We start from the raw sequence: 115,966 nt of genomic DNA, 5'->3' as shown, positions 1-115,966 counted from the left end.
CCCAACCAATCATGTTAAACGCCTAGCAGCATCGCTTACATGATTCCCTAGGTATCAAATGATAGTGCCTGCAAGAACCAATCTATTATGGTTAGCGTACAGTACGGTCCCTTCATCTCATATATTCCGACCGATTCGACAACTATTGGTATATCGAGAGCTGTCAAAGAATCGATACTATGTGTCATGTCGTAGTTGCATCGATGATGTAATCTATGAAACCCCTTTCATAATTACCACCATACTCTGATCAGAGATTTCATACTACATATACATGTGATCACATAGGATATCCATACCCGAAGGTAAGCGGTGAATCCCCGACTACAATGCATCGACTCCTATATGTTTCGACAAAATACCCAACCTTGCCACCTGATGACCCCATGAGAGTCGGTAAACAAGTCAAAGTGTAATGCTAGCACATAGAGTCTCAATGTTGTCCCGGGTCAAAAGGACTAATGGTGTACAACCATAAACTAGAATGTTTCCACTCGATAAGTGAGAGCCACTTGGAAAGTCTTTTATAGAGGGTTGTTCAGTGCACTCTACAAGGAGCACCTATCTGCATGTTCGGACATCACAATGTACCCTACCAATGAAACATGATACTCACATCGCAGAGACTAGTCTCAAACTCGAGCGGCCAATATCCTTCTTAGCGGCGGCTGAATCGACTAGGAACTGTTTAGAATATACAGTATTGCAAAGATGAGTTTCATGATACTCATCATATGAGCATCTCATATTCTTTCTACTATTTGTATATTCAAAGACTTTATCTATGCAACTAGCATGAGTATACAGATAAAGATGTGCCAAAACAATAATTTCAAATATTATTAATATAAAGATTGTTTATACATAGAGTTTCATTGTGAAAACTCGGCCAATACTTGGCTCGACGGGCACCTACTGTAACATATATTATTAATTGCCCTACAATCCACACACATACGCCATGAGCCATCTTTCTTAGGAACTAGTAAAACAGGTACATCACAAGGAGACATGGACTCACGCACAAAACCCCTATCTAACAACTTACTTACCTGCCGTTGAAGCTCCTTAGTCTCCTCCGGATTGCTCCTATAAGCTGGACGATTTGGCAATGCACTCCCGGGCACAAAATCAATCTGGTGCTCAATCCCCCTCAATGGTGGTAGTCCTTGAGGTAGCTCATCCGGAAATATATCATCGAACTCCTGCAACAGTGAAACAACAATGCTCGGAAGGGACTCGGCTATATCACTTGTGTTAAAGAAGATCTCTTTATAAAAAATTAACACAAGTGGTTAATGTGTGTGCATCAATTGCTTCAACTCACTTTTTTGGGCCATATATGTTTTATTTTTGGCCTCTTTCCTCTCATTTTCTTTTCCCCCATTTTCGTTCCTCTCTTTTTTCTTTTGTATGGCTATCTCACTTTTTTTCACTCTTTTTTTCAGCCATCTCATTCTTTAATTCAAAGGTCATCTTACTTTTTTGTTCACTCCTTTTTTCGGCCTCATCTCTCTTCTTTTTTTTATCAATTGGTCCTCCAACACTTGTTTTGGGGACAAAGGAAGTAATACAATGGATTCCTTCTTCAATACAAATGAATACTTATTCTTGAACCCATCATGTGTCACTCGCCTATCATATTGCCACGGCCTCCCCAACAAGATATGACAAGCATGCATTGGCACTACATCACATAGGACCTCATCAACATACTTCCCAATTGAAAAAGAAACCAATACTTGTTTATTCACCTTCACCTCCGCACAATCATTCAACCATTGAAGCCTATATGGTTGATGATGCTTTAATGTAGGTAAACCCAATTTTTCTACCATCTCACTACTAGCTACATCGGTGGAACTCCCCCCATCTATGATAATATTGCAAACCTTTTGATTTACAAAACACCTAGTATGGAATAAGTTCTCTCTTTGGTTCATCTCCTCTTCCTTGACTTGGGCACTCATGATCCGCCTTGTCACTAGTGCTTCACCTACAACCGCCCCATATCCCTCATCAGGATCCTCTAACGCATGCATCTCATCATCATCACCCTCGTCATCAACCTCACTTTTAGACTCATATTCACCATAGTCATTCAAAATCATCACCCTCTTATTAGGACATTGGCTAGCAATATGACCCAACCCTTGACACCTAAAACATTTAGTATCTCTAGAACGATTAAGAGGAGTTTCAGATTTACCTTGCTCCTTGCTTAGGCGTTTCTTGCTTGGTCTCAATCTTGGGTTTTTTCACCAATTTACTTTCATCACGTTTTGCCCCATTTGTTCGCCAAGAAGATGACGAACCCCCAGTTTGATTGGTGCGGCCAACTCCTCGCCTCTTGAGTTGTTGCTCCACTTTTATGGTCATTTGCACCATCTCGTCTAGATCCAAGTAGTGCCTAAGCTCCACTTGATCTTAAATCTCCCTGTTCAAACCACAAAGAAAACGTGCCATTGTCGCCTCACTATCTTCCTCAATATTTGCCTTAATCATGACTACTTCCATCTCCTTATAGTAGTCCTCAACACTCTTAACTCCTTGTCTCAAAATTTGGAGCCTCTTAAACATCTCCCTATAGTAATGATTGGGAACAAACCTCTTCCTCATGACCCTCTTCATCTCATCACAAGTTTCAATGGTCTCTCATTATACCTCCTCCTAATGGTCACTAATTGATCCCACCAAATGAGAGTATAGTCTAGAAATTCCACCACCGCCAATCTAACCTTCTTTTGTTCCGAGTAGTGGTGACATTCAAACACAAACTCTACCCTCTTTTCCCATTCTAAATATGCTTCCGGGTCAGATTTCCCATGGAACGAAGGAATTTTCATCTTAATACTACCCATGTTACCATCTTCCATATTCCCATCACATCTACCCCGTGCAGCTTCTCTTTTTCCTCTCCAAATCCTCTACATCTTCCATTCCTACCCCAATTATCATTTTGGCTCTCCTCATCTCCTCCCAAATCATACTCTTCCTCTTCTTCTCTTCTACCCAAATCTTTAGGCTTAGACTTATCTCCACTAGTACTAACATCAAGCCTACTCATCCTCTCATTTAATGTCTCCAACTCAACCCTCATCATCCTAGTGAAATGCCCAAACAACGCCTTCATTTGGGTTTTAGACAACCCTTGTTTGAACTATCTCCTACCTCCCTCTCCATTTTACTTTCAGATTTGTACCTGCAAAAAAATGTTAGTAGAAAACAAAAGATGTTCCTCACCCAAATGCTCACGATCACTCCAAAGAAAGTCGCTCGTCACTTCTCTCTATTTTTTTGCTCACAACAAATACTCACCAGTCACTCCAAAGAAATAACGCTCGCACTCAAGTGTTTTCACTCAACTTTGATAGTTTTCTCGAAAGTGTGCTCAATCTTTGTATTTGGGTAAATCAAACAATCAAGTTCAACTTGTGAACAATTGCGATCGACTCACTTAGACTGCGTAGACAAGCAATTTGAAAATATAATATTTTTTTTGATTGTGAGAGGTAATTGAATATGACTCTCCAAAAGAAATAGAACAAAATACCAAAAAGAAATAATGGTGAATTTTCGGAATTTTTGTATTTTTTTTTTTGGCTGAGTACTACTCGAAAATTCTAAAAAAATAAGAATCACAAAATTTCGAGAATCACGGACTCACGAAAAAGACGAAGAACGATAGAACAAAAAGCTGATCTGAAACGAACGAATAAATAACACAGATCTGAAAATTTAAGAACAAGATAAACTTACTTGAATTCAATGAACCTAAGCTCTGATACCAAATGATATGAATATCACGTAATATTTGATTCAAAAGGTCGGGACAACAACAACGATTCCTTATTCGTTATTGAATTGAGGGCGCGATTCTAAATTAATTGTGTTTACTATTCTTACGTACGTGGATTCACATCAGCTTTTCATCCTATGACACCTGATTTAGCCCAAGGGGGTTGTTCAGCACTTGAAGACAGTATCGTTTTGGTCAGGCTTCTAGCCAGTAGCCGCTGCCTTGCGAGGAGAATCGCAAGAAAACTAGCAGAAAAATAATCCAAAAAGGGTTGGAAAATTATGCCAAGGAGAGTAGATGGAGAAGCATTGATCTTGTTTGCTCAGCATACATGTTAGGTTCAATACAGATGAGAGATGGAGTTGTGGTGAGCTTTATCAGATACCGTATATTGGCTAAGGTTTTGGGGGGGTCTTTTCCTTAAGAAAGCTGCTTTTGATTGTGGCAAACTTAATTAGCGGCAGCAACTACAAAGTTTGATAGAAATGGACTTTTCTACTTCATGTGAACAACAAAAATTCTCAAGAAATGATGATTTCTTGTTTTGTGAAAACAGGGAGAGGGGTTATTGTCAAAAACTCGACTGATTATCTACCATCGCAGTATACGAACAATAAACACGCCCAAGAAATCAATCACATGCTTAAAAAATGTTTTATCACCTTGATGAAAGGATTATTCAATACTCCATTTAGAGTAGATTTAGTCAAATATGATATTTTTGATGTCAGCTTAGCTTTCTTTAATAATAATGTGAAGAAATATAACAAAGTTTGATGACTGCTTATCAGTTGTATGTAAGCAGTTGTATGTACAGTACATAATGGTCAAATCAAATAATAAATCGTCGGTACAGTAGATGGTGGTAAAATCAAATCCCCTACTGGTCAAGACCCTTGAAATTCCAATCAAATAATCAATTGTCGGTACAGTACCTAGTGGGAAAGTAAAATCTCCCTACTGGTGGAGTGTTATTCGAGGTCCGTCTGCGGTAGGGCTATCCTATCACTCCCACAAGTTCCAAAATCAAACTCCATTTGAAAAGGAAAGTCTTTTAAACAGTTTCTAATTACAATTATATTTTCTCAATTAATAAATACCATCTAAACTATCACATATCTCTAGCATTATTTAATTTCCTTTAAATTTTGGTCAAGAAAACAATTGACTAATTTAATAAGAGTGTCGGTCAGATTCTAAAACTTAATTTCGTGATTATATCTGTAAGGTATATCAATTCTAAAATATATTTTAAAATTTCATCTAATGTAATGAAACACAACTTTGTTATTGAAATTAAACACTTAATTATATAAATTCATATTTAAATTTTGTGCGAAAAATTTAGATATTTTATATTAAATTTTAAAAGTTGTCTGTATAATTATTTTTTATATTACGGATGATATATGATAATTTTAAATGTATAGATAAATATTAAAAAATGTTTTGTTATGATATCATAGATATGGATAAGATGCACATTTACTTAAATAGGTTTTATGATTTTTTATTAAATAAAATGAATTTTTTTGTAATTTGAGAAAAATATTTTTAATTTATACCAAATATATAATGATATCAAAGTTAATTATTCTAATTTTTTCAATTTTATTTAATAACACGGTATAAATATATTTGTGTACGTGCACACACGGCACACCAAATAAAATAGGCACAACAGGCAATATTCATAAAAAGAAAAACAAAAAACAAAATGTGGCATGCATGATGCATCATGCCAAAAAATAAATCAACATTCATCGTGGATCATCCATCCAACACTACGTGCTAACTCACCAGCCACAAGAAACAAGCATGCAATGTGAGATAACAAGGTATAATTTTTTTTTCAATAAAAAAAATTTGTAATTACAAATTAATTTTATAATACAGATCTCTTATCCGACTCAAATCATAAAAAAATATTAATTTTCGTCTCATAAAATACCTTCTCTAAATTTGATGTGCATCATATATATATATATATATGTATGTATAAAATATCATGCTAGGTGTTGAAGATAATTTTCTTTTCGATGCAAATTAAAAGTTATTGGATAGGAGACAGTAGAACCAAAAAAAAAAAAAAGAAAAAGAAAAAGGCATGCTCTTTGCAATAGATAGTCTTAAGATTATAAAGAACATATATCTATATTCATAATAAAATAATATAATATAATGAATGGAAACATAATATAACGTAGACTCCTTCTCAAGTGTATATATATTCTGGAAGAGTGAGACTCAAACATGATCAAATTTAATTTGTGCACATAAATAATAACGAAGATATGGAAGCTGTGGAGAGTGTAGTGATTGTTGGCGCTGGAATTGCTGGCCTAGCAACAGCCTTGGGCCTTCACAAGTATCTTAATTTTCAGCAAATATAGGCTTCAGAACAATATAAAAAGAATCATGGATAAATCGTAACTTTTTGCAATCTATAACCCCTTTTGTGCATAATATATTTGATTTCACAGGTTGGGAATCCGGAGTTTGGTGTTGGAATCAGCAGACTCGTTGAGAACGACAGGATACTATCTTGGAATATGGCCTAATGCTTGGAAGGCAATAGATGCACTTGGTGGCATTGGACAGATCCTTCGTGCAAAAAACATAAAGCTTACTGGGTACAACCGAGTGTAAATTTTCCACATTGTTTGCCTTGTTGGTTTCTCAAGAGTCGTTTGTTTCTTTTTGTGCAGCATCATGACTTCATCTCTAATTTCTGGTGATATCACTGCAGACATACCTATTAATACAGCGGGCTTGAAGTAAGTATTATGGCTTACTAGTCTTTGCTTGTAGTGATGTATTTCAAATGATTATATTTAAGAAGCCATCAATCAGAGTGTAATCTTGACTGTTACAATGATTTATTCTTTCTATATAAATGATAATATGCAGGGGTGACTCGTACTTGGTAAATAGAAAGACGCTGCTAGAAACACTGGAAAATGAACTTCCTAGGGGAACAATCAAGTATTCCTCCAAAGTGGTTCACATTGAAGATTCAGATTGCCACAAGTCTTTACATCTAGCTGATGGAACCATTCTAAAAGCCAAGGTAGGATCATGTTATTGTGTGTGTTTGGGGGATGACAAAAATTTTGTCACAATCCGAGAATAAAAGGAAACACTAAGCCGCTTTATGTTATTTGTGTATGTAGGTGTTGATTGGGAGTGATGGAGTGAATTCTGTGGTGGCAAAATATCTAGGCCTAAGTAAAGCTTCTTATCCAGGCCGGTCAGCGGTTAGGAGCTTCGTAGAATATAAGAACGGTCATGGATTTGAACCTAAGGTTATGATGTTCTTCGGAAAGGGTGTTAGATTTGGTGTCATACCATGTGATGAGCACAAAGTTTACTGGTTTTACACCTTTCGTCCCCCTCAAGGTGTAATATACATACCACACGTTCTTTCAAATGAAAATTTATGCTTAAAAGTGATTTATTTTGTTTCTTGATTGATGGTTTTCTGAAATTATAGTTTCCAAAAACTATATTGCAGACAAAAAACTAGTTGAAGATCCAATCAATCTGAAACAGTATATCCTCAGCACTCTTGGAAAAGCTCCTGATAAGATCAGAAATGTCTTCGAACAAACCGATGCAACAAATCTGGAACGCTCCCCCATAAGATTTAGGCATCCTTGGAATCTGTTCTGGGGAAACATAAGCAAAGGAAATGTTTGTGTTGCCGGCGATGCACTTCATCCTATGACACCTGATTTAGCCCAAGGGGGTTGTTCGGCACTTGAAGACAGTGTCGTTTTGGCCAGGGTTCTAGCCGCTGCCTTGCGAGAAGAATCACAAGAGAACGAGCAGCGAAAAATCCAAAAAGGTTTGGAAAATTATGCCAAGGAGAGGAGATGGAGAAGCATTGATCTTGTTTGGTCAGCATATATGTCAGGTTCAGTACAGATGTGGGATGGGGTTGTGTTGACTTTTATCAGAGACCATATATTAGCCAAGTTCTTGAGTGGCTTTTTCCTTAAGAAGCCTGCGTTTGATTGTGGCAACTTACTTAGCAGCAGCAGCTACGAAATTTGATAAAAATGGTCTTTGTTACTTTGAAATGTAACCAATAAATTTTGTCGTGTTTGAAAATGGGCTTTGGACCAATTAATATTCAAAAAATAATTGGAGTTTGAATAAAAGTTGAAATTGAATGAAAAATTGTATTATTTATAGGTAGAGTAGTTTTTAAAATATTTATATTATTTATAGAAATTAATAAATTTGCTATTTTTTATAAAAAAAATTTACTTTTGACCAAAAAAATAAATTTTTTTGGTGAAGTGACTCATCTATCATGTAACTTACAACGGGTTGTGAAACTTCTCTTGTCTATTATTTTATATAAATAATACTAGAATTTTTTTCGATATCTTCATAGAGACTGAATTATACCAAAACATCAATCTATATTTAAAAAACGGAATATGCGATAAAAATTCATAAATCGTCAATCATAAAAACATACGTCAGTTATCCGAAATCCAGCGTTTGAACTTTTAGAAACAAAACATAAATCTCTCTTTACAATATTCCCCAAATCTTAATCAAAACTTTAATCATTAAAATATTGTGGAAAACGTAAGGTCTTCGGGAGTATGATGTCATGTCCGATCCACTCAAGCATCCGAAACTCCCTCAACATCATCCTCATCTGCAACCATTCAAGCCTGTGAGTCTAATGACTCAGTATATCTCAACCGTCATAGCAAATAATACATATACAAGCACATGCATTTAAAAGAATATTTTTAGTAAAATAAGTTGGCATAAAAACTCGTAAACATATAAATCTTTTCGTAAATCATTTAAGCACATATTATCATAAAAAAATTTTCCTCATCATAAATAATTTTAGTAAAGTTTGATCCTTGAAAGTGACTATCATTTACCTTTGTTTGATTGATCAATTTATAAACCATGGTACCTGCCGGCGGGGCGTCATCAATTCTTGTCACCGAGTCGTGGCCTAAAATAAAGTAAGTTCACTGCTCTTTCTTAAGACGGATCCCCAACAAATCTCCGAGTCACAGCCAATTCACATCATTCAAAATATTTTTCCTTTTTTTTTATTCATAACATATCATATTCTCCAAAAATCGTAAAATAAGCATTTTCGAGAAAATTGTTCAACTGTAGCATCTATCGTAAAAATATCATAAATTCACCATAATCATTTTAAAAATCATTTAACATGTTTTAAGAATCCGATACTTGTATGATCATCAATGATTCATGGATATAGTTAGATGTGTGAGTTCACATCTCCAGGTGATTCAGAATAACATTTATTCTTATTCGTGTTTATTCTAATTAGCCCTACTCTTTTCATTAATATCTTGATCAAGAATGTCAGAACTCATTCCTGATTGCACCCATCGGATCATGATAAAAACGTTTAGTAGCATCGCCTCATGATCACATATGTATCAGTGGTAGTGTCTGCAAGAACCTTAAGTTATGGTTAGTATACAGTATGGTCAATTCAACTCATATATTTCAATTGAATCTGCAATCATTGATATATCGAGAGTTGCATATAAATTCGATAACGATGTGATGTATCTTTGAGTAATAATAGTGACATGATATGTGCAACTGAGGAAACACTTTTCCAAATGCACATGTCTTACTCTGACTAGAGATTCCTTACACTATTAACTCATCGGACTACATATGATATTTTCACACGTAGGCAAACGGTGAATCCCCGAGTAGAATGAAGTTGCTCATACATATTTTGAAACTACACATAACCTCGTCACCTGATGACCCTTAATGGAGTTAGTAAACGAAGCAAAGTGCATGCTAGTACATAAAGCTTCTACATTGTCACGTGTCAAAGAACTAATGGTGTACAACCATAACCACAAAATATTTCACTTGATAAGTGAGAAACACTTGGACAATCTGAATGAGGGTTATTTAGTGTATCATCATATGATCACTCATCTGTATGAATGGACGTCTTCATGCCCTTACCAATGAAACATGACGTTTTCATCACAGATGCTAATCTCGAGCTCAAGCGACCTTTATCCTTATTTTGGACAGTTGATTCGACTAGGAACATATTTAGAATATATGATACACTTCCTAATGCGTTTTATGATTTTACGCTGAGAGACAGACCTCATGATACCTATTATATATTCAAGAATTTTATCCATACAGTTTACATTTGTATATATATAAAATTAAATGTCATAATTGGATAAACCATAAAATATAGTTAAAATAAATTTCTTTTAAAGTTCAAGTGAGAAATTGACTCGCTGAACACCTACTCTTGCAACCTTCTCTTCTGATCTAGCAAACAATTTAATTGTTCGCCTATGTCACAATGTTATGAGGACTGGTTTACGTAACATTCGCATGTCGTACTCGAAGATCTCACTTGCTGATGTAGCTAAGAAGCTAAGATTGGATTCTCCAAATCCTATCGCTGATGTGGAAAGCATCGCATCTAAAGCAATTCGAGACGGTGCAATTGATGCTACATTAGATCATGGAAATGGATTGATGGTATCAAAGGAGTCCGGGGATATTTACTCTACAAACGAGCCGCAAATTGCATTTTAACTCAAAAATTGCTTTCTGCCTAAATATGCACAGTGAAGCAGTTCGTGCCCTTCAATTTTCACCTAATTCTCACAAGGCAAAGGAAAGCGTGGAGAAGAGGAGAGAGGGGCAAAGAAACACGTAGCTGAGAAAGATGAGGATGAAAGGTTCTCACAATAAAATTGACATGAGAACCAAATATCAACTTTTTGCAAGGATGTTTCGTTTTCTAAGGAGATGGCTTTACATATCTTTCTGTAGCCTTTTCATTCACTATTTATTGCTCTGAGTTCATGTTTAGGCTCAGATTTTTGTTATTTCTTTTACACAGTAGTCCCACTTTTCTTTTATGATCTCAACGGCAAGATTTGTTTTTCCACGTTAAACTTTAGTATTTTCCCCAAAGTTAATACACATGGATGATATACATGCCTCGACTTACTTAAAGAAATATTAATTCAGTACTCGAATAACAAACAACTTTATTCATTTGGCACACACGAGGCATCGAGTATGATACCCATTTTGATAGGATGGCAAGCTCGGTTAAACCAATATAAACTGTATTTATCCTGAAACTCAGATGTGATTCAAATGTAAGTGTACCAAATGGAGCTGAGAGCGGAGGAATTAAAAAAGGCTTCAAGGTAGGAGAAAACGAGCAGTGGCATTTCAACCAGCAGCACTTGTTCCGAATGATTTTACAATTGTGCTCACTCTTTCAGCAAATATTTTGGAAGTTATCTTTTTACCAGGGACGTGAAATGGATTTGAAACTACATCAAAATAAGCTGTATGGAACCTCCTGAAAAACTGCACCAATTTTCATGCCAAACATAAATTTTATGACATATCATGGATTCCGAGCAATTGCGATAAAACAATTCCAATATAAAATTCTCAAATGAGTCAAAAGTTATTAGAACTTCAATACATAAATGAGAACAAAGATGTCCCGGTTCTATATAGTTTCTATAGAGCAACAGAAAGATAGAGTTAATTGTCAAAATTTAAGAGAAAATTTGAGATTTTATTTAAGATGTTTTCTAAGCTATATGCATGCTACCACAATGCGATTAAATGAAGAATATGAATATTGTTTGCAGATAATCTCTGGATTATATATAACACTTACATTTCTCACATCTGCATCACAGACATCAAGATCTGTTGTCACTAGAATAAACTTCACCTTTGTATTGGTCAGGTAGCCATACCTAAGAGCATCAGATCATGAACTACAAAGTACTTGCCAGGCAAGAAGAAATATACCCGCATCATGTTCACTCGCAATCAGAGAAAAGAAGGAACTTCATACTCACACTTTGTAGTTTTCGGTTGGATACAGCAAACCAAGAAATGTCTCATTTAGTGTTGGAGCAGCCTTTTTCGGATTGTTCACTGAGGTACAAAAAAAGTCGAAGTCAACAAAGAGAAGTATTCATTTCAACCATGATAAAAACACGTAAAAGGCCAAATGGAGCGATGGAAAAAGGTTAGGATTTCCTTTAAGCAAACATCCCGACAAATGATAATCTATTCCAAAAATGCATTTTTAACGGAATATTGATTGATGAGGTCTCGTATTATATTTTGGGTTCAGCTGCATTGATCTAAGATGGGTCAAAAATCCATTGCAATAACTACTTAATACCAAGTAGTTTTAGGCAGCATCATCTTCATTTCAGCATTCTCATCTCAATTTGGCCACTGATACAAAATATGTTTCACATTTATTTAAAAAATAAAGTCTGGCACATGAAATTACCATTGCAACTTTTCTCCCAAGAATAATGATAAATCCTAATTGTCTGACGCTAAGACACAAAGCAATTATAGCAACTCAACCTTATTCACTACTTCAATCTTTACTCCACAGATTTGACATCTACTATAACGCCTCCTCGAATTTAATATAAATTACCACGTGCAATACAATTTAGGGTTCGGAATGCAAATGTACTCAGATGTTCCTCTTAGTCAGTCTCCACCGGTACACTGACAAGCAGCCGGAATAGGAAAATTACAGGTTTGACTTATCTCTAAGCAGTAATAACGAGGTTTCACCTGAAAAAAAGAAGAAGCAAGATCTAGCAAAGAAATCCACCTCTTTCATCGACGACGTCAAGAGAACAATGAACAATGTGATGAAGCTTGAGCGCATCATCTGCCTCGGTAAAACTCTGTATATACAACGGATTGTTCTGCCAAAAAAGAAAAGAAATCGACCAACAGTAATGAATTGAATCGATACTCATCACCAGAGCCAAGGTCAAAGATAGATCGAATCAATAGAGAAGCGTAAAAAGAGGTGTGGCGGGGTACCTGGTGGCCGACAACGGCGACGCAGACAATCATTTCTCCGATGAACTAGGTGATCACGCGAGCAGATGCTTCTTTTTTTCTTCCCCCTTACTGAAAAGGGAAATTTAGGGGTTTTTTTTAAAAATAATTTAAATTTAAAATTTTATTTCAAAACTAATTTGAAAAAAAAAATGATTTCAAAACTAATGCAATCCGCGCTTGGTAAGCGCGGACGCTCCTACGTGGTAAGCACGGATGGTGTATTTTGTAAATTTTTTTTTTATATATTTTTTCGATTTTTAATGTCCGTTCATTCAGTCGATGCCTGACAACTTCACGTGAAATGCGTTCATTCAGTCGATGCTTGAGAACTTCACGTGAAAGATGAGATTCTAAAAAATAACGTGAAGACCAAAAATTCAAATAAGAATCGAAGCTATACAGTCTTCACATTTCTTCTCCTATATAATTGATGAAAAATTCGAGGAACGATGTATCAACTTTCTCTTAAATTTTCTCTCAATTTTCATTGACAAAGTGTCTAACATCAACGTACTCTTATATTTTGGTGGTCATGTAATTAGCGATAATGGATCGATTGAATATAGCATTCCATTTGTTAGACCGATACGAGTATTACGATCTATTAATTTGATGGAGTTAGTTGAAGTTGTGCATAAAATGTTAGCAATCGATCCAGCGAATTTTTCTCTGAAGATGTCAACAAAGTATTCATTCATGGAGAGAGCATCTTGGCATGAAATTCAGGTCAATCTCGTTGATGACGATGCTTTACAGTTCATAATGCAATGTGACAATATGCATGTTTTGCATCTGTACGTGGAAGCAAATTCAATTGAGCATAATGTTGGATTTGATGATCCTGAATCTTACGTTCCACATGCATCCGATTCAGGTTTTATAACCAGCCCGGTACGTCTACATATGGTGGTTTCCAGGAGCAAGAATCTTATGTTCCACAGGTTACCGAAGGACTCGGTAATATGAGTTTCGATGATGTAAGTGGGCCTTGGGATCAATATATAAATATCTCGTCGGAACAAAATAATGCTCCATATTGGCCGAATCCAACATTAGATACGAGCGCTCGTTGTCCGGATCATGCCAATAATGATGATATTTGGAGGACTGATTCCGAACCCGATATGTCATACAGCGAGTCTGAAGAAGAAGAAGTGAATGTTGATGATGAAGTGAATACTTTTACAAATCCTGATGAGGGGACATCATCTCGACAACCACCACGTGACACACTACAGACGCAAACCGTACCATTTCTATAAAACACTTCTGAGATGCCATCATTTTTCAATAAATATTTTGGTGAAGATCCTCATGATTCTGTCAATATTCCTTGTGGAGTGCAATTAAGCTATTACAATCCGGATAGAGGTGAATTATGCGTCAATATGTTATTTAAAGATAAGAATGATCTTATTGCATCTATCAAGGATTATTCAGTTAGAGTTGTCAGGTGTGAGTACCGTGTCGTGGTTAGCACACGCAGTTTGTGGAAGTTACGTTGTAAAAATAATTCTTCTATGGTCATTTGTCGATGGGGACTTCGCGCTTCTTTGAAGGCCAAGACTGGTTATTGGAAAATAACAAAATATAGCGGGCCTCACACATGTATATCTACCTCTGTTGGTATCGACCACAAGAATCTGAACAGTGATATGGTGGCACATACGCTATTGGGAGTTGTTCGTTGTGATCCTTCGTACGAGATTAAGTATATCATCGAAAATGTGAAAGATAAATATGGATATCAAATCTCGTACACGAAGGCATGGCGAAGTTTGAAACGTGCTATTGAAATTGCTTATGGTACATGGGAGAGCTCCGTGCAATTACTTCCCAAATATATGTGCGCTTTGTCAAAATATAATCCGGGAACAGTTGTGGAGTGGAAGCATCTGAGAGCCAACAATGAAATGAGTAAGACACCGAACTATGTTTTCTGGGCATTCAGGCCGTGTGTTGATGGGTTTCGGCATTGTCGGAAAATAATTAGTGTTGATGGTACACACTTGTATAGCAAATACAAGTACAAAATGTTGATCGACGTCACTCTGGATGCGAACAATCGGATTCTACCACTAGCATTCGCTATTGTGGATGAAGAAACAACAGATTCTTGGAAATGGTTCTTGGAGAATGTAGGAAGATATGTAGTTTGTGGTGAAAATGGCGTGTGTCTTATTTCTGATAGACATAAGGGAATCGTGCGCGCAACTGCAGAGCTACCATATTTTTAACCTCCATACGGTGTGCATCATTTTTGTTTGAGACACGTGTGTTCAAACTTTAACGCTAAATTTAAAGACGTGCATCTAAAAGATTTATGCTGGGCGGCAGGCACACAAAATCAAATTTGTAAGTTTGAATCAATAATGAAGGCAATCAAGCATAAAAACATTTTGGCGCACCGATATTTGGCTGGAATTGAGAAAGAAAAATGGAGTTTGGCTCATGACAGTGATTGGCGTCGTGGGGTGATGACAACCAATATGTTGGAGTGTTTAAATAGTGTGTTGAAAGGTGCTCGTAGACTTCCCATATCTGTCATAGTACACTTGACACTTATGAGGTGCGTACAATATTTTATTGAACGTGTGAGTAGAGGTGGTCGTATGGTTCAGGAAAATCAGCTGTGGTCAGATTATGCATGTCGGATGTATGACAAGTGGGCGAGAAAATCTAGTGAACATCGTGTTGCCAAATATGATGTACGTGAGCAAACTGCTTCGGTTGCAACTGTAGGAAGACCAAGTCGTGGCCAACATATGCAGGTGGTCAAGTTATCAACGAGTGATTGTTCGTGTGGTAAATGGACGATTTTTGGCATATCATGTTCTCATGCTATTTGTACCGCAAAGTGGCACTCGTTGGATCCCACGACACTTGTGCAGCCATGGTATAATATATCTGAGTACTTAGCGACTTACGAAGGCAGATTTCAACCTCTTGCAGATGAGCGCTACTGGGAACCTCCAACTTTCGAATTGCACCACAACCCTGTTAGACGTGAAAGAAGAAGAGTTGGTAGAGATAGAACAACTCGATTGAGAAATGAGATGGACACAACTGTTTCTAGACAGAGACAACATTGATGTATTATTTTGTGAAATTGTAATAACAGTTGATTTGTTAAATGAGAAATTAATTCTTTACCTCGTGTTTATTTTGTTATTTTTTATTTCATGTGCAAAATAAACAAAATGGTTTAAAATTTTTTAAAAAAATTCGTTTAGTTTTTTTCACCCATTTCGCTAGCGAAATGCTCCCGCTCGGGCGCGAGGGATGCTCAATCAAGTTACCGCTCGAGCGCGAGGTGCTTGGGAAAATTTTCCAGAGCACCTCGCGCTCGAACAGTTTTTTGTTACCGCTCGAGCGCGAGGTGCTCTGGAAATTTTCCAGAGCACCTCGCCCTGGAAAATTTCCAAGCGTACCCCTCGCGCTCGAGCGATAACTTGTTACCGCTCGAGCGCGAGGGGTGCGCAAATTTTTCAGCGCACCGCTCGAGCGCGAGCTCCCCCATATTTTTTTCTTTCCCTCTCCCTTTCCCTTTCCTTTATATTTCCTCTTCTCCACCATTTCCTTATCTCCTTATCTCAAATCTACCATTCTCCAAATCTCTGTCATTTATATTTCCCCTTCCCTTTCTCCTTATCTCATTCTCAAAACAAATTCTCATCTCATTCTCAAACCATCTCATCTCATTCTCAAACCATGGTTCCCAAGAAGGTGAAAGGTTATCCTGGCTCTTCTTCTTCTTCGTTTGATAGAACTAGATTTGTTAGTGATGCGGTGCAGGCGCGGTATGAACATGCCAAAATTAATAGAAACCCGATTACCGAGCGGGGATTTCGTAGACAAAGAGAGGATTGATACGTTGGGCCTCTTCTGGGGTTGGAGAGGCGCAGATGGGAAAAATTTGGAACTCAACCGAGAGCGGCGGTGGTATCGGTGGTGCGAGAGTTTTATGCAAATGCGGGTGAGAGGACGGATGCCAAGGCCTTTGTTCGAGGTAAACTTGTGTCATTTGATTCGGGTATAATCAATGCTTTTTTAGAAACGCCCGAGGTCGATGATTCCGCTTTCCAGGCTTTGGTTGCTAACCCTGATTATACTGTGATAATCAACACCCTGTGTCATCCAGGGGCGATATGGAAACCAGTAGGGGGGTCACCAAGTTGTTTTGATGAAAAATATCTGACGGCCGATAATGCTCTTTGGTATTTGTTTTTGGCGAGGAGAATGATGCCGGTCTCACACAAAAGTGAAGTACAAAAGGATCGGGCCGTGGTGCTATATGCTTTGTCTCATGGTTACCCAATCAATGTGGGAAAACTTATCAATTCTCAAATTTTATGAGCGTTCATAACAGACACATCAGACTTTTCTTTCCCTGTATCATATCAGAGTTGTGTGCGATGGCAGGGGTTGTGTTCCGTGATGATGAAGAGTGCTGCAACCAATGAAGCCCATTTGTGGACAGGACTTGCAGCGGAAATACGCTAAACGACAGTTAGACTTCAGGACGGATGAGGGAGATACAGGTGGATCGAGTACCGCCGCCTCGCGTCGAACACAACCCCACAGACCTAAACGACAAAGTAGATGAGATGCTTGTCTTCATGGCTCATCAGGAACAAGTTAACTTGAACCACAATGAACATCTTGCATATATCGAGTCCATGATGCAGACAACGATGGTCGAGAGGGGTGTTGACCCAGTGACCATCCATCCACCTCCTCCGTTCATTCCTCCGTTCAATTTTCAATATGACTATCAGCCGCAAGGGAATGCAACAGGAGTGCCACCACCAGATAATGACGAGGATGAGTAGTGATCAATGATTCATGATGCTAGCTGAATGAGGTATGTGATATCATGTTCTTCTTTGTTTATTACTATATTTTTTGTTCTTTAATTATAATTTACTTATCGCAGATGAGCAGGATAAAAAGAAGAACAACAAATTTGAGGAGATGGACGTCAATTATGTTGTTTCATATTAACTTTCGATTGTGTATTTTCTTCTGTTGAGATGTGTAAAATTTTAAAAAAAATTGGAACGTTTATGTTTATATTTTTGATTTCATCTTTGTTTATTTGTGTTATTTTTCCTGCATTTTTATTCATCTTATCTTTCGTTTATTAACACTATACTGTAGCGATAATAAAATTTAGACGACGCAACAATGCAAACTGTACAACAATAGAAATGTTATAGTTACAGTTAATTAGCAGAATCATCGTTATAATTAAAATGATACAAATGGCTTCCTGTTCCACAATGAGGTGGATTGCGTCTTCTCGTCCCTCTCCACAATTCTACATTTTCAGGAATTTCCTCATTTGAGTAACCTAGATAAGTGACAGGGGAAATAACATTCCTCTGTGGTCGAGTGTCATGCACAATATGCTGAGGTCCAACGTTAAGCAAATTCGTGAAACTTTGTGTGTTGGACCAATAAGGAGTCTGAAAATCAGTTTGACCAAACGGACGAAAATCACCGAACCTTGGATCACTGAAAAAATCAGGCTGAGTATTAGAGGTTCCTGCAATATTCAATTCAGCTGACGTAATAATCGTAGAGTCTCATGCAAACCCACTTGGTTGCCTAACCATGTCACTTTCTCATCCTAATGATGACTGATGCGAAAACGGAGAAGACGTACTAAAATTTTGTTGAACATTCATTTCTCCAGCAAAAGTATTGTACGGACGTGGTTGAAAACCAACGACATTAACTGCAGGTGATATGGTGCGCACATTTATTCGATTGTACCATTGAAAGTAGTCTTCGTCAGTTTGCATCGATCGCCCGTGTCGCACCCCTTTACAAACATATCAGAGCCGATTATTCCACAACTCAATTGAATTTCTATGATACTCTCTCCAATCGGTGTTTCAATGTCCTATTCTCGTGATATTATGCATATCGTCATTGTCGACGGCAGACCCTGGAATTGATTGACGTCTTCGAAATTATCGCATTACACGATTAGGACGATGCATCTCCACGATGTCAAAGAATATAAGGGGACAAACACATCGCCATATTTTGTTGTCGTATGAATCAATAATCGTCTTCACATCTATGTCATTTTTCTGGTATACGCTCCAATTAAACTGTAACAAAAAAGTAAATTATAATTCAATATTCATTTAATAAATCAAAACAAAATAGTCTTCGTGTCATCAATAATACGTATTAACATTTTATAATACCTCATTATTATTCATACGATCTAGAGAATCCCTTATAATTCTTACAGAATGTGTTGGCGAATGTGTGTAACTAAATCCATATTTCCACCTACAATTATAAAAAAAATAAATTACATATCAACAAAATAGACAAGATATATATGATATTACCACCATAAATTTTAAACATTACAGTGCACTATATGGAGAAACTGGAATGAAAGCATCCGGATCAACGGGAGGTGCAACTAATGTTAACCCATTTCGATCGGGGTTAACACATTTGATAGGATCGATTAACGTATCAAGAGTGTTTAGAAGGGGGGTTGAATAAATACTCACAATTAAAACTGATCTTTTCGAATTTTGAGTTCAGTTTGTTGACAAACTGATTCTCGGAATCTTGTTGGTCAATGACAATCAGTTAAACTAAAGTAGTTGCGGAAAATAACTGACTGAAAGATAGAATACGAAACTGAAATAAAGTAGGCAAGAGTTGTTTCTGGGTGTTCGGAGAATTTAATTACTCCTACGTCACCCCTTCTATCTCACGGATAAGATATCAACTAAAAGACTTTGATCAAATACAAGAATTGTACTGACCCACTTCAGTTTGGACTTAACACTGCCAAAACTGAAACTCTTAGTATTACAGAATGTTCTCAGAGCATAACTGATCTTAGCACTATCGAATTTCAACGATTATTACAACTTGCTAGTGAGCTCAAATTGTAGCCTTAACTGCTACGAATATATCAAATAAGAGTGAGCCAAGATTTTGGCAGAGTAACAGGAGGCTTTTGAATAGAATAATCTCGTTGTCTTTTTAGCTGTTTTTCTGTCATATTTATAAGCTTCCCTTCCAACGGTAACTTGAGATGAATTTGAATCTTTGTATCCGTTGAATTCTTCTTGATTATTCCTTGGGCATCGTTTGCTTCATTTATTGTGATGCGACCTCTTAATTGCTTTCGCCGAAATGCGTTGTTCCAAGTGCGTCGTTCCACATTCAGTTGCAATCTGCTATGTTCTTTCCCGAGACATGTTCAGTTGAAGAGTGCTTAGCATCAGGCTGAATATATCAACTGATCAGTTTCCAACTGATCAGTCAGTTGATTAGTTTCCAACAATCAGTCAGTTGATTTCAATTATTAAGTCCAGTTGCTGAGTTCAGTTTACTCGATCAGTTGATTCGTATTTTCAGTTGATTCATATTTTGTCAAACGCCGGAATTTAGTTTCCAACAATTTCTCCCTTTATGGTGTTTGACAAAACTAAGTAAATAATGACTGAACATCTGAGCTCATTGTAGATAAAATAAGAGATTGAATTTCTTGAACTGAAAGAGATCTTGATTTAATAACAGCTGAATCTAATAATCTGATTAACTGCTTTTGCTGTTTTTGCTGTTTTTCAAGATGCTCTTTGATCTTTGATTTCTTCCCCCTTTTTATCAAACAAATCCATCTTCTCAGATAATTTTCGAACGTCAGTGGAAAGAATTTTGACATCTGCGGAGATACTTGAGACAACAGTTTGTAAACAAGTCTGCAGCAATTCCATTTTATTAGAAACAGAAGTTTCCAATCGCTCAACTCGTTGACTAATTATATCCTGAGTTGTATAGAGACTTTGAGCTAGACCTCTGTTATTTTTCATCTCAAGTACAATTCGGGTAAGAGACTCAATGTTTGCTTGAATGGCTTTCAGTTTTGCGGAGTCATATTTAATTGAAGAATCCAATTTGACAGTATGAGAGAATTGTGTGGATTGAATTTTTCTTGATTTCAGTAATCATCCGCTGAATATTGTGCTGCATATTCTGGATTTCTTCAAGAACAAGATCCATTTCTGTGGATTGAGGAGGAGGTGACTGATGAGAGGATTCCGGTCCTCTTGTGGTTTGATCAAATATAACCAACTCTTGGTTAGTTGCTACTGTTTCAGCAACATTCTGAACTGAAGTGATTGTTGCAGCAATTTCTTGAGACGGAGAAAGTGGATTTTGATCAGCAGATGAGCTGCCTGGAGGAATAATAGAGTCTGATGAAGCCAAAATTGGTGCCTCTAGAGGATGATCTTGGGGATCAATTGGCACAACAGTTGGAATAGTTTGTTCAGCAGATGAATCTGGCTGAACTGGTGCTTCTGAAGAGATAGGAAGCTCTGGATTGATTTGATCAACGTGATGATCAACTTTATCAGAAATAGGTGCACTCAATTGGAATTCTTGCACCACTGTTTGAATAATTTCATCAATGTTTGCGAAAGATAATTCTGCTTCAGTGTACATTTGATGTTCACCAGTAGGTGATTGAGACATATCCTGAACTGGCTCTTCAGTTGGAATACTAGCCTGTTCTGAGGATGACTCTTTCTGCTTAGAGGGAGGTTCTTCAACTATTTCCTTTTCATCATCGTCTGTATCTCTTTTATGAAGGACTAACTCTTGATCCATTTCCCAAAACTTTATCTGAGATAGCAAGCCAATCAGATCGGTGTCTAGCTGAGTAATCACCGCATGATCAGTATAGGCAGTAGGATTTGTTGGAACGTAGTTAGCCTTCAGTTTGTCAATAATTTGTGCTAACTTCTTGACTCTCATCTGATCAAACAAATATGTTTTTCTCTCCATAGCTTGAGCAATGGTGGCAGCTTTGACTATCTTGAGGACAAAAGCTTCCAGTTTGATGAACTTGTTCAGCTGAGATTTCTTTCTCAGTTGCTTGGCAAAAATATGTGTACGATAGGCTGTCCAAGCATCATAGAGTTGAAGTTTTGATGCTGCAAAATTATTAACCTCATCCCAAACAAGGTCAATGTGGGTTTGAATGGGATTGGATGGCCTTGGTTCTTCAATCAATTTGCCCTTGCCTTTATCAGAACTGAGGATGTGTGGAATTTCCAGACCAGTTCGAGTAGTATCCACCAGTTCTATAATCTTTATACCTTTGGTTCTGGTAGGTGCTAGAACGGTAGGACGATTGATGTAGATTAGAGGAGCTTTGATTCTAACTGTTTCCTTTGTTGCACCAGCTGAGATTTCTGGTGGAATAATCTTCAGAGAAACTGCTTTGATAGGCTGTTGGGCATCTGAAGATATCAGTCTTTCAGTAGGAATTGATTCTACTGTGGTTGGTAATTTTGTACTTTGTGTTCTTGGTTTCTTGGCAATTTTTGGAGAGGGCGTCTTCTCAGAATCAGATTCACTAATAATCAGTTTTCTTTTAACTGTCTTCAGTTGAGCCAATGTCTTCTCCTGTTTAACTGATTTGGAAGCAGCCTGTTGTGTCCCAATCTCCTTCTTGATCTTCACGAACTGATCAGGAGAGATATCTAGTTTAGTCTTGGGTGGTAGAATATTCTTCCCATTGAAAATTTTGAATTTAGATAATCGCTCCGAATCATCAGCCACCAACCCTTTGACTTTCATCAAATAGCTTAGCGGCACTGCAAATCCTTTGGATTGCTTGGTGGAGGAAAACATGTTCTTCAAGATACTAAAAATAAGTTGCTTCCAGTTGAATTTTCTTCCAGCCATAATGATCGTAATAGCTTGAAACTTCTCCAAAGTCAGGGCAGCATACGATCCTGCCTTGGCCAATAGCCCTTTGGCTACGATATCAGCCAGCAACTGAACCTCATGCTTCAGTTCCTTCTTAGGATCGGAAACTTTGATTTTACGTCCATCAGCAGAGAGTGCAGTTTGCATTTCTTCAATATCTGATGCTTTAACATCAGCAAGGTGTACTAATCCATCAGAGGGTAATGAAAAGATTTCTCCGAAAGAATCTTCAGAAATGGTCACCGACTGACCATTAATAGTGGCAATGATGTTTCCATCAGAGTTGATATATCCATTTGAGTAGAGGTCTTGGAGTTCTTTTGGGTAAATCTCCTGCGAGTATTGTCCCAAAAACATTCTGAGACCAGCAGATTCAATCTTCAGAAAGACGTTCTTAATTTCAGCTTCGTGAACTGATAAAACTGAGTCAAAATCAATGGCCATAGCGTTCAACATGTGAGCTGGGATTTGGTTCGCCATTGCTGAGAGTAAGGAAACCTGAAATTTTGCGAAATACAAGCTCTGAGTGTATGAGTTTGCTCTGAGAGATGATGTACACGTAAGAAAGAAAGCTGAATTGAAGCGGGAAATTTTTTATATGTATGTGACTGTTTAGATTCTGGACACGTGTCAGTCCATCAAAATTTTGAATAAAAACGTTTGTTCGTGTGCTATAAGCGTGTGTACAATTTAAACGGTTCAAATGCTTCCACGTTTTCAAAATGAGATTCATCATTAGATAATAGACAGTCACGTCACTTGATTTGGAATATAATATGTTTTAATTAGTTAACTTATATGAGAAGATTGGTGAAATACCCAACTGAATGATCAGTTGTAAGACTGTGTCCTTTCAGTTGAGAGTTTACTAACATTTGTCTTCTCAGTTATCCTTTTAAAACCATTATTCACCTTTAATTAGTGCATAAAATAATTAAAGCGAATAAATTTAAAGGTAAAAAAATTTTCGTTTGCTGAAACGTTGACGACCCTTCAGCTTCTTTGATATTCTGCTATAAATAGAAGTAACACGGTTAGTTTCAGTCATATTGGTGAAAATATTCAAGATGAAAGAATGGCAGATGCGAGTAGCTCGAGTTCTTTGCCATTTTCTCTGGAAGCTAGGAAGGCTGTTATAGAAGACGAAGTCTTCTACAAGAGTCTTCCCTACTGGGAAAAGTTACAGGAGCTTGCGTTCCTGTATAATTCTGGAGAGGCTACCACTCCCAAACTGATGGCAGAGTTGAGAGAAGTGCAGGAGCACTTTCACATAGCTGTGTGGGTGGACATCTTTACGGATGGCCGTATCTATCAGCTGATGCTTCGAAAGGAACTAGAGATCCTTAATCGCATAGCTTCTTCTCACAGCTTTCTCAAGACATCTTCCTCATCTCTATCCGTTTGGTTGAGAATGTGGATAGATGAAAAATATGAAAATGTAATCCAAGCAAATATTTATGGTTGAATAAAACATTTATTTTGGTTTAACTTTGTTTTTCTTTTTCCTGCAAGTAATAAGTTTCATTAGTATATGAATTGCGATCATAAACAGATGAACTGATGATTGGTTAAGCGTTAAGTAATAAATGTCAAATTGATATCAGTTGATAATGAACAACTGATAGTTAAGAAGCGTCGGTAAATGAGAAAAACGCTTCAGTTGATTTGAGTCTCTTCAGTTTCCTGAACATTTAAGTTTCATCTGTCTATAAATAAGATGATTAGAATGTGATAATAATAGTTCAATATGTCGGATTCAAGTAACTCTGATGCATGCAGTAGTTCGCATATTCAAGTTAATGAGCAAATAAGTCCTTATTTAGAAGAGTTGAAGAAGACAATAGAAGAATATGTCTTGATGAAAGTGATGTCAACATGGTTCAAGATTCATGATTTGCAGAGGGTAAGTAATAGTGGTGTTGTTCCTACTCGTGCTCAAGCAGCAACAGCAAGAAAATACATTGATCGTTTTAAAGTTAGGCATGTAACAGATCTGATTGATGACAAATGTCTGTTAGAAGCAATGTTATGGAAGGAATGGCATGTGGTTGAGAAGATTTCTTCAACTAGGTCATTTTCTAGAATCCAAATTTATGAGTTGAATAATTGGATTAGAGAATGGCAGGATTCAGTTGGTTCTATGATATCTTCTGTAAACTGGGATCGATGGTATTCTTAATAAAATATTATTTTCAATTTGTTGTGTTCTTATTTTCTGCAGATAATTCTATTAGTAAAGCAACATTAGTAATAATTTTAAGACAGATCAATTAAACCAAGAATATTGCGAAAGTGAGAAAACTTAGTCTCGGGTAATGGTTTGGTGAAAATGTCAGCTGCTTGTTGCTCAGTTGATATATACTCCAGTCTAATGTCCTTCTTCAAAGCATGATCTCTGATGAAGTGATGCCTGACATCTATATGCTTTGTCCTTGAGTGAAGAACTGGATTATAAGTGATGGCAATTGTACTCGTATTGTCACAAAATATGGGCAAATTATTTGTAATTACTCCATAATCTCTTAGTTGTTGCTGGATCCAGATCAGTTGTGCACAGCAACTACCAGCAGCAAGGTATTCTGCTTCAGTTGTTGAGGTAGCTATAGATGTCTGTTTCTTGCTGAACCAAGAGATCAGCTTGTCTCCTAGAAACTGACAAGATCCACTTGTACTTTTACGATCAAGCTTACATCCTGCATAATCTGCATCTGAATATCCAACTAAATTGAAAGTAGAGTCTTTAGAATACCATAACCCAATATTTTGTGTACCCTTAAGATATTTCAAAATTCTTTTAGCAGCTGAGAAATGTGATTGCTTAGGATTTGCTTGAAATCTAGCACACATACACACAGCAAATACAATATCAGGGTGACTGGCAGTTAGGTATAACAATGACCCTATTAAACCTCGATATAATGTCGCCTCAACTGATATTCCCCCTTGATCAGTGTCTAATTTTACTAATGAGCTCATGGGAGTATTTGCAGCTGAACATGATTCCATGCCAAATTTCTTCAGCAGCTCCTTTGTATATTTAGTCTGACTGATGAATATGCCAGTTTCCAGTTGTTTCACTTGTAGTACAAGAAAGAATGTCAGTTCACCCATCATGCTCATTTCAAACTTATCCTGCATTAGCTTAGCAAATTTCTCGCATAATTTGGGGTTAGTTGACCCAAATATGATATCATCAACATAAATTTGAACTAATAAAATGTGATCATTCTTAGTAAATTTGAACAAGGTCTTATCAACTGATCCAACAGAAAAATCATGATCAGTTAGGAATTTTGTAAGAGTTTCGTACCAAGCTCTGGGATCTTGTTTAAGACCATATAAGACTTTGTTCAAATGATATACATGATCAGGAAAGTTGTGATTTACAAAACCTGGGGGTTGTTCAACATATACTTCCTCTTGTAGCTGGCCATTTAGGAATGCACTTTTGACATCCATTTGATAGACTTTGAAGTTCTTGTATGATGCATAAGCAAGAAACATTCTAATTGCTTCCAGTCTTGCAACTGGAGCATATGTCTCATCATAGTCAATTCCTTTCTCTTGCCTATATCCTTTTGCTACTAGTCTCGCTTTATTGCGCACAACTGAACCATCATCGTTCAGTTTATTCCTGTACACCCATTTTGTACTTATAACAGTTTTTGAAACTGGTCTTGGAACTAAGTTCCAGACATTGTTATGAGTGAACTGATTTAGCTCTTCTTGCATTGCATTTACCCAGTTAGGATCAGCAAGAGCTTCATCAGTTTTCTTTGGTTATAGTTGTGATACAAAAGCTGAATAGATAAATAAATTTAGCATTTGATTGCGAGTTCTTACTGGATCAGATGGATTTCCTATTACCAGCTCAAGTGGATGTGATTTTCTCCATCTGTACTCAGTATTTGTTGTATCAGCAATTTCTTCAGTTGGTAACTGAACATAGTTTTCAGTCTCAGTTGGTGCTTCGTCAACTGGTATTTGAATGTTATCATTATGCTCTATCAACTGATCATTAGGAATGGCTTCTGGTTCAGCTGATTGATCTGACACTTCTGGTTCGGGTGTTTGGAGTTTGTTTTGATTAATATGATTGTCTTTTTCATCATCATCCTCCAAACTGATATATGTAAATCGATCAACTAGCTCAACTTGATTAGTTGGCTTATTAGTTGGTTCAGTTTCATCGAAATCAACATGTGCAGATTCTTCAACATTTAGGGTTTTCTTGTTGAAGACTCTATAAGCTATACTAACTGATGAGTATCCAAGAAATATTCCCTCTGCAGATTTAGCATCAAACGTTTTTAAATAATTTTTACCATTATCAAGGATAAAACATCTGCAGCCGAATATTTTGAAATAAGTAATTATACTTTTTCTTCCATGCCAGATCTCATATGGTGTTTTCATATGATTCTTATTAATCATTGATCTGTTCTGAGTATAACACGCAGTGTTTACTGCCTCTGCCCAAAACCTTTGAGAAATACCAGAATCAGCAAGCCTCGTTCTAGCAGCTTCTTTAAGGGTCCGATTTCTTCTCTCAGCTACACCATTTTGCTGAGGAGTTCTGGCTGCTGAGAGCTCATGCTTAATTCTAGCATTCTCTAGAAAATTTGAAAGAGTTTGATTGATGAATTCAGTTCCTCGATCTGATCTGATTCGATCAATTCCAACTGATTTTTCATTTAAAAGTCTTTTGAAGAGCTTTATCAGTTGTGAAGCAGTATGGTCTTTAGATTTGAGAAAAATAACCCAAGTAAATCTTGAAAAATCATCTACGACTACCAAGGTGTATTTCATTCCCCCTAAACTCATGACTGGTATAGGACCAAAGAGATCCATGTGCAACAGTTCTAAGCATCGGGATGAAGATTTACAACCCTTGTTTTTAAAAGAAGATCGTACTTGTTTACCATACTGACATGCTGAGCAAAGTTTTTCTTTTGAAAAGTCTATTTTGGGCAAACCAGTTACAAGTTCATGTTTACTCAGATAGGCAATGGATTTAAAGTTTAGATGACTTAGTCTCTTGTGCCACAACCAGTTTTTAGATGATTTGGAAGCAATAAAAAAAACTGGTGCATAAGTTTGATCATTCCAACTGACTTTATAAGTGTTTCCACAATGTTTTCCAGTTAGTATGATTTCATCAGCTGAAGTTTTGACTGAACATGAGTTTTTGTCAAAATGTACTGAGAATCCACTGTCGCATAACTGACTGATGCTGATCAAGTTATACTTCAGGTTTTCTACTAATAGAACATCTTTAAAAGTAAAGTTACCATGGATAAGCTTACCCTTACCCACAGTTCTACCTTTGGAATTGTCCCCAAAACTGATATTTGGACCACTGTATTTGATCAGTTGAGATAGCACACTTGCATCTCCTGTCATATGTCGCTAACATTCACTGTCCAAATACCATATTGAGTTCTTGTTTGTACCTGTTACCTGCAATCACACACATAATATAATTTGGTACCCATATCTATTTGGGTCCTGAACTGATTAGTCCTTTAGGAACCCATACTTGGATTAGTCTAACAGACTTTCTAGTAGCTGTATTCCAAATGGTTTTTCTCGGCTTTTGTGTGCTTGTGTAGTGTACGGATGATACAATATGTGTTTTAGCTTTATTCAACTGATTGTTCAGTCTATATCTCTTCTGAACTGGCTTGCAGTTATAGTAATTTGAATAGCCATTCGAATAGTTTTTGTAAAATCTCTTCGATGACTGACTTTGTGAATCAGTCGAGAATTTTTGACTATAACCAATCCCATATCTTCTAGCCTTGTTCATATTCTCAGTAGGTTGCTCAATCAGTTTACTGGGCTCAATTTGTTCTTGTACCACTGCTGATTTGACAAAGTGAATGTATTTCCCTTTGTCCATTGTTAGCTTTGGTTGAGTATCATTTGGATACGTTTCTCCTTGAGTGTTGAACCCTAAACCAGTTTTATCAGAAATTGATTTTTGTGAATTCTGCATCTCACTTAGTGCATACTGAATGAGCTCAGTCTATTTTGAGTTTTCAAGCATCAACTTCTGGAATAATGACTGATTTTTATTTCTCTCTGCTTTTAACTCAGCAATCTCCCTTTTTACACTCAACCCATCAACTGATTCATCAGTTTTGGTTTTATTGTCTGTGGGATCAGTTTGCTTTGCTTTGATTTTTTCAAATGATGATGCAAGTTTTTGATACTCATTTACCATGTCATGTAGTGTTAGAATGAGTTCTTCTTGTGTAAAATCAGTTGAACTGAAATCAAATACCTGTTGGCTAGATGACTCTTCTTCTGCATCATTAGCCATCAAACACTTGACTTCCTCATCATCACTGGAGCTGTATAAGCTTTCTGGTTCTGACTCCTCACTGTCAGTTTCTGCCCATTTGGATTTGTTTTCTTCAGCTAAAAGTACTTCATGTTTCTTTCTGAAGGAATTCTTATCTTTCATGGGTCTTCTTTTGTGTTCATATGATTTCTTTCTTCTACCAGTTGAGCCTTGATTGTCCTTCTTGGGTTTAGGACAATCAGCAGTAAAGTGACCTGATTTGCCACAGTTATAGCAGGCATTTGGTTCATCTTTGGAATTGTTCCTTTGGTATGGCTTCTGGAAGTTCCCTTGATTCTTTCTCATGAACCTTCCAAATTTTTTGATGAACAATGACATAGCATCATTACTCAACTGATCAGCAGATTTTTCGACTGAACTGATTGGTTCAGTTCTGACAGCAGCTAGAGCAGTTGTGGCTGCAGGGGTGGATGGTTCTCCTTCTCTGGTCTGCAGCTCGAACTCATAAGCCTTTAAATCAGCAAATAAATCATGAAGTTCAATCTGGTTTAGATCTTTGGACTCCCTCATTGCCATGGTTTTGACATCCCATTCCTTGGGAAGACCTCTCATTATCTTTAGTACAATCTCTTTGTTAGTATACACCTTTCCAAGTGCATTTAACTCATTGATGACACTGCTTACTCTTTCATCATAATCGTACATCGATTCTCCTGCTTTCATTTTGATTTTATCAAACTTTTGCATAGCAACAGAAAGTTTATTTTCCTTGGTTTGATCATTTCCTTCATACAGCTGGATCAGCTTCTCCCAAATTTCTTTGGCTGTTTTACACATCTTTATTTTGCTGAAGGTTACTTTGTCCAGTGTTTTGTACAGAATGTCTTTAGCCACATTATCAAGATTCGCTTTTCTTTTATCTTCAGTTGTCCATTCATCTCTGGGCTTTTCTATTCTTTGTGGTGCCCCTTCTGTAATGGCAACTGCTGTATTTGTCTTTAGAATCTTCATGGGTCCATCAGTTATGACATACCACATGTCGTCATCTTGTGCAGCTAAATGAGCCTGCATTCTGATTTTCCAATCATCAAATTCTTCTCTGGAGAACATAGGAATTTTGTTGAATGAAGTCATGCTGACAAGTTTATAGATCAAAAGTATTCAAGAACAAGATTCAACCGCTCTGATACTACTTGATAGGATAGATTAACGTATCAAGAGTGTTTAGAAGGGGGGGTTGAATAAACACTCACAATTAAAACTGATCTTTTCGAATTTTGAGTTCAGTTTGGTGACAAACTGATTCTCGGAATCTTGTTGGTCAATGACAATCAATTAAACTAAAGTAGTTGCGGAAAATAACTGACTGAAAGATAGAATACGAAACTGAAATAAAGTAGGCAAGAGTTGTTTCTGGATGTTCGGAGAATTTAATTATTCCTACGTCACCCCTTCTATCTCACGGATAGGATATCCATTAAAAGACTTTGATCAAATACAAGAATTGTATTGACCCACTTCAGTTTGGACTCAACACTGCCAAAACTGAAACTCTTAGTATTACAGAATGTTCTCAGTGCGTAACTCATCTTAGCACTATCGAATTTCAACGATTATTACAACTTGCTAGTGAGCTCAAATTGTAGCCTTAACAGCTACGAATATATCAAATAAGAGTGAGCTAAGATTTTGGCAGAGTAACAGCAGGCTTTTGAATAGAATAATCTCGTTGTCTTTTTAGCTGTTCTTCTGTCATATTTATAAGCTTCCCTTCCAACGGTAACTTGAGATGAATTTGAATCTTTGTATCCGTTGAATTCTTCTTGATTATTCCTTGGGCATTGTTTGCTTCATTTATTTTGATGCGGCCTCTTAATTGCTTTCGCCGAAATGCGTTGTTCCAAGTGTGTCGTTCCACATTCAGTTGCAATCTGCTATGTTCTTTCCCGAGACATGTTCAGTTGAAGAGTGCTTAGCATCAGGCTGAATATATCAACTGATCAGTTTCCAACTGATCAGTCAGTTGATTAGTTTCCAACTGATCAGTCAGTTGATTTCAGTTATTAAGTCCACTTGTTGAGTTCAGTTTACTCGATCAGTTGGTTCGTATTTTCAGTTGATTCATATTTTGTCAAACGCCGGAATTTAGTTTTCAACAACATTTAATCTTGCTCCATGCCCATACCTACTTATAATAATAAAAAAATTTAACAAATTTAACCAAAATATTATGTTAATTATTCACATCACATTAATTGAAACGTCTACGTATTTTAAAAGTGCGAAATTATTTTTTTTAAAAGCTAGCATTTATAAATTTACATTTAAAATAATCATATTTATTTGACCACAAAATAGCGCGGTTTAAAATAACCAAACTCGTCCAAAATCATACGTAAACGTAAACTTGTAAAAATCCTAAAATCATCAACGTATGAAAATATTCATCTCATCTCAAATCTCATAAATCAAAATACGGAAAACATGTGGTCCTCGGGTTATGTCACCACACCAGGTCTGCCTACTTAGAGTTCGGCACCTCCAGTCTCCTCATCATGAAGCTCACCTGCATCACACACGCCTAGTGAGTCTAAAGACTCAACACGCCTGTACCAGGAATAACAAGTACATATACATAACACACAGCAGTGAAAAATATCATACTCAACATATCTTTCATGAAGTTAAAAGCATAACGTAAACGTATTGTGTAAAATCATATCGTGTCAAAGCATGTCATCTCATATTATCATATACATAAACATGTCGTGGAAAATCATATCGTATTAAAGCATGTCATCTCATCATATACGTAAATGTGTCTTATAAAATCATAATGCCAACATACTTTTCATGAACTTTAAAACATGAAAATTAACGTGTCGTATAAAATCATGTCGTGTCAAATCATGTCATCATATACGTATACATTTTTCTTTTAATTGAATTCAGTTCATTAGTTGTGACTTTCGTATCAGCTCTATCGTACCAGCTCTATCGATGGATCCATTTACGTATAACCACGGTACCGGGCGACGGGGACACCAGCGACACTCTCACCCGTCAACTGGGCCTTGGCCTATCATATCATCATATCATGCAATTGAAAATACGATCGTCGGGCTCCCTCTGGGGCCTTCTCCCGTAAACGGGCTCCCTCTAGGGCCTTTTCCCTCACGATATCTCCAATCATATCATCGTATACATATACATCGTCAGTCACAACCAACTCCCATCCTTCAAAACATCATCATATTCACCACTTAATAAAAACATACATATACGTAATTTTTTTCTTTAAACCAAGCATACAACGTATATTTTCATAAAATCTTAAAAATCGTGATCATGATGCATAAACCTTTAAAATATCATAAATTTGTGCTCAGGGCGCTGCCATGACCAAAATCTCACCTCGAGTGGAAAATAACCATATTGCCCTTGGAAACCTAAAAATTATCGTTTTACCCCTAGACGTCTAAAATGGACCCGAAGCTTACCAAACTCCTTAAAATATCCCAAAACATATTTATAAGCATTCCTAGACGTAAAATTGAGCTCATTTCATAACTTATTCGATTCGTTTAAAAACTTGGACCGGGTCTCGGTTTTAATCCGAATCGACTCGAAACTGAACCAAATTTTTCCCACATTTGTTATCACTCTTAAAGCACTCATTACAGCCTTTAAATACTTCACATTAAGCTCCTAATTCTCGACCCAACCTATTTCCCTCCATCAATTCTCGGCCACTCCCCCCACTTACCATATCATTTATCCAACACATGGCTCCACCCCTTCATTCATTCGGTCCATTCTCCTACCACCATATGTCAGTCTTTATGACTCATTAAGGACCTTCATTAACCTCCTAAACCAAGCTTAGCCGAAGCATAAAGCTGTCGTGCAAACCAAACGTAGAAATGATCGCTTACACCATGGCAACCAAAGACCCTATTCCCTTGGCTTGCAAGTTTCGATCCTAGCACACGACCAGGAAGACTAGCACCTAACCGGCTAAACTGGCACGCTCCTCGAACCCAAAAGACTCTCCTGGATTGACTAAGACTAGCCCTACTGATCATGGAACCCGCCCACGCAAAGCACTTGATGAACCTCTCCAAAGACAAGTTACCCGAGTCCCCTCACCAAATCTCCTTCGATTTGCTTAATGAACAAGACAAGCCATGCTCAGCCCCTTCCCAGCCCTCCCATTGATCCAAGAGGGTCGGCTTCAAGGCTGGTGTCGAGCCATGCACAGCTACTAACCCACAACTCTCGATCTTGCACACTAACGTCACAACGGCTACAACCCGAGCGATTCCCCTTCGAGCTTGTCAAACCGAGACTCCATTATTTATCCACCCTTACACATGGCATATACAGCCCTTTGAAGCATGAAATTAAATTAGCAGCTCCTCGCACAAACACTAAAAAGAAACGTGAGTTGGATGAAAAAGGTGCAATAACTTTGAACAAAACCGAAGTCTTCCAACGTCATATGCAAGATCGAGAATTCTATGCAAATACACACACATATCAGCAAGTATCTAGCATGTATGATGCATAAATAAAAGTACGCGGCGTGCTTTGGTGATTGAAGAACAAGAACGATGCAATGGAGACCCGGAAGAAGTTTTTCCTTTTTCAAACCAAGAGAGAACCGAATTAAGCCTTCAGCTGTTGTACTCTAAAACCAAGGACAAGGAGTGTTGAATGAGGGTGTCGGCTTGTGGTGATTTAAATGGTGTAGCGTAGTCAATAATATAATATTTAAATGGTTAATAATCAAAATAATGGGTCTTAATTACTAATTAAAAAGTTTAAAAGAGTTTTGAGTCCAATAAAATTAAAAGTAGACCCATTAAATCCAAACATACTCCCGAAAAATAATTCGTATTGGAAAGATTTTAAAAATATTAGCCGAACCCTTAAAAAGCTCCTCGATCTGATAAAATTTGAGCACCGTTAAAATTTAAAATCACGCGAGTAAAATATCCCAAAAATCTCATTTCTTGAAAAATACCTTTAAAACATCTTATATTAATTAATAAAAATGAATCATGTAATTAAAATAATTTTCCTGAAAATTTCTCGGTCTCCGCTCCTCGTTCGTGCGCGAAATGAAACTTAAAAATCATAATGCATGAGCTTTTAAAATTTCATTAATTAAATCCTATCATGCAATAATAATGCATAAAAATAATTAATAAAATAAACATACATTTTATGCTTTAAAAGAATTTAATAAATACCAAAGAAATATAATAATTTGCATACATGTGGTTCACGTTAACTTTTCAATTTTCGGGACGTTACATTAATGATACCTGCAGGACATATACAGGTCTAGCTATTGTAGTCTTCTCTATACGTGACGCGTTACACAACTCACGGAATAGAAATGCTAAAACTTCACTACCCCAACTATAAGACTTCACGTTATCAACATCTCGTAGCAGTTGCAAAAATATAAGTCTAGCTGACCCTCCTTGATAGTCAGGGAACATTATTCCTCCAATAATCATTAACGCAACACAACGAGTAAATTTCACAACATCTACTTCTGAAGTTTCATCATTAACAAGGTTAGATATACAATGATCGTGTAGTGCAGTCATAGACAGATGACCACCTTTCAAATATTTTGATGCTGGCAAAAATCCCAACATATCCAAAAATATGTGTTGTCATTCCTCAACTTTATGTGACACATCTACTCCAGTTACTGCTTCACCATCAATTGTTAGACCCCAAATTATTGAAACATCTTGTAATGTCAATGTTGTTTCACCACATGTAAAATGAAACGTGTGTGTCTCGCGTCGCCAACGTTCAACAAACGCAGTAAACAAATGATTATCAAGAACTTGGGAGCCACATTCTAAAACTCCATAAAAACCCATATGATTTAAATATACGAGTACACGCCTGTGTAAATAATTATCAGTATACAACTTCCAAATCAAATGGTCCGACCTCTTCACTTTGGCAATATCATCAACTGTTAACGAAGACACGCTTGATGACATATGTGTCGCTTGTAAATAAAGGACACTAGGATCTTCTGGATTTCGATTATCTGCCATTCTGAACTATGCTCTAGATCTTCTCAACTTCGTCAAAAAAATTTTCGGTGAGGAATTGAGAAACTGATGAATGCGAGAATGAGAGAGTAAAGATAAGAGGAGGATAAAGAAGAGGAGGGGAAGAACGAACTAGAATCGGGTAAGATAAGGATTAGAGGAATGGAGTAGGGGCGGGTGGCACGTAGAGGACCGCGTGGAGGACCGTCCGCGCTTACCAAGCGCGGATTGCATTAGTTTTGAAACCATTTTTTTTTCAAATTAGTTTCGAAATAAAATTTTAAATTTAAATTATTTTTTAAAAAAACCCGAAATTTAGGGAAAAGACGGTCCTTTGGACTTATTTAAAAAAAAAGAATTCAGAGGTCAATTTACGTAAATGTGCATATATTTTAAGTTTAAAATTGATTAACTATTCTTCACTCCTCTAAACTTCTTCACTTCACTGTAAACCTAAGCAGTTGACTCATTTGCCCTCATTTTCCCGCCGACTAAATCCGCGCAACTGAATCGACGAAACCCTTCTTAAATTTTTATTTTTGTAACGCATCCGAGAAATGGCTGACCAAAATATGGTATGTTCACTTTTATTTTATTATTTTATTCTGCGTGCGTGTGTTGAGGAAGAAAGGGTCGAACCGTCGTGTTGAGGAAGAAAAGTTATTTGATTATCTGCGCGTGTGTTGAGTTGTTGAGGAAGAAAGGTACTCTTGGTCGACCAAGCGTGGGTTCAGTTTGACATCAGTTTGTTATTCTAATATATTTGTATTTGTGACAGGTATAGTTGCCGAGAAAACTAAGAAGAGGTGCAATTTTTCGCTGCAAGTTGACACTCGAATCAAGATATAAAGAGATTGCGGAGAAGATTTTTCACTACATCAACAATGACGAGAGAGCCTTTTTTTTTGGAGCAGTCTTCTTTTGGTAATTTGGTTAGGTATCATAGAGATTTTAATATTTCTAGTCAAATTATATGGTATTTGATGAGTAATCAGATAGTTGACACGGGTAGTGATGAGTTTTGGATGGTGGTGCGCAAGAGGCCAGTTAGATTTTGTTTGTTAGAGTATTATTTAATAACCGGTCTCGATTGCGCCACAGAGCCTGTAGATGTACCAGAGGGAGGTGTCTTTGGCTCCAGACACTTTGCCGGTAAGTTTGAGATTATTTTGAGTGATTTGGAGGCAAAGATGAGTGTTCAAGTGCAGAATGAGACTGGTGTAGACGTGGAGAAGTTAAAGATGGATAGTCTTTACTTCTGTTGTTTTGTTTTCGGTGATGGGACTAGGAAAAAAACGAATAAGATCGACCCTAAATACCTGAGACTTATAGATGATTTGGATAGGTTTAACAGCTATCTATGGGGTAGAGTAGCATTTCGTGATGCGGTCCGATGTTTGAAGAAGGATCTTTTAGGGCGATTGAAACGTCCTGCCCTTTTTATTGCTTTAAAAGTACTAGAATTTTTTTTTTTAACACTCAATTTTCGGCCATGTACCTTTCTCACATGAAAATATTTTTATAAAATATTTTACCCTTTAAAATTAAACATTAACCAACTAGCATTTTAAAAACCAAGTGCAATAGTGATCAAATGAAATCGTCGCATATTTTACCAAACCTAAAAGCAATAATTTGAAAAGAATAGCCCATACTGAACCTCTCAAAAATCTTTCAAATGCATAAATAAATAAACTTAAAAATCTTTAAATAAAATCATAAAGCATGAGTCAAAAGTCATAATACGGAAAAAGTAGAAGCGCTGGTCCTCGGGTTGTGTGCGCCTTCAGTCCAGTCAAATCACCCGTCAAGTCCTCCCTCAAACTCACCTGCATCCATCACACCTAGTGAGTCTAAAGACTCAACACACCATAATCTTTATAACGAGTAATACGTAATACAGTCAACATATAACGGTGAAAAATACTTGTACTTAAAATATCGTTTTCATGAAGATGCATAAACATAAACATTTTCGTAAACATTTTCATGATGCATAAAACTTTAAACATAAACATTTTCATAAAATACTTTTTCATGACATGCAATCATAAACCTTAACTTTTTCCTTTTTCCTCAACATGACATGACATAAAACCTTTAACATGATCATGAACATTTTTCTTTTCTTTTGTTGAATTCAGATCGTTAATTGTGACTTTCCTGATCATGCTCATGAGGGTCGATGGATCCATCTACATAAAACCACAGTACTGGACGGCGGGGGACACCAGCAACACTCTCACCGGTCAACTGGGCCCTGGCCTATCATGATTCGAATAGAAATACGATCGTCGGGGCTCCCTCTGGGGCCTTTTCCCATAAATGGGCTCCCTCTGAGGCCTTTTCCCCTCACGATATTCCCATTCTTCCGTTACCACAAAACCGTTACCACATATCCGTTACCACATATTCGCAATGATGGAAACACGATCGTCGGGCTCCCACTGGGACTATAACCCTCACGACGTCGCCAACATTAACGAATTAGTCACAATTATTTCACATCCTTCAACATTTTTCATTCACATCACTTTAGAAAAATCATGAATATCATTACGTTTTTCATTTTTGAAACCAAGCATGCAACATGTATTTTAAATGTCTTCTTAAATCATAAAAATCCCTTAGACATTTAAAAATCATCATTTAATCATGAACAATTCATAAACATTTAAAAATAATCATATTTTCATAAAAATAGCATTTAGGGCACTGCCATGACCTTTACTAATTTCTAGGTGTAAAAAGACCGTTTTACCCCTGGACTCGACATTTTACGTTTTCGACTTTTTTTTTTGATTTCATGACTTTAACATGTCCCAAATAATTATTAAAGCCTTCATGAATTTTCCCATATTTTTTTTATTTGGCTTAAATCGATAACTTTTAATTTATTCCTTAAATAAGTCGTATTACTACGTTTTAATCCCGAATTAAACCAAAACTTAATATAAAATTCTCAAATTTAAAACTTAGACTTATAATAATTATTTAAGCTTAAACCTAATTTTTCATAATTTTATAAGGCTTAAAACTAGGCTTTTCAATTAACTCGTTAATTAGCGTTTCGTGCGGCGATTAAATCCCGAATAAATCCAAAACTCATTATTTTGATCCCATATTTTTAACATAATATTTTTAAGATTTATTCTACCCTTCCAAGTCATGAGCCACCCCCATGGACCCATGGATTCAATTTTTGTCTTTAAAATCTCGTTTTTGACCCTTCGACGAACACACCGAGCCATCTCCTAATTTACCCGAGCCACGCCCGAGCCACCTTGAACCAAAACCTAGCCAACCCATCTAGGGACCCTATTGTGTAAGCTCAGCCCGAAAAACCAGCCTTGGCCCGCTCAAAAACCTTCCTGAAACTGAACCCAAAATCTGCATGTTTTGTGCGTGACACTTACCACCTTACCAAGACTCCTAGCCAACTAGGACTCCTCTATCCACCTAACCAACGATCACCTAGGACCCTCACCAACCCTAGACCACGCCCAGACTCGACCCAGACCAACCCAGCCCATAGAACCCGAGCTGCGAACCACTGGACTACATGACAGCAACTTACGTGTGTTTATGGTGCTCCCTTGCTTCTCACGTTCCTCTCGAGCCAGCAGCAACCCGAGCCGCCCCAGCCCCTGCCCAGACCCTAGAGCACTCTCGTGGGACCCTAAGGACCCAGCCTAGCCCAGCCCAAACCCCCTGGCCGAGCCATCTCTCCCTGCACCACTTCTGCAACCTGCGCTACTCTCCCTAAAGCTCTCGGGTGGAGTCCTAGCTTGCTAGGGCTCCTCCCAGCCCTCATAACTCGGGTCCTAGCATGGCTAGGACCCTGCCCCCGACCCTTCAAGGACCCTAGCCAAGCCCTGGTCCCAACCAAAGCCAAGCCAAGCATCCAAGTCCATAACCCTCAAACCCCACGCTACCCGATGGCATCCAGCTTGTCCTTATTCACGTTTGCAGCCTATTGGGGTAAATTGGGACTCTCTAAAACATGTAAAACCAACCCTCAACCCTATCCTAATCATGGCAGCCCCTTTATATCATATTAAACATGATTTTGGATGAAAATACAAGCTTTAAAATTGACATATGCTACAAAAACGAAAATTGTTTCATGATGCACTTGTTTTTCATGCAAATTCAATTAAATAAAATACTATGGTGTGATAGATGTTTGAAAGAAAGAATATGGCGTGCTTTTGCGTATTTAACGCACGATTATTCGTTGACGATTGAAGAACGATGACCCGAAGATCCTTGGCTTGAATTTTTCTTTGCAACCTTCGAAAATTCCTTTTCAAAATTGTGTGTGTGCCGTGAAGAATTTTGTAAGGGGAGAGTTTGATTTGTTTGTGGGTGTGTGGACGTGACAATGATGGGTTGGGGTAGGTTTTAGCTTTTAAATAACGCTTAGAATCCTAATTAAATTCTAATTGCTAGTTTAGGCCCATTAACAACTTAATTAAGCCTACTTAGCCCTTTAGTAATTAATTAAAATATTTAAAATAATTTTGCTTAAATAAGTTTGTGAATTTATTAGTCGGGTTGCCAAAACGTTTGCATTTTTGTTGAAAATCTAATACCGATAAAAATTACATCCCGGCGTATAAATTCACCTCAAAACCCCTTATTTTCAAAAATAATAAAAAACATCACCCATATTTTAAATAATTAAAAACAATTATCCAATAAAAACATTTTCTATTTTTCAGCCCTCGGTCTCCGTTCCTCGATCGCAACTCGAATAACCTTTAAAAAATATATTTTAATGCAATAATGTAGAAAAATATATTTTAAACATGCAAATATGCACAACATAATTAATTAATGCAATTAAAACAATTAATTAAAATACAGGAGAATTTAATAATCGCATGCACGTGGTTTGCGTGGACCTTAAAATTTTCGGGGCGTTACAGCGATATAATTACCTCACCGAGGCACATGGTCGGAAAGAAGTTGATGGCAGCTTTCTTGTCAGTGGTTTTGTGTTGCCTCTGCATATATATTATTTTTTGAATGTTAAAATTGGATTTGTTATCTTTATTTCTACTAATAACATTGTTTGAAATTTATGTTACAGATCCTCGCTTATGAATATTATCCGAGTGTGGCATAAAAGTTTGCAAAGAGAAGAAATGTGGACGATTTGATGTTGCCCAGGATGTTTCAGTGGGTGACTAACACGTGGCCGTCAAACCGTGCCCCAACTGCTGTTGATGTCACTGCAGCCTTTGGTGATTGTGTTATAGATGTAAGCAATATTAATTGATTTGATATAATAACTGTGGACTTAATTTTTAATTAATCTGATACGTTATTAATTAAATGTAGGATTGTCTAGGATGTTTGACTCTTACTCCCGAGGAGCTCATTTAAGCGCATTATGCGACCGGGGTTTTTGTTGATTCTGCGCCCGATGCGGTCACCACTCGGGTACTCGAGCTTTGGAGGCAGGGTCAGACAGTCATATGTAGCGAGCACCCTCTGGAGTCTCCCTTAGTCCAGCACATGCCTTCTGTACATTCAACTCCGGATGTCTTCGGCACCGTTTATGGTGATATGAGTAGATTTGTCCAACACACGCCTTCTGCACATGCATCTCCGGACGTTTCCGGCACCCGTTCTGGTGATCTCAATAGATCCAGCTATAGCACCAGTTCTCCTATGCGTACGGGTCTTAGAGTCCACTTTGGACTCAATCCTTCCCGCCGCCCATCACCCTTGGAGCATCGTTTCGAGAGGCGATTGACTGCGTTGGAGGACTCCGTTACGTCTATGCATGTTAAGATGTCAGCAGGATTTATTGAGACCACGGCGTGTATCGGGAATATAAATCAGGCTTTAGATGACTTGAAATCGAGTTTTAATCTTGGTCTCGATGAGTTGAGATTGAGTTTGACTGAACAGATTAGAGCTGATTTTGCTGAGATGAGGTCTAACATGCCAGTGCATTAGGACAAAGATTATAGCATAGCCTATAGCAGAAGACGGAAAAGGAAATCATTTGAGGCAGATTTTGGTGAGTTAATTTTATTAATTATATTTATGTTTATGTAATAGAATGATTTAGTAGAATTCTCATTATTATTTTAATTTGTTTAATGTACGCTGTTAGGTGTGGATGATAATCTGGCTAGAAAAATTGGCAGTAGTAGCCAAACACAACATATATTTGAGCCTAACCTTCCAGTCATTACAGAGGAGTCCTCAGAAGGTGAGTTAATGCACTTTTTTGATTTTATTTTTATGTATAGTATATTAAACAATAAACTTTTTGTATTTAGATATTCAAGTGACTCCGGATGCGCATAAGTCAGGTGGCGAGGCGACCACGTCGAGAGGTTATTACACTACACCTTGTCTATTCATATTTGCATTAAAGTTGTTATTATTTTAATTTGTTTAATGTACGCTGTTAGGTGTGGATGATAATCTGGGTAGGAAAATTTGCAGTAGTAGCCAAACCCAACAGATATTTGAGCCTAACCTTCCAGGCATTACAGAGGAGTCCGCAGAAGTGAGGTAATGCACTTTTTTTATTTATATTTATGTATAGTATATTAAACAATATACTTTATGTTTTTAGATATTGAAGTGACTCCAGATGTGCGTATGTCAGGAGGCGAGGCGACCACGTCGAGAGGTTATTACACTATACCTTTTTATTGTTCATATTTGCATTAAAGTTGTTACAATTGATCAATTTACGCAGCGAACCGTCAGTTTGGGGCAATTATAGATGACAGTGTGAGGCCACTTGCGGAGACCGTGACACTGAAGGTAAACAACTCGCTGGCGCGAGTTAGGGCATCGATGCTCGACCGTTCGCCAAGTAGGATTCGAGGTTTTTATGTCGAATATGAGAAGTCGTTCAACGGGCCCATGGCGATCGCAAATTCGCGTGTCACTATCTCTGTAAGCATTTACAAAGCGTTTAAATTTGTAGAGAACTTATTTTAAAACATTGAAAATCTTTTGTTATGTTGAATTCAGCACATCGGCGAAGCTCTCCGTGGATTGCTTGAAATGCAGATCCGACATCTTGAAGTGATGTCGCCAGATGTGTCGTTGATGGACATATATTTTATACTTTGATCTCAGTATTGGCTGAAGATAAAGATAACATTTTCAACATAAATCTGGTAGGGATGGTGAGCAAAGTGAAAGGTAGTGATCCAGAATGGCCGTGTCTCTCGTGGGAAAAGGCACGAAGAATTCTCATCCATGTCGACAGAGATGGGCGCTGGTTTTTGCTAAAACTCGTTACAGGGGTGAATAAGTGCATTATATGTATCTTGCAGCGAAGGCACGATCCCAAATTCAAATATCTGAATGAGGAAATAGAGCATATACTTATAAACGCTGCTCGTCTGCTATCCATTGTTGGGAACAACCCACACCTCGAGAGGCCATGGAATATAAAACTACATGATGAATTCAGTGCCAAGATTATACAGTACGTTGTTAACTTTCTATTTAAAATATAATAACTTCATTATTCTTTTTTTTAATTGTATAGTAAATAATAACTTCTCATTTTCTTTTCTTTTTTCACAGTGAAGATTCCGGAGCATTTGTGTTAGCTGTTACTAGATACTCTTTGTCTAGGAAGAGTGCGCAATTAATACTAACTTTAGATGATATAATAGTATTTGGTCGACCACTGTGCTTTAGGGTTTAGGGTTTTAAGGGTTTAGGGTTTAGACCCGTTACAATATTATGAATCGTAATTTCACGATTCATCATATAACATAATTTCACGATCTCATAAACATGTTACATTTAAAAAAATATGAATCGTAATTTTACGATTATGTTATATGTTTTAAATTACATATGAATCACAAAATCACGATCTCAATATTTTGTTACATTTGCCTCGACCTCATTTGCGTCATTACATGCTTCATCATATAACTCGTCTGTGTTACTGCGATCAACATGCATGGCATCCATATTATGTGTTTCGTCGAAAAAGTCACTTCTATTATTACGATCCACAGAAACAATATTCAACTGAAAATAATCATCAAAATGTCTCTGTTCGTTTTGTTTTCATCAATACAATATCCGTGCACATTATCAAAAACATCAAAAGAAGCAACACGTTCTATTTCAACTTGAAGCACTGGCTTACTTCTCGGACAACCAAGATACAAATATGCTTTCAAATCATAGTTATTTTTTATATAAATCGGTTGAATGTTGTACGACAAATCTAAAAGATAACTCAACCTCAAGTTGGCAGTATCTTCTACTTTCCCCGCTCTATATAGTTCACCTTTTAAAATTTCAAAATAACAAATATCATCGTCCACTGGAATATCAACAAACTTTGCATTGGGCCCTGGATTCCATTTATATACCAGCTCCTCACTTTCCTATTTTCCATTGAAATGAACAACAATAACTGTTGGCATATCTACAAAATTCACCAAAACATATGATAATTAGATTGGGCAAAATTTATTAAATTAGAAAAAAAGCGTGGCCAAACCAGTTCCACCCAAAAGTTGTCGGTCGACCGAAATTAAGTCGGTCGACCGAGAAGTATTCTTATGGTCGACCAACTTAATTTCGGTCGACCAAGAAATTCTTCTGTCGACCAAAGTTGGTCGACAAAGAAGAATTCCTTCTTGGTCGACCAAGAAGAATTCTTCTCGATAGACAGACTTAATTTTGGGCGAGAAATATTCTTCATCGACGAGTTAATTTTGGTCGATGGCTACATGAAGAAAACAATGAATGAGGTTAAAGGAAAATGGAGAAACTTACTGTGTTTTTTCTTAAAATACAGACGAATTGGTCTTCAAATACAGACGAATCGGTCAAATACAGACGAATTGGTCTTCAAATACAGAAGAATCGGGCAATATGAGTAGATTTAGATCTAGATTTGAGGAATGAGCAACAACTGGTGGTCAACTTCCATTTAATGTAATGCGGAAGCAGTAGATGTGGTAGATGAGGTTTTTACAGCTGGTTACCCACATTTCTCTTTTTTAATTGAAGAATAAGAAGAAGTGCGTCGACGGAGAAGAAAGAGAACATAACAATTAATTTATTAAGTTAACAGTTTAATTAAGGTTTGATATAATAATCAAGAGTCAACTCCTTCTTTTTTTTAAAAAAAAGTCAGAGTCCTTCTTTTTTAATTCTTTTATGTCTTAAAACCATTTTTTTAAATTCATCCTATTGAAAAGGCCAAGGTAATATATTTTCCTCGAAAAGAAAATTAAGAAATTATTGTTTAAATTATCGAAAACTCGACTCCTCGGAAATTTTTTTGGGTCGCTCGTTATTTTATTAAACTACTATTACAGCGACGCACGCAACATATTTTTTATAATTCATTTGATTCATATTTAAATGAGGATCAAAATATAATTATAAAAAATAATGAGGGACTACACTGTAATTTTGATATATAACTTAAAAAATAAATTGAAAAATAAAAGAATAAAAAAATGATCTCAATAAGAATTGAACTTATAATCTAAACCTCAAAAAACAATGACTCTATCTGATGATTTACATATAACTTGTATTAAAATTTTAACATTTTATTAATATATATAATTATTAAAACAGACCATGACACCAAAGTCAGTTACTCCAAGTGTCTCAAACTTAATAAAATAATATAAATATATATATTTAGAAGAATAAAGTCATTGAATTCGCAAAGTTTGAGGTAACAAATATTTTATTTTAGGGGTACTTTGTTTTTTAACTTCGGTCAACTATTTAATTAAGAAAATCACCTCCTCATTTATACATGAGGAGGTCATTTTCTTAAATAAGTAGTTAACCGAAGTTATATTGCAAATTTTCTCTTTATTTTATAGTTATAATTGAAATATGGTTTTTACGTTTTCCGATAATTGTGGCAAATCTATTTTTGTTGCCTTGAGGAGTTGGTGGCTACTATACTCAAATCCAATATTCAAATTTTATCTCAATTGAAAAATACCCCCTTCCATATGATGATTGAATACTCAGCGGAAGAAATTGGTTTAAATTTATTTCACAAAAAAAATTTCTCTCTTTTTTTTTTTTTGGTTTTCATCAGCAATCGAGTATGTGTCCGAGCTCTTCATTATAAGAAAACAAATTGTTTCAAAATCTCAAAAAGAGAAACAGAAAGGTAATCAATCAAACACAGTCTTTATCAAATTGTGCCTGGCCAGAAATCTACCGTCCTATGCCTCATCTTCTCTGAATCAACAGGAGCTTCCTCCACCTTCTTCTCCTTGGAGACTCCAGGCATGCCCACTTTTTCCAGCATTGATTCCACATCAACGTTGTTTCTAATAAAGACGTACAGCCCACTTATTGACGCTGCGGAAACTGAAATTTTAATTTTCCTTGTGCTAGGGTTATTTTGTCTATTATTATACTTCTTTTTCTAGGTGTTTATTGGTTTTCCGGAGTTAGTAAACGATGGCGGAAGAAGGGAGGGTTCATCCAGATTGCAGTAATGCATCAAACCCGTATCATGAATGTAGTGATTTTTGCTTCAAGATTATCGCTGAAGCGAAGAAAAAGATGATTAGCGGAGATGCAGGTATGCTTCTGAATACCTTATTAACTATTTCTTCAGATTATTTTTGCTGAGGTAAAGGGCTGATCAAAGGAATTCTATCAATTTTTTGGGTTTAATTTTGCGAATATTTACATGCAATTTGCTGATGCTTGTTGAACATGTGATGTTGATGTTAATTTGGTATGTTACACTATATGGCTGCCTAGATGTGGTGTATTGCAAGGTTTGTCATTGTTGTTCATGTATCTTCCTAGGGTTACAAGCTGTTGATGACCACATACGGCCTTATGTGGACTCTAACCAGAGTCAGGCAGTACTCTCGGGTGATGAAAGAGATGTAGGTGAGGATCATTCTGATGGGGAGTCTGGTGGTGATGATGAAGATGATGCTGCAAATGGGTTGGCTGCTAATCTTACAGGGAGGCAGAAAAGGTTGTTTGAATTGAGGTTGAAAATGGTGAGGATCAAATGTAAATTGTATACAGTCTATTTTCTTTATATAGACATTTTGGGATTGATGCAGATAAATACTATCCTTTCATCAGGTCCTTGTCCTTTTAGTCTGTACCTTGCTGTATCTAATATATCTTTCATTTTTCTTTATAGAATGAGGCAAGAAAAGCCAATCAGACTGCCATGGTCACAGAGAAGAAAAAATCTGAAGCACCAACGGAGTCTAGAGGGATTTCCAAGCAAAAATGGTTGGACGAGAGGAAGAAGAAAATTGGAAAACTTCTGGACTCCAATGGCTTAGATATGTGTAAAGCATATATACTGGATACACAAGATATGGCAGAGGCAAAGTATAAGAAATGGGAGAAGGACCCTGCTCCGGCTGGTTGGGAAGGTAAGTGGCCAGTCTTTTCTTTCTAAATGTAACCTCTATTTGCTGCACTGCAGCTTTTGACATGATTTTTTCTTACCCAGGCTGTTTCTTTTATATGATTTCGGGCTACGGTTTTGTTTATCAATATGTTCACATAGCCATGCTGTTTGGAGCCTGAATTTATGAGTTCATTTGAATCTTTAGCTAGTTTATGACATGTTTCCAATCATTGAAATGCCTAAAAACTCACCATACCTCCAGTTGAATCAAAAACATCATTTGAGTTTTCAATTAGCAGCAGTAATCGAGCACGACCCACTCTGCTCTCACTTTACACTGAAGAAGTTTTATTCACCAAAACCATGGCATCTATATGTTAGAAAAACTGCACTGTGGCCGCGGAAAAAAATTTTGGTTTCAGCTATGTTTTGGGTTGTTTAATTACAGAAACTTCCAATATAGTGTTTTGATAACATTTGGAAATGATATGAGTTTATCTACAAGTGGCAAGTGCTCAATAAATTCTCTCTTTTTCATTTTTTCAGATACGAGAATCTACAAGCGCGCAATAAACTTTCTGGTTTTCATTTCTTCAGAGCTTTAGCACTTCTCCTCTTGTTTTCTGCGCTGCATCTTTGTGATGGTTTTAACATTTAAACAAAGTATGTCGGAAACATGCTCAGTAGGAGCTCGAAACTGTCATTTTCCATGGAAAACTAGGAAACGATTACCGTGTTACTGAATTTTAGAATAAATGTTGAACAGTGATGCTAGTTTACATCTGCGGTTACTTGATATGTTTTCCCTTTTTCTATTCACGAAATTGTGTTTTGCTGGTGTTTCTTTGGACCGTCAAGTTTATGGCCTTTCCGTTAACGTGTTGTTTCTTGTACAATTGACCTCATGATCATTTACAGTTTTTAATCAAAAAACACTCTACAATGCATACAAGAAAAGGGCTAAGAATATTGACGTAGATCTTGACGAGTACAACAGAATGAAAGAAGCTGATCCAGAGTTCTATCGAGGGGCTTCAAGTCTACAATATGGAAAAGTAATCGTCAACATATGTTTTGAGCTGAGTCATGTTTACTTATGTTACCTATCTGGAGAGATTCTCATTTTATGAGGAAAAGGTTGACAGAATGGTCAAGGAACTCAAGGACAGGGAAGAGAAGTCACGGTCCTTCAGCAGGAGGAGAAAGTTCCGGGAAGAAAAGGATATTGACTCAATTAATGACAGAAATGAGCACTTCAATAAAAAGATTGAACGCGCCTTTGGTAAATACACATTGGAGATCAAGAACAACCTTGAAAGAGGAACAGCTTTGCCAGATTAAGGTACTGCTATATCATTGAAGCATCCTACTCTACTTTGTACCCTGGAAGCCCAAGTATCCTTTGAAAGCTGGATCATGCCCTTTTTTCTGCTCTTCATGTATAAGTACACCTGGATTGAGATGTAAAATGACTTTTGTCGTTTTGATGCATGATCTCATTGTGCTCGATTTTATGGAAGCTCACTGGTTCTTGTGACCACAATATAGCAGAAAAAGATAATAGAAAAATACAGTATGCCGCAAAAACTTAAAATTGAAAGGAATCGTGTATTCCAAATTCAATTAATATTTTATTTTTGCATTTCTAGACTAATTGGTTTATTTGATTCCTTAGCTATAGATAATCCTATTTATGGGATTTATTCAACATAAATTGGGCACTTATCTATAAGATATACTATACCTTTGGGTAGAGTTTGATTCTAATAAAAATACTTGTTACCTTGTTTATAGATATAAGCAATCTATGGAGATCCAGGTCAAGAATATATATATATATATATATATATATATATGGGGATCGAACATTGAGAATGGGGGCGTGAAGACGGAAGAAGAAGTTCTTGCGGCTTCTGGAGCTTTGTCGGACTTAATCAAGTTCAGTATTGAAGATTTACATAAAGTGTTCAAGTTCTCGACTCATCACGTGTTGCTGTTTGATGTCAACAACACTCAAGAATAATACTGACGCAGAATGTTTATTGTTCGAGTGATTTTGATTGGTTTTTGAGCAATTCGTGTTTTGGTTTATGCATCCCTATTTTAGTAGTAATTATTTGGATGCTATTTAAATCCTTGGCGTGTCAAGGAATCGGATTCTGATATTTTTCACTAGTATTTTTTGGTGTAAATAGATTACATATTTTCTAATGAAAGTTTGTTTTGCCACGAGGCATCACACAAGTATTCGTACTTGTGATGATTCAATTCTGGTCGTTGTTTATTTATTGCAATTATACATGTGTGTTAACAATTAATTTTCGCTGCAGTTTTGTGTGTTGGTGTTGACAACACCTTAGCACAACACCAAATTCTGATATATACATTACTGAATATTTCCTGTGAGTTTATGAGACAAAGCACTCTCAAGTGGTATCAGAGCCAACGCTTGATACACTAAGTGATTGATTATGGTCGTGTGCTGTCTTTACAGGAAATACACTAATAGCTTGATGGATCTGTTAGCGTCTAGCACTGCTTTTAAACCACCAGTCTTGGATGGTTCAACTATGCTATCTGGAAAGTCAAGATGAGGATGTACATCAAATATATCGAAGAAAGGGCATGGCAACGAGTCTTAGACGGTCTCCGCCAAGGATAGTTGATGATGATGGAGATAGTAGAAGTAAGCCAGAGAATTTTTGGTCCAATGATGAAGTCCAAACCTCGAACTTTAGCTCAAAGGCGCTCAATGATATATTCACCTCTGTTGATGTCAACATGTTCAGCCTCATCACCAACTGCATCTCTGCCAAAGAAGCATGAGATATTCTTCAAAAGCACTGCGAAGGGTCTGAAACTGTTCGCAGAACCCAACTCAGGATGTTAACCTCCAAATTTGAAAGCTTGAGAACGGAGGAAAATGAGACTATTGTAGAATATGATCGAAGATTACGTGACATTGCAAATGAGGCTTTTAGTCTCGGTGATCCTATGTCAAACGAAAGGCTGGTTAGTAAGGTCCTGAGATCACTTCTTGAATGCTTCAATATCAAAATTTGTGCAATTGATGAGTCCAAGGACACTTCTACACTTAACCTGGAAGACTTGATCAGCTCACTCCGAACATTTGAAATGAATCTGGACCTACAGAAAAGAAATAAAGGGAAGGGCATTGCAAACCACTGATGACTCCATGAACAGACTAATTCAAGAGACAAATGAATCTGATCTTGGTGAGTAGTTAATCTCCTTGATTACTAAGAAGTTTTGTGACTACCTGAAACGAATGAGAGACAAAAAGAAAACTGTGCCAACACCAAAACCTTTTTTTGTTCCTTTTGAAAGGAATAAAATTTCTGCACCTATTCAAGGGAATTTTAGATCAAGGAATGAAGCTTTGGGTCGACCAGAGCTAAAGAAACTTGATTCAGTCCAATGTCGAGAATGCTTCGGATTTTGTTATTATGCAAATGAGTGTGCCAACCGACTTCGCAGAAATAAGAACATGACAGCTTCCTTAAGTGATGACGATACCGATGAAGAACTTGAAGCCAAGGAAGGAGATGATTGCACCTCTCTATCTGTCATCCAGAAAGAGACATACAAATTGCAGGTCAATCCCTTTAGTCTTGCCACTGGTGTTGCAACACCAGGTCGCAACACCGTATCAAAATCACTGTGTCTTAATGCTAAATCTCTGGAAAATTCAGATATTGACAAAATTCAGGGATCTGACCAAGAAGAGCTTACTTTGGAAATTGTCCAAAAGATGTATGAAGAACTTTATGATGACTTGCTCAAAAGAAATAAGACAAACTCATTACTTTCAAAAGAAAACACTGAATTAAAGAGCAACTTGTCTCATCTTGAAATTTTGCTGAGTAGGAAGGATCTTGAACTATGTAAAGTCAAGGATGATCATGAGAAGGCATCAAAGACACTTGCTAAATTCAACTCAAGCTCATCAAAACTTGACTCAATGCTAACTATGGGAAAGGACAGCAGATCTAGTCTTGGTTAGTTGAAAGTATGTATGAACATGGTGAGTCGTCTAACTCCAGTTCAAAGACCACAGTATTTGTGAAGGGTGTCGAAGACTATGCTAAACCCTTAACAGAAAATCCACCCATGAAAACTGTACAAAGCTCAAGGCTGGTCTCTGAACAGACGCTGAAAACATCTCGTTCATCTTCCTTACCGTCAAAAGGACACTCCTCAGCAAAGATGCCGCGAGTCAAGAAGCCTGGATCAATCTCAAATCCCAAGCAAAGAAAGCGTCATTTCATCTGTCACTACTGTTGTAAGTCTGGGCACATCAAACCTTTCTGCTACAAACTCAGAAATGACTACCTCAGGTGGCATTCAAATCGGGTGTTTCATAAGGTGTTGTCCAACACCACGTCCAACACCCCAGTCAAAAGTTCTTCCACTAAGAAAATTTGGGTACCAAAAATTGTTACACGATGCAATGTCATTTATACCTCGTTAAAAACTAACATTGCAGGTGCATGGTACTTTGACAGTGGGTGTTCTCGTCACTTGACTGGTTCTAAAGAACACCTCATTGATTATCTTGAAGTAAAAAGTAGACGTGTAACCTATGGAGGTGGTGCAAAAGGGAGAATTGTAGACAAAAGAACCCTGAATGTTGATGGGCTTCCCATTCTTCACAATGTTCTCCATGTTGAAGGACTTAATTCGAACCTAATAAGCATAAGTCAACTTTGTGATGATGATTTACATGTTAGGTTCAACAAAAATAATTGTGAAGTCTTTAATGATGCAAATGTTTGTGTTATGTCAGGAACTCGGTCTGCTGACAATTGCTATCTTGTGGGAGAAGGTGATGATTGCCGAAGTGCCAAGATAAGCAATTTGGACCTATGGCATCGAAAACTGGGCCATGTAAGCTTCAAGACCCTAAAGAATCTGTGTAAGTTTGTAGCTGTGAGAGGTATGCCTAATTTGTGTTCAGATAATGCATATGTATGTGGTCCGTTTCAGAAAGGAAAACAAACTCGTGTTGCGCACTCGGTGTTGCAACACTTTGGGACAACACGATGTCTTGAACTCTTGCACATGGATCTAATGGGTCCAATGGAAGTTGAGAGCTTGGATGGTAAGAAATACTCATTTGTGTGTGTTGATGATTTTTTGCGTCTCACTTGGGTAAGTTTCCTTAGAGAAAAATCTGATACTTTTGATGTCTTTAACAAGTTGCATGCCAGGATAACTAATTTGTATGATATGAGGGTGGTTAAAATAAGAACTGATCATGATAAGGAGTTTGAGAATTCATATTTCACTGCCTTATGCGAAAAGAAATGAATCACTCATGAATTTTCAGTCCCTAAAACTCCTCAACAAAATGGAATAGCGGAAAGAAAGAATCGAACCCTTCAAGAAATGGCTCGGGTCATGCTAAGTTCTAAGAATGTGTCGAAACGTTTTTGGGCCGAAGCTTTGAATACTGCATGTCACATTTCCAACCGTGTATTTTTAAGAAGTGGATCTACCATGACATCCTATGAAATCTTGATCGGAAGAAAACCAACCTTAAATACTTTCATGTCTTTAGTTGTGTTTGTTATTCCCTAAATGATCGTGATCATCTTGCAAAATTTGACTCCAAAAGTGATAAATGTCTATTTCTCGGATATTCAATGAATATTAGAGCTTACCGTGTTTTTAATTTGAGAACTAGAACAAATATTGAGTCAATTAATGTAGTGTTCGATGATTGTGCTGATCTGACAGGGAAATCTAAAGAGGATGATACTGAAAGACTACTGGATACAAGTGAGTCATTAACCAGTACCGGTGTTGAGATTGGTGTTGAGTCAAGTGAGGCAACACCAGGCACAACACCGCTTCTGAACAGAACAGAAGCCGTGGAAGAGGATGTTGTCGATGATGATAATGTGATAATCAACAACGAGAAAGATATTCCCAGCAAAATTCAGAAGAATCACCCATCATCACAAATTATTGGTGAAGTACATGAATGTAGGGATCGATTAGGGGGGTAATCGTTGAGCTACAATAGCTCGGTTCTTGAAATATTTAACACTGATGAATTAAATCGAGTTTGGTTTAAAAACCAAGCGGAAAATACTCGAAATAATACTTCGTAGAAACCGATTAAATATTTTGTAAAGCATTTAAAATATATGCAAGTTGAATGGGTAAAAATATTTTTGGTTGAAGCATTTTATCAAACACTTGGTATCCAATATTTTGGTATTTGAAGAACACATAGAATGTTTCAACAATGCATCTTTAAAAACAATGAAAATGATAAGTAAATGCAATAAACAAATAGACACGAATTTGTTTATGAATGTTCGGAGACTTCAAATGCTCCTACGTCACTCCTTCTTCTTCTTGGGAAGGATATTCACTAGAAGACTTTGATTTATACAAACATTTGTACAAATCCACTCAGCTAGGACTTACCCACTACCTAAACTGAACTCCTAGCACTCAAGATTGTAGGCATCACCTCACAATCAGCATATTGTTTAATGTCTTATATGCAAAAACTACAAACACATTGTTTTACGTCTTTGTATGAAGACTCACTCAACTAATATTTGAAGTTCAACTCTCTTGTATATGTGTGAGTGATTGTGTGTGAGGAATTTATCCTTTACAGTGTACATCTCAAATGTATTCTCCCACAAGGATTTGTGCTCTCAACTAGCTGATTTCTTCATGCTAACTGCCCATGCTTTTAATCCTCTTCAAAAGCTCTTGTTTGATCTTCAAGATGTTGTATTTATAAGCCCCAACAATGATATATACGTTAGACACAAGAATATGACCGTTTGGAAAGTTTCTGTACTGTTTATGAGATTGCAACGGTCAAATTCTTCTTGCTGGACTTTTTCCCGACTGGTCAAATCTGGTCAACTCAACTGGTCGTTCAGTTCAACTGGTCAGCAGCTGCTTCAGTTCAGTTCAGCTGGTTCGGTTCAGTTCAGCTGGTTCAGTTGGTCTGGCTCAGTTCAACTGGTTCGGTTCAGTTCAGTTGGTCTGGTTCAACTGGTCTTTAGCTGGTCTGGTTCGGTTCAGTTGGTTCATTCAACTGATTCGGTTCGGTTCAATTTCAGCTGGTGTAATGAAATCAGCCTAGCTGATTTCAGTTTCTGCAGAACCAGTAGCTTCATCGTCATTTATCAGCATCTTAATCTTCGATTCAGACTTTGACTTCTGAAGATGATTTGTAGATCATCGTCTTATCTTTCCAACTCATACTGAATCGCTTCATTTCGATAACCGATATGAGAGATATGACCAAAATACCGCAGCTGCTCAAACCCAACTGATTGCTGTTTTCGTACGATCAGTTAGGTAATTGAGCGATCAGTTAGACCTTTATAACATCCGATTTCGCCCGACTGACGTGAATTACGATTTGTTCCAAATTGAGTTTTCTGATTAGTAAAGTTGGCAGATTGTCATTTGATTCATCCAGTTGAGAGATATCATCAAAATACCAAAACTTGCCAGAAATTCACTTTGTGCAAAATTCATTTTCGGCTTGCTTCTTGTTTTAATAACTTCACACTTGAGTAAATATGTTAGAAACACAATAACAAGTTTTTTTAACATCAAAATCAAGATTGCGAACATGAAATGTTCCAACAATCTCCCCCTTTTGTGATGATCACAAAACTTGGATAAATAATCAATTCAACTAACATATTTCTCCCCCTTTTTGTGTGAATCAAAAAGTCATTTTTTTTCAAAATATTTTAAGCACAAAATTTTCTCCCCCTCAATATTTAAAAATAATCTACTCATTAAAATTATAATGAGTTCTCGCCCTATATTTTTGAAATTTTGAAAATTATAAAAGAAAGGGGAAAACTAACCATTTTTCTCCATGGTTCATTTTCTGCTGCCGCACATATGCTATGCCTTCAATGAATAAACTGTATTTTCTCGAGCATAACTAGGCTGCAAATTTTTTACCGTTGTAAAACTCTACGAGTCAAGTTTGCAAAGCAAAAAGTGGTTTGTCATTTGGACACTCGAGCAAGGAGATATGTCATTTTTTCTACGGTCGCTGCAAGCTGTGCGAAAATTCAGTTTTGCATATATATGTTTAAAAATCTGAAATTTTCGAATTTTAAACATCAAAATCAGTTTCAATGTTCTTTCAAGAACAACCAGCTCTGATACCAATTGTAGGGATTGATTAAGGGGGGTAATCGTTGAGCTACAATAGCTCGGTTCTTGAAATATTTAACACCGATTAATTAAATCGAGTTTGGTTTAAAAACCAAGCGTAAAATACTCGAAATAATCCTTCGTTGAAACCGATTAAATATTTTGTAAAGCATTTAAAATATATGCAAGTTGAATGGGTAAAAATATTTTTGGTTGAAGCATTTTATCAAACACTTGGTATCCAATATTTTGGTATTTGAAGAACACATAAAATGCTTCAACAATGCATCTTTAAAAACAATCTAAATGATAAGTAAATGAAATAAACAAATAGACACGAATTTTTTTATGGATGTTCGAAGACTTCAAATGCATCTACGTCACCCCTTCTTCTCCTTGGGAATGATATTCACTAGAAGACTTTGATTTATATAAACAATTGTACAAACCCACTCAACTAGGACTTACCCACTGCCTAAAATGAACTCCTAGCACTCAAGATTGTAGGCAGCACCTCACAATGAACATATTGTTTAATGTCTCATATGCAAAGACTGCAAACACATTGTTTTACGTCTTTGTGTGAAGACTCACTCAACTAATATTTGAAGTTCAACTCTCTTGTATATGTGTGAGTGATTGTGTGTGAGGAATTTATCTTTTATAGTGTACATCTCAAATGTATTCTCACACAAGGGCTTGTGCTCTCAACTAGCTGATTTCTTCATGCTAACTGCCCATACTTTTAATCCTCTTCAAAAGCTCTTGTTTGATCTTCAAGATTTTGTATTTATAAGCCCCAACAATGATATATATGTTAGACACAAGAATATGACCGTTTGGAAAGTTTCTGTACTGTTTCTGAGATTGCAACGGTCAAATTCGTCTTGCTGGACTTTTTCCCGACTGGTCAACTCTGGTCAACTGGTTAACTCAACTTGTCGTTCAGTTCAACTGGTCAGCAGCTGCTTCAGTTCAGTTCGGTTCAGTTCAGCTGGTCTGGTTCAACTGGTTTGGTTCAACTGGTCTTCAGCTGGTCTGGTTCAGTTCAGTTGGTTCAGCTCAACTGATCTGGTTCAACTGGTCTTCAGCAAGTCTGGTTCAGCTCAACTGGTTCGTTCGGTTCAGTTTCAGCTGGTGTGCTGAAATCAGCCTAGCTGATTTCAGTTTGTGCAGAACCAGTAGCTTCATCGTCGTTTATCAGCATCTTAAGCTTCGATTCAGACTTTGACTTCTGAAGATGATTTGTAGATCATCGTCTTATCTTTCCAACTCATATTGAATCGCTTCATTTCGATAGCCGATATGAGAGATATGACCAAAATACCGCAGCTGCTCAAACCCAACTGATTGCTGTTTTCGTACGATCAGTTAGGTAATTGAGCGATCAGTTAGACCTTTATAACATCCGATTTTGCCCAACTGACGTGAATTATGATTTGCTCCAAATTGAGTTTTCTGATCAGTCAAGTTGGAAGATTGTCATTTGAATCATCCAGTTGAGAGATATCATCAAAATACCGAAGCTTGCCAGAAATTTAGTTTGTGCAGAATTCGGTTTCGGCTTGCTTCTTGTTTTAATAATTTCACACTTGAGTAAATATGTTAGAAACACAATAACAAGTTTTGATAGCATCAAAATCAAGATTGCGATCATGAAATGTTCCAACAATCTCCCTCTTTTTGATGATCACAAAACTTGGATAAACAATCAATTCAACTAACATATTTCTCCCCCTTTTTGTGTGAATCAAAAAGTCATTTTTTTTAAAAAATATTTTAAGCACAAAATTTTCTCCCCCTCAATATTTAAAAATAATCTACTCATTAAAATTATAATGAGTTCTCCCCCCATATTTTTGAATTTTTGAAAATTATAAAAGAAGATGGAAAACTAACCAATTTTCTCCATGGCTCATTTTCTGCTGCATCACATATGCTCTGCCTTCAACGAATCAACTGTATTTTCTCGAGCATAACTAGGCTGCAAATTTTTTACCGTTGTAAACTTCTACGAGTCTAATTTGCAACGCAAAAAGCGGTTTGTCATTTGCACACTCGAGCAAAGAGATATGTCATTTTTCCTACGGTCGCTGAAAGATGCGCAAAAATTCAGTTTTGCATATATATGTTTAAAAAATCTGAAATTTTCGAATTTTAAATATCAAAATCAGTTTCAATGTTCTTTCAAGAACAACCCGCTCTGATACCAATTGTAGGGATCGATTAGGGGGGTAATCGTTGAGCTACAATAGCTCGGTTCTTGAAATATTTAACACCGATTAATTAAATCGAGTTTGGTTTAAAAACCAAGCGGAAAATACTCGAAATAATCCTTCATAGAAACCGATTAAATATTTTGTAAATCATTTAAAATATATGCAAGTTGAATGGGTAAAAATATTTTTGGTCAAAGCATTTTATCTAACACTTGGTATCCAATATTTTGGTATTTGAAGAACACATAAAATGCTTCAACAATGCATCTTTAAAAACAATGGAAATGATAAGTAAATGTAATAAAAAAAATAGACATGAATTTGTTTATGGATGTTCGGAGACTTCAAATGCACCTACGTCACCCCTTCTTTTCTTTCGGAAGGATATTCACTAGAAGGCTTTGATTTATACAAACACTTGTACAAACCCACTCAGCTAGGACTTTCCCACTACCTAAAATGAACTCCTAGCACTCAAGATTGTAGGCAGCACCTCACAATGAGCATATTGTTTAATGTCTCATATGCAAAGACTACAAACACATTGTTTTACGTCTTTTTGTGAAGACCTACTCAACTAATATTTGAATTTCAACTCTCTTGTATATGTGAGTGATTGTGTGTGAGGAATTTATCCTTTACAGTGTACATCTCAAATGTATTCTCACACAAGGGCTTGTGCTCTCAACTAGCTGATTTCTTCATGCTAACTGCCCATGCTTTTAATCCTCTTCAAAAGCTCTTGTTTGATCTTCAAGATGTTGTATTTATAAGCCCCAATAATGATATATACGTTAGACACAAGAATATGACCGTTTGGAAAGTTTCTGTTCTGTTTCTGAGATTGCAACTGGCAAATTCGTCTTGCTGGACTTTTTCCCGACTGGTAAACTCTGGGCAACTTGTCAACTCTGGTCAACTCAACTGATCGTTCAGTTCAACTGGTCAGCAGCTGCTTCAGTTCAGTTCAGTTGGTCAGCTGCTGGTTCGGTTCAGTTCAGATGGTCTGGTTCAACTGGTCTTCAGCTGGGTTGGTTCAGTTCAGTTGGTTCAACTGGTCTTCAGCTGGTCTGGTTCAGTTCAACTGGTTCGGTTCGGTTCGATTCAATTTCAGCTGGTGTGCTAAAATCAGCCTAGCTGATTTCAGTTTGTGCAGAACCTGTAGCTTCATCGTCATTTATCAGCATCTTAAGCTTCGATTCAGACTTTGACTTCTGAAGATGATTTGTAGATCATCGCCTTATTTTTCCAACGCATACTGAATCGCTTCATTTTGATAACCGAGCTGAGAGATATGATCAAAATACCGCAGCTGCTCAAACCCAACTGATTGCTGTTTTCGTGTGATCAGTTCGGTAATTGAGCGATTAGTTAGACCTTTATAACATCCGATTTTGCCCAACTGACGTGAAATATGATTTGTTCCAAATTGAGTTTTCTGATCAGTTAACTTGGCGGATTGTCATTTGAATCATCCAGTTGAGAGATATCATCAAAATACCGAAGCTTGCCAGAAATTTAGTTTGTGCAGAATTCAGTTTCGGCTTGCTTCTTGTTTTAATAATTTCACACTTTAGTAAATATGTTAGAAACACAATAACAAGTTTTGTTAACATCAAAATCAAGATTGCGAACATGAAATGTTCCAACAATGAAGATGTGAAAACGAGGAAAAAAGAGAAGGTTGACTACCAAAAGATGATCGGATTATATGCATAAGCTCTACATTTTCCCAGGTGAGTCACTCATGCTTTGTGTCTTTAATTGAACTCAAAAATATTAATGATACACTAAAAGATGAATTTTGGATCAATGCAATGCATGAAGAACTTGAACAATTTGTGCGCAATGATGTATGTGATTTAGTTCCTAGATCTTTAAATACCAATATTATTGGAACAAAATGGATTTTCAAAAATAAAACTGACGAATCTGGTAACATTATTCGAAATAAAGCTCGTTTGGTATCTCAAGGGTACACGCAGGTTGAGGGGGTGGATTTTGATGAAACCTTTGCTCCTGTAGCCCGAATTGAGTCTGTTCGACTCTTGCTTGCCATAGCATGTTACATGCGCATCAAGTTGTATCAAATGAACGTAAAAAGTGCTTTTCTAAATGGAATTTTGAAAGAGGAAGCATATGTGAGTCAACCAAAAGGATTTGAAGACCAACATCACATGGACCACTTGTACAAACTGAAGAAGGCTCTGTATGGACCGAAATAGGCTCCACGAGCATAGTATGGTAGGTTGGCTGATTACTTGATCAACTTGGGCTTCAAACGAGGTGAAGTTGATAAAATTCTTTTCATTCAAAAGCTGAAACATGATATTTTGATCTGTCAAGTGTATGTAGATGACATTATTTTCGGTGCTTCATCTCAAATACTTGTTAATAACTTTGTTGAGTGCATGTCATCACAATTCGAAATGAGCATGGTAGGTGAATTGAACTTCTTTCTTGGATGACAAGTAAACAAATTGCATGATGATATATTTCTGTGTCAATCCAAGTATGCTAAGAATCTGATTAAAAAGTTCTCAAATGATAATTTTAAGCATATGAAAACTTCTATGGGGTCAAGTGAAAAACTATCTAAAAATGATGTTGCCGACGGTGTTGACAACACCATGTACCGAGCCTCATTGGTAGTCTTTTGTGCTTAACTGCTACTCGCCCCGATATCATGCTCAGCGTGTGTTTGTGTGCTAGGTACCAAGTAAATCCAAAAATATCACACCTAAAAGCTGTGAAACGTATACTTAGATACATTGCAGGTATACTAGAATTAGGATTGTGGTACACACAAGAGAAACACACAAATTTGTTAGGTTTTTCTGATGCTGACTAGGTTGGAGACCTAGATGATAGCAAGAGCACTTCGGGTGGGTGTTTCTATCTAGGCAATAACCTAGTATCATGGTCTTGTAAGAAACAAAATTGTGTATCTCTATCAACTGCTGAATCTGAATATGTAGCAGCAGCTAGTTTTTGCTCACAACTTGTCTGGATGAATCAAATGGTTGAGGATTATGATTTTCATAGCGACGCAATGATTGTATATTGTGACAATTCAAGTGCTATAGACATTTCTAATAATCCTATTCAACACTCTCGAACAAAACACATAGACATAAGTCATCACTTTATTCGAGATTTGGTTGAAAAAGGCATAATTCGACTGGAATTTGTTAGGATTGAAAACCAACTGACTGATATATTCAAGAAACCTTTGGAATTTGAGAGATTTTCCAATCTTCGGAAGTCTCTCAGCATGTGCGTACAATAATCACACACACATGTTGTCATTGGTGTTGCCAACACTGGTGACAACACCATTTTTGCATGTCTATTTTTAGGATGCTAGGCATACTGCAGAATCATAACCATCCTATTTATTTTTATAAAGTCTGGACAGTGAAGAAAATCTCTGAAATGTACTCTGAGTGTTCATACTTCCAATCAAATGTTGATGAATAAATTATGCTCAATCCAAGGCATCGAGTAGTTGAGGATATTCATGTAAATCGTGATCTTGTCTAATGTGAAAAAAGTGGCTTGGGAAATGCGAACATAAGGAGAAAAACAGAAAAGAGGTCAATAATAAAAAAAAATTGTTTAGAAGAAAATAGAAAAAGCTATCTAGAACAGTCCATTGAAGATCGTTCTTCTAGTGTGGGAGCTACCGCTTCTAAGTAAAAATAGTAATGAAAAAAACTACCTAGGGGAGTCCATTGAAGACCGTTATTCTAGTGTGGGAGCTACCATTGCGGAATCAAAAGAAAAATTTAATGGAAGTTTGAATAAAACTCAGGGGTGTTGTCAGGAGGTGTTGCCAACACCAAGTTCTGACACAACACAATTTATACATTGCCTGAAATTTTAATAATTCATCATATTGGAGGCATATTTAGAACATGCATATTGATTTTTGTTTCGTGAATTCATCATGTACAGTGACATATCAGTGTTAACCTATGACGGTTGATGAAAACCTTAATTACCCAATTTTTGAATTTATGTGACTTTTTGTGTCAGTGAGTTATAATCGACATGGGTTTTCATTGGATAATATTCTGAAATGTTTTAGCACTGAATACAATCTAATTAACGTTTGAAGGAAGGGCAGAATAGCAATTATGTAATTGGGTAAATTCAGAAATGTTACCGTTGGGCCTAGAGGAGACTGTTACGTTTTTTTTAACGATACTATGCGACGCTTCCGGAATAAAAATCTTACCATTGCAGCAAGTGTTTTTATACTCAATCATATGAATTTTATGCGAATTACCTTTCGTTTTTTTCTCTGATTTTCTGAAGTCGATCTTGAACTCCTTCGCTGTGAAGTTTTTTTTCTCGGTCTCTATTATAACACTCTTCTTCTTGAAAATGGTAGATAACCAATTTGACCCGCTGGATATCCGCAGTGAAATGGCTGCTAGTCGTGGTGTTCCTCCCTCTGCAACAACACCACCAGCAACACCATCAACAGCACCTTTTACTGATAATCCTCTACAGAATGTGGTTACTGATCCATACCCCACTACACTGGAAGAAATTGCTCCTGGTGAGCTAGGTAATCCAGTCGATATCGACAACTCACCAGATTACGAGGCATATCGGAGAGCATTCCCTCCTCAACCTCTACGACGACGCTCAAAACGACAAGCAGGTTATAGCCCTGATTTTTCCGAACCCAAGAAACCGCGTATGGCCACATACTTTACACTCGATCCAGACTTCTCATCGGGAGATGACTCCGATGATGACAACTATGAGCTAGTTGCTGGAAAGCGGCCAACCCTCTCTAAGAAGACATCTGCTCCTTCATCTTCCTCTGCTGCTCCACCGGAGGAATCTCCAGAACCCCCTCAAGAGGTATGCTTCTCCTCTGAGGACGAATAGTCCTTAGCTGATTTTCTTAACAGCCTACGGGAAGCAAAAGATAAACAGTATTTGGTGCCTAAAAAGGATGAAGCCCAATCAGATTCATCTGAGCAGATTTTATCTGAATCTGAACCTGTGTCTGAAAACAAAGAGTCTGAGGAAGCTGCTGACGATGTTGAGGTCGGTGTTGAGCCCAGTGTTGACAACACCGACTATGAGGATTACAATCTAGCATACTCTTTTTCTACTAAATTTTACTCTGAATCCTCCGTTGGTCAATGGTTTCTCTATGCACATAAAGAATTCATAGAAGAACACAATATTGACTTCGATACGTACGAGAAATACAAGTTGACCACCTTTCTACAGACTCGAAGACTGAGTGCAACTGTAAATTCTGTAATTCCTTATTCTCGAGCACCAGTTCTTGAATTTTATTGCAATCTGCTCTCCGGAATTGGTCATGGGAAATCTGCAAAGTTCGGACGCGTGTTCGTTCGGGACACTATCTATGATTTCTCTCCCTACACGATCAATGAGTTCTACAACACTCCTGCTGATGATGATGTGGACGACCTCCTGCATATTAACTTCATTACTTCTGTTCTAACAGGCGGCCTTATCACTCAGTTTCCACACTGTCCCCAGCGACTTGCAGCAGCAAATCTGACATCTTTTTACTCTGTTCTCCACAAGACAGCAATTCGCAACTGGAATCCATCGTCAAACACAACGGTGGTTACCCGACCACAGGCTGTAACCCTCTTTACTATAGGCATGGGCCGAAACTTTAATTTTGGACAGTAGTGTTTACCACTGTCCTGCAGTTTGCTGAAGGAAGGATGAAATCAGTAAAACTCCCATTTCCGTCCCTAATCTTTGGTATACTGGAATCCCAAGGATTTGTGAAAGAAGAGGATGAACCGCTGCTGGACATTGGCGAATATTTGAAAATTTCCCCAGCTTATTTCAAAGGGAACCGGATCTTGGATCTTCCCTGGTCCACCGATGTAGCACACAATGTTGGGACAACTGTCCCCTCGTCTGAGACTGGTGCAACCCCGGATATAGACCTCACTGCTGGTGTTGCCTCGAGTGGTGGCAACACCATCCCCTTTTCCTCCACGCCTGAAGACTTTATCCCGCTCACCACTTCTGAAATAAATGCCCAAATTGCCTTCGGGCTTCAGCAGATTCAACAGGCCCGTGATACAATTACCTTTTCCACTCAGCTGATCACACAAGCCAAAGCCACAATCGCCTATCATGAAAATCAGATCGCCGACTATCGGCTTCTTCTTAAGGTTGGTGTGCATTCTGGCAAAAAAAGGGGAGCAACTACTGAGCCAAATGATAATGAAGCTACTGATGTTGCTGATACTAGTTCTGAAACTAATGATGCAGATTGACTTCTTGCTATCGTTGTTTGGTTTTTCCTTTGTCTAATTAATTTGTGGTTACCCAATTTCCGTGCTTTCATGTTTTTTAAATGCTTTCTGCTCTCCGTGCCTCTAACTAACTTATTATCCGGTGTTATGAGTCAGTGTTGGCAACACTGCCTACAACACTGTTGAACTTACATGTCAAATTCAGTGGGAGTTGACTCAGGGGGAGCCACGAACTGGTCAATCATCAATTTTTGGAAGTTTTTGTCCAGAAATGCAATAAAGGGGGAGATTGAAAGGAATCATGTATTCCAAATTCAATTAATATTTTATTTTTGCATTTCTAGACTAGTTGGTTTATTTGATTCCTAAGCTATAGATAATCCTATTTAAGGGATTTATTCAACATAAATTGGGAAGTTATTAATAAGATATACTATACCTTTGGGTAGAGTTTGATTCTAATAAAAACACTTGTTACCTTGTTTCTATATATAAAAAATCTATGGAGATCTAGGTTAAGGAGATATATATATATATATATATATATATATATATATATATATATATATATATATATATATGATCGAACATTGAGAAGGGGGGCGTGAAGACGAAAGAAGAAGTGCTTGCGGCTTCTGGAGCTTTGCTGGACTTAATCAAGTTCAGTATTGAAGATTTACATCAAGTGTTCAAGTGCTCGACTCATCACGTGTTGCTGTTTGATGTCAACAACACTCGAAGAATAACACTGACGCAGAGTGTTGATTGTTCGAGTGGTTTTTTTGGTTTTTGAGCAATTCGTGTTTTGGTTTATGCATCCATGTTTTAGTAGTAATTTATTTTGATGCTATTTAAATCCTTGGCGTGTCAAGGAATCGGATTCTGATATTTTTTACTAGTATTGTTTGGTATACATAGATTATATATTTTCTAGTGAAATTTTTTTTTGCCATGAGGCATCGCACAAGTATTCGTACGTGTGCATAATTCAATTCTGGTCACTGTTTATTTATTGCAATTATACACGTGTGTTAACAATTAATTTCCGCTGCAGTGTTGTGTGCTGGTGTTGACAACACCTTAGCACAACACCAAATTATGATATATACATTACTGAATATTTCCTGTTAGTTTATGAGACAAAGCACTCTAAAAAATGCTAGCTCATCTAGTATCTCTCAGTAGAAAATGATGACCGACTCTCAACAAACTCTCCACTTCTATTATTCCGCTCGCTTCACACGGGCATCCCCCATCTTCTATAATATGCTTGTGATAATGAGCCCAATTTCTTTAGATCCATGACAATACCACCATCTTGATTCATTCAGCCCGGTAGGTTTGAGTTCCTAACATTGTATGTTCATAGTTATTGTAAGTCAAATGATCGCTACTACGCATGGGTATGACTAGGGGTGTTTATCGGTTGGTTCGGTTCGGTTTTTAGTTTTTTATTTCGGTTTTCGGTTTTACAAATATATAATCCGATATCCGAACCATATTTCTTCGGTTTGGTTCGGTTTTATACCTAAATGGTTCGGTTATTTCGGTCGGTTATTTCGGTTTTGATACAATTATTTAAATTAATAAGATAAATATATTGTAAAATATAATATGTTATCTGTTTACATGATTTTTTAGTAAAACATTTAATTATAAAGTTTAAATGAACTGCATAAACAACAATCAACTAAACATCATTCAAAATAATTCATCATTCACTGATATCATCTCAAAAAATATATAATAAAAATAAAATTATTAATTTATGAAATTTCGATTTTTTCGGTCGGTTCGGTTTTGACATATATAATCTGAAACCGAACCAAATAAATTTCGGTTTTAACATTTATATTTGAATTATAAAATTCGTTTTTCGATTCAATTCAATGTTCGGTTTTTTCGGTTTAGATTTTCGGTTTTTTCGATTTTATCCGAAGTTCACCAGACACATGTGAGTGCTAGAAACCCATGCTCTGTCACATAGGATCAATCGGGGAAAAAAAAAAGCAGAGCAAACTAAGTTGGTTCATCTCCTTATTTGATTCAAGTATTTAGTCTCCCATTTTTTTCTTGTATTGAATGCTGCTAATTGATCACCCGAGCTTGTAGCGTTGTCATGATGGATGCAGGTTGGCGAGCATGTTCTGAAAAATAATGTGTGTGGGACACCCCGATGCCGATTTGTGATCCAAAATAAGAAGACTTTCGATTTTGAAAAATGAGTGGCCGGGCTATGTCCCGTTAAAACTGGATCAGTGTCTGTGCAAGGGCTTGACGACAAATTTTACCATTTATAATTAAATCCGCCTATCAAGCCAACCACGCATCACGTCCCTCGTGCCAATCTTCCTTCCTTCACATAAGCATAATTATGCGACGAGTCCACATCTTTCCAGCCTGGAAATTTTATCCATATTTGGTGAATTCCCATTCTTATAGTTAACTATCTTGGATAATTGTTTTCTTTATATGGTTTTATATATTTAAGCATTACCCGTATTTGCAACTAATGGTCTAGTAAAGTTTTGTAGGTCGATGCTTTAGTTCATTCGTGAAGTAGACGACATACCCGAAAAGTTGGTTTGGCCACGGACTTCGCTTGAATTGACACTTTTACTTCTAATGGTATTATTTCAATCAAGATAAAATTCTCTTCACTATAATATATCTGCAACCCAAGCGAAGATGCATATTTCGTACGAGACTAATTCTTGCCCGAAGAAAAAGGTATATATTTCTGTTAACCAACTTCAAGGTTTTCAAACACCAGCTCAAGTAGAAGATACACAAGCTATCAAAACTAACACAAACCAAACAGAGAATGAATATAAAAAGAAAGTGATATATCCTTCTCGGGTAAAATTTATAATTCCTATATTTTGAGGTCCAAAAGCTCTTATCTGGCCGCCACACTATGTCAGTGAAGTGAAGGGAAGTGTAGTGAACAATTGATAACAAACGCTTGATGAGAAGAACACAATATCGTGCACAGCTATGGAGTTCTTTACTGGTCACAACACAAACTAGATTAAATGAACACAAACACCAGGACACAAAAATTACGTGGTTCGATCAAGTACGATCTACATCCACGGGAAGGAAGAACAATTTATTTGATTGAGATTCAATTACAAGGCTTCAACATACAACTCAATGATCGCTTATTGATCACAACTGATTCACTCTTGTATATTGCTTTTTTTTTTCGGTTACAAGCATACACACTCTTGAATCAAAACTAAGCTTCAATAAAGACTCTCGAACTCCAGAGCTCCTTTCTTCTTGATATATGCGATCAATCAAAATTGTTGTTCAGGTGTGTGTGTTTGTCTCTACCTTCAACTGCCACAACCGAATCACTTCATAATCTGTTGTCAATTCTCATGTCAATATCAATTGCTCCTCCTTCTCTTCCTTTGATCCTAAGGCTCTGTCTCGGGTTTTAACTTGATCAGCTCCATGCAATAATGCAGTTTATTGATGGGAAGCACATTAGTAAACATGTCAACTGGATTATCATGTGTACTGATTTTGACAACTTGTATCCTTCTTGTCTCAGTTACTTCTCATACAAAGTATAGCTTAACATCTATGTGTTTTGACCTTTCATGAAACACTTGATGTTTAGACAAGTGCACTGCACTTTGATTGTCACAATGGATGAGTATTGATTCCTAATTAAAACCTAACTCTTTCAAGAACCCTTGAAACCAAATTCCTTCTTTCACTCCTTCTGTGATAGCAATATACTCCGCTTCTGTTGTGGATAGGGCCACTACTGGTTGAAGCATAGACTTGTTCCATACAAGGTGAACACATACCCTGTCAAAGATTTTCTGGTATCAACACTGCCTGCAAAATCTGAGTCCACATATCCTATAACTAGTTCGTACGAGACTAATTCTTGCCCGAAGATGCATATTTCGTACGAGACTAATTCTTGCCCGAAGAAAAAGGTATATATTTCCGTTAACCAACTTCAAGGTTTTCAAACACCAGCTCAAGTAGAAGATACACAAGCTATCAAAACTAACACAAACCAAACAGAGAATGAATATAAAAAGAAAGTGATATATCCTTCTCGGGTAAAATTTATAATTCCTATATTTTGAGGTCCAAAAGCTCTTATCTGGCCGCCACACTGTGTCAGTGAAGTGAAGTGAAGTGAAGAGAAGTGTAGTGAACAATTGATAACAAACGCTTGATGAGAAGAACACAATATCGTGCACAGCTATGGAGTTCTTTACTGGTCACAACACAAACTAGATTAAATGAACACAAACACCAGGACACAAGAATTACGTGGTTCGATCAAGTACGATCTACATCCACGGGAAGGAAGAACAATTTATTTGATTGAGATTCAATTACAAGGCTTCAACATACAACTCAGTGATCGCTTATTGATCACAACTGATTCACTCTTGTAGATTGCTTTTTTTTCGGTTACAAGCATACACACTCTTGAATCAAAACTAAGCTTCAATAAAGACTCTCGAACTCCAGAGCTCCTTTCTTCTTGATATATGCGATCAATCAAAATTGTTGTTCAGGTGTGTGTGTATGTCTCTACCTTCAACTGCCACAACCGAATCACTTCATAATCTGTTGTCAATTCTCATGTCAATATCAATTGCTCCTCCTTCTCTTCCTTTGATCCTAAGGCTCTGTCTCGGGTTTTAACTTGATCAGCTCCATGCAATAATGCAGTTTATTGATGGGAAGCACATTAGTAAACATGTCAACTGGATTATCATGTGTACTGATTTTGACAACTTGTATCCTTCTTGTCTCAGTTACTTCTCATACAAAGTATAGCTTAACATCTATGTGTTTTGACCTTTCATGAAACACTTGATGTTTAGACAAGTGCACTGCACTTTGATTGTCACAATGGATGAGTATTGATTCCTAATTAAAACCTAACTCTTTCAAGAACCCTTGAAACCAAATTCCTTCTTTCACTCCTTCTGTGATAGCAATATACTCCGCTTCTGTTGTGGATAGGGCCACTACTGGTTGAAGCATAGACTTGTTCCATACAAGGTGAACACATACCCTGTCAAAGATTTTCTGGTATCAACACTGCCTGCAAAATCTGAGTCCACATATCCTATAACTAGTTCGTACGAGACTAATTCTTGCCCGAAGATGCATATTTCGTACGAGACTAATTCTTGCCCGAAGAAAAAGGTATATATTTCCGTTAACCAACTTCAAGGTTTTCAAACACCAGCTCAAGTAGAAGATACACAAGCTATCAAAACTAACACAAACCAAACAGAGAATGAATATAAAAAGAAAGTGATATATCCTTCTCGGGTAAAATTTATAATTCCTATATTTTGAGGTCCAAAAGCTCTTATCTGGCCGCCACACTATGTCAGTGAAGTGAAGGGAAGTGTAGTGAACAATTGATAACAAACGCTTGATGAGAAGAACACAATATCGTGCACAGCTATGGAGTTCTTTACTGGTCACAACACAAACTAGATTAAATGAACACAAACACCAGGACACAAGAATTACGTGGTTCGATCAAGTACGATCTACATCCACGGGAAGGAAGAACAATTTATTTGATTGAGATTCAATTACAAGGCTTCAACATACAACTCAATGATCGCTTATTGATCACAACTGATTCACTCTTGTATATTGCTTTTTTTTCGGTTACAAGCATACACACTCTTGAATCAAAACTAAGCTTCAATAAAGACTCTCGAACTCCAGAGCTCCTTTCTTCTTGATATATGCGATCAATCAAAATTGTTGTTCAGGTGTGTGTGTATGTCTCTACCTTCAACTGCCACAACCGAATCACTTCATAATCTGTTGTCAATTCTCATGTCAATATCAATTGCTCCTCCTTCTCTTCCTTTGATCCTAAGGCTCTGTCTCGGGTTTTAACTTGATCAGCTCCATGCAATAATGCAGTTTATTGATGGGAAGCACATTAGTAAACATGTCAACTGGATTATCATGTGTACTGATTTTGACAACTTGTATCCTTCTTGTCTCAGTTACTTCTCATACAAAGTATAGCTTAACATCTATGTGTTTTGACCTTTCATGAAACACTTGATGTTTAGACAAGTGCACTGCACTTTGATTGTCACAATGGATGAGTATTGATTCCTAATTAAAACCTAACTCTTTCAAGAACCCTTGAAACCAAATTCCTTCTTTCACTCCTTCTGTGATAGCAATATACTCCGCTTCTGTTGTGGATAGGGCCACTACTGGTTGAAGCATAGACTTGTTCCATACAAGGTGAACACATACCCTGTCAAAGATTTTCTGGTATCAACACTGCCTGCAAAATCTGAGTCCACATATCCTATAACTAGTTCGTACGAGACTAATTCTTGCCCGAAGATGCATATTTCGTACGAGACTAATTCTTGCCCGAAGAAAAAGGTATATATTTCCGTTAACCAACTTCAAGGTTTTCAAACACCAGCTCAAGTAGAAGATACACAAGCTATCAAAACTAACACAAACCAAACAGAGAATGAATATAAAAAGAAAGTGATATATCCTTCTCGGGTAAAATTTATAATTCCTATATTTTGAGGTCCAAAAGCTCTTATCTGGCCGCCACATTATGTCAGTGAAGTGAAGGGAAGTGTAGTGAACAATTGATAACAAACGCTTGATGAGAAGAACACAATATCGTGCACAGCTATGGAGTTCTTTACTGGTCACAACACAAACTAGATTAAATGAACACAAACACCAGGACACAAGAATTACGTGGTTCGATCAAGTACGATCTACATCCACGGGAAGGAAGAACAATTTATTTGATTGAGATTCAATTACAAGGCTTCAACATACAACTCAATGATCGCTTATTGATCACAACTGATTCACTCTTGTATATTGCTTTTTTTTCGGTTACAAGCATACACACTCTTGAATCAAAACTAAGCTTCAATAAAGACTCTCGAACTCCAGAGCTCCTTTCTTCTTGATATATGCGATCAATCAAAATTGTTGTTCAGGTGTGTGTGTATGTCTCTACCTTCAACTGCCACAACCGAATCACTTTATAATCTGTTGTCAATTCTCATGTCAATATCAATTGCTCCTCCTTCTCTTCCTTTGATCCTAAGGCTCTGTCTCGGGTTTTAACTTGATCAGCTCCATGCAATAATGCAGTTTATTGATGGGAAGCACATTAGTAAACATGTCAACTGGATTATCATTTGTACTGATTTTGAAAACTTGTATCCTTCTTGTCTCAGTTACTTCTCATACAAATTATAGCTTAACATCTATGTGTTTTGACCTTTCATGAAACACTTGATGTTTAGACAAGTGCACTGCACTTTGATTGTCACAATGGATGAGTATTGATTCCTAATTAAAACCTAACTCTTTCAAGAACCCTTGAAACCAAATTCTTTCTTTCACTCCTTCTGTGATAGCAATATACTCCGCTTCTGTTGTGGATAGGGCCACTACTGGTTGAAGCATAGACTTGTTCCATACAAGGTGAACACATACCCTGTCAAAGATTTTCTGGTATCAACACTGCCTGCAAAATCTGAGTCCACATATCCTATAACTAGTTCATTTGCTTGCTTTTTGTTAGTAAATGACAAGCCCATATTCACTGATCCCTTCACATACCTTAATATCCACTTAAGGGCCATCCAATGCTCCTTTCCTGGGTTAGCCATGAATCTACTTACTAGATTGATTGCGTAAGCTAAATCAGGTCTAGTGCAGATCATGGCATACATTAAGCTGCCCACCACACTAGCATACAGTATGTTTTGCATGGACTTTCTATCTTCTTCAGTGCAGGGACTTTGGTCAGCTGAGAGTTTGAAGTGATTTGCTAATGGACTTTGTACAGGCTTAGCATTATGCATATTAAATTTGTGCAAAACCTTTTGAACATATCCATTTTGAGTGAGGAAGAGTTGTTTTTCAGACCTTTTCCTAATTATTTCCATGCATAGAATCTTCCTTGTTGATCCAAGATCTTTCATTTCAAACTTTGAGCTGAGTTCTGCCTTCAAACTTGAGATTGCATCTCTGTTTTCACTGGCCAGCAACATATCGTCAACATATAAGAGTAGCTAAAGGTTCTCACCTCTTAACAACCTTTTATGATACACACACCAGTCATATTCACTCCTTCTAAAGTTATTACTCATCATAAAATCATCAAATTTCTTATACCATTGCCTAGGAGCTTGTACATACCATTGTAATATCAACCTTTACTTCAAACATTTCGGGTTGTTGCATGTAGATTACTTCATCCAACTCACCATGTAGAAAAGCTGTTTTGACATCCAACTGATCCAATTCTAAATCTTCCTTAGCAACTATGGATAGGATACTTCTTATTGATTTGTGTTTAACAACAGGTGCGAAGATCTCGTGAAAATCCACACCTTCAGTTTGAGCATAGCCTTTAGCAACGAGTCTGGCCTTGTATCTAGGATTTTCCACTCCTAAGATACCTTCTTTTTTCTTGAATATCCACTTGGAGCCAATGACCTTGTGCTTCGTTGGAGTGGGGACCAGTTTCCAGGTGTTGTTCTTTTCGAGTGATTCCACTTCTTCCTTCATAGCACTCATCCAATGTTTGTTATCCACAGAGTTCATGGCTTCACTCAATGAGGCTGGTTCATTTTCTTCAATGAATGAGGCTGCTGTTAGAGCAAAAGAAACCATATCTCCATACCCATATCTCTGAGGTGGTTTGATAGTTCACTTTTGTCTATCTCTGACCAGTTGATACTCATGAATGTTTGGGTGTTCTTGGTTCTCTCCTACTTCATGATCAACTTCAGAAGGGAAAAGTGGCAGCTCCACCTCAACTGGTGTGACAGTGGCTTCAGTAACTTTGTTAACACTTGAGGTAGATAATTCATGTTTCATTTTCAGAGGAAATTCTTCTTCCTTAAATGTAACATCCCTGCTAACAAATGTCCTTCCTTTTCCAGCTTCTATACACCTTATTTTGTATCCTTTAACGCCTTCTGGATAGCCAAGGAATATGCACTTAATGGCTCTTGGTTCCAATTTTCCTCGCTTAACATGAGCAAAGGCTGTGCATCCAAAAGGTCTAAGGTGATCTAGTTAGGGTGGTTTTCCAGTCCATTTTTCCATTGGTGTAAGGAATCCTAGTGGAACTGATGGAGACCTGTTGATCAAATAGCTTGCTGTGACTACAGCCTCGGCCCAGAAGACATTTGGTAATTCTGAAGTTAACATCATGCATCTCATACGTTCCAGGAGCGTTCTATTCATTCTCTCAGCCAAGCCATTTTGTTGTGGTGTGCCAGGGACTGTTAAGTGTCTAGCAATCCCTTTGTCTTGACAGAACTTGTTGAACTCCTTGGAGCAATACTCCAATCCATTGTCTGTTCTTAAGAGCTTCAATTTCTTTCCGGTTTGGTTTTTTTGAAGTATTGTCCATTGTTTGAATCTATTAATTGCATCACCTTTGTGCTTTAACGCGTACACCCAAACTCTCCTAGAATAATCATCAACTAGGGACATGAAGTAATTTGCACACCTAGTGAGGACTCCTTAGATGGCCCCCACAAATCTGAATGCACATACTCAAGGGGTGCATTGGTTTGATGCACAGCCTTGGTAAACTTGACCCTTGTTGCCTTGCCCTTTATGCACTCATCACAGAGTTCAAGTGCTGAGATGCATGAATTATTTATAAGTCCCTGTCTACTTAATTCTTGCTGCCCACGATCACTAATGTGGCCTAGCCTCAAATGCACGCCTTTTATTGTAACGACCATGGGCTATCCCGATCTTGGGCTCCCTCGGGGGCCTTGTCCCATCTTGCGTTCCCTCTGGGGCCTTTTCCCTCACGGGCTTTCCCATGCGTCATTACTCATAGGACTCTCCACACCAGGTTGGTGGAGTGTTACCTCCCCAAGTCTCGAACCCATGACCTCTTGGCATAAGTACATAGTTCAAAGAGACTTGGTACCAGTTGGGCTATTTTTTGTAGCAAGAGCAGTAGGTTTGACAGTTGTATTTCCTGAAAGTACATACAACCCATTGATTAAGTTACCCTTCATGACCACAAGTGATCCTTTAGTGACCGTAAGTCTTCCATTTTCAGATTTGAAGGTGCATCCCTTTTTGTCCAGTTTTCCAAGAGAGATCAAGTTCCTCTTTAATTCTGGCACATATCTTACATCGCTTAGAACCATTTCAGTGTCATTATGGAGTTTGAGTCTTATAGTACCGATCCCTTCAACCTTACAGGTCTTGTTGTTTCCAAGAATTACTTGTCGTCCATCCGATTCCTGATATGATTCAAAACTGATCTTACTGGGGCACATGTGAAAGAAGCAGCCACTGTCCATTACTCAGCCTTCATCAGTTTTCTGATTTTAAATACAAAGTACCTCTGCACTTCCATAACCATCTTGTACAACTTCTAATTCACCATGATTTTTGAAGTTTTCTTGGCCCTTTATTCTTTCTGGACAATCTCTTCTATAATGACCCTCGTTGTGGCAGAGGAAGCATTTGCCCTTTACTGTCCTATTCCTTAATTTACTCCTTCACTTGCTCCGAGGTTTCCTTCTATGATTTCTGTACTCAGGCCTTCCTCACACCATGAGATTATCTGCACAATTGGTAGGAATCGATTTTCTGTAAGTGCATCAGCTTCTTTGGATCTCAAGGCCTTTTGTACATCATTCAATGAAAGTGAATCCCTAGCATATTTTAGAATTTCAACAAAGGTTGTATAGGATTTTGGAAGAGAGTTGAATAGAATGATTGCTTTGTCCTCATCTTCGATCTTGATTCCAATATTTTCAAGATCAAGTAGCAGCTTGTTGAAATCATCAACATTGTCGGGTGTTGTTTTTGTTTCATTCATCTTGAATCCAAATAGTTTGCTCTTCAAGTAAATCCGATCTTGTAGGGATTTGGTGAGGTACAAGTCTTCCAATCTTTTCCACAAACCGGCTGCTGTTGTTTCTGATGAAACTTCTCTGAGCACTTTGTCATCAAGATGCAGAGTTAGAGTGTTGAACGCTAGTTCCATTTGTTCAGTCTTCTGATCTTCTTAAAGAGATTCAGGCAGGTTTTTGAAACCACCTAATGCCTTTGCCACCTTCTGTTGAACAAGAATGGCATGAATTCTTCGTCGCCAAATCCCAAAATCTCCTCTGCCGTCGAACCGCTCCACATCAACTCTTGTTGTCATCGTTCTTTATTCACGATCGATCAAGAAACATGATGCTCTGATACCAATTGTAATGAACAATTGATAACAAACGCTTGATTAGAAAAACACAATATCGTGCACAACTATGGAGTTCTTTACCAGTCACAACACAAACTAGAATAAATGAACACAAACACCAGGACACAAAAATTACGTGATTTGATCAAGTACGATCTACATCCACGGGAAGGAGAACAATTTATTTGATTGAGATTCAATTACAATGCTTCCACATACAACTCAATGATCGCTTATTGATCACAACTGATTCACTCTTGTATATTGCTTTTTTTCGGTTACAAGCATAAAGCGTGGAGAAAGCCAAGAAAATTGAGATAGGGGGTTAGGTGTCTTTCTTGTGGATCTGTTTCGTACAAATAAATATTTTACGATACTTGTTAAAAAAAAAAAGTAAATGTAATAAGAGACACCTCATTATACAGATAATAAAGAAAGAAAACACCAGCACCACTTGCCTCTGTCGCCTTGCCAGCCACAATTCAGTACATTGCCAAAACTACTCACTAAAGATCAAAAGAAACTTTACCAAAAATTTTAAAAAAGAAAAAGAAAGAAAGAATTTTCCCATGATAAACATTATGCTTCCATTACTACACACATACGCCAAATAGATTAACAAGAAATAATATGGATGTGCAGATATCAACTAGGAAACAACAGAGACTGATTCAATTGCATGTTCAATTGTTGGAAGAGTTTCATTTTCTCCTAGTTTGTGGGGTTGCTCCTGAAGGATCCCAGAGCTTTAATGGCGGCAGCCCTCAGAATAAACTGGTGGTAAATCGCCGCTGCAAGGGCTCCCACGAACGGCCCAACCCAGAAAATCCACTGGTCATCCCAGATTTTTCCTTTATTGTAAATCACAGCAGCTCCAAAGCTCCTAGCAGGGTTAATACCAGTTCCAGTAATTGGAATTGTCGCCAAATGAACCATGAAAACCGCAAATCCAATAGGAAGTGGAGCCAAAACCTGTCCATAAGTGCCCCATTTACTTCACGGATCGAATCTCAAGAAAAAATCAAGAAAAACAACAAAAATTAAAGTAATCAAGAAAACCCATGTGTGCATATGAATTATGAAAGAAACTCGTTGGAGCACAGCACGCAAGCAAGCTGCTGCATGTGCGTACCGGAACATGAGAATCACGGGCGCTGCGTTTGGGATCAGTGGCGGAGAAGACGGTGTAAACAAGCACAAAAGTGCCGATTATCTCAGCACCCAGTGCGGTGCCCTTGTTGTAACCAGGTTGCACGAAATTAGCGCCGCCTCCGAGTCTGTTGTAGAAACTCTTCATGAAGGCTTTTACCAAACCAACACCACAGATAGCACCCAAACACTGTGCCACCATGTACGCAACAGCTCTAACCAGGGACAGCTTCCTCGCCAAGAACAAACCCAACGTCACAGCCGGGTTGATGTGACCCCCTGAACATTCTCGGATTAAGCCAGATTTTATAGATACATACAAGGAAAATCAAAATTCAACCTTTTTTTCTGTACCTGAGATGCCGGCAGTGCAGTAGACAAGGATGAAGATCATCCCACCGAAGGCCCACGCAATTCCAAGGATACCCACGCCGTCACACTGGTCTGCATTATTTAGCTTTACGTGGCCGATGACGGTGGCGACACCAATATAGAGGAAGAGCAGGGTGGCGATGAACTCAGCTATGAGGGCTCTGTAGAAAGACCAGAGCCTGAGCTCCTTTAAACTGAATAGCGGCGACGGCGGCGGATCCACGTAATCCTTCCCCGTCTGCTGCACCGGTGCTTCTTCAGTCACTTCTTTCGCCATTGTTTGAACTTTGCTAGAAGGAATTGAATTTAAATAGAATCATTTAGATAAGGAAAGGGTATTTATGGGAAAGTGCCTTTTTGGTGAGTATTGTATATTAATTATGTTCAATTATCTATATAAGATATCAAATTTATGTTGGAATAGATTCACTTTTGTGAATTGAATCGATGCACTTATTACAGATGAGTTAACGAAATTTTAATTCATGCAACATGTTTTATGAGTTACATTTAATTGTTTAAGTCGTGAAACTAGTGCATTGAATAAGAAAGTATTGAATAACAAAGTATGTTGAAGCTATAAATATGTGTCTAACGATGTAAACAAGTTGAAGTGAGTCGAACACCGTCAGGTCCGGTCTCAGTTCGTTTAAGATATATTTAAACTCGAGTTATATTTGAGCTTTTATCATTAAGCTCGAGTTCATCTCGGCTCGGCTCGTTTTAAAATTATGAAACTCACGAATAGCTCAAGCTCGGTTCGTTAATAGCTCGTTTATAATGTTTAACAACTATGACTCGAACTCGGCTTGTTAAGTAGACTCGTTTTCAAGTTTCTTAATTAATCTCATTTTCGAGCTCGTTAAACAAGCTCATTTTCGAGTTCATTGAGCATTCTAAGCCAAAAAATCAACTAATATATGAAAATTTTGGATGGTGGGTTTTTTGTTTTATTGTATTTACGTGTCACTTCTTTCACTAAAACTTTAATGTGAGAACAAATAAATAATATATATTGCTAAATTCACGGCCAATAAATTATCCCAACAAACTGGTCGATCTTGAACTCACGATCTAACGAGCCAAATACCATTAATTTCGTTCTCGGTTCAATAAAATCTTCGAACTCAAAATCAAACTCGAGTTCGGCTTGATAATATTAAAAAACGATCTCGAACGAGCTTTTTACCGAGCCGAGCTCCGAGCAGCTCCGAGCAGCTTAATTCTTTTACATCTCTATATGTGTCCAATTTTATTAGGAAAAACACTCCAAAAAACTTAATTAAACTAAAAGTCTTCATTCTTGCATTCTGGTCTTTCTCGGTTTTATAACTTTCAAAGAGTAATTACGATAAAGCATACTTTCCGTTCGTTGGAGTACTAGCATTTTGTGTTTGAAAGGAATATTGTATTCCGAATTCATTTAAGATATTATTTTGATTTTGCACTTTTAGACAAATTTAATAGATTTGTTTTCCAAGATATATTGTATCATATCATTAGAAATGATTTAATTAAGTTGGAAACTTATCTATAAGATATAAGGTATTGACTTTAAATTAGAGTTTGATTCCTATTAAACTCTAGTTTCCTTGTTTATAGGTGGGAAGGATATATGAAAATTTAGGTCAAATAAGGGACTATATATAAGTGGGTCAATTATCAATAAACGGACGGATGCAGAAAAACACTTTGACGGCGACAGGATCTTTGCTGAAGCATATTCAGTTCGTGAAGATTTGCATACGAAGCAAGGGTGGTTCGTCTATTGAGTGACCGTGTTTCCAACACTCGAAGAACAACACTGACGCAGAGTGTTGATCGAAGAGTGGATTCATTTGATTTTTAAGCAATACGTGTTTGTTTTATGCATCTAGATTTGATTTGTGTTTTTGTATGCATATTTTAATTCCTTGGAGTGTCAAGGAATTTAGCTTTTTTATTTCACTAGTATCGTTTGAGGTGTGAACAATTTACATAAGTTTTCTAGTGAAATTTTTGCCATGAGGCGTCGCACAAGTCTTTGTACTTGTGCATAATTTAAATCCAAATATTTATTTAGTAAAGTTATATCCGTGTTAAATAATAAATTTTCGCTGCTGTGTTGTATGCCGTGTTGACAACAACGAGCACAACACCCAATTCTAATATATCAGTTTTTAATATTTATTTCCTGTTACTTTATGCGCAATAACTCTTTCAAGTGGTATCAGAGCCTTCACTTGATACACTAAGTGTTTGATTCTGGTTTATTGCTGTTTTTACAGGAAATACACTGATAGCTTAATGGATCCACTAGCGACTAACACTGCTTTTAGACCACCAGTCTTAGATGGTTCGAACTATGCTCTCTGGAAAGTCAAGATGAGGATGTACATCAAATCTATCAAAGAAAGGGCATGGCAACGAGTCTTAGATGGTTGGTCTCCACCAAGGATAGTTGATGATGATGGAGATAGTCGAAGCAAATCAGAGAGTTCCTGGTCCAATGATGAAGTTCAAACCTCGAACTTCAACTCAAAGGCGCTAAATGCTATATTCACATCTGTTGATGTCAACAAGTTCAGTTTCATCACCAACTGCATTTCTGCCAAAGAAGCTTGGGATATTCTTCAAAAGCACTGCGAAGGATCTGAAAGTGTTCGCAAAACCAAACTCGGGATGTTAACCTCTAAATTTGAAAGCTTAAGGATAGAGGAAAACAAGACTATTGTGGATTATAATCGGAGATTGCGTGAGATTGCAAATAAGGCCCTCAGTCTCAGTGATCCTATGTCAAACGAAAGACTGGTTAGCAAGGTCCTAAGATCCCTCCCTGAGCGTTTTAATATCAAAATATGTGCTATTGACGAATCCAAGGACACCTCTACACTTAATCTGGAAGACCTAATTAGCTCTCTCAGAACATTTGAGATGAATCTAGACCTACAGAAAAGAAATACTGGGAAAGCTGTTGCCTTACAAACCACTGATGATTCTGTGAATAGCCTAATTCAAGAGGCAAAGGACTCTGATCTTGGCGAGGAATCAATCTCCTTAATCACAAAAAAGTTTAGCAACTACCTAAAAAGAATGAGAGATAAGAAGAAGATTGTATCAACATCAAGACCACAGTTTGTTCCTTTTGAAAGAAATAAAATAACTACGTCAACTCAAGGGAATTTTAGATCGAGAAATTATTCACCAGCTCGAACAGAAACAAAGAAACTTGATTCAGTTCAATGTAGAGAATGCTCTGGATTTGGGCATTATGCAAATGAGTGCGCAAATCGGCTTCGCAAAAACAAAAATATGGCAGCTACACTGAGTGATGAGGACCCTGATGATGATTTTGAAACCAAGGAAGGAGATGATTGCACCTCTTTATCTTCCATCCAGGAACAAACATACAAACTGCAGGTCAATCCCTTTGGTGTTGCCACTGGTGCTGCAACACAAGGGCGCAACACTGTGTCAGAATCACTGTGTCTCAATGCTAACTCTCTGGAAATTTCAGAAGCTGACAAAATTCAGGAATCTGACCAAGAAGAGCTTACTATAGAAATTGTCCAAAGAATTTATGAAGAACTTTATGATGACTGGCTCAAAAGAAATAAGGCAAACTCATTACTGTCAAAAGTAAACACTAAGTTGAAGAACAACTTGTCTCGTCTAGAAGTTTTGCTGAGTAGGAAGGATCTTGAACTATGTAAAGTCAAAGATGATCTTGAGAAAGCATCAAAAACTCTTGCCAAATTCAATTCAAGCTCATCAAAACTTGACACAGTACTGACTATGGGAAAGGACAACAGATCTGGCCTTGGTTATGTTGCAAGTATGTATGAACATGGTCAGTCATCTAACTCCAGTTCAAGGACCACAGTATTTGTGAAGGGTGTAGGAGATGACTCTGTCACTAAAACAGAAAATCCACCCATGAAAACTGTACAAAGCTCAAAGCTGGTCTCTGAACAGACGCTGAAAACATCCTGTTCAGCTTCCTCACTATCAAAAAGTCACTCCTCAGCAAAGATGGCTCAAGACAAGAAGCATGTATCAATCTCAAATCCCAAGCAGCGAAAGCATCATTTCATCTGTCACTACTGTCGTAAGTCTGGGCACATCAAACCTTTCTGCTACAAACTCAGAACTGACTATCTCAGGTGGCATTCAAATCATGTGTTGCTTAAGGTGTTGTCCAACACCATGTCCAACACCACAGTCAAACGTTCTTCCACTAAGAAAATTTGGGTACCAAAAACTGTTATACAATGCAATGTCATTTATACCTCGCTAAAAACTAACATTGCAGGAGCATGGTACTTTGACAGTGGGTGTTCCCGTCACATGACAGGTTCTAAAGAACACCTCATTGATTATTCTGAACTAAAAATGGACGTGTAACTTATGGAGGTGGTGCCAAAGGGAGAATTGTAGGCAAAGGAACCATGAATGTTGATGGGCTTCCCATACTTCACAATGTTCTACATGTTGAAGGACTTAACTCGAATTTAATAAGTATAAGTCAACTTTGTGACGATGACCTACATGTTAGGTTCAACAAGAATAATTGTGAAGTTTTAAATGATGCAAATGTTTGTGTTATGTCAGGAACACGGTCGGCTGATAATTGCTATCTTGTGGGAGATAGTGATAATTGTCGAAGTGCCAAGGTAAGCAATTTGGATCTATGGCATCAAAAACTGGGTCATGTGAGCTTCAAGACCTTGAAAAATCTCTGTAAGTATGAACCTGTGAGAGGTATGCCTAATTTGTGTTCAGATAATGCATATATCTGTGGATCATGTCAAAAAGGTAAACAAACCCGTGTTGCACACCCGGTGTTGCAACAATTTGGGACAACACCGTGTCTTGAACTTCTACACATAGATCTAATGGGTTCAATGGATGTTGAAAGCTTGGGTGGTAAGAAATAGTCACTTGTTTGTGTTGATGATTTTTCTCGTTTCACTTGGGTAAGCTTTATAAGAGAGAAATCAGATACTTTTGATGTCTTCAAGAAATTTCATGCCAGAATAACTAATTTTCATGATGAGAGAGCAGTTAAAATACGGAATGATCATGGCAAAAAGTTTGAAAATTCTCTTTTTACTTTCCTATGCGAAAAGAAAGGAATCTCTCATGAATTTTCTGCTCCTAAAACTCCTCAACAAAATGAAATAGCTAAAAAGAAGAATCGAACTCTTCAAGAAATGGCACGAGTCATGATGAGCTCAAAGAATGTGTCAAAAAAGTTTTGGGCTGAAGTCCTGAACACAGCTTGTCACATTTCCAATCGTGTGTTTCTAAGAAGTGGTTCCACTATGACCTCCTATGAAATCATCATGGGGAGGAAACCAAACCTCAAATACTTTCATGTTTTCGGATTTATTTGCCACGTTCTAAATGATCGAGAACATCTCGCAAAATTCGACTCCAAAAGTGATAAGTGCCTATTTCTCGGATATTCAATGAATAGTCGGGCTTATCGTGTGTTTAACTTAAGAACAAGAACAACCATTGAATCTATTAATGTTGTTTTTGATGATCTTGCAAGACTAACAGGAAAATCTAAAGAGGATGATACTGAGGGACTGCTGGATTCAAATGAACCATCAACCAGCATCGGTGTTGAGACTGGTGTTGAGACCAGTGAGACAACACCATGTTCAACACCGCCACTAACCAGAACGGAAGCCATGGAGAATGAAAACGTCGATGATGATGATGTGGTGATCAATTGTGAAAAATAAATTCCCAGCAAGATTCAGAAGAATCATCCATCATTACAAATTATTGGTGAAATACATGAAGATGTGCAAACAAGGAAAAAGGAGAAAGTTGACTACCGAAAAATGATCGGATTAGTGTGTATGAACTCCACATTCTCCCAGGTAAGCCACTCATGCTTTGTGTCTTCAGTTGAACCTAAAAATGTGAATGAGGCTCTAAAAGATGAATTTTGGGTCAATGACATGCATGAAGAACTAGAACAATTTGTCCGCAATGATGTGTGAGACTTAGTTCCCAGACCTTCGAACGTCAATGTCATTGGATCAAAATGGATTTTTAAAAATAAAACAGATGAATCCGGTAACATTATTCTAAATAAGGCTCGTTTGGTAGCTCAAGGGTATACACAGGTTGAGGGGGTGGATTTTGATGAAACCTTCGCACCTGTGGCACGAATGGAGTCTGTCCGATTGTTACTTGCTGTGGCATGTCATATGCATATTAAATTGTATCAAATGGATGTGAAAAGTGCTTTCTTGAATGGCATTTTAAATGAGAAAGCCTATGTCTGTCAACCGAAGGGATTTGAAGACCCTCACCACGTGAACCATGTCTACAAACTAAAAAAGGCCCTGTATGGACTGAAACAGGCTCCGCGGGCTTGGTACGACAGGTTAGCCGACTATCTGATAGACTTGGGGTTCAAACGAGGTGAGGTTGACAAAACCCTTTTCATTCAACAACTAAATAATGATATTTTGTTTTGTCAAGTATATGTTGATGATATTGTTTTCGGTGCCTCATCCCAAATACTTGTGAGTAAGTTTGTGGACTGCATGGCGTCTCAATTCGAAATGAGCATGGTAGGAGAACTAAATTTTTTTCTTGGACTACAAGTTAAGCAATTGCATGATGGTATATTCTTGTGTCAGTCCAAGTATGCAAAAAATTTGATCAAAAAGTTCTCTACTGACAGCTTAAAACATATGAGAACTCCTATGGGGTCGAGTGAAAAATTGTCTAAGGATGGTGTTGCCGAAGGTGTGGACAACACCATGTATCACATCATCATTGGGAGTCTTCTGTACTTAACTGCTACTAGACCCGATATTATGTTCAGTGTGTGATTATGTGCTAGGTACCAAGCAGATCCAAAAATTTTGCACCTAAAAGCTGTTAAACGTATACTAAGATACATTGCAGGTACACTAGAATTTGGTTTGTGGTACACTCATGACACAAACACAAACTTGGTAGGTTTCTCTGACTGGGCAGGTGATTTAGATGATAGAAAAAGCACCTCGGGAGGGTGTTTTTATTTAGGTAATAATCTTGTATCATGGGCTAGCAAGAAACAAAACTGTGTCTCCCTGTCCACAGCTGAATCTGAATATGTGGCAGCTGCAAATTGCTGTTCTCAACTTATGTGGATGAATCAAATGATTAATGATTATGGGTTTCATAGTGATATAATGATTGTGTATTGTGACAAATCTAGTGTCATAGACATTTCTAAGAACCCTGTTCAACATTCTCGAACTAAACACATAGATATAAGACATCATTTTATTCGAGACTTGGTTGAAAAAGGTATTATACGACTGGAGTTTGTCAGGACTGAAAACCAGCTAGCCGATATCTTCACGAAACCTTTGAATTTTGAGAGATTTTCCAATCTTCGGAAATCTCTCAGCATGTGTGCACTTTAAAAACATTTGTTCAGTGTTGTCCGTGGTGTTGCCAACACCAGAGACAACATGCGTTTGTGCATGACTATTACTAGGATATTAGGCATACTGCATATTCATAATCATCCTATTTATTTGTGCAATGACTAAACAGTGAAGGCAAATTTCTGAAAGGTACTCTCTGAGTGTTCATTCTTCCAATCAAATGTTGAGGAATAAATTATGCTCAATCCAAGGCATCGAGTAGTTGAGGATATTCATGAAAATTGTGATCTTGTCTAATGTGAAAAAGTGATTTGGAAAATGTGAGCATAAGGAGAAAAACAGAAAAGATGTAAATAAAAAAAAAGGTTAGAAGAAAATGAAAAAAGCTACCTAGAGGAGTCCATTGAAGACCGTTCTTCCAGTGTGGGAGCTACCACTTCTAAGTAAAAATAGTAATGGAAAAAGCTACCTAGGGGAGCCCTTTGAAGACCGTTCTTCTAGTGTGGGAGCTACCATTTCTGAATCAAAATAAAATTTTATGGAAGATTGAATAAAACTCAGTGGTGTTGCCAACACCAGGTTCAGACACTGCACAATTTATACACTGCCCGACATTTTGGAAAATTCATCATATTGGAGGCATATGTAGGACATGCATATTGACTTCTGTTTCGTGAATTCATCATATACAGTAACATATCAGTGTTGACACATGACAGTTGATAAAAACCTTAATTGGCCATGTTGAAAAGAAGTGACTTCTTATGGATATGGGGTGAACTCGAAGTGGGATTTATCTGGCTGTTCTTTGAAGTTATTATGACTTGAATTGTCCTTTACCGTTGGTTGTAAGGAGTAAAAGTGCAATTTAGTAAGATATATTTCGAAAATGGTAAACGTTGAGTCCGAAATTTTCTTACCGTTACTTTGCAACGTTCCGAAATTAAAAATTATTTGTTACCGTTGCTGTGATGGTTTTTATACCAAATCAATTGAATTTTAAACAATTTTTTTTTTGCTCTCTTCTTTCGGACTTATCAAATTTGATTATTGCTCTCTGTTTTCTTCCGTAACCTTGACAATTGTCCTTCTTAATTTACTGTCTCACACTCTCCCTCTTAAAAAAACAAATGGCAGATCATCAATTCGATCCACAGGACATACGAAGTGAAATGGCGGCAAGTCACGGTGTTTCTCCTCTGGCGACAACACCTCCAACAACACCACCGTCTGAGAACCCTCCTGAAAACCCATTGCAGATGGTGGCTGTTGACCCAGAAGTGGTCCCGTTGGAAAAAATTCTCCCTGGAGAACCTGGAAATCCATTGGATGCTGACAACCCCATTGATAACGAGATTTATCGAAGGGTTTTTCCCACTCAACCTCCAGTTTTTCGAAGGCGATCAAAGCGACAAGCAGGGTACAGCCCAAACTTCGATGCGCCAAAGAAACCCCGAATGGCCACCTATTTTACTCTTGATCCAGATTTTTCGTCCGAAGATGACTCAGATGATGATAATTTTGAGTTGGTTCATCGGAAGCGGTCAACTCATACAAAGAAAACATCAGCTCCATCAACTTCCTTCGCTCCTCCAACTGATAAATCTTCTGAGCCCCCTAACGAGGTATGTTTCTCTTCTGAGGATGAACAATCTTTGGCAGACTTTATGAACAGTTTGAAAGAGGTGAAAGACGGGCAGACCGTGGGGTCTGCTGGGGATGAAGGCTCACCAGTTATCTCTGAGGAGATTGAACCTAACTCTGATTCTGACTCTGAAGCCAAAGAATCTGAGAGTGCCCCTGCTCCTGAAGAACCTACTGATGGTGTTGACATAGGTGTTGCAGATAATGTTGACAACATAGACACCATAGACTACAATCTTGCCCACTCCTTCTCAACAAGATTCTACACTGAGGCGGATGTCAGCAGATGGGCTCTTTATGCTCATCGAGAATTTATCGAAGAACAAAATATCGACTTCGAGGCATACGGAAGGTATAACGTAACTACATTTTTGCAACATCGAAGGCTGAGTTCTAAGGTTAATTCTGTCATGCCTTATGCAAGAAGACCAATACTTGAAATCTATTGCAACCTGGTCTCCGCTATCGGAAATGGGCGGTCTGTCAAGTACGGCAGAGTGTTTGTTCGGGATATCATTTACGATTTCTCTCCCTCCTCTATCAATGAGTTTTACAGAACCCCATCGGAAGACGATCTTTCTGACCTACCCCACATTGATACAATCACTTATGTGCTTACTAGCGGAATTGTCACTAAGTTTCCATATCTTCCTCAACGCCTTTCTGCAGCAAACCTGACTTCGTTCTACTCTGTGCTACACAAAATGATGATTCGTAACTGGACCCCATCTACAAACTCTACTGTTGTTACACGGCCACAAGCCATTGTCTTGTTCATTATAGGCACCGGGCGTCCTTTTAATTTTGGACAGTTGGTCTTCACCACTGTCATGCAGTTTGCTGAAGGACAGATGAAGTCTGTGAAATTGCTATTTCCCTCTTTTATATTTGGGATCCTTGAATCTCAAGGGTTTGTGCCGGATGAAGATGATCAGCTAACGGAGATTGGAGAACCGTTAAAAATCTCTCCTGCTTTTCTCCGAGGGAATCGGAAAGTGGACCTTCCTTGGTCGGCCAACGTGGAAACTGATGCTGCTGCCCCCACTGCTGGTGTTGCCCCCAGTGTTGCCCCTGGTGCTGGCAACACCCCTACCTCGTCCCACTCCAACTCTGATGACTATATCGTTTTGATGGTCCCCGAGGTCCATGAACAAATTGCTTTTGGTCTTCGACAGATTCAACAGGCCCAGGATACCATTGTCTCAGCAACCAAACTGATCAGCCAATCCAATGCCACAATTACCTATTATGAAAATCTGATTGCAGATTATCGGCTGCTCCTCGAGGTCGGCGTACATTCTGGTCAAAAAGGGGGAGATGGAGATGCTGAGGTTGGTCCCTCGAATGTTAATCAGGAAGAAGACAATGATCATAAGGAAGACACTGATGTACAAGCTGATTAGGCTTATGAGTTGCTCTTGTTTTATGATTGCTTTCCTTTTTATTTTCCATATATTTTCCTTTTTATTTTCCATATATGGTGTTGAAGTAATGATATCGTGTCTTGATAATTCAGGGGGAGAAGCAACTTATAACTCAGGGGGAGTCGTGACTAAGGGCAGTTGGTTTATTTTTGTAAATTTTTTCATGAAGTTTTTGTCCAGAATTGCAAAAAGGGGGAGAATGAAAGGAATATTGTATTCCGAATTCATTTAAGATATTATTTTGATTTTGCACTTCTAGACAAATTTAATAGATTTGTTTTCCAAGATATAATGTATCATATCATTAGGAATGATTTAATTAAGTTGGAAACTTATCTATAAGATATAGGGTATTGACTTTAAATTAGAGTTTGATTCCTATTAAACTCTAGTTTCCTTGTTTATAGGTGGGAAGGATCTATGAAGATCTAGGTCAAAGAAGGGACTATATATAAGTGGGTCAATTATCAATAAACGGACGGATGCAGAAAAACACTTTGACGGCGACAGGATCTTTGCTGAAGCATATTCAGTTCGTGAAGATTTGCATACGAAGCAAGGGTGGTTCGTCTATTGAGTGACCGTGTTGCCAACATTCGAAGAACAACACTGACGCAGAGTGTTGATCGAAGAGTAGATTCATTTGATTTTTAAGCAATACGTGTTTTTTTTATGCATCTAGATTTGATTTGTGTTTTTTTATGTATATTTTAATTCCTTGGAGTGTCAAGGAGGAATTTAGCTTTGTTTCTTTCACTAGTATCGTTTGAGGTGTGAACAATTTACATAAGTTTTCTAGTGAAATTTTTGCCATGAGGCGTCGCACAAGTCTTTGTACTTGTGCATAATTTAAATCCAAGTATTTATTTAGTAAAGTTATATCTGTGTTAAATTATAAGTTTCCGCTGCTGTGTTTTGTGCAGTGTTGACAACACCGAGCACAACGCCCAATTCTAATATATCAGTTTTTAATATTTATTTCCTGTTACTTTATGCGCAATAACTCTTTCAGTGTTTATTTGCTATTGGTATTGTCGTCGTATACTAGGAAACAGACGTCTATCTGATCCTCAAAGCAACATCGATGAGGGTGTGAATCTATTTCATAAAAAAATATTTTTTCACAGGCCTTAGTCACTTTCTTGTTCAACTCGTCGAAGCGTACCACATACCTTTTTTATTTTTATATATTAAATATTTTAATTCAAAATGATTTATTCTACCCTGTATATTAGCCAAAAATCTTAATACATATTAATTTCAAGAATATATATTAATGTATGCTTTGTGTTTCAGATATGACTACTGATTCAAACGATGTTGTTGTCACTCGTGTGTCTGCCACTGTTGTTTCTATACCATCAAATCATGGGGAAAAACCATAGAAATTCAATGGGGGTGGACTTCAAAATATAGTTGCAGAAAAAAAATTTCTACTTGAATACTCTGGATTTGGGTAGATTTTTCAATGAGGATCTTTTAAACTCAATGAGGGTGAGAGAGGTGTCGAAGCCATAATTGTTGGGGAGATCACATGGAATCATTTTTATTTCCTGTGACGAAATTATGTTGTTGAGTTTAGGTTTAGCACAAGTGGGGTAAACCTCTTTTAACTATAAATTACCTTTTAAATAAGGTGTGTCTTGAAATAAACAAGATAAAAGTTCATATGATTTATGGAAATGAAGAACTTCGTACCAATACTTGCAAGTATGGGGTGTAAAGTGGTTGTACCTGCATCAAGAATGGTAAAAATATTACAAAAATTATTGATGTCATTTTCATTAGATATGCACAAATTAGCATTGCCTGTCGTTTTCTTATGCATGAATATCAAATATCTGATATTAATAAGAATACAATAATAGAATCAAGAAATGCATCATTCTTTGAACATACGTTTCACGCAAATCTAAGGAAGAACCAAGTTCTTCTAAAATATCATATGGATAATGGAACAAGAATAAGTAGTTGATTATGATATTGAACCCAGACGTAGCAAGAAAGCTAAGATAGAAAAATTCTTTGGTTCGGATTTTATTACTTTCATGTTAGAAAGTGAACCTCAAAGTTTTAAAGAGGTTGTGAATTCATCTGAAGAACCTCAATGGAAATAGATCATTAATTCTGAAATTGAATCCATTTTGCATAAACGTACTTTGGAATTAGTGGATCTTTCTTCTGGAAGCAAAACAATAAAATATAAACAGATTTTTAAAAAGAAAATGAAATCAAATGGAACAATTGATAATTATAAAGCTCAACTTGTAATAAAAGATTATTGTCAGTGAGAAAGGTTTGATTGCTTTGACATTTATTCTCCAATAATGAGAATAACCTCAAATCAAATTATACATGTGATTTTCTCTTTTTGGAATCTAGAAGTACACGAAATGGATTTAAATTAGATTTTCTGAATGAAGATTTATAAGAGGAGATTTACATTGAACAACCTAAGAGATTTTATGAGGCTAAGCAAAAATACGAAGTCTATAAATTGGTAAAATCTATGTATTGCTTAAAACATGCACTAAATAAATTGCACGAAAAATTTGATAAAGTCGTGATACAAAATGAATTCAAAGTTAATGAGTTTGACAAAGGCATCTACATTACAGACATCGAAAATGGCTATGTTATTTTATGTGTTTACATAGATCTCGTACTTATAATTGGGAACAATGACAAGATAGTTAAGTCCACTAAAAAGTTGTTGAGCTCGAGATTTGACATGAAAAACATGGACTTAGTTGATATGATTCTTGGAATTAAAATTCAAAGAACATTGAAAGAGAATGTTTTGAGCCAGAAACATTATTTTGACAAAATTCTTGAGAAATTCAACAAAAATGATTTTGCATTGGTTGAAACTCCAATAGAGTTAATTCAACATCTCTAGAAGACTCAAGGTTAGAATGTGTCTCAATCAAAATACTCTCAGATCATTGGAAGTCTGATGTATTTAATGTGTTATACAAAGCAAGAGTGTACCTTAAATACCTCAGCAATCTCACAATTGCATTCCAATGGACTCCAATAGACTTAAATCAAATTATCTCGAAGAATTGAGGTGAGAGTGTGTCTCAATTATAATAATCTTGTATATTTTGAAGTTTTACTTAATGAGTTGTACAAGACCAAACATTGGCTATGAACTAAAAAAAATTGAGTAGATTCACAAGTAATCCGAGAGTCGAACACTAGAAAAAAATTGTGAGATTGATGAGATGTTTAAGGTACACTCATGTCTATGGACTAAATTATACAATATATCATCATGTTATTGAATAATACAGTGATGAGAACTGGATATCCAATATGAAAGACTCAAATTCTACCACTGGATTTGTATTTACACTAGAAGGTGCAGTGATTTCAAAAAAATCTTCTAATCAGAGTCTAATAGTCAAATATACAATAGAATTTGAACTTATAGCCCTTGAAAAATGTGGTGAAGAGGCTGGGTGGTTGTCACTCCCCGTGCTCGAGATTAGTCTACACCTGCATTATTTAACAATCACACAATTGAAAACAAGTGTCGTATATCAAAGTCTAAACAATCAGTTTATAAATCATAATCGACATTTTTTTCAATGTAAAAATTCCAAAACATAAATAAACTCGTGGAAGAATCTTACAACTTGAGTTGAAATAAAAACTTATAAAGAAACATAATTAAACTAAACTCCAAGGATCGTCTCTATCACCAGCCCCAAAAGTTTTTGTTCCTCGTCCTTAACTTGTTCTTCAGGCTTATCTGGGGAGTGCAGAGTAAGATGAGTGATATAGTCGTCATTCAGCAAGTTGAGGTCATTTGATCATATACATAACAAATATTTATGATTCTCGAAAATAATATATTATATCATAATATATTTAGTGTAACATATAACCTAGGCATAAACATGAGCACTGAAATTCATCTACTTTCCATGATTTACTTTTATCAGTCCCAAATTTTTATTCCTTTTTAAGGAGGAGAGGCCATAACAACGGTTATAATCCCGTCGTATAAGGGTCATAAACTTATCGTAATTTAGAATTTTCACCCATATCTATTTGAATAATCACAGTGCTAAAAATGTATAATAGTTTTTATATCGTTTTCGAAGAGAAAAAAACATGATTGAACAGAACTTTCAAAATGATCGAATAATAATCGAAATAATAATTTCAAAACAATCTCACTTACCTTTATCTTTAGAAAAAACATGAATAAATAATTAGTTTGGCTCGAAAAATACTCCCTAAATCCTAACAGAATTCGAACAGAACTTCTTCCTGAAAATATCTTCGAAAACTTGACAGCACTTGGGAGAAAAATTCTTGAAAATCTGAGTGAAATTCAGGTGTGATTTTCGAGAATGGGGGCTTGGGTATTAATAGAGGTGAAATGAAAATCTTAACATAACTCGGTTAATATTTCTTTCATTATTTCGAGATTTTTCTTCCATACATTTTGTCTCGCCATTAATTTAAAAAGTTGATCACCAAGTTGAATGAATTTCGAAAATATATTGTAAGGTCCAAAATGTGATATTGTAATCCAACTGCATGCAAATTTAGGAAAAAGAAAAATAGTTAATTAAAAATTTCTAATTGCATTAATTATATGTGTTAGGCATGGTTACATGTTTAAAATATTATTTTCTATTAGAATGCATAAAACTGTGTTTTCAAGGGTTATTCGAGACACGACCGAGGAACGAAAACGAGAACTGTAAAGGGAAAATATTTTTATTAAATAATTATTTTTAAAATTATTTAATATATGACATATTTAATAGGTGATTTTCGAAAATGGTATTTTGAGAGGTTTTTACATGCCGAGTCTTATTTTAAACCGGTAATCGATTTTTGAAGAAAACAAAGACTTTTCGGAGGCTCAGTTAATATTTTCGAAAATTTTCCTAAACAATATAATTTTCCTACATTCTAATGAGTCTATTATACTAGGGTTATTGAGCTTAATTAGCTATCAGATTATTTATATCAAAAGATTGAGTTTCTAAAGCCTAAAACTCTTCATAACTCACGCATAAAGCATTAGAAACCTAGAGTTTCTCTCCCCCACCCACACAAACACACAAAACATGTTTACAAGAAATTCACGTCACTTTTAAAGAGGATAAACGTAGTAGGGATCTTCCACGTCTTTTCGGCAACGTTCTCTCGCATCAAGGCTTGAATATTCGTGCGTGAATCACGCAAAATAACGTCTTATTCCTTCTTTTCTTATCGTTCATACCATATTATGTGTTAATTTATATGTTTGCATGAAAAATATGATACCCTCTTATTTATTTCTATTTTTATGATAACACATGGAAAACCTTGATTTTCTTGCATGAAATTCATGATTATGATATGCACAAAGGGGCTGCCAGGTTAGGGCTATTAGAATGGTCAATTTTCAAAGGTTTTAGGGACCCTTAGATGCATGGTATAAGGGCTGGACAGGAAGGGAGAGGGGCTGCACGAATTATTGGTTCTTGAGGGCTAGGGCACGGTTTTGGAAAGGAGATAGAAAGGGGGATGTGCGAGGGGATTTCTAGGTGAGGGGACAGGCTTGTGAGGGTCCTAGCCATGAGCCATGGTCGTCCACAGATGGCTGGGTGGTCCAGGAATGGGAGGCACACGGCTAGGACCCAATCTAGCCATGCGCGTGAGTGCTTCGACCGAAGCATGCATGTCCTTGTGGATGGCTTGCTAGGCTGGTCCTGGAGGGGTTGTAATTGTTTGGTCTAGGTCCTAGGATGGCTGGTTAGGGGCTGGTCACGTTGGTTAATGGCTAGGGTCGAAGGAGCGCATGGTTTGTGAGGGCTAGGTTTTGGACAAAGTGTGCAGAAAAATTCAGTAGCATTCTAGGAGATTCCGAGGATTCTAAATTGCTTTAATTGAGCTGAAAAATGGTTGGTTAGGTGTTAGTAAGTTATGGTCAAAGTTTGGTAAAATTTGGTTAAGTTTCGAATTGATTCGAGTTAAAACCGGGACTTCGGTTCAAGTTTTAAAACGAATTATGAATTTAGTCAATGGGCTTAATGTTACATCTAAGAAATATCATGGGTGTGTTTTATGGTGTTATAGTAAGTTTGGATGGATTCGGGTCGAATTTTTAAGGTACAGAGTTAAAATGGGTAAACTAGGGTTTCAGGGGCAAAACGGTCATTTATACCTGAAAAATATTAGGGATCCTTGCAGTGCGCTGAATACTGTAATAAATGTTAAAATGTTTATTTGAAATAATAAGGAATTTTATGATGAAAAATGTTAAATGCTAAAAGATGTGTCGCATGCTTGGTTTAAAAGAAAATGATATCATGCATGTATTTTTATAAAGTGATGGAAATGCTAAAAATGTTTTGAATGAAGTGATTTAATATTGACGGTAAGGAAATGGGGATTCGTGAGGGACTAAGCCCTAGTGGAACATGCTTACGGGACTAAGTCCCGTGGGAACCCAATACCGAATTTTCATAGGCCAAAGCCTAGTAACGGAAAAGTGATTGCTGGTGTCCCCGCCAACTATATGTCGAGGCACATAATGAAAAGTGGTTACTATTTCTATGGGGCCCTTAATTCCTACTCGTTATTACAATGCAATTTTATTAGAGTTAATTAATTACAGTGGAAAACGAGTAAAAATTTTCTTTACAATGAGCCCAAAATGTGTCAATTATACTTATAATACTAAAAGTAGTATATAATATAGTCTCGTCTACATATATCACATCATAAAATAAGCCCACACTTGACCGAAATCAACTACATACAAACAACTCATATTTTCGGGACATGCCTCGGTATATAGATACATATATACAATGGGATATACTACTAAACATCAACTCAACCGTGACTCACTCCAGAAGTACCCTCTCCAGTCTCTAGATAACCTGGAGTACCTGTCATTGTCCACACACAAAGACAACAACAGTCCCCCTTGGGGGTGAGCAAACGCTCAGTATAGAACAACCATAATATATACAACAAGTATATACATAATGATATATGATATGCAATGCATGCATGTCGTGGAGATATCAGGTCAAATGCCCATCCACCGAGCAAGTATCGGAACCAATCGAATCGCTATCAAATTAGTGCTCGAGCTGGCACACCGGTCTCAGTCAAGTATAAGGGATCATCCGTATGATAGCATCGGCAAGCTCCATCAAATCCCAAATCTCAACCAATCAATCAGAGGGGCCACGAATGACTATGTTTTATAGGCCACATAATACCAAACATAATATCATGCTCAAAACCCTAGAATCAAAATCGAATCTATCAAGGTATACAAGGATCATAGCTCAACGTGCATATCACGTATCGATGTATGTATAAAATGGTGTGTGTTAACAAAATATTTATTTTATACATCTATCTACCAATCATGAATGTTGTGTATGCCACATCAACTCAACAAATAAGACATATAGACACATATTTTCAGTCAAATCAATCAAGCATATATCATATATATAAACTATTCGATCGCAACATACCTTAATTCTTTGTTTCCAGTTCAATGTAGCTTTAGGATTTCAATACAGAAAAATTATCTACATAATCAAAATATTTATTTCAATCAATAAATTCATTCAAATGCAACACTAATAGCGTATTTGAATGTATCAATTCGTTCTATGCTATTCAGTTTAACCTTTACGTTATTAGGATATTTATATCACATTATAAATCCTAATAACTCGTTATTGTACAATCATTATTATACATCCATTCATTTACAATCAAAATTCAAGTTTCAAAAATATTTTGAAACTTTGAAAATTCATATAAAATTGAAAGCATAACATAATTTAATTTCTACTTTGAAAGTTAGTTTCTCTTTGGTTATTCTAGCGTGTATATTGAGTTCGAATTCAAATACATGCTATTCCAACAATTAAATAAATAAAAAATCTGAATTGAGAAGAAAATTACCTCAAAAAAACGCAATCAACACGAGGATTTCGATTATATACTTTGTTTCGAGTTTCGACAACGTTTCGAGGTAGATTCAGACGATAGAATTTGATTTCCTTGTATTTCCTTCGAAATTGGAGAGAAAAGGGAAAAAATAATGAAGAAACCAAGATTATCGACCTTAAATGGTGTGCAGCTAAGGCGGTGCGCGCATAGGCGCCAGAACTGGCGCAGCCGTCCGCCCAGTTTTGTCCGAAGGTGTTCTACATAGCTTCGCGCGTGGGTATGCACGGTATTCTGTTCGAAACACTATTTTAGATTTCGAATTAGCAAAAATGGTCAACATGAAAATTGTAGATATATGTCTTGAATTTCACTTGCCACCAACCTCACTCAATTTTGATATCGGACGCTAGAGTTATGCTCATTCTCCCAAATGTGTCCAAACAGGAACTTTAATAAACACGATTCACTTCGGGATGAGTTTGCCCCTATTTCCAAATGAATTTGGACAAAACTCTAAACATGAAATTTTTAGTACTATGTATTAGATTTCTAATGAAACTGATTTCATTTCATTTGAAATAATACTCAGATAAATATGCTGAAAAGCGTAACATGTATCACTTTACCATTTATTACTATGGTGAAACAGTTAAAGTGAATAACAAGCATATAGCTTTTAATTACTCTTGTGAATTAGAAAATGAGCGGAATAACTCAAATTCTTACAAAGTATCGCTTATATGAGAGAGAAGTGGGGCCATTTCGAAGAAATTTCAAGACTTAATTCTAGATCCTCTCGTGGAATCAGGTGTGCGTTCTTGTTCAAAATTAACACAATCATGAGAACGAAAGTATATCAAGGATAATCATGTGTGAGGTATATCATAGTTTACACACAACAACATAATTGTTCAAAGACATTATGTCTATTGGTCAGCCAATAAAGTAATATACTTTCACAAAGGAAGGTTAAAAACGTAACTCCTACCTATCATATATGCAGGATTCAACTAGTGAACATTTTCACCCAATTTCTTAGCTCTATCAATTTTCATTTATGTGGGAGATCGTCGAAATATATTCACTTCGTGAATTAAATTGATGCATTTACTATAGATGAGTTAATGAGGTTTTAATTCATGTAACATGTTTATGACTTAAATTTTATTCATTTAATTGTTTAAATCATGAAACTAAGAAAGTGTGTTGAGCCTCTAAATATATACCCAATTTTTTAGAAGAACACTCCAAAATAATAATTAAACTAAGAGTATTTCATTCTTGTATTTTAGATTGTCTCGGTTTTCTATATTCAAAAGGTGATTACGATCAGATATACTTTATGTTCATCGGAATAACATTTTGTGCTTATTTGCTACTGGATTCTTGTTGCATCTTGACATACAGTTGTCCATATGGTCCTCAAAATACCATCGGTGAGGAGATATACCTATTTTAGGAAAATTTTATTCTTCACAGATCTCGGTCACCTTCTCGTTCAACTCGTTATACCTTACTTTAATGATTACTATATATTCAAAATTTTATTTTTAATGGATTTATTTTTGCATGTGTTTGAGTATTATTTTCTGCACCCAAAATGCACCGTAATTTTAAATTTTTTGTTTTTGACGTTCATCAACTTAATATAGAAACAATCAAAATTGGAAAACATAAAGGCTTGAATAAGTGTCTCTCAACTCCGGACAGTCAATTCTCGCCACCACGTTGTATCGATGAAAACTAGTGAGATATAAGCTCAACCAGCAATTCCGGAGATAACAATAATATATATATATATATACTAGAAATAATGCACGTGCATTGCACATGAGAAACATATGTTGAAGTAATTAGAATTTGAAATAAAATTAGTTAACTCAACAAAAGATAATGATAATAGTATTGTAAATTTTGATAATTTATGTTAATTAATATGTAACTAATTTGGAAAAAAACTTATTTTTTTAATTTTAAAAAAAGATTTGGACTATTAAAATTTTTCTCATATCTTTTTATCGTATTGTTTTCTTTTGTTATTTGTCATATTCTCTCAATAATGCATATATTTTATTACAATATTCAATTATTACAATCTTTTTTGACAATCAATAATATGCAATTTTTTATTTACAATGTTGTTTGATTATTATTTTATTTCATGTAAACTGACAACAATTTCTAGTGGATGCTTTTACATTCCTAATCACCTTTAATTTATTAGACACTTATACTTGATAACATATAAACTACACATTATTATTAAGAGTGAGCAAAATTTCGGTTAAACAGAATTAACCGATCGAACCGAGTTAATTCGGAAATTCGGTTTGGTTATTTCGGAAATTCAATTTTCAAATTAAAAAAAATACGGTTATATCGGTTAATTCGGTTCGGTTACGGTTTTCAAAATTTTGAAATCGGCTAACCGAATTAACCGATATAATAAATAATATTATTTAATAACTTTTTATTATTATTTGTCAATTTTAATCTATTTTTAAAATTTTAATTTTAAAATCAGCCCTAATTCTAAAGAAAAATTTGTGAAGTATGTGATTTTATGTTTTTATGCATTTGTGTAGAATGTAGTATTCAAAAAAAATCACATATATAATTAAAGTTAAATCACAATTTTTTTAAAAAAACTAATCGGCCGATTCTATTTCGGTTCGGTTTTCATCGGTTATGAAAATGAATTCGGTGAGTTCGGTTATTGCTAAATATTTTGGTTCGATCCGATTATGACTGATTCAGTTCGATCGTTAACAGAACCGACCGAATGCTCACCCCTAATTATTATAACAATCTATCATCACATAAAAAGTACTGATGGATTGATTTAAAAAAATATTGATTAAATTTTATCATTTATTTGCAATTTATAATAATAATATTTTTGACAATAAATCATCTTTTTACTGACTCTTATGACATTTATTTTAATATTTCATATTAACTCATAAGTATAATTAGCACAATCAAATTACTAATGTCATATTGGTATTACCTCCAGAAAAATAATATACTTAATTTTTCTAATTGTTTAAATATTTTAATAGGAATATTTATGTACCCTTATCTTGAGAAAAATTCATTGCATTTATAAAGTCTGAACGGTAAATATAACATTATAGTATACATTAATTTGAAAACTGAATTCATTGTATGACAAACACTTCTTCCATTTCTATTTTTTTTGTGTAAGCCAAAAGAGTTAATATTTTTTCTCTTTTACCTTTTCCAACTCACTGTAAAAAGTTATAAAAATAATATTTATATCTAGAAAAATATTTTTATATATTATTTTTCTTGTCTATATATTTTGTTATATGTGAACATATATTCTACTTCATTGTATTAATTGTCATACATCTTTACTATATAATTTGTGTACATTAAATATGAATAAGTTCATTTTGTAGTTTTTTATTAACTGAACTTATGTTGATATATTAATATGTGATATACATAGATATAAAAATTTTCAAATTCAGTTTATTTACAATGATTTTTCTTAACAAATGTCAAATCAAAATAATAAAAATTAGGATTCATAATTATTTTAAATATGATATAAAAATAATATGTGGAAATTTTTTTGACATTTTAGTTGCAAAATACAGTGATAAATGCATGTAGGTGCACTATTTCATTGTGGCAGTTATAACTTTATTTAAATATCTTATTTCTCACTCAAGGATCAAAATTTGTTTATTTTTTATTTTGATTATCGACAAATCCAATATTTCATTTAAATGTTTTTGTTAATAATATTTACATGAGTTTTATTGTATATTTATCCAATTTGAAATGGATAAATTACAATTCAATATTAATAATATTTGAAAACTGTAGAATACTTCTAAATTTAAAAATCAAGTAACATGTAAGGGATAAATTCAAAACTAAAAGTTGATGTAACATGTTTCTTCTTGCTTTAAAATCGATAATATAGGATCGAACGTTTGTCGCTTTACCAAAAGCTATAACTGATAGTAACTATGCAAGTCAAATCTGAAAATCATACAATAGCTCAAGTGTCTACCCATCGTGGACAATTATTGTACCAAACAATCTATCTCCTAATAATTGCACCAATTGCAATCAATGAAAATCAAAGTCGCGATCTTGGCTCTGGTACCAATTATAGGGTCAAACGTTTACTGTTTTATCAAAACCTATAGATTATGGTAAAAGTGCAAATCAAATATTTTAAATAGTACAACAGCTCAAGCACAACATTTCAATTACTCTACCCAACATGATCAATTATTGTACCCAACAAATAAGTTTATGAAAATAACATTTTACTATATCATATGAATTTATAAGACATTTGAGCATAATATATACTTGATATTCAACATAAGTAGAGAAAAAAAAATCATTTTTTCATTTATTTGAAAATTTATATTTTAAAATAAAAGAAAAATCAGATATATATTTAGCATGTTGACAAAATCTCGAAACTCAAATTGAAAGTTGAATTAATACATTCATATTCATCATTAAATTTTACTATTTAATTTAAATAGATTTAACATGTTTATCCGCTAAAAATATTGAAAGAATTGTTTATACAATTTAATAAAAAAATTCGAAGTACATTATTTTCTGATTCCGAATAACAATCATATTATTATCACATTACGATGATAAATAAATTATTATTTTTAGTTTATCATCATAATCTTTACCTCAATAAATATATTTTCGAATGTAGGATGTTAAATTTAATATTGATATTAGATAATTATAGTATTGATTCTAACATTCTTTTTTTATTCTTCTCAATACATTACTTTGTCTATCTTCAAATATATTAATTTATTTATTGTTGTATACAAAGTATAATAATTATTTGGTTAATTGATCACATTTAAGATTAGATGTTTAGAAAAAATTATATTATATCTTTAAAGACCAATAGATGATGAAATTAAATTTGAAATCAAGAAAAAAAATTAAGAAAATTTAGAACACTACAGTGCATTAACTTTCGATTTGTACAGTGACAAAACATAATGTGAGAACAAGTGAGATACTTATATATATGAGTCTTATTCAACTTAGCCCATTATAATATTTTTATTAACTTACTCTGTTCTTCGTTTTTACTTCACTAACTTTGCAGTGTGACTCATTCAAGCATTAACTTTTTATTTTTTTAGTACATAGTTGTCTCCACTCTCATCGAATTCAATCTTTAGAAGTCGGTATTAGTAGTTTATAGGTAATAGACAATTATTTAGTTTTTATTTTCTGTCTTTTGATTAATTATGTAATATTTTATGTTCTACCTTATTCATTTTTAGAATTTTTATAATCATTATTAAAAGTGTTGCACGCATACAATATAAAATTAATATATTTTAAAATGTTAATATTGAAGTGTCGAATAAATGAATTAAGTCATTATTTAAGAACTTTTAGAAAAACAATATACATAATAATTCAGATTTAAAGATTAACATACAAATAAAGAATTGCGATGAATATCTTATAAAATAAATGGTGTTAGCCCAAAAAGATTAAATATTATTATTGTAAATGAATTTTTCTTAATTAATTAGAAAATTTTCAATAAATGTGCTGAATTAATTAGAATGTTTTTGTAGGATCGAGCGCTTGCCGCTTTACCAAAAGCTATAGCTAGTAGTAATGGTGCAACTCAAATCTTTTAAACCACACAGCAGCTCAAGCACCACGGTTCGATCGCTCTACCAAGCAAGGACAATTATTGCACCCAACAATCTCCCTCCCAATAATTGCACTCCTTGCAATCAATGGAAATCGAACCCGTGACCTTGGCTCTGATACCAATTGTAGGACCGAGCGTTTTCCGCTTTATCAAAAGCTATAGCTAGTAGTAATGGTGCAACTCAAATCTTTTAAACCACACAGCAGCTCAAGTACCACGATTCGATCACTCTACCAAGTAAGGACAATTATTGCACCCAACAGTTTTCAATATAGTATGTCGATAAATATTTTTCCATATGAGTTAGTGATTCTGTCCTTATGAACATTTAAAAAAATGTGTCTTTAGTTATAGTAACGGTGTCTTATAATTTAAAATATTAAATGAAGCAAATAATCAAGATAAAAAAATTAATTAGGAAATTCAAAAATATGTGATTACTCAATTAGTTTAATTGACACACTCTTTAGTTTGCTGATTTAATATATGTTAAATTCACAATCACTGAGTTTGACAAGAATTCTTGTAGAATAAAATACAATTATAATAAATTACTTGATTGTATATGCAATAAAATTTTGTATATTTCATATATGTTTGATTTATTTCATTTATAAGGTTTAAATTTTATATATTATGATATAAGATTTGTTATATTTCTTAACATTGATAAATCCACTAAAAAATTATATATTAATTTCTGCTATCATATAATTCTGGTTTCGCCCCAGACTTTTGTGTATTCGTTTGTTTGAATTTATTATTCCTCATTTTACCAAGACCCATAATATGTCAAACAAGAAAATGAATATTAATTTAAAGAGACGATAATATTTATATATTGTAATAAACATATTTACCCCTCACGATACTGATAAAACTAACTTAAAAATAATATCTTGACGAACATATTGTCAAGAATCCAAAAATACAACTCAAATGTCAACTTTGACACTCAATTTTGAGTGACTGCCAAAATGTCTCAACAATCCACAATTTTTTAACAAGATAATAACATCACAATTTTGAAATCAAACTGATATTTTCCATTTTATATTTATATTATATTAAAAATTCATAATTGAATATTGATAATATTAGAAATATAGATATTTAATATAAACTCATGCGAGCTCATTTAGGATCACCTTTAAATAAGTTGACAAAATTTCAACTCAACTCACTTAAACTATTTTGCCGTGCAGGCCAAACCGACAGACCCAACCCAAATTGACGGCTCAAATCACAACGATCTTTTACCATGTTTTATTTAAATAATTTACAATTATAAACCGCAAAATTTTTTTATTTAAACACATAAATTCCAGCAAACTGTCACACGAGAAACTTTCATTACACATTAGAAAAATAGAATGTGCGACCCAACAGAAGATGACTAATTAATTTGTTAAATTTAAGGATATGATTATTTTATCATTAAAAATCGAACATATATGGTCTAGATTGATTATTTGCCACGGATCGGATACTAGTTTCATATATATAACCAACTGGATGAGAAAATTTAAAAGATAGACATAAATAAAATGAATGTTGAAAAATGATATTTAAAATGTGTGTATTGAATATTTGAATGTTGAATATTTGAATGTTGAAAATAAGAGTTGTAAATATTGAAAATTAGTATGTGATGATGTAGGTAATGATGAATTTATTTTTGGATTATTTGTAAAGATTTTCTATAAATAGATATCTCATTTGTGAAGAAAATCACAATTGAGTTGAGAGAAAAATATTATAAAGTGTGTAGTTTGATAATTTTGAGAGTTTGAAATTTTTAATTTTTACCATAAATTTTTATTTTTTCACAACACGTTATCAGCACGAAGCTCTAAAAGTCCTCCATACTTTTCCAAGCTCCAAACAGAAGAAAAAGGTAACACAAATGATAATATTTATTTTACTGTTATTTATTTATTGTGTATATATTTAATATATAATATAATGTTATTATATAATAAAAATTAGAAATAATAATAATAATTTTTTTCAAAAACTTGTTATAAATCCTGGGAGGATGTTAAGACGACATCCCACACTCCCGGTAAGGGATACGATAAGTATAAAAGCCTATAAGGTTTTTAAACAAAATAACTTATGACACCTCATTATAATAATGTGATATGATATACATAATTATTTAAACATGACTAATATTATATACATCATATTATTACCATAAAATTGTACAAATACATACATTTATTTTTTTGTACACCAACGGTCATAAACGGTAACAAAACGGCTAGTTTTTGCCCTATAAATATGATATCACAAACACATTCAATTACTCCAACTTTCTCTTCTTCTCTAAACAATTATTCTTCATCAAATTTTCGAAGAAAAAAGAAGATGACATTCTCAAGGTTATTTTTAATTATTTTGGTTATCATACTCACGAGTCTTGTATTTATCGGAGAATATCCTCCTCGTGTGTTTTCTTTATTTTTACGAATGCTTGTACTTGTTGTTTATCCATTACTTTGTATTGCAATATTCATTAACTAATAAAATGCATCGTAATTTTTTTTAGTATCACCATGTCAAACTTGACAAAGCTCAAATTCATTGCTCTTGATATTACGGGGAAAAATTATAAGCCATGGACTCTCGATGTAAAAATGCATCTTGAGTCATTGGGTCTAAGTAAAACCACAAAAGAAAATGGCATATCGACATCACAAGAAAAGGCAAAATCCATGATATTTTTGCGTCGACATCTCGACGATGGATTGAAATGTGAATATCTAATTGGAAAAGATCACATGGCTTTGTGGAAGGGATTAAAAGAAATATTCGAACATATAAGGGAAGTTATACTTCCGACCGCCCGAGATGAATGGAATATGTTGAGATTCCAAGATTTTAAAAAAGTCAGTGATTACAACTCGGCGATGTATAGAATAATCTCGCAATTGAAATTTTGTGGACACGAGATTACTGAATTGGAAATGCTTGAAAAAACATTTTCCACTTTTCACGCATCGAATATAACTCTACAACAATAATATAGAGTGCGTGGATTTTCGAGATATTCTGAACTTATCGCCTGTCTCCTTGTGGCGGAAAAGAATAATGAGCTGTTAATGAGAAATCATCAGGCACGACCAACTGGTTCAACGGCATTTCCTGAAGTAAATGTCGTAAACAAAAATGAATTTAAATCTGGAAACCAAAATCAAAGTTATAGACAAGATTTTGGTCGAGGACGAAATCGAGATCGTGGTCGTGGACGTGGACGTGGAAGTGGTCGTGGTCGTGGACGCGGCCGTGGTTTTGAAAATAATAGAGATAGTTACTTCCATAACTCATCTCAAAAGAGTATCCCAAACCATCCACAGAAAAGGCATCATGAAAATATGAGTGTTAATGAGAATCACTCAAAAATATTTGAAAGTTCTTGTTTCAGATGTGGTACTCCAGGACATTGGTCCCGTATTTGTTGAGCCCCTGAGCACCTTTGTAAACTTTATAAAGAATCAATAAAGGGGAAAGAAAAAGAGACCAACTTCACTGAACAGAGTGAACCTTTGAGTGATTCAACTCATTTTGATGCCGGAGATTTTCTGATTGATTTCTCAGACAATGATTAATTTGCTGGTGGAGTAAATATGTAAAATATACTCGTATGATAATGTTTTATCGTGTGCTATATTTTTTTTACATATGTATTGTATTGTATTTTATTTTATAAATGTGTTGTCAGTAATTTTATTTCATTGCATATTTTTTTGAAGTTCAAATATGGAAAATGCTATGAACAAAGCTGAAGTTTGCATACCCGATAGTGGTACAACGCACACTATCCTCCGAGATAAAAGATATTTCTTGGAACTAAAACCAACAAAAACAATGGTGAATATAATATCAGGTCCTGTAAACTTGATTAAAAGATGTGGTAAAGCACAATTTTTGTTAGCTAATGGTACAAAATTTTTAATCAATGATGCTTTATATTCACCACAATCGAAAAAAATTTGTTGAGTTTTAATGATATATACTCCCATGGGTATGATACTCAAACAATGAATGAATGGAATGAGAAATATATGTGTCTTATCACATATAAATCAGGAAAGAAATATGTGATTGAAAAACTACCAATGCTCCATACTGGATTGCATTATACACATATAAGTCTCATTGAATCAAATATGGTAGTTGATAATTCTTCAATATTAACCAATTGGCATGATCGATTAGGACATCCTGGTTCAACAATGATGCGAAGAATTATAGAAAATACATATGGTCATCCGCTGAAATACCAGAAGATCTTTCAGAATAATAAGTTTCAATGTAAAGCATGTTCTCTTGGAAAACTTATTATAAGACCATCACCAGTCAAAATCCAAACTGAATCACCAATGTTTCTTGAACGTATTCAAGGTGATATTTGTGGACCAATTCATCCACCATGTGGACCATTCAGATACTTTATGGTATTGATTGATGCCTCCAGCAGATGGTCACATGTATGTTTATTGTCAACTCGAAATGTTGCATTTGCAAGATTACTTGCTCAAATAATAAAATTGAGGAATCAATTTCCCGATTATACGATTAAAAAAATTAGACTTGATAATGCTGGTGAATTTATTTCCCAGACTTTCAATGATTATTGTATGTCTATGAGAATCATTGTTGAGCATCCTGTTGCTCATGTACATATACAGAATGGATTGACTGAATCATTGATTAAACGTCTGCAAATGATTGCTAGACCAATGATTATGAAAACAAAGCTCCCTATTTCAATATGGTGACATGCAATTTTACATGCTGCTGCATTAATTCGCATCAGACCAAGTGCATATCATAAATACTCCCCATTGCAGCTTGCATTTGGTAAAGAACCAGACATTTCTCATCTGAGAATTTTTGGATGTATGGTGTATGTGCTTATTGCACCACCGCAACGAAAGAAAATGGGACCTCAAAGAAAGATTGGAATTTATATCGGTTATGATAGTCCATCAATCATTCGATATCTTGAACCTCAGACAAGTGACGTGTTCACAGCACGTTTTGCTGATTGTCATTTTAATGAGGAAATCTTCCCAATGTTAGGGGGAGATAAGAAACATACCGAAAAGAAAATTACATGGTATGTATCATCATTGTTACATCTGGATCCAAGAACAAAACAATGTGAAAAAGATGTACAGCAAATTTTGCACTTGCAAAGAATAGCAAATCAAATACCAGATGCATTTGCAGACACAAAAGGGGTAACTAAATCATATATACATGCTACAAATGCCCCTGCTCGAATTGAAATTCCGAAGAAACAAATTGAAGATACTCATGATGTGGTTAAACGCCTGAAGCGTGGAAGACCAGCCGGTTCCAGGGATAAAAATCCTCGAAAAAGAAAATTCATAGAGAAACACGATTATCACAAAATATAGAATGATGTTCCTGAAGAAACACATGATGATCACAAAATAGAGAATGATGTTCCTGAAGAAACACATGATGATGAAAATGTTCTGTCAGAACCACAAACTGACGAGAATCTTGAAATCTCTATCAATTATATTAATACTGGAAAAATATGGAACCGAAAAGATATAGAAGAAATTGATGATATATTTTCTTATAATGTGAAAATTGACATCATAAATGATAATGAAGATCATGAACCAAAATCTTTTGATGAATGTAAAAATTGGCAGAATTGGATAAAATGGAAATATGCCATCCAGGTTGAATTGGATTCGCTAAATAAACGTAATGTTTTTGGACCTATAGTCCTTACACCTGAAGGTGTAAAACCTGTTGGATACAAATGGGTTTTTATTCGAAAGCGAAATGAGAAAAATGAAATTGTAAGATATAAAGCTCGACTTGTTGCACAATGTTTTTCTCAAAGGCCTGGAATTGATTATGAAGAAACGTATTTTCCCATGATGGATGCAATTACATTTCGGTATTTGATTAGCTTGGCGGTATCTGAAAATTTAGAAATGTGTCTTATGGATGTTGTTACAGCTTACTTATATGGATCACTTGATAGTAATATATATATGAAAATCCCTGAAGGATTTAAGATGCCTGAAGCACAAAGTTCAAAACCCAGAGAATGTTATTCTGTAAAATTACAAAGATCATTATATGGGTTAAAGCAATCCGGCCGAATGTGGTATAATCGGCTAAGTGATCACTTGATGAAAAAGGGATATGTAAATAATTCAATATGCCCTTGTGTTTTCATTAAGAAAACAACATCCGGATGCGTAATTATTGCTGTATATGTTGATGATTTAAACATCATTGGAACGAATAAGGAAATTCAAGAAGTTGTGTCATATTTGAAGGAAGAATTTGAAATGAAGGATCTTGGAAAAACCAAGTATTGTCTGGGTTTACAAATTGAACAAAAAGAATGTGGAATGTTTGTTCACCAGACAAATTATACAGAAAAGATCCTTAAACGTTTTAATATGGATAAATCAAATCCTTTAAGTACTCCAATGGTTGTTAGATCATTAAACATAGAAAAGGATCCATTCCGTCCATGTGAAGATGATGAAGATATTCTTGGTCCAGAAGTACCATATCTAAGTGCTATCGGTGCCCTTATGTATCTTACAAATTGTACAAGGCCTGATATATCTTTTGCCGTAAATTTATTGGCAAGATTTAACACATATCCAACAAAGAGACACTGGAACAGAATTAAACATATATTCCGTTATCTACGAGGAACGATAGACTTGAGACTTTTGTATTCAAAAGATGCTAATCCAAGTATAATTGGTTATGCTGATGCTGGATACTTATCTGATCCACACAAGGCACGTTCCCAAACTGGATATGTATTTACTCGTGGAGGCACTGCAATTTCTTGGCGTTCACAGAAACAACACTCGTAACAACATCATCAAATCATGCCGAGATTATTGCACTATATGAACCAAGCCGTGAATGTGTGTGGTTAAAATCAATGACCCAACATATACAAATCTCATGCGGATTATCATTTGACGAGAAGTCTGTGATACTATATGAAGATAATGATGCATGTGTTGCTCAAATTGAAGAAGATACATAAAAAGCGACAGAACTAAATATATTCCTCCTAAGTTCTTCGCATTCACCAAGGAGCTTGAGAAGAATAAATATATTGATGTTTGTCACATTCAATCAAGTGAAACTCATCAGATCTCTTCACAAAGGCACTTCCTACGACAATATTCAGAAAGCACATATATAATATTGGGATGCGCCATCTACGAAATTTGTGAAGAATTGTTCGTGTCAACATGAGTGGGAGTTTACGTGACTGCACTCTTTTTCCCTTACTATGGTTTTTATCCCAATGGGTTTTTCCTAGTAAGGTTTTTAACGAGGCAATATAAAAACACGTAATGAAAACAATCATTATGATCATCATCACAAGGGGGAGTGTTGAAAAATAATATTTAAAATATGTATATTGAATATTTGAATGTTGAATATTTGAATGTTGAAAATAAGAGTTGTAAATATTGAAAATTAGTGTGTGATGATGTAGATAATGATGAATTTATTTTTGGATTATTTGTAAAGATTTTCTATAAATAGATCTCTCATTTGTGAAAAAAATCACAATTGAGTTGAGAGAAAAATATTATAAAGTGTGTAGTTTGATAATTTTGAGAGTTTGAGATTTTTACTTTTTACCATAAATTTTTATTTTTTCACAACAATAAAAACATTTTTTGTTTTTGCCCGAAGATTTTTCAACATTACATTTTAATTAATAAAATAAACGGGTCGCGTGAGCTGGAATGTTTATAGTTATTTTTCAAAAATGACTTTGGTGTATATTTATACTATATTATTATGTGTGAGACTCTTAAAGTAACTATATTAGAGAACACCAAAATATTTTATTCTATAATTAGCCTTCTTACCCTACTAAAAATCTCCTCAAGTCAATTCATATTTGGCAAAAATTTTTGTGGGACGGTCTCACAGGTCGTATTTTATGAGACAGATCTCTTATTTGGGTCATCTATGAAAAATATTCCTTTTTATACTAAGAGTATTACTTCTTTTATTGTGAATATTGGTAGGATTGACTCGTCTCATAGATAAAGATTTTTGAGACCGTCTCACAAAAGACCTACTCCACGCACGCACACACATGGACTGCTGCGTATATGCACATATGTATTCATATATACACATCGATATCCACGTACATACACCCACAATCATGCATCTCTGATACGGTTGGAAGGGTTTTCATGAATCATAAAAATAACCTCAACGCTATTCTATAAATCTCCTCAAACTTTAAACATAAACATAACCGATTGAAGCATAATATGAATCCATCGATGCATCAAACAAACGGGTTTAACTTGCCTTAAATTTAAGTAGGTGATTCAGAGACGATTCTAGCTAATGGAGACACCACGAAGACGATCAAAATCTTCAAAACAATTGTTAATTTTTGGCCCCTTAGATAAAACTCAATGGGAACACAAAATCCGATATTTGAGTGACCACTCAATTGTTCAAAGATACAACTAGCATGGATTCAAAACTTCATGTGATTCATAACAAAATTTATTCTTATTCAAACTTACCCTAATTAGCTTCATGTTTTTCATCAACCTTTTGAGCAAGAATGTGAGAATTTAAATCTGATTGCACCCATCGGATCATGGTAAGAGCGTCTAGTAGCGTCGCCACATGATCCCCTAGACATCACTAATTGTGCCTACAAGAACATTAAGTTATGGTTAGCGTATAGTATGGTCCCTTCAACTCATATATCCCTATCGAATATGCAATCATTGATATATCGAGAGTTGCAACTGAATTTGATAACAATGTGATATATCTTTGACAAATAATAGTGACATCGTGTATGTAACACATTTCCCTCAAACACATGTGATATTATCAATTAGGGGATATCATTGAGATACAATAACTCAGTTATTGAAATATTGAACAACGATGAACTAAATCGAGTTTGGTTTTCATTTCACGAGGAAAACACTCAAAATAGTCCTTTGTAGAAATCGATTAAACATTTTGGCAAAACATTTAATAAATATGCAAGTTGAATGTGTAAAACATTTTTGATTGAAGCATTTTATCGAACATTTGGTGTTCAATATTTTGGTATTTCAAAATACACATAAAATGATTCAACAATGCATATTAAAAGCAATAGTAATAATAAGTAAATGCGATAAATAAATAGACACAAATTTATTTATAAATGTTCGGAGATTAACAACTCCTGCGTCACCCCTTCTTCTCCTTGTGCAGGATCCATTAGAAAACTTTAATTTATATAACTCCTTGTACAAACCAATTTCAACTTAGGACCCATCTCTTGTATAATTGAAACTCCAAGCACACTTTCGATTATAGGCCGCAACATCACAATCCGCATAATATTTAATGTCTCTTATGTCAAGAATACAAACACAATTTTTAATTTCTTTATGTGAAAACTCACACAACTAAACTTAGAATTCAACTCTCGTGTATATATATGAATGATTGTGTGCGAGGATTTTTACAGTGTGTGTGTGTGTATATATATATATATATATATATATATATATATATATATATATATATATCAAATGTATTTTCACACTTGGGTTTATTCTCGCTCTAACTAATTTTGTATGTAGACTGCCCATGCTTTGAATCCCCTTCAAAATCTTGTATTTGATATTCAAAATGTCGTATTTCTAGGCTCCAATAATGATATATATGTTAAACACAAGAATATGATCGTTTTGAAAATTTTATATATTGTTTATGATATTGAAACAATCATTTCCTTCTTGCTGGCCACATTTCTTGAGCCTAATTGATTTTGAGGTCCGCTGCCAATTCGGCTCATCAACTAGACTGATCATTCAATTGGACTCGTCAGCTAGGCTGAACCAAATTGATGAGGTCCGCTGAAATCAGCCTTGCTAATTTCAGCATGTGCAAAACTAGTATGTTCATCGTCTTTTATAAGCATCTTGATTCAAAATTTGACTTGTGAATATGATTTGTAGATCATCATCTTATCTTAGTAACACATATTAAATCGTTTCATTTGGATAAACGAGCTTATCAGGATGACCAAAAAACTGTAACTGCTCATGTCCAACTATCTTTGCTGATCAACCAAGCTGATGTGTTTTGATGTCATCAGTTTGCCTATTATTACATTCGATTAACCCAAAGCAGGCTCGAAGACCCCGGGTTTTGGAAGGAATAATGTGAAATACAACTTGTCACAAATTGACTTTTCTGTTTAGTAATTTTTTTGGATGGTCAATTGCAACACTGAACTATGAGATATCATCAAAACACTATAGCTCGCCAGATTTTCAGTTTGGCTAAATTAGAGTTTCAGCTTTCATCTTGAGTTAGCAACTTCACACTTGAGTAAATATGTTAGAATTACAATAACAAGTTTTGTTATCATCAAAATCAATATTGTTAGAGTTTCTAAACCTAACAATCTCTTCATTTTTTATGATCACAAAACTTCTATAAATAATGATTTCACCTAACATATTTCTCCCCTTTTTGTGTGAATCAAAAATCATATTCTCAAAACAATTTAATCAAAAATTTTTTCTCCCCCTCAATATTTAAAATCAATCTCTCCATTAAAATTATAATGCCCCATATATCTCTGAAATTTTGAAATTTATAAAAGTAGATGGATGACTAACCAAATTTCTCTTTAGCCTATTTTTTTACAGCACATATGGTCAGACTTGAATGAATTAATTGTTTTTCATTGTGCATAATCATATTACATATTTTATACTGCTACGATCTTCTACAAGTCTAGTTTGCAATGCAAAAAGCGATTTATTATTTTGACACTTGAGGAAGAAGTTATGCCATTTTTCCTACTGTTGCTGCAAGCTGTTAGAAAATTCAACTATGCATATATATGTTAGAAAAATATGAAATTTCGAATTTTAAAGATCAAAATCAGTTTCAAATACTTTTTCAATAACAAGCTGCACCGATACCAATTGATAGAATCGATTAGAGAATAACTATTATGATACAATAGCTCGGTTCTTAAAATATTGAACACTGATTAATTAAATAATGTTTGGTTTTCAAACAAATAGGAAGACACCAAAATAATCCTTCATAAAAATCGATTAAACATTTTGGTAAACATTTAAAAAATATGCATTTTCAATGTGTGAAATTGATTTTGGTTGAAGCATTTTATCAAATATTTGGTATGCAATATTTTAGTATATGAAATACACATAAAATGCTTCAAAAATCCATCTTAAAACAATAGAAATAATAAGTAAATGCAATAAATAAATAGACACGAATTTATTTATGGATGTTCAGATATGATAAACTCTTATGTCACCCCTTCTTCTCCTTGGGAAGAATAAACTAGAAGACTTTGATTTATACAACTACTTGTACAAATTTATTTAAACTTAGGAGTTATCTCTTGCCTAAGTGAAACTCCTAGCACACTCTCGATTGTAGACCTTTACCTCAAAATTCGCATAATATTTAATGTCTTTTATGCCAAGACTACAAAACAATCTTTAATTTCTTTGTATGAAGACTCAGTCAACTAAATTTTGAAGTTCAAATATCATGTATATGTATGGCTGATTGTGTGTGACAGTATATGTATATATAAAATATATCCTCACACTTGGGTTTGCTTTCAGTCTAGCTAATTTCTTCATGTATGATGTCCATGCTTTGAATCTCCTTCAAAATCTTGTATTTGATCTTTAAGATGTTGTATTTATAGGGTCCAAGAATGATATATATATTAGACAAAATAATATGAATGTTTGGAATGTTTTTGTACTGTTTCTGATATTGAAACAGTTATTTCTGCATTGCTGACCACTTGTCCCGAGCCTAAATGATTTTGAGGTCTGCTGCCAAATGGGCTTGTCTGCTAGAATGATCATTTAGTTGGGCTCATCTGTTAGACTGAACCAAACTGATGAGATATGCTGAACTAGTATATTCATCGTCATTTATAAGCATCTTAAACTCTGATTCAGACTTTGAATTGTGAATACGATTTCTAGATTAATGCATTAACTTGGAAACACATACTGAATTGTTTCATTTGGATAAATGAGCTGATCAGGCTAACCAAAATATCATAAATGCTCATGCTCAACTTATCATTACTGATCAGCCAAACTGATGGGCTTTGCTTTCATCAGTTTTTCTAGATAAAATCCGATTTAGCCCACTGACGTGAAATACAACTTGTCATAAATTGAGTTTTATGTTCAGTAAGTTTTGCGGATGGTCATTTACATCACCGAGCTCTGAGATATTATCAAAATACTGTAGCTCGCCAGATTTTCAGTTTGCCTAAATTCGGGTTTCAACTTTAATCATTAGTTAATATGTTAGAAACACAATAACAAGTTTTGTTATCATCAAAATCAAGATTGTTAGAGTTTCTAAACCCCGCGACATGTCTTGCTCTGACCTGAAACTCCTTGTACTATTAACTCATCAGAACACATAGGATATCTTCACTCATAGGCGAGCGTATAATCCCCGACTACTATATATTGGCTCCTGTGTATTTTAAAACTACACCCAACCTCGCTGCCTGATGACCCCAGATGGAGTCGGCAAACGGATCAAAGTGCATGCTAATATATAGAGCATCTATGTTGTTCCATGTAAAAGGACTAATGATATACAACCATAACCGCATACTATTCCACTCGATAAGTGATAATCACTTGGAAAGTTGAAATATGGTTGTTCAGTATATCATCATGTGATAACCTATATGTATGAATGGACATTTTAATGCATTTACTAATGAAACATATCATTTATATCACAGATGCTAGTATCAAGATCAAGTGACGTTTATTCTTTTTTAAGACGACTGAATCGACTAGAAACTGTTTAGAATATACGGTACCCTTCTTAATGAGTTTTATGATCTTACTTTGAGAGTCGGATCTCATGGTCCTATAGTATATCTAATGACTTTATCTATATATCTTGTTTGGATATACATATAATGTAAATGTTATAATTGGATAAAACAGTAAAATATAATTAAATAAAAATTATTTTTACATAAAAATAAATAAAGTTCAAATCACAAATTGATTCATCACACGTGTATTCTAAAAGCATGTATATCGACCAACAAATTAAAATTTTCTGTGATATTAAAAGGGGTGAGGAGGCTGTTTTGCTAAACTTTTAGGGGTTTCAAGAAATGTTAAAAAAAGATATGGCATAGAAGCGCAATGATGGTGCTTTTTGTCTTATATTTTAGTTTCCCTGTAAAAAGTACTTTTAAAAGCTTTTTTTATTGAAAAAATTTCCAAGTACCAACTGTCAAAGCAATTCATGCACCAAGAACATTTTAGTTTGAACACTTTAAAATTGAATTATATTCTTTTATTAGACTTTGGCGGAGGTACTTGTGACAACTTCATATCCATAATTTTGCAGGATTAGGCTATCATGATCAGATTTGGATTGTTTAATAAACGAACTCAATTCAATCAATTTCTTGTAGGGATGTAACTAACAAAGTTTCTCCCGAGTTATTCAGCGCTTCCTTGAGTAAAAAAAACTCGATCAATATTGTTCGTTTAGCTTATTGAGTCAAGTTCGAGCTCAAAATTTTATCGAGCCGAGCTCGAACATATTCGTCTTGAAAGCTAGTGATCCTGTTCACGAGCTCGAGCTCGGCTACTTTGTTAGGCCATGAACAGAGGTGGAGCCACATGAAAGCCCGAGTGACCCAATTTTTTTTTTTAAAAAATATTTATGTAAATTTTGGAATAATATAATATTAGTCTGGATAGATCAATTTAAAATATTAAAAGATTTTAGAGTTCAAAATAAAAGATTTTAGAGTTCAAAATAAAGGCATCCAATCAAATTTACGAATTAATAGTAATAAAAATGAGAGATCCAGGCTGCCATGCATATACTTGGAAACGTTATAAATAAAAAAAATGACAGGTTTAAGTTCATTACCATCATCAATATGTGTGTGTCATGAAATAGGATGTAGACGAGGTCGGAGAGAGTGAAAGTGGGCCCAATAAGACGGCATTGGCATGTGAGGCCTAATCATCTGTTGCACTGTGGGCTTTACGTTTGTAGGGCCCATTAGCTCAACGATTACATGTCTTTTTCCTCTGTCCGTCGTTTTGAATTTTAAATTATTTAAGAGATATATTTTGTCTCACACATTAGAATTTAGTTCACTATAGAAAATATGTTCAATTATTATTAGGAAATATTTAAATTAGATTAGATATCCTAAAGTATATAAGAAATCCTTGCTGAGGTTAAGTTAGATATATTAATTAGGGAAAATAAATTTAGTTATTTTATTTTATTCATGACCTTGTTATGCGTTCAAATATTTACTTAGGTCATAGGGACGTACATATTTTTTTAGAAAAATAAAAAGATAAAAACAAAATAGATAAATTTATAATTGGAATTATGCTAATTTCATCCATTTTTTGTATAAAAAAAGACTAATATATTTATATTATCCAATTATATTGATTTATCATTCATACCATCTTTTGGGATTATATTCCATGAGTGAACTAATTTTATTAATATTGAGAAGACCAACATTCATTCTAAATTAATAATTAATTCCTAATGTACAACTTATCAGGTAGAGTCAGTCAGAGGTGAGAGAGAGGGTCGTGGCATCGTATTTCTCCTTTCCTATTTAATATAAATATATTATTATACATTATTATAATAGAAATCCCGCCTTTTAATTTTTTATAATAATAAAATAAAAATGCAGTAAATCATGTAGCTGATGCTTGCCCTTAACTTTATTCCAAATTCATAAACGACAATTTCAATTTTTTTTTTATTTGTTCCATTAAAATGTGTACATCATCGTATATTTATGATTCTGGTGACATAATTATTGTATGTAAATTGAATTTAGCTAAGAATATTATTTAAAATTCAAATATGTGAAATCATAATGTTTATCATGTGGTATGAATTAATGAAATCAAAGAAAATTCAAGGTTTAAACTCAAACCCGTAATTTGAATTGAAATATCCTAGCATTTCTTTTAGGTTTGGGGAGGGGAATGCTTCAAAACTCGTCGGAAACATCAGATGAAATACAGTTAATCTTCGAAATTTATTTACAAAACCAAAATTTTCCAATTTTATCCATTAATCATCCATCATTATCTTCAGACTTAGCTTATCCATTATTTTATTTTAGATTTAATAAAACAAATGGTGAAATGAAAGGTGGGCATTTAAACAGCTTGCCGATGGGACCGCTTTTCCTTCTCCTCAATAATTGTCTCTCTCTCTCTCTCTCTGTGTGTGTGTGTGTGTGTGTGTGTGTATTATCCCTAAATAATACCTCTTCTTAGCATGAACGCCATCATCCGTCTGTCTACTCATATATATGGTAATATAATATAATGTTTCTGAATTATTGATGAACATCAGCTACCGATTTTTTTTTTTTTTTTAAAAAATAATTATTATGAAATTTTGTTAGAATTTGAAATAAAAAGGATTATCTTGTACGTACAACTTGATTGATGATTCATGCATACGACCAAATTTAAATTAACATGATTTTATATAGTTAATTTAAATTCAATTTTGTGAAGAGAGTAAACAATTTTTAAGCCCCTTCAGCAAACACACAAATTATATATATATATATATATATATATATATATATATATATATAATTTATACAGTTAGATGTCATCTCCTTGAATCAACTTTTTAATAGGGACATTATATAATTAGTAATCACTGTTATTATTTTCTTTTTTTTGAAAATATGTCAATTTCTGAATTTACAAGTCAAAATGAGCCAACGGAAATCCCGTCACGTGATCTGTGTCTGAATTATCTTTTTCAAATAAAAAATCATGAATAAATAAATTTCTAAACTTGGACTTTGCCCAAAAAATATTATAATCTTAGATTGCTTCGAGTATTATTTATGATCAAATCGGACATGCTTGGGATCCACTCACACTCCATCAACGGTAGTATTTCATATTTGCAACCTCTAAAAAGTGATTCTAAGATAAATCTGTTCACAAATTACTTATTCATTTAAAGGATTCAACAAAAACGG

General features: G+C 35.7%; 6 protein-coding genes and 2 long non-coding RNA genes across 11 annotated transcripts; 6 read left to right on the top strand and 2 right to left on the bottom strand.

Annotated features, from left to right (window-relative positions):
- The first annotated feature begins 5,979 nt into the window (after positions 1–5,979).
- LOC142554216 (monooxygenase 2-like) lies at positions 5,980–7,993 on the top strand. The gene is made up of 6 exons (XM_075664905.1): positions 5,980–6,167; positions 6,283–6,432; positions 6,508–6,576; positions 6,710–6,869; positions 6,973–7,198; positions 7,314–7,993. The coding sequence occupies exons 1-6, from the start codon at positions 6,094–6,096 to the stop codon at positions 7,853–7,855; spliced, it is 1,221 nt and encodes a 406-aa protein (XP_075521020.1). The 5' UTR covers positions 5,980–6,093; the 3' UTR covers positions 7,856–7,993.
- A 2,808-nt stretch (positions 7,994–10,801) lies between these two features.
- Positions 10,802–44,183, bottom strand: LOC142554215 (uncharacterized). 3 transcript variants are annotated; one of them, XM_075664903.1, is made up of 6 exons: positions 44,075–44,183; positions 12,707–12,774; positions 12,489–12,585; positions 11,704–11,782; positions 11,517–11,598; positions 10,802–11,194 (listed from the first exon to the last, which is right to left on the bottom strand). In XM_075664903.1, exons 2-6 carry the CDS (start codon positions 12,737–12,739, stop codon positions 11,054–11,056), a joined length of 432 nt encoding a protein of 143 aa, XP_075521018.1. In that variant the 5' UTR covers positions 12,740–12,774; positions 44,075–44,183; the 3' UTR covers positions 10,802–11,053. The 3 variants fall into 3 exon arrangements, with proteins under 3 accessions (XP_075521018.1, XP_075521017.1, XP_075521019.1); XM_075664902.1 differs by lacking the exon at positions 44,075–44,183 and having other exon boundaries at positions 12,707–12,830; XM_075664904.1 differs by lacking the exons at positions 12,707–12,774; positions 44,075–44,183 and having other exon boundaries at positions 12,449–12,582.
- Positions 15,100–15,819, top strand: LOC142554793 (uncharacterized). Its single transcript, XM_075665469.1, has one exon. It carries the CDS (start codon positions 15,100–15,102, stop codon positions 15,817–15,819), a length of 720 nt encoding a protein of 239 aa, XP_075521584.1.
- On the top strand, positions 40,489–42,507 carry LOC142552565 (uncharacterized). The gene is made up of 7 exons (XR_012821841.1): positions 40,489–40,919; positions 41,016–41,114; positions 41,185–41,241; positions 41,320–41,407; positions 41,624–41,815; positions 41,894–42,356; positions 42,458–42,507. It is a non-coding gene; the product is annotated as an uncharacterized LOC142552565 (long non-coding RNA).
- A 988-nt stretch (positions 44,184–45,171) lies between the features above and the next one.
- Positions 45,172–65,367, top strand: LOC142554214 (uncharacterized). 2 transcript variants are annotated; one of them, XM_075664901.1, is made up of 6 exons: positions 45,172–45,467; positions 45,701–45,903; positions 46,053–46,293; positions 47,190–47,326; positions 47,385–47,613; positions 65,076–65,367. In XM_075664901.1, exons 1-5 carry the CDS (start codon positions 45,344–45,346, stop codon positions 47,610–47,612), a joined length of 933 nt encoding a protein of 310 aa, XP_075521016.1. In that variant the 5' UTR covers positions 45,172–45,343; the 3' UTR covers position 47,613; positions 65,076–65,367. The 2 variants fall into 2 exon arrangements, with proteins under 2 accessions (XP_075521016.1, XP_075521015.1); XM_075664900.1 differs by lacking the exon at positions 65,076–65,367 and having other exon boundaries at positions 47,385–47,808.
- A 1,552-nt stretch (positions 65,368–66,919) lies between these two features.
- Positions 66,920–74,762, top strand: LOC142554213 (uncharacterized). The gene is made up of 2 exons (XR_012822144.1): positions 66,920–67,125; positions 74,500–74,762. It is a non-coding gene; the product is annotated as an uncharacterized LOC142554213 (long non-coding RNA).
- LOC142554212 (putative aquaporin PIP2-8) lies at positions 74,595–76,018 on the bottom strand. The gene is made up of 3 exons (XM_075664899.1): positions 75,704–76,018; positions 75,333–75,628; positions 74,595–75,172 (listed from the first exon to the last, which is right to left on the bottom strand). The coding sequence occupies exons 1-3, from the start codon at positions 75,996–75,998 to the stop codon at positions 74,912–74,914; spliced, it is 852 nt and encodes a 283-aa protein (XP_075521014.1). The 5' UTR covers positions 75,999–76,018; the 3' UTR covers positions 74,595–74,911.
- A 1,989-nt stretch (positions 76,019–78,007) lies between these two features.
- LOC142554792 (uncharacterized) lies at positions 78,008–80,104 on the top strand. Its single transcript, XM_075665468.1, has one exon. The coding sequence runs from the start codon at positions 78,008–78,010 to the stop codon at positions 80,102–80,104; it is 2,097 nt and encodes a 698-aa protein (XP_075521583.1).
- The last annotated feature ends 35,862 nt before the right edge of the window (positions 80,105–115,966 follow it).

This window comes from Primulina tabacum, chromosome 8, assembly GCF_025594145.1.
Source record: "Primulina tabacum isolate GXHZ01 chromosome 8, ASM2559414v2, whole genome shotgun sequence".
Lineage (NCBI taxonomy): Eukaryota > Viridiplantae > Streptophyta > Magnoliopsida > Lamiales > Gesneriaceae > Primulina > Primulina tabacum.
The sequence above is the reverse complement of the archived record's forward strand: the minus strand, read 5'-3'. Positions and strand labels throughout refer to the sequence as shown.

Coding starts and splice junctions, on each gene's coding strand:
- LOC142554216 (XM_075664905.1), top strand. CDS start 6,094: ATGGAAGCTGTGGAGAGTGTAGTGATTGTTGGCGCTGGAATTGCTGGC. Junction 6,433..6,507: donor AAAAACATAAAGCTTACTGG/GTACAACCGAGT, acceptor CTTTTTGTGCAG/CATCATGACTTCATCTCTAA. Junction 6,577..6,709: donor ATTAATACAGCGGGCTTGAA/GTAAGTATTATG, acceptor GATAATATGCAG/GGGTGACTCGTACTTGGTAA.
- LOC142554215 (XM_075664903.1), bottom strand. CDS start 12,739: ATGATTGTCTGCGTCGCCGTTGTCGGCCACCAG. Junction 12,586..12,706: donor TCGCCGTTGTCGGCCACCAG/GTACCCCGCCAC, acceptor CTTTTTTGGCAG/AACAATCCGTTGTATATACA. Junction 11,195..11,516: donor GTGATGCAGATGTGAGAAAT/GTAAGTGTTATA, acceptor AAATTGGTGCAG/TTTTTCAGGAGGTTCCATAC.
- LOC142554793 (XM_075665469.1), top strand. CDS start 15,100: ATGAAGGCAATCAAGCATAAAAACATTTTGGCGCACCGATATTTGGCT.
- LOC142554214 (XM_075664901.1), top strand. CDS start 45,344: ATGGCGGAAGAAGGGAGGGTTCATCCAGATTGCAGTAATGCATCAAAC. Junction 46,294..47,189: donor TGCTCCGGCTGGTTGGGAAG/GTAAGTGGCCAG, acceptor GATCATTTACAG/TTTTTAATCAAAAAACACTC. Junction 47,327..47,384: donor CAAGTCTACAATATGGAAAA/GTAATCGTCAAC, acceptor ACCTATCTGGAG/AGATTCTCATTTTATGAGGA.
- LOC142554212 (XM_075664899.1), bottom strand. CDS start 75,998: ATGGCGAAAGAAGTGACTGAAGAAGCACCGGTGCAGCAGACGGGGAAG. Junction 75,629..75,703: donor CTGCACTGCCGGCATCTCAG/GTACAGAAAAAA, acceptor GAGAATGTTCAG/GGGGTCACATCAACCCGGCT. Junction 75,173..75,332: donor CCCGTGATTCTCATGTTCCG/GTACGCACATGC, acceptor ACTTATGGACAG/GTTTTGGCTCCACTTCCTAT.
- LOC142554792 (XM_075665468.1), top strand. CDS start 78,008: ATGGATCCACTAGCGACTAACACTGCTTTTAGACCACCAGTCTTAGAT.